The sequence below is a fragment of the Ammodytes marinus genome (assembly GCF_949987685.1).
Source record: "Ammodytes marinus genome assembly, chromosome: 15".
NCBI lineage: Eukaryota > Metazoa > Chordata > Actinopteri > Uranoscopiformes > Ammodytidae > Ammodytes > Ammodytes marinus.
The window spans coordinates 5,083,512-5,227,690 of record NC_137219.1 but is presented as its reverse complement, the minus strand read 5'-3'; the positions used below and the strand labels follow the sequence as shown (position 1 = coordinate 5,227,690).

Below are 144,179 nucleotides of genomic sequence, written 5' to 3'. Positions count from 1 at the left end.
GAAAAAAAAATAAAACTAACAACAACTTGATATCCGCAATATACACGGCAATCGGCCAATCTGCTCTCTATAAATGTTGGCATTGGCTATTGAAAAACCCATATTGGTTGACCACTACAACTTAATATCCCATCTACATCTTAGACCAAAAATGTGGATTTTTATGCAACAGCTTACAAGGCAAGAGAAAACCATACACTGCAGAGGCACACCTACCGGCAGCTTGTATTTCTGTAAACAGTTACAGAGTAATATGGTCTACAACTCTTCATATCAGCCCAATGCACTAACTGTTAAAAAATTACCTTGTGTACTTCAGGGGGACCTCTAAGACAATAAATTCCACAAGTTAGTGTGCGACTTTTGATAGAACAGGACTGACACGCCCACCTGCAACTTTTTACATCTCTACATACCGACCATCTGACAGTTATATAAATACGACCTGTTGCAGTCTCTCAATTGCAGAAAATGGATATCATCAAACATAGTTTCCCAAGATTTGTAATACTTCTGCTCGGGGTTAAAGGTAAGAATATCTACCCATTACATTATAGCCTTCGACTTTTGTTAGGTTCACAAGCAAAAGATGAAAATAATTTCAATGTTCTACTGCATTAGAGTTAAAACCTACACTTGTGGTAACGTTAAATGTTATACAAACAGGTCTAATTGCTGGCGATGATGTCAAACAAACTGACATGCTATGGAAAAACAAGGGTGATACAGCATCAATGAACTGCAGCCACTCAAAGGGTGTTGGCTATTACCAGATGTACTGGTACCGACAGCTGCCTGGCAAAGCTATGAAACAATTAGTTTACACCGCACCAAACACCGATCCTGACTTTGAGCCAGACTTCAAGGGAGAAAGATTTTCAGCCACCAAGCCTGATGCTCATAGAGGGACATTCACAATGAAGAATCTGGAGCTAGGAGATAAAGGCTTGTACTTCTGTGCTGTGAGTCAACACAGTGATACAGGCACACGTGAAAGCTGAACAAAAACCCTGGTGAACTGCTGCCAACTGTATTTATCTGCTCTACTGTACCAGAATACAACCACAACATAAAACAACACAGCAACACTCCCATCTTCAGCTCCTTGTTATCTGGTAAAACGTCACACATCCCATCACAGAGACTGACAGCAATTCCAGTATTAAAAGTTCCTACTGCTCAGAACTCAGAACACACAGCTGGACTGAATATTCTTCACATCATGAGGCTTAGGACTGATTGAAGAAGCTGCTACTTTAAATTTATACTAATATTTTATGTTGATCGTTGATCAGCAGACACAGGAGCTGTTGATTTTTGTTCTGAGTTAACACAGTGATACAAGTGACTTATAGAAATTAAGAAATCAGTTTCTTTAATTATCTATAGAGGGCGCTAAAGAACAGTAGAATACATTAAGATTGTGTAGTCGGTAATCAGTATAATTTGTGATAGACCATGAATACAACAATTGTCACTCCCTATATTTCATCCATGCTACTCCAACTCGGCGGCAATTATTGGTATAATAAATTCAAACTCATTCAATTCAGTAAAAAAAAATACATGTTTTTTGTGATAGAGAACTGCCTGAATCATGGAATAAAAAACATTTTATCTACAAACCACGATCGCCTCTGTGTTTACTGCCAAAGATAGTGAGTTGCACCTGGAAGAAAAAGGACCAAAACACTACCAGACATTTTTAATTTAACCGTTTTATGTTTTTGTCAACCAATACATTTGTATGTATTATCAGTGTGTGTTGTCGCACAGTAATGATGACACACCCTTTTACAGAGAGCACCATCATGTGACTATAAGTATTGGATGACATGATGCTGATATCAGCTGCTTTGTTGAAGGCTCCACTGTAACTGTTAACAGTCTGTTCAGTAGAAAAAAAAATGATCTCAGCTCTCATCTTCACCATTTCTCTATTCTGTGCTGCAGGTATTATACTTTTGCTAACATATTTGAATTGACATTTATGTCAGTAGAAAATCATTTCAGTTTCACAGTTCATTATGTCCTCTGCTGTTGACACTACTAAACCTATTGGATTATGATTTGGTTCCAGATAGCACAACGAGTGAAGGCGTACACCAGGCCTTAGGGTTACTGGTAGAGATGGGTCATTCTGCGCAGATGGACTGCAGTCATGATCATGGCGGGACCTACTTACACATGTTCTGGTATCGACAGTTGCCAGGGGAACGTATTAAACTGATGGTCTACATCAGGGGTATTCAACTAAAATTCAAATAGGTCCAGTTAGAGAAAATGTCCTCAAGCAAAGGTCCGGAACATCATAATGTCTAACTTGCGTTATGATTCAGTGTGATATATAGTGAAGTAGCCTAGTAGTTGTATCAACGTCTGCATGCAATTAACAACTGACTGTCAGATCAATATAGAAAGAACAATTCAAAAACATTTCAACAATATTTATTCTCACTTTTAAATAATTATAGATATATAATGCTGAAGATATATGTATTATTTAAGTGACTCAACTGAAACTAATCTCTTCATAGAGAAGGGCTGCATTTAAAAATAAAATGGTGAAAATAAATATAATAATAATAATCTTAAAATAAAGATAAAATATATAATTCATTTTTGAAAAATTAAATAATTTTGAGAAATATTTTCAATGTATAATTTCTAAACTTCACTATACCTACTATGTTTGTTTAACATAGTAATCTCCCACTTTGTCTAATACTGGATTTTTATTTTGCAATTTTGAAAAGCTCTGAAAAAGTGACATGTCAGAAACTAAACCCCTGTAGGGGGGTCTGGGGGTTTCCCCCCCAGTAATTTTTTTTTGTGTTTTTAGAATGTAATCGGAGCATTCTGGTGCATTCTGGGGAAAATAATAAAAGAAAAGGTCAACATTTAATATAGTTAAGATGAATAGAAAAATTAACAAAACAACATAACTTGCTAGCAGCCAGATAACTGGACTGAGGGACGGATGACCACTAGCTTTCGCTAATGTTAGTGGGGGCTACTGCCAAATATCTTGCTAAAAAATTAACCTGTATTTATAAATTCTGCCATTACTAAGAATATGTAAAACTTAAAATGTAGATAATTGAAACTACATACAAAATTTTTTTTTAAATAATGTTTTTCCTGTTGCTGTTGTGGGCAGTAGATGCAGTGCTGCTGGCGATTGGTGATTATGTCAATCTTATGTCTGTGTCATTCACACATAGGTCTACATCAGGGTAATAGAGAGTCCACATGATTGCACCTTGATCGGTTTTCACCAGTCTTACAAAAGGGGAAAAAACCATAGATAGTAAATAATAGGAAAAAACTCAGCTGTTGATCGCTCGTTAACTCGCTCGCGACACACAGAGCCGGTGAGCGAGCGGGCGAGCGAGAGAGAAAGCTGTCTCTCACTCTCCTCCCGCTGTCTTTCTCACTCTAATCTGACTTATTTCGCTGAAATTCTCGTAATTCTTGCACTTCTCTCTGTCATCTCTCACATGATAGCTCACTGTCTCTTTGTCTGTGAGCCAGCCTGAGCCGGGAATGCACAGATTCGATTGGCTGCCTGAGTAGCAGGAGGCGGGATGGCTTAACTCGAAAGCATTTCCTGATTCGCTAAACCAGTACCGTAAAGTCTAGAAAAGCTGCGCCGGTCAAAATAGAAGCGCCCCGTCAAAATTTTAAATACTTAAATAATTGATTGACTACAGGTCCGGGTCCGTATAGGACGGCGTCTGGGTCCGGACCCGGACCGCGGTCCGCCTGTTAGTGACCCCCGGTCTACATGGTGCCTTACAGCAGCCAACCAGACTTTGGAAATTTTAGCCAGGACAAATTCTCAGCCAAAAAGGATGATGCAGAGACAGGATCTCTCATAGTGAAAAACGTGGTGCCAGGTGACAACGGTGTGTATTTCTGTGCAGTCAGTGGAACACACACTGTGATGCAGAAAGCTGTCAAGTCTTACGAAAAACATCAACTGCCGTATTTGATCAAATGACAATGAGCTACTTGAGTTAATTTACTCACATGTATTAAAGACACTGATAAAGCGGAAAAAGATAACATGAATAAACGAAAATGATGGTTTAGTTTAGTTTATTAAGATCCCCATTAGCTTCTGTCTGTCTGACAGTAGCATCTCTTCCTGATGTCTTCATTACTTCATCACAAACATGAAGCATACAACAAAGGCCCGACAAAATCTTAAAAAACAAACAAACGGGAAAATTACATACCAAAATATAGATAAATACGTACTGTAATTGGAATCTACTGTGAAAAACAAGGTGAAAATACTCAAATAAGGAACAACACAAAACCTGATGCAGTTGTGTTTAAAGTTTCATAAAGCCTTCTTCCAACAATAACTCAATTTCACGCCTCTTGAAAAACTCTGATAATCACATAAATTCACACTGAAGAAGAACACACCTGCATCCTTTGGCAGGAAATCATCAGTGATAAACCATGAAACAGTCTTTTCATAAGACATGACCGCCCATATTGTCGACCCCGCCTCCTCTTTTACATCCAGGCAGCTCTATTCAGTTTGTAGTTATTTGTTTCCGCCTGTGTTCATGATTAGGATCATGATAAGAATTCTCATACATTTAGCAGCTCTGCCGTTCTGTTTAACAGGTAAAAAAAATGTGTTTACCGCGTAATATAAAATTTACCTGGATATTTTCAGTGAACTTTATTCGTGTCACTAATGCAATTTGTTCTAAATGTCTCTTGCAGAACTCTCAAAGAACCGTGTTGATCAGAATCCCACTGTCCTGATCAAACTTTCTGGCGAAGATGTACAGATCACCTGCAACCATTCAAACGCTAACTTTGATATGATCCAGTGGTATAAACAGTCTGCTGGGGAAAATTACATGGCTCTACTTGGCTATGTACGATTCACTTCTAAAGTTGTTGAAGAACAATTCAAAGGCACTTATAATGTGAGCGGTATTGGGGGAAGTCTAGCTTATCTTCATATTCCAAAGCTGAGCCGATCTGAAGACAGCGCAGTGTTTTTTTGTGCCGCCAGTGAAGCACAGTGCTGCAAAAAGCTTTTCGCCTTCAACAAAAACCTTTAACTGATTCAGCGAGTTACACAATCACAATAATTCCCCACTGATTACCACAACAACGACAAATAAACCACATCGTGAATAAGTGGTATCAGACATCTGAAGCATCATGGCATTCTTATTTTATTCATTAGAGTGCAGTGTTTCTCCACAGATCTTTTGACTTACTGTATTTGGAAAAGCAGCATAACAAATGAAATACACTTTTGTCCACATCTTGAGTCTGATTAAGTTAAATATCAAATTGATAGACACATATGTATGTATAAAAGGTACAGCAGACATGTGGGACACTTTCACAAAACACGGTTTGTGTTGGTAATTTTCAATTTTGTCCCTTGTTTGAATCTTGCAGCTCATCTTTTTTTCTGGATAGATTTCTGTCTGGCAACGACTAAAATTACTTTTTTATGAATGAATGAATTAAATCTTTTTTTCGATTCTATGTATTTGATCCCTCAAACCCACCCAATGGTGTGCAGCAACAGTTTGCAGTGCAGTACTTGCTCAGAGAAGGAGGTGGGAATCGTTGACACACTTTGCGTATAGTGATGAAAACAGTACCAGAAACAACACTGCCTTTGCATCAAGTCAGAAATCCAATATGAGGATCCTCGTCTGCTGCATAACCTTAATTATTATACTGTTCTCAGGTAATGTAGTGAAATGTCTATTTCAGCCTTTGTTCTTTTTTTGTTAGAAACAGGTTGCTGTGCTATAGAAGTTTCATACTATAGACAAAGTAAAGTGCTGATGGTCACATGCACTAAGAGAGATTCACGAAAAGCACTTGGATTAAAATTACCAAAGAAAGTAGTTTATTTTCAAGTGTCTTTCAAAACAGTTAAATATTTTGTCCTGTGTGTGTGTGTGTGTGTGTGTGTGTGTGTGTGTGTGTGTGTGTGTGTGTGTGTGTGTGTGTGTGTGTGTGTGTGTGTTGTTAAATACATTATTTGTCCTGTTTTTCCTGTACAAAGTTAAGTGTTAAATGTGTTTTAATGTGTAAAACCAAGCGAGATGCCATTTGATTGTGTACCGATCTATTTGTGTAGATGTATGTTTCAATTTCTAAATTACTGTGATTACATTGTGTTTGGCTTTCCTATAGGTTCCTCCCTCAGTGAAATTGTCAAGCAGATTCCAGCTGAGATATACAGCAATCCAGGAGAAACAGCCAAAATTACCTGTTCACACAGTAAACCTGAATATAACAAAATCCTCTGGTACACGCAAACAAAGAACAGAGAGATGCAGCTCCTGGGATACATGAACGTAGATTATGGATATCCTGAAGCCGGAGTAGATGTGAAGATGGAAGGGAGTGCACTTGAAGATGGGACCTGCACATTAACAACTGAAAAACTGAATAGTAGTGCAGTTTACTTCTGTGCTGCTAGTACACTGTGCTAAATATCCCTGCTCCTCAATACAAAAACCTCCTGATAATACATTTTCTTTCATCTCTGTTTTGCAGTTTAGGGCACCTCACACCTGTATTCCTAGTCTAACCAATATTGGTCTTGTCCCTCATCCAAATCAGATATCATAAAAGGAAGTTCAACATGTTCTTAACAGTTATTTGTGGTATTTATAAACATATAACATTAAATAATGTTCAATGTTAATACAGTATAACAGTAACATAAAACAAATTGACAACCATAAGCTATACAAGACTGAGTCAGGTTTTAAGAGTAAAACTTGAGTTTATTCAAATTAAGGAAAGTTGCGTTTTTTATTGCTTTTGAATTCAACCAAAAAAACATGACAATCAAAATATCCATTACTTCCTCAATAAAAAAAATATAAACTCTGTAAAACCCAAAGTGGACTCTAAATAAAACACCTTATGTTGCATTATTAGACAAGTAAAACTATTAATTAAAATGACATTTTTTACAAATGTATTGTTGTGAATTAAAGTTGGTAGGGATGGAAACAGGTCTCTATTGTTTTTCCTTCCATTTAAGCAGCTGACAGGTTTCTATGTTAAGAAGATGTAATATGGCTCCGCCCATCTTAAAAACAAGGAGGTGGAAGATCACCAGCATATATACAGAGAGCAAAACTGGGTTCCAATAAGTAAACTGAAAATACTTCACAATGATAATTTTCTTCTGTATAACCTTTGATATTTTATTGGTGTCAGGTAATAAAAAACACTTTATAGGATTTGGTTGGTTGTCATAGTTATTAAAATAGTGTGCTTTAGTTTAAAGAAATTAGAGAAAGTTAATATTTACAGATACATTTCAAGAAAAGTTTAGGGATTTTAGGTTTTTTACAGAATCAAATAAAAGAAGGTTGTTGTCCAGCTTAAAATCTCTCCAGTGCACTCTTAATTTTATTCTTTATATTTTTTAGAACTTGTATTCACTTGTTAATTGTTGTGTTGTGTTTGGTTGATATCTTCAACAGCATCCTCTCTAAGCAACAATGTTCACCAGACTCCTGCAGACATCTACAACAAACCAGGAGGAACAGCCAAAATCAACTGTTCACACAGTATTCAGAGCTACGATCGTATTCTCTGGTACAAGCAATTAAAGAATGGGCAACTTTAGTTCCTGGGATACATGTACAGAAATTTTGATAATTCTGAGGCTGGACTGGGTGTGAAGATGGACGGGAGTGCAGACAAAGACCAGACTTCCACTTTAACTATTGAAGGACTGAATAGCCTGAATGGCAGTGCAGTGTACTTCTGTGCTGCTAGTTTACACAGTGCTACATATCACTGCTCCTCAGTACAAAAACCTCCCTTCCAACTGTATTGCCAGAGATTGTAAAGGGAGGTTCCTTCTATTGAGCTATGTTGTATTTAAAGGCCTACGTCACCGGTTTGAATATGAAGGTGTATTGAATTCTGAGATCCTATGTAGTATAAATGTGCGAAAAAAATTGAAATCGGTTCATCCTAGCCTGAGAAAAGGCAGAAAGAGTGTTTTTTTTAACCCTATATTTCTCTTTCTCGTGACATCACAGAAAGAGAAATATAGGGTTAAAAAAAACTTACTTTGTAAATATTACTGTGATGTCTTTTACTGTGACATCACAGTAATATTTACAAAGTAAGTTTTTTTTAACCCTATATTTCTCTTTCTGTGATGTCACGAGAAAGAGAAATATAGGGTTAAAAAAACACTCTTTCTGCCTTTTCTCAGGCTAGGATGAACCGATTTTAATTTTTTTTTCACATTTATACTACATAGGATCTCAGAATTCAAAACACCTTCATATTCAAACCGGTGAAGTAGGCCTTTAACTCTCCCTCAGATAGTCAGATGTCTGCTGAGGGGCTGCATCTCACATTAACAGGATGTCTCAAGTTCTAATCATATCTGTAGTCTCTTCTCTGTGGCTTCAAGGTACAAGAACACAAATTTAAATATATTTTTTGAAAGACATGATTTTCATTTTAAATTGATTACATGTATTTCTAGTGTAGTAGTTTTAATTGTATCTAGTTCGTCGATTTAAACTTGAATACCCTTATTTCTTTTCTTTTTAACCATTTTTGCAAATGTCTGCATGTTTTGGCTTAATAGATATTGAAAACGGTAACATTTTACAAATACATTAAGTAGTTAAATTAGCATTGTTGATATAACTTTTTCTGAAAGATTGCAACAGACTTATATTTATTTTCTCCACACAGTTGACAGCCAGGATGTGACCCAATATCCTGAAATCAGCTGGAGTTCTTTTTCCGAATCTGCAGAGATGAACTGCAGTCACAAAAAATATATTTCTCATAGCCAGATATACTGGTACAGGCAGCGTCCAGGGGAGACCATGACCCTTATTGTCTTCAAAGCTTTGGGTAGAGAGCCAGACTATGGAGGGGTCCCTCAAACCAAATATTCAGCCGTCAAAGAGAACATAGAGAGCGGGGCTTTGACTGTAAAAGACTTGAAGCTTGAGGACAGCGGTGTGTTTTTTTTGTGCCGTCAGCAAACACAGTAATGTGAGAAGTACTAGCAGCTGGACAAAAACTAGTTGGAAATACATTTGTGATTTCCTTAGTAACCACATTTTGATTTCCATACCTTTCCAGTAGATGGCACCAGGGCCCAAGACATACTCATCAGCTTAACACACAAACTATAGCATGTATATGAAGATTTGATAGGAGGGCGTTGATAAAAAAAAAAGACTACAGTAAACAGAGCCACTCAGTGTTCTGTGTTCATTCAGACAGGAGCTCGTCATGTCAACATTATTGTTTGTATTTTGGATCATTGGTAATCACGTTTAATATTAAGGAATTAATTGTATTATTTTTTAGACTTAAGCGGTATAATATTAGATTCTTGTCTGTTTTTCTTCAATCCTTAAGTGACATTTGATTGAATAGTGAAGATTATTACATACTGTATTTTTATATATAAGTTTTTAATATTTATTTCCCTTTGATCATTTATTTGTATATATTTATTCATTTTTGGCCCTTAGAGACGTTCAAATATTCTTGTGAAAGATTACTGTTGGGGCTAGACTTCTACATAGTTTATTGGGGGATTTTATTTGCTTTCCGAAAAATGTTTTTGTACTAACTTGCACAAATTTTGATATAATGCAATGGGTGTGCTTTTGGGGATAATGTGGGAGACTGTTTTCTTATGTTGCAAGTCGTTGTGGTTGTTTTGTGTCAGTGTATTCTTTATAACTTATGTATTTTACATGTTCAGTGCATTTTAATGGGTTATTTTTTAATTAAATTAATAATTATCACTTCTTCTATAGTTTTATTGATTTTCTCTTTTCTAGGTTGCTGTCTTGGTCTTGAGGTCCGTCATTCTCCCACTGATCTCATCACTAAACCTGGGGAAAATGTGACGATTTTCTGCACCCATAATAAAACTGACTACACAGTGATGCGGTGGTACCAGCGGTCACCTGGAAACACAGCTATGAAACACATTGGATATTTGAATTACAAAGCTCCCACAACGGAGGAGCCATATCAAAAACATTTCAATATTGCTGGAGATTTGAGTGGAGATACAGCAAAGAATGGCTCACTTACAGTCCAAATTACCGGACCTGAGCAAAGTGCTGTGTACTACTGTGCTGCCAGCTATGCACAGTGAATTCAGTGAACCTCTCCTTTATACAAAAACTGCTAAACCTTATCACCATTTGTGGTTTTTCAATGACACATTGAGGAGACCCCTCCCACTCAGCTGCATTTTCTTTGAGATTTCTTACATATACCACATGTAGTGTGACATATCATTTTATCGTTTTGAGTAATCCTTAGTTTGAGGAAGACGAAATGATCTGGTTTCTCCTCGGCTGTGTTCTGACAGGTGAACATTTTGATTTAGGTCAAAATGTAGTGGATTTTATTTTCTTCTTCCTAACATATCAACATGTAACTTGTAATGTAACAAGTTAATTATCAATTTTTTCTTGTTATCTAGGTTGCTGTCTGGGTCTTGAGGTCCGTCAGTCTTCCTCTGATCTCATCACTAAACCTGGTGACAAAGTACAGATATTCTGCAGCCATGATACAACTAAATACAGGATGATGCTATGGTACCAGCGGTTACCTGGACAAACAGCTATGACACTTATTGGATATTTGTACTTTGAAGATGTCACAATGGAAGAGCCAGATAAAGGACACTTCAATATCTCTGGAGATTTAGGTGGGAACAAGGAAAAGAATGGCTCACTTACAATACAACTTGTTGAAGGGCACAGTGCAGTGTATTACTGTGCAGCCAGAGAAGCACAATGACAGAAATCCCCTCTGAATACTACAAAAACTCTCCATGATCTGTTATCGGGGTTTTGAACAATTGACAAGGAATAACTGCTCACTGACACCTGCTTTTGTGGTTGTACTTTGGTTTGATGCAGTCGTATCATCATTAGCTAATGCAACTGTGTTTCTATTTAAATTAAACCCGACACACCACCATTTCTAAATATTATTAATTCTATCAAAAGCCAAGTTTAAAGCTATAGAGTCAAACTTTTTTGTGTAAATTAATTTCAAACCCCCCTGACATTGGCGTAGGAGCTCAGAAAAATCCCAAGAAACGCCCAAGAAATGTTTAAGTTGTGGCCTCTACTGCTAAGAAATAACTGGACATACAGCAGGAGAAATACAATCGATGCACGATCAATTACCTCATGTAGATGCGCCTACAGTTTTGTTGTCATTACTCAGAATTCCTCAAGGGGGCGACAGAAGTTACGCAATATAGCTTTAAGGGAGAAGAATAGATAGATCATTTGGATGCATAACTACATGAAGCCACTCCTCCTTTCTACATCATGTTTGAATCCTACTTAAATTTTGCTCCTAGTCGCGCTACATGTTATAAAACTGACTGTTACACAAGGGCTCGGTCACGTGATTTCTACCTCACTTCCTCATGGTGGCGTTTTTAGTTTTCAGTCCAGTCGTATAGCTTGAGTAGTATTCGTCACATGACCTTCATCGTTATCATTTTTACAAAGAAATCAATCTACATGATGGGACAAATAAGCAAAGTTATTTGTTTTCTATTTTCTTGTCATGTTATAGGTAATATGATCTGTTCTATATCTATAACGTTGTGAAATTTGAAAATTATTCAGGTGGAGGCTCCAAATAAGCATACGCGTTTTTTTTGCCTCTTCCTGCACTGTCTTTGCTTATTATCTATGTTATTCTGTACATTTTAAATTGTGCAAATAAAAATAATAATTTAAAAAAACCTTCTCTTGATCAACAAGTTTGTCATTATATTCAAGCAGCTAAACACTAAGTTTTTGTATTTTTTCTGTAGGTTTTTCACTGGGGGTTCAGATTGACCAGTCTCCCTCTGCCGTCTTCAGGAACGCTAGTGAAAATACGAAAATCTTCTGCACACATGGACAAACCAACTACAGAGTGATGCTGTGGTACCAGCAGTCGCCTGGTGACAATGCTCTGAAACTTATTGGATATGGATACGGAGTGTTCAACAACGAGAGCGTGGAAGAGCCATTTAAAAAACATTTCAAATTAGCTGGAGATCTGAGTGGGGACACAAAAAAAGGTTCACTTTCCATAAGTGATCTAAAAGCACTTGAACACACAGCAACATACTTCTGTGCTGCCAGGGAGGCACAGTACATCAAACATACATCTGCTCTTGACAAAAACCTCCTTATCCTTCCACTCTGAATGTAGGTTAAAGATTATATCATGCCGCTAAGATCATGTGATGATTTGTGGTTTTACTTATTATCACACTTCTTTATCAAGTAAGTACTTTGTTACACTTCACTCCCCTTTCCTGCTTCTGACACAACAGGTTGTCAATCATTCTTCCTAGACAACAGCAGCAGTGTGCCTCCTAACAAACAAAGGCTCAACTACAATTATCATGCAACTGTTAACTTTATGGAACCGACAGCCTGAGACACACAAGTAAAAGAAAAGGGTCCAAGAGTCATCCTTATTTCAGAGATGATCACTCCAAGTTAAAAAAGCAAAACTACATATTGTATAAATCTCCATCTCTGCCTCTCATTGTCTGTCTGTCTCTTTAGCTTTCATCCGAACACTCAGTCACTCCGATAGTGTTCAGCAATAAAATAAGAAAAGCATGCCTATCGTGCCTTCATCGCCGATACGAATTCCATTGCAAGTCTGCACAACCCTAGTTGCAAAAGCTGATAAAGATCATGATAATTCATAAGAATGTAAAATGCAGTAAAGCAGGGTCCTAAAGTAGCGATCCAACCAATAGGTGGAGGCACAGCACATGGTATCAAGCTTTTATGATGAGGATGTGGTGATGAATTAACCCTCCCCACCCCCCCACCCCCCCCCCCCACACACACACACACACACATACACTCTAACTAACTACACTCTGAGTTTTTCAGAGCAACAGCTTTTCTCACATGGGTGAGAATGTCTTCATCAATGCAAATCTTTGGTTTTCTTTGCATCTGTTTCCATTGTAAGATGTGAAATTTCATTCTGAATGTACAAATAAAGTATTAATTTTTTAACATACTGAAAAATCATGTTTAAAATATTTTTTTTCTCATTTGTAATGCATTAATAACCTTTTTCTAAATCACCTTTCTCCACAGGTCAGGTGCGCGCCGTTTCATTTGAACAATCTGGTCCCCAGATAGTGAAAGAGAGCAGCGAAGTCCAGATTAATTGCAGTCATGATGATAAAGCCCTTCTACTAATGCTCTGGTATCAGCAAAGAACGGACAGTCTGTCTATGACCCTCATTGGGTTTGGATACGGAGAAAGTTCCCCAAACTATGAGGGCAAGTTTGAAGAACAATTCAAGCTGACGAGAGGAGACAAAGAGAAAACAGTGAAAGGTTCTCTGATTATCTACAGAGCAAACCTGTCAGACTCGGCTGTGTATTTCTGTGCTGCCAGTACACAGTGATGTGGTTTAATGCCACTCCCTCACTAAAAACCCTGATCGTTCTCCTGTAAATGAGGTGGTGTCTCTCTTAATAACGATTCTCACTGGAGGAAGCAAAGAAAGCCTCAAGGATGTCTCCAGCTCTGATCGGATTTCTTCTCATCTTGCTTCTACGTAATGAAATGAGTTGCTAAACCTGCTATTTTAATTTTTGCTAATTTTAGGAAACAATAATATGAATGTTAATTCACTGTCACTTTTTTATATTAACCAGTATGTGTTTTTCCCCATAGATCGAGCAAAGAGTGTGACGTTTGAGCCGTCTCAGCCCAAAATAGTAAAAGAAACGACCAGGATTGAAATTGAATGCATTCACGATGACAACAATCTTAATGTAATGCTCTGGTACCAACAAGCAAAAAACGGTCTGCTGAGCCTAATTGGATACAGCTATTTCCTCAATGACCCCGACTATGAGAAACGGTTCAAATATCGGTTTGAGATTACAAGAGCAGACACAACAAGAGGATCTCTGATTATTGGCAGTGTGAACCTATCAGACTCGGCTGTGTATTTCTGTGCTGCCAGTACACAGTGATGTGGTTTAATGCCACTCCCACACTAAAACCCTGATAGTTGTTCTGTAAATAAGACGTTTGCACAAGAGGCGGTGTCTCTCACTGAATGGAATAAGGGGCTTTCACACCTACCTTGTTTTGTCCGTGCTTAAGACTCTGCTGCCAGGAGACACGTAGTCAAATCCTGAGGTGTGTTATTTGTCCGGACGACCGCCTGATCTATATAGTCCTGCGGGAAATAAAATTAACACATTTTTCATCAAGTGGATCGAATCTATACAGTGGATAAAAGAATGTAACCTTGACTTTAGGTGTGAAAACGCCAGTAGTTTCTCCTGCAGCAGAGAAACACCTGGAGGATGTCTCTAGTCGTGAATGGATTTCTTTTCATCTTGCTTCTACGTAATGACAATATTTGCAAACACTCTAATTTGAATTTTCGTAATTGTGGCTTCTGTATCAACTCTTTTTAAAATATCTGTGTGTTTTCTTTTACCAACAGATCAAGCTAGAAGTGTGAAGTTTGATACTTCTCACCCCAGAATAGTCAACAACACGGTCAGAGTGGAAATTAAATGCAGTCACGATGATGGCAGCCGCCCTGCAATGCTATGGTACCAGCAAAAAGACAGCAGTTTGATGAGGTTAATTGGATATGGCTATTTCCCCAATGAACCCAGCTATGAGAAACCGTTTAAAGATCGGTTTGAGATTACAAGTAAAGACTCAACAAAAGGATCTCTGATTATTGGCAGTGTGAACCTGTCAGACTCGGCTGTGTATTTCTGTGCTGCCAGTGCACAGTGATGTGGTTTAATGCCTCCCCCTTACTAAAAACCCTGGTCTCCTTTTTATCTGTTATTTTGACGTTCAAGCTCCTGGGAGGATGGCTGGTGGAAAAAGCCTCAACATGACTATATTACTGCTCCGACATTATCAACATAGAATTCATTTTTTATTTTTTTTTAAATAATGTCATTATTCAGTTAGTTCACATTTTACCAACTACAGTAGATAAAACAAAAACACCAAATGTGAAAATCAGAACACATATCTGCAGCTGCAGTGAGCAATTGCTGCCTTTTCGAGAAGAACTGACACTGAACACAGCATGAGTGATATGTGTAAGAAGGAAATTGGCAGAAGACGCTTACAACTAGCCTATACTTATTTTAAGATTTCAAATGATCATGGTCAGAAAAAACGATTGATAAAATCCTGCTTCCAGGTCATAGCTTTTCAAGGCTTTTAAAAGATTGATTCAACACAGATATAGGCCTCATTTTTACATTATTAAAATAAATGCCTTAAGACTTCTTATGGACTTTTTATGTTTCCAATATCCTTGCTTCCATCTTCTGATTGGTAATGACAGAAGTGTTTTAAACAAACAATGAACATAAGGCCCTCATTTTCACGGTCACAGAATAGGATTTCAAATATGAAAACCTTTAACTTAGCCAAATTAGCTTAGCCAAAGACACAAAACAAAAAAAACAAAAAAACAGCTCCCAATATAACGTGCCAGGTCAAGCAAAATACTCTTACCTTGTTCTCTTGGTGAATTGGAGCTGTTTTTCCTTGACATTTCGAGAAGTGGAAAACCTTCTGAAAGAGTCCCGAGCTGCAAACAACTGCGCTCCGGTTCTAACCGGTTCTGACTTCAAGTCCGCAGTTGTCAACAACTTTTGGTGGTGTCTGGGGGTCAACCTTTACTCAAATGGACTCCATCGATGAAAATACTATAGGCCTAATTACTCCACACGGACGTCCTCCTGAGACAAAATTAGTACACAGTTTTAAGGTAACTTGCGTTCAGAAAATTAATTAGCTATTAATTAATTTATCCAGGTGAATGCAGATCATCTCCAACCAAACTGTGTAATGAGTGGGCGGGGCGTTGTAAGGCCACAAGGACCGCCCACTTCAGTGGTGACCAGTCATGTTCCACTGACGAGGATGTCAGCAGGTGTTCATCCGATCACATATGCTCATACTTATTGTCAACACTAAAACATCATAGTAACAGATTGTTTATGGCGGACACAAGACAAAGCTATGTCCATATCAAATATATTTAAATTATGGTTTACTCGATAGGCTACATGGACAAACTTAAAGTTTTGGTTTTTGAGGCCTTTGCATCAAATTTTAAAAACTACAGGTATGTATAGTAAAAATAAAAAAAACTCTATTGAGGTTGTATGCCTGAAGTTAAAGACATAGAAATGTAAAATGTCATACAATTAAATAAAACTATACCTTTCAAAAACATAACATTTTCAATTGCCAGCTTTAGAATCAACAATTTAAGATCACGTTAAAGACCTACTTCACCGGTTGGAATATGAAGGTGTATTGAACTCGGAGATCCTATGTAGTATAAATGTGCAAAAAAAAATGTAATCGGTTCATCCTAGCCTGAGAAAAGGCAGAAAGAGTGTTTTATGGTCTCACTGTCTAACCCTACATTTTCCTTCTTGTTACATCACAGTAAGGGTCAGAATTAACAGGACAGCTGGGCCAAGGGAAGACTTGGAGAAGACTGAGGAAAGAAAAACCTCATTCATTATATTATAATAGTGATTTTATAATGATAGAGCGCTGGTTCCGTATGGGTGAAGTATTCCTTTAAGACCTGAATCCACTACACCAGGAATAATCTATGTCAAAGTATCTCAAAAAGAAAAGGTCAGCAAAGAAACATAAAACTGAATGTCAGAAAAAGAAATCGATTTTTGACAACATCAGCTGCGACCAGAGGAAGAAGGCGGGGAAGAGGAGGAGCGGTCTGTGAAGAAGGGAAGAGAGTCATCACTCATTTGATCTGTCATAAGTTTTTCAGACCGGAGCAACATGTGAATGCTTCACCTCTGGTACCAGATTTCAAGATATTCTGCGATTGTAAAATTGATGTGGAAACACCTGTACATTTAGTTTTGTAAATGTGTTTGTTGCACAGGTCTTGATTTACTGTCATGCTAGATTCCAGGATGCCTCCAGCTTTGAATACATTTGGGTTTTTACTGCTCTTGTTTGCAAGTGAGTCTGACTCAATGTTTTTTGGCTTTTCTCTGAATGTTTAATAAGTAGGCTTATAATAAGTATTGTTGGCTATCGATGTACCATCTGTACCAATGTGTCTTTATGGATTTCTAAAAATGACATTGCTTGAATTACATTTTTACCTTAACATCGACATGAATTGACTTTCTTCACAGGAACAGTGGCGAGTGTTACTTTCGAACAGTCCTCTTCTCAAGTTGCAAAACAAGGGACCAAGGAGCTCACGATTAACTGCAGTCACGATGACAGTAACCTCCAAGTTTTGCTGTGGTACCAACACAAACGGAGCGGTCGCGCCATGAGCCTCATTGGGTTCACAGTCATGCAGGGTAACCCGACCTACGAGGCCCAGTTTGAACGCAGATTCCAGATCAGAATAATAAGAGACAAAACAGTGAACGGATCTCTGATCATTAACACAGTGAATTCTTCAGACTCAGCTGTGTATTTCTGCGCTGCCAGCACACAGTGATGTGGTTTAATACTCCTGCCTCACCAAAAACCTCCTCCAACATTGAAACTGTTAACAGCTGTTTTGTCATATTAGAGCTGAAGATACTATGCTGTTTATTGGGGTTTGAATTGTGGATTGTTTTTCTTATTGATGGGACCATTGATTTATAATCAAATGAAGAAAGTGAACACGTTGCTTCTATCAATGTAAATAAAATGCTAATATTTCTATAATATCATAAACATAATAGGGTACCAAAATGTGTGATATGATACACATATAAGATGAGTTTTAAAGGCACCTGTAAGCGTCAGTTTATAGTGACTGGGTGAGAATTACACAGTGCGTCCCCGCCAATCATGGGAGGATGTGACGTTGTGTTTTGCTTTGTGTTGCTTTGTGTTGTGTTTTTGTGTCATTCAGCTGGAGGACAGCTCAACGCTAACATGTTTATCACAGTCTGCTATCTGTCAATTATTTTGCACTCAGGTGGGTTTTGTGTGTATGTACTACCTAACCATTGCTTGAAGTCCAGTCAAGATATCATCAAATATGCACATTTCATTAATTCAATGTTTTATTTATCAATATAAAACGCAATGAAACATCCTATTTCATTTGCTGCAGGTCTCACTGTTGTAGTTCTTCAGTCTGGAGATAAATTGTCTCACCCAGGAGACACAGTGGATTTTGAGTGCAGTTTGGGTCCAGGTTTCAACATGGGAAGCCAGACCATGTACTGGTACCAACAAAACCACTACGGAGCTCCAGTGGAGTTCCTCACAAGCGAGTATGTCCAAACTGTGGGGCGCTTCCACTCAACTCTCGACGCACCCAAAAATAACTTCACTCTTCAAATTACTGAGCTGTTTGTCAATGACAGCAGCACCTACTACTGTGCTGCCAGTCACAGTGATGCACACAGATGAGACAGTCATACAAATAACAAGACTGTCTGTTACAGATGGCACACAGGCAGGAAGGGGACGTGGCTAGTTTGCGCTTGATACTAAATTGACATGTTGCCATAATGGAAGTGGAACAATGATGATTCAGATTAATGGGTGGATTCACAATTTAAACTAGTGATCAAATGTTTTAGAAAAGCTCCATTCAATTAGTTTTATTGGAATTCAAGCAGTTCCTAGTCGAGTGAATGACCTGAAATGGATATAAGGTTAACGTAACTAGACAAAATCAAATTTACAATTTGATGTTTGTCAGTGTTGCAGTGATCAGATTTTTTCATACAAAACTGTCAGATCATGTTGCAGCAGCAGGTATAATAAGTTACCCTACAGTCTTCTGCATCCTCAGTAAGAACCACTCACACCTTGTCTTTGAGCAAGAAACTCCACCTGCAGTTGCTGCTCTTGGCCACTAGGAGACTGTAGCAAAACTGAGAAACTCCCTGGCAAAAGTTTGAAAAACAGAGGACAGGGACTCAGATTTTATTTGACGTCTGCCAGCAGAAGTCTGATTGTGAATGTAAATGGAGTAGAGTAGAAAAATACTTTTGAGTGAGTGTTTCTCACAACTTTAAGATCAATTTCAAAATGAAGCTGCTCTTGTTTGCTGTTCTCATCTTCACTAGTAAGAACATTTTAAATCAGTTAAAATACCGTTTTACCGTACACACTTCTTTAGTGAGATTGTTTATTTACCTGTTGTCTTCCTTCTTACTTTCCAGATTCCTCAGATGGCGTGAAAGTTACACAGCTTCCGTCTGTATTCAGCAACGAAGGAGACCCGCCTGTGACTTTGCACTGTGAACAAGATGACAGTCAAAATTACAACATGTACTGGTACAAACAAAGTGGCAGCAACATGCAGCTAGTAACATATTCTGTTGGTAAAGATACAACGAACATTGAAGCTCCTTTCAACAAATCCAAGTACACCATGTCCCGGCCAGAATTGCTTAAATCCTCTCTGCAGATGCACCCTGTTGAAGCTGGAGACTCAGCTGTGTATTACTGTGCATCCAGTCGAGCACAATGGTGTGAAAAGCCTCAGCAGCATAACAACAACCTCAACAACAAACCAGCAAGAGAGGACAGGGTTAGGGTTAGGTGAGGACGGTTTTGATGTTTTGAGCAGGATTTCTTAGTACATGACTAACAGACTAATATCAATTTGAAAGGAAATTATGAAAGAAATAGTTTAAATGAATAAAATTGTTACAACCGATTAATTCATTCAACGTGTAAGAAATGATCCACAAGCTCATGATGTTTTCACAACGACACCACAAAGCTGATATGCTCAGATAAGCGAGCAGGTGTTAACATGGTGAAGAGGACTTGTCACATTCAGTTTTATTGTCCTACACTAATCTGTGTAACTCTGCTTGAGTCTCTGCTTAACTATTAACACTTGTATTCTGACAAGATTTTAAATAGCTCAAGTTTATAGGAGGTTATCACACACTGACCTCTGCAGGGTTCATGTGAGATTACACTTAAAATCACTCTGCTTTCAGAGGTTGGAATTGGGATAATGCCAAATTGGCATTAAAATGCAATTTTAATATAAAATATAAAGGACCATTGTAGAACAACTGTGAGATAACAGCATAGCTTAACATGTCTGATAAATAACTATATATAAAGAATATTAAAAAATAAATTATTTGGGCTATAAAAATGATGCATCTTTATAGACTGAGTCTATAAAGCGGTGTATGTATAAGATTAGCTCCACCTTTAACGGCTGCAACATTAAAGTGATCTCACATAATGATGATCTAATATCAATTATATAATATATTTTGGATGAATGTTCTATTATGTGTAATCAGTCTTATCCTCTGATAATTAAAGATGCTATCACAACTTCATCTACTAATATATTAAAATATGTAAATGTAATTAATGCAATCCCACAAAATATTAAGTTTCAGTGAACCCCAGCTCCTTATGATGTCAGGAGTGATGTAATGTGTTGATGAGTAAGATAGACTTGTTGCACAGTATCCAATGTTGCTCCAAATTAGAAGACCTGTACAATTTAAGGATTGCTGACAGCATCAATGACATGTTTCAGTGAATGTTACTCAGTAAATGTGTCTCCTCAGATGTCTGGGTGGATAAAGAGGTGTGACCAACAGAGATGACACTCCCTCAAACACAAACAAAGATCATTTTCCCATTTCCTTCCTACCGTTCTTGAGATCTTTTCTTAGCAGTCACAGAAATAGCAGCAGACATGGTTGTAGCCATAAACAGTCTATGGTTGTAGCCCGTTCAGCCGACAGTCAGCCCAACCTGTGCAGCTGCTCCCCCACAGAGAGAGAGATGGAGGCTGAGATATGGAGAAGCTGGGTGGGGGAAGGAGAGGGGAGAGAGAGAAAAAGTGCTCAGGTTTTTGTATGATGCTTTTTCACCGTGGGGACAGGGGGCCACGGTGATACATTCCTATAGAGCCGCCGTACAAAAACCTCCTCCCATTAAAACCCATTGTGTTGTCTGTTACAGGCTACCTGGGACATTTGGGAATGCAGAAAAATCAATACACTGAAGGCATGATGGATGGCAGGACACTTTGGCAATGAAAAAACTATTTATATACAGAATATCTTTGGAAAATAAGTTTATAAAATGACATTTAATTCCAATGTTCAACATTCGGATGTTTCTTTTACTCATCTTGACATAAACAACAGGTTTGAATATTATTAAGCTGATCCTGCATTCTCCAACTTTCGTCAGACTCTGGACTTGCCTGAAAGAAACTTGATTATGAAAAGTTTTGTGACTTTTTGGTAGAGGAGAAAGTCATTGTGACACTGGAACTGAAGCTTACTTTGGAAAAGGAACAAAACTCACTGTCTTGGGTAAGTTGGAACTCTCACAACTTAAGTTCACAGCTACAAAATGAAAATAGTCTAAATGTTGGTGTGAAAGTGAAGAAAAAGGGTTTGGTTTTTTGGTTTGAAAAAGTTAAATTATTGAGCTGAAGTGAAAACACTGTGACCTACACTGATCCTGCTTACTTTGGCCAAGGAACCAGACTGACTGTTTTAGGTAAATATACTTTTGCTGTACATTGGTACATTTTACCTTGCCTTAAAGCCTTAGTATGGATGGAAATATTAGTGAAAAAGTAACATTAGATAATTCTGGTAGAAAAAGTCACAAGAGTTTCATGATCAGTCATTCTGCACTGTGACAATGCAAACGAAGCATACTTTGGAAAAGGAACAAAACTGACTGTTTTGGGTAAGTCAAAGATGATTCAAATTAAATAATTGTGGAAGGTTTTGTAATTTGAGTAATGCCACAATAAAATGTGTGTACTTAGATCATTATAGTTAAGTTCAGATCAGAGCTTTTTGATGTTAAGTCTAATCGCTGTGCCAATGCTGAAGCCTATTTCGGCCAGGGAACCAAAATGACAGTTCTTGGTAAGTAATGCTTTGTTTTTGCATAAATCTAGACTGGAGTTCAGCAAATATTAGTTTGGGATTTAAAGAAGTGACGGTTAATACAATAAATATAGCAACTTACAGTAGAGAATCAATGTAAAAGTAGCATCTTGTTTTGAGCACTGATCAAGTGCACTGTGCTCTGGTGTTTCTGAAGCTTACTTCGGTGGAGGAACAAAGTTAACTGTTTTAGGTAAGAACCATATTGTGTATTTGTAATTAATGTTAAACTAGATAAAACTAATGAAAACACATTGTAAAGTGAGGTGACTAGTCCTTATCAAACATGCTATACCTAAGCTCCTTAAAACCCAGCCATGGTGGTGCAAATGTTGTTTATTGGATTGAAAGAAAAGCGGCATTTAATACAGTGCAGCACATTTTAGTTTGGGATTTAAAGAAGCAAGCGTTAATACAATAAATACAGCAACTAACAGAATCAATGTCAAAGTAGCATCTTGTTTTGAGCACTGATCAAGTGCACTGTGCTCTGGTAGTTATGAAGCCTACTTTGGTGGAGGAACAAAGTTAACTGTTTTAGGTAAGAACCATATTGTGTACTTTGATGTAAAACATTTTAAGAGGACTAGTTCTTATCAAATGTACTGTACTCGAGCTCCGGGGTTAAGGAAATTTTGTTTTTTGGACTTAAAGAAAAGTGGCATCTAATACATTCAAGTCAAAGTTGAAGTATTGTCTGGTTTTGAGCACTGATCAAGTGCACTGTGCTCGAGTGGTTTTGAAGCTTACTTCGGTGGAGGAACAAAGTTAACCGTTTTAGGTAAGAAATCAATTCAAATGAAAAGTTATTGTACTTGGAGTGTTTTAGCTTAAGTTCAGCTCAGAAGTTTTTGTTCTCAAGCTTAAACGCTGTGTCAGTACGAAGCCTATTTCGGCCAGGGAACCAAACTGACTGTTCTTGGTAAGTTAAAATACATTCTATCAGTGTTATAGGTAAGAGGTATGAATACAAAAACTATGCTAGCAACTATAAAGGAGTTCTACGTTTTGTAAGGAAAGTTGCATTTATTTCAAAACTAGATAGGCTACTAGAGAAGCCAAGTTAATGTAGTAGCTTGTTTTGAGCACTGATCAAGTGCACTGTGACTCTACTTCAGAAGCTTACTTTGGTGGAGGAACAAAGTTAACCGTTTTAGGTAAGAAATCATTTTTAAAGGTCTTAAAATATTGTTCCGGTTTAGTTCTTTAAGATGTTTTTGAAACCGTTAAAAAAACTCCAACACTCCTACGACTACTGAGCACCAATTTTGAAACCATTACTGGATTTGAAAAACTCATAAAATAACCACAAAAAAAAAATTAATGTTTGAATGTTTGGATGGTGAAATTAAGTCCATGAAGAATTTAACCAATTTGTAAACTATTAAGTTATAGTGTTTACATGTGAAGGAGTGACAAAGTTAGATACATTACAAAGTGGTCCAGATAAAGAGAGCAGAGTTTTTGTAACAGTCGAATGTCTCTGTGTAACTACAACGAGGCTTACTTTGGAGCTGGAACTAAACTCACTGTTTTAGGTAAGAAAATCTGCATTAAAAATCTAGCTGGGCTTGATTCACAGGCTATTCTCAGAATATGAGTAAGGAAAAATGGCCTGTATAAAAATATGCTGTTATAACTTTTATTGAATGCTATAGTAAACGACAACAAAAAAGTGCAAAAGTGGTTATGTTACAAATTTGTGTTAAAAAAAGCAACTATATTCCATGTTAAAAAAAGTTCTGCAGCATTAAAAAAAAATGTTGGCTCTATGCCCAGAGTATAACCCTCTCAGCGACTTCTTATCAGCTCTGTGAAGCACTGTGAGTTCCCAGTCAGAAGCTTACTTTGGAGCTGGAACTAAACTCACTGTTTTAGGTAAGAAGAATACAACTAAAGTTACTTTCCATCGGCTATTATGTCAAACTACTGGTAGTTGTTAATACACCAGGTTAGAGTTTGTTTGTTTTTTAATCTCATGCTCTTAAATGGACCTTAAATCAGAATTTTCATGTTGTTAGAAACTAATGAAATTGGGTATAAGCATGTTATGTTTGCACATTTGTGGATGCATAAGGGTTTTTACTTTATCTGATGAAAAAGGGCTCAAAGACAGGGTACCGCTTTCAGTGCAAAAGGGTTGGGTAGTTTTTTCTGCAGCCTTATATCAGTGTGAACAACTTACGATCCTGCTTACTTTGGTAGTGGCACCAAACTAACAGTATTAGGTAAGAAAATTATATAACCATTAATGTTTGTCTTGTGAGCTTCTCTTGACTTAAATCTAATACATTTTAAGTTAAAGTTGAGTAATGTTTATGGTTGTTAAATAAGTTGTTTTAAAGTTTAGTGATTTTCTTGAGAGCTGCACTGTGTTGCTTTTTGCTGTCAAAACTTAAAAAGGGAAAATGTCTCAATTGAGGATGAATCTCTCCGTTCTATATTGTAAAAAGGTTGTTTGGTCTCAGTGCTTGACTTACTGGACTGACTTATGGTTTAAGTAAATGCATTAGCCTATTTATTGTCAAACTGTAAAAAAAAAAACTGCCAGATGCCAGACAGATGGTACAACTTTTTTTCTTTCCTAATCAGTTTACATTACTGTAATGAGTATATAAGTGATATACACATAATGAGGTGGTTGTATCATATTGTTTTTTGAAAAACTCAAAAAGTCAGGTTAGAAGTTATTCAGCCGGTGTAGATCTTTGTCAGTTTTTTACATGCCAGTTAGCGGTGTGCTCAGACACTTATCCGGCTGAATTTGGAGAGGGTACCAGACTAACAGTTCTTGGTAAGACCACTTCGTAAAAATCTAATTTTTACATGTAGAAAGTCAATTTGAATTAACCTGACTGACTCTGCAAACTATAATGATCATAATTCATTAGGTGTTTATGTTTGGTGGGAAAATGTACAAGATGTCACGTGTAATTTACAATGATGTGATTTCACATTGGTTTGATGGCAGCTTTAAGTAATTGATTTTGGTCCTTTTTTCCTCACAGAACCAGGTAATGATATCAAAGAACCAACAGTGAAAGTGCTTGCACCTTCAACAAAAGAGTGTCGACACAAGATAGGCAATCAAAGGAAGAAGACCATTGTTTGTGTGGCCAGTGGATTCTACCCAGACCATGTCAGTGTCCGCTGGGAGAAAATGGGGGAGAAAGTCACAAATGGTGTGGCCACTGACAACGCTGCCCTGCGCGATGGCGAAGTCTACAAAATCACCAGCAGGTTGAGGGTCTTCAAAGAGGATTGGTTTGACCCGACAAGTAATTTCACCTGCATCGTCAGTTTCTTCAATGGAAAGGAAACCATCGATTCTTTGGACTGGATTATGGGTGAAGAAGGTATGTTCTTGTGGAACTCAGAATTATCTAGTCTAAATCTTTTTGGTAACAAATGCAATTGATGATAATCTGTCCTTCTCCAAATCAATTTCTTTCAGACACGTCAGCTGGAGGAGAAGTCATCACGAGAGGTAAATATATTATTCTGTGTCAAAAACACTTCCATAGTTAACATCCCATACAGTAGAACACTCCTACTGTACATATTAATGAAAATGCATTGATTACTATAGTTTTGAAAGTATATTATTGCATGGTTCTATCCCATCAAATACAGCAGGAAACCCTTCCTACATATTAAGAAATGCCTAGAAAAGGGAAATTGGAGAGGGATTGTAGTGTTGAATGTTTAAGCAAAGTCTTAGCTGCATTCATAAACTGTCTCAACAAAGTAAACTGGATATTCCATTTCACTCATCGGAATGTGTGAACTTTCTGCAGAGAAATATCTGAGGATCACACACGGTGCCAAACTGTCCTACAGCGTGTTTATCGTCAAGAGCAGCGTCTATGGAGCCTTCGTAGCCTTTCTGGTGTGGAAGCTTCAGGTTGGTCTTACTACGTAGCATGTTACTTGTGTCTGCCACTTAAATGTTTCAATCTGTGATCTTGTATTGTATTTATATTGTTTTTTTTTAGATGTTTAAAAAAATGTATCAAATCAAAAGAGATCAAAGGCCCATTGCATGAATACATTGCGTACTTTCTGTCTGTTTGCAGGCTGGAAAGCAGAACAACTGAGAGCTGAAGTCTGAACAGATGGATTCTAGGAGACTGATGGTGTTTGTTTCTGTAAATAAAAAGTTATATTTTCACCGCTTTGCATGTTGCACTGCATTTGCATTTGTTACTCAATCAAGAAGATCAAATTCTGCTAAAATAGTTCAACGCATAATCTATTTCACCACTTTGAAGCAATAACTGGCGTGCTAATACTTTGGCATCACATTTCTATAAATACTCGTCAATATAAACGTTTTGTATGTTCGCTGAATTTTTCTTCGCAATAAAAGTAATTTGAAGGATCTTGTCTAGTATGTGCTTTTATTTCTATAAGTTGTATTTATAAGTTTATATCTTAACCAGAAAAGGGCATGGGTTGATCTTCCTATCAGATGCTGTTCATGTTGTAATGGTTAATTCAAATAACAAAGAATCTGACAGATAATTTAGAGTTGTCTGTTGCTCCAAAATTGCTGTCACCACTCAGTGCTCTCACATCTCAACCTACACCGAACATCACTTTTTCCAGAGATAGTGTGAGGTATTTTTAGCTGTTGTTATCTGCTGTTTTTTTTCTGAGAAAGAAAGTATTTCCACCTACAGGAATAGAACAATGAAACCTGCCAGCTTAAAAAAACTAAACTGTCATTTGACTCTTAACGAGTTTTTTCCAATGAGCAAACAGATGTGAGTAGTTTATCCTGTGGCATTTGATAAATAAATGTTATTCCTTTGAGTAATCTGTATTTTAACATTCTTTAAAAGAAATCATTTGACCTCATTAAAGCGGGTATAAGTCATATCTATATTTTCCACTTTGCACACAGATAAGAAACTTATGATGACATATTCATAGAGAAAATGTAGAAGTAATTTTTTTTGTTTCGAACAATGGGAGTATGAAAGTAAATGCAAGCGTGCAAGTAAAATAACAGGAAATCAACATATCTTCTGTGCTTATAAGAAGGTCAAAGCTGTTGTTGTTGGAGACAAACCGGGGCTTGAAACCCAGTAGAGAATTGAGAGCGACAGCAGAGGAGAGGATGTGGTCACAGAGCCGCCTGCAGCTTGTTCTATGTGCTGAGAAATGACAGAGGTGCAAACTTCCACTTTACCACAACCTCCGGCTCAGAGAGTGCACCTGCATCTCTGCACCAACTAACCCACACACAAACACAAACACACACATGCACAACCACACACGCACAGACACACACCAGCACTGCACGTCTTTGAGCAAACAGCTGGGGATACTGCCATTTCTGTGTCAACTGAACATGCAGACTGAAATTATATATGTTTGACCTCTTTCAACATCTGTGTAAAAAACACTTAAAAAAACATGTTGGTGTTCACTGTAGTCGCATAAACAGGAAACGTTTGACATCTGTGAGCAGTGAGCTACATAATTCCATCTCCTACACCCTGGCCTTTAGATGAGTTGTTTCATCACATCTCTGTTTCTAAGGAAACAAAACAGAATTAATTACTATGCAATTTCATGATTAAAGTTCATGTAGTAATTTTAGACTCCCAGACAGTATTTGGGCCACGCAACACTGAATACAGGTTACATTTTTAAAGTTAGTTTCAAACTTCAAACCGTCTGATGAAATACAAAGCATGTCCTCCACATTCATAAACATGTAAATTCCATTACAGTCATTTTATGCTAACAGGACTATGGGCAAAACTAAATAATACGTATTCTCAGTAATGTCGTCTAAGAAATGCCATTCATTAAATTTAAGTTTAGTTACTGGATACAAAGAAACATATAACAATTATTTCCTTTTTCATGTTGAGTGACCCCTTGTGGTACAAACATGAACATCTCACATGTGGGATATAAACAACTCGGAGCTTATTTTTTTTTATCAAAATATTATTTTATTATCAAATAATTACATTAAAATAAAACAATGTGAACAGAAAAATACAACAATTTTATCAGTGAAACGACAAAAAATATCGATTATCAAAATAGCAGTGTTCAGAACAGTACAGTACAGTAGAGACGGAATTATTTCACAAGAAATACATGTTGAAACCTTTTTTTCAATGCCTGAAAGTAAAATAATAATCCTCTAGAAAACAGAGAAAATGTGCAGCAGGTCCAGTGAGTAAATAACTTATTTAAATGATAAAGAACGACAAAGAAACGTTGACCTTTGATTCATCACATTCAGCAGACTCTACACCTTGACATGGTACTTTTCATTGTAAGGCCCTTTTTTATTATGTTTCCATATTCAGTGTTTAATGCAGCAGATTCCCTGAACAATGTGTTCCCAATCTGTGAAATACAGACTTACTTACATTTAAAATATAAAAGGTCCCTTTTTTCATTGCATTATTGAATTGTGATTCTGCAGAACATTTTGTCACTTATTAGTGTTTTGAGTCCTTTTGGCAATTGCAGAAGTTCAGGGAAGGATTATATTTTGTTTTTTTAAATACAGTCCTCCAAAACAGCTTCAAACAACCCTTCCCACCCGTCCCGTAGTCTTTCTAAAACCCTCTTCGGCTTATTCTTTGCCGACGAAACCTGTTGTTTTTCTGCGAGTGCCTGGTGCAGCTGGCACAGCAGAAACTGGAGTAGTACGAGTTGGAGCAGAGTCGGGCGTAAACGATCAGCTCACAGTTAGCGAGCTCGTTCTGGTCCACGCATTCTGGAGGCACTTCAGGGCCTGCAACAACACACATTATAAACATTATAGCTATAGGCCTACATACAGTTGAGGACAGAATTATTAGCCCCCCTAGGAAAATTTAATTTAAAAAAAAGTATTTCCCAAGTCCTGTCGAACAGAGCAAGGCATTATTAACACAGCTTTTCCAAACATCCTACTTTTATTTTGGATGATTACATTATTTTACTTTGCACACAGAAACAAAATGATTTCACAAAAAAACAAAAACTACCATGTGAATTAAACATGGTGTATTTCAGCATTCAAATTTAAGTCAATGTTTGAGCTTTGTGGTAAATGAATATAAAACTCAGGTCTGAAAAATATTGTGTTAGAAAGCTTTGGAACTTAATTATTGTTAAGTGTATTTTCTTGTTTAATATGAATATTAATACAATCTTTTTTTCCCCTGTATAAACTAAACTGAAGTGAAGTTAAAATAAATGGCAGTCTGAAACAAGGCTAGGGCCTAGTTTATTTACAGTATGTTTATTTGTGCATGAGGGCACTTTCCAAACAGTTTTACCTTCGCTGATAAACCAAAAGCTATGGTTAATTCTTTATCTATTAATCTGGATATGGAAACTATAGACAGTGTTTTTTCTTTGTTTTGTTTAATTATATGATAGTATCTAGAAGGATCTGGTGAATCATGTGAAAACAATACATTTGTCTAAATGTTAGAAATGGTTAGACACAGTAAAAACATCAGATTATTATTCCCACCTTGTGTTGAGTCTTTAGTGACTCTCACTTCGGCCGTGGCGCTCACAGAGTAGATGCCAGTGTAAGCGTTACAGGTGTACGTGCCCTCATCTGAAGGCTTGACGTTATTCAGGATCAGGCTGCCGTCAGAAGACATCAGGATGTTACGTCCGTCTGGGCGCACTGGGACTCCATTTCTACAATAAAGTAATATAAAGAGAAAAGCCAGTTAAGACCCATGAGCTTTGTGAACCTACATTTATTCACGTTATTTAAAATATGAGTTTTAAATAACGTGCAAATATTATTTTCATCTCAAAATGTTTTTATAAAAGACTTTAATATGTGATTTATTGGATGAATGAATGTAGATTATGTAGGTTATTACCTGGACCAGCCTATGTTGACGTTGTCTCCTGACACCACACAGGGGAGCAGAGCGGTGCTGCCTTCAGACACCTGGATGTTATTGGGAGCTGTGGTGATCTTCAGGTCCGCTAGACAAAGAACAAACAGAAAAATATGGTGAATTGTTTAAACCTAAAAAATCCTTAAGCCTTCATAAATTCAAGAGTTAATTATTTTGGATATCCACCAGATGAATTGAACCTCAAACCTAAAATGTTGTCTTTCACTTAGAATTTCAGATTCACCGACCTCTGCTGGCGCTTGTGTGGAATTACAACATCCACAGAAGTGATGGTTAACTGTTATGATTCTAGTTAAAACATGAAATAAAACTCACCTTGTACTTTGAGCTGCAGCTGTTTCTGCTCCACCTGCTGCTGAGTGGAGGCTGTGCAGGTGTAGACAGCCGAGTCCTCAGACCTCAGCGGGCCCACGATCAGAGTCCCGTCTGGATGTTGTGTATACCTGGAACACAGCAGCACAAGTTCAACAATTTTCACTTTGGTAATTTAACTTTCTTTAGTGTAAAAAAAACATATTAGACACAAATTATTAAGGCAATGTATAGTATATGCCAAAGGGGATGTTTAGGGATTATTACTGCATCTAAAATTACATTTACAGTTTTTATAATAAGTGTGTTATTAATGTGTATTATAGTGAATGGTTGGTCATTTAATTAAAGTCCAACCTGAGTAATTTATGGTAAGCGGGCATATATTAGAAATTTGTAATTCAATGGTTAAAAGGTTAAAACCTTGCACATCACATAACATAAACTGCTCATATATTAGTAGAGCAGTGTGACCATTACCTGGAGTCCTGGAGGGTCTTTCCATCTTTGGTCCACAGGATAACAACAGAGTTTAGAGCGGAGGGAGGCAGGATCACGCAGGGCAGTCTGGCAGTTTGTCCTGTTCGCATTTCCAGAGAAGAGGAACTCGATCGCTCGATACTGAACCTGAGAGAAATTACTTCAGTGACTCTTTCATAATTTAAAGGTGGAGTCAGCGATTCTGGAGAATGCTTGTTGTCAGTGGATAAAGCCTCACGATCCTTTACTTGTCCATACTGTTTGGGCGCTGAAAATAGATCCAGTGTTAATACAAAGCCATATCTCTGTAAAAGGGGCATGTTGCTAGACACGATGGGCCCCCTTTGGTTACATAAACTTTGTTTACATACCAATTTACAGAGCCAAAGCTGTGTATTAACACCAGTTTTTATTTCAGCACACTCACAGTACGGACAGTTAGTGGATCGTGATCACTCATGTTGACACTGATTTCGACAACAAGCGTTCCCTAGAACTGCCAGCTGCACCTTTAAATTTCACTGGTTTTGATTAGGTCATTAGGTGTTTTGTGTCTTGAACGCATTTTTGTTCTCTTTATATGCTGGAAGAAACATTTTCTTACCGAGGGAAAGGTCCATCTCCGGGCCACGAGGTAGGACTAACAGTTCCTTTTATGAAACAAAGACAAACAGTCCTGTTATAATGCTGACATCATCTATGACATCAACAAGGCTTCACCTCAACCCCCTATAATGGAATTTCATGCGACAAACTAATTGGGGTTAAAGTGGGTCAAAGAATCTGGTCCCAATTAGCCCATTGTACAACAGGTTTTTTTCTCAAAAAGCTTTCTCAGTGTGCTCCGATCTTGAAAGATGCACTTTGTAGAAATTACAAAACAATCTACTCTCTCTTTACATCCATACATGTTTTAAAAGTTTTTTTTTAAAGGTAAAACAATATATTTATTTCAGTGATTTAAATAAATATGTTGAATGTTGAAAAAAATATTTACTCAATTAAAAAAAACAAGCCAACATTTAGAAAGAGCTGATAAAGCAGATAAAAAGTCTTATTTGGATTTAAGTATGTTTGTAGCCTATACTGTTAGAGTGATTAAATACATGATATCATTTCATATGGATGCACTTTTTTTTTACCTGTGACAGACAGGTAAATGTAGCGGTGGTCTCTCTCCCGTTCCCGAGTGGCAATGCACAGGAACCAACCAGAGTCCGCCTTGGTGAGAGGGCCGACCAATAGGGAGCCATTGGGCTGCTGGTGATGCCTACACATTTTTGTGGAAGCACAAAATAGCCAAAAAAAACTCAAAATTTACCAGTGCTTAAATTTGTTGTTGTCTACCATGTATCACCTTAGTAGGGTAGAGAATAATCCTGAACATTGGCAGAAACCAAATTAAAAGCCATTACGAGTGAGTGAGTGAGTGAGTGAGTGAGTGAGTGAGTGAGTGAGTGAGTGAGTGAGTGAGAGTGTGCTGACCTGCGAGTAGACAGAGGGATACCATCTCTTCTCCACTCCACAATGACAGTGGAGGACGGCGGCGGGCTGACTCTGCACGGCAACACCACGGTCTGGCCCCCCAACGCTTCCACTGTAGCCGGGTCGGTCTTATCAATGGCCACTCCTCCCACGGTCAAACTGAGGGAACAGGGGATGAAACAAGGACAGAAGGAAGGAAGGAAAGGAGGAAATGAAAGAAGGTAGAGTAGGAGAGAGTGGGAATACAAAGAAGGAGAATATTGAAGAGAGGAATAGAACGAAAGAGTCACTTTATGCTCCACTGTTGGTACTTGTATTAGCCGTCACCAAAGCAAGCATAAAGATGAAGCCCACAACCATGGCTTCGGAAGATTATTAAGAGAGAATAGGACAGAGAAAAAAAGACCCAGCTTTTTGGCTCACAAAAGGCCCATGCAACACAAAACAGTGACGATGAAACCTTCACCCACAAAACAACAAATGATGTGAGTTAAAAATAAAAGGTGATGTTGAGACAGACACACACACACACACACACACACACACACACACACAAAGGACACATTTCCTTACACCAGAAAAGACACCAGCAAGAAGTGAACTTGCAACATCTCCCAAAGAAAGCTAACACCATGTAGCTAACACACGCACACACAACTACACAAACAGTATGTGAGGTGGAGAAAGACAGGTTTTTAGTAACAACACCACAAACTACGACAGATGTAGCATCACAGCAGAACCTTTATTAGTTTTTTAATCTAATGACAAGGTGACGACACAAAGCCCCGAGAGATGGTGGCAACTGACACAGTGAGGTAGCAGGCACAAGTAAGCACAAGACGACACAAACAGTAACTCCAGACAGACAGTGAAAAGTCCCACAAGCATAAAAACAGAAGAAGTGTCCATTTATGGCGCTGCTGTGAGGTCAACGTCTCCAGACAATTTTTTTTTGTCAAGGTTAAAGGTAAACAAGGTGAAGCCACTAAGGCAAAGCGTGAGAGTGTGAGTCTGTGGAGCTAGAAGTGCAGTAGCAAAGCTGTGGTGAAACATGAAATATTCTGTTGTACAAATTCATAAAAAATTGGGAAAGGGCGTTTAAAATAAAGTCTTTAAAGAGTTAACACCAGGCTGATGTACTGCCCTCTCTACGGCAAGCTGTTGTACCGTTTAATGTCTAAAATTGTCATTCCAAAATAAAAATGACAGATTTTGATCTCTAACTGTCAATGTGACTAGAACTAATTGTATTACGGACACTATACCACATGTAGTCAAAATCACTTTTTCTCAAAATCAGTGAATATTTGAACATCTGCTACCTGTCACAACTATGTGTGCGGTAGCGGATCATGAGATGTTCACTGACATTGACAAAATTGATTTTGACAACAAGCATTATCCAGAATCGCTGACTCCACCTTTAACTGATGAATATTTAAACATAGGTGAACTGGTATCCTTCAGTTTTTTTTTTACTTTTTCTTGGAGATTCAAAACGTTTTTTTTTTTTTTTTAATTCTAGATCTGTTTTTTATACATTTGACATGTAGGACTTATTTGTATTGACGACACGATGGATACAAACTTCAACATCAACATTCATCATCATATTTTTGGGGGTGATTACACATGATTTGTCCATTTCGATCTCCTTCGACTCACTCTTTGGGCCGTACTCTCACTCAGAGCAGTGACTGAGTGGTTCGGGGGCTCCGTCAGCAATGGGTAGAACGGCTGTTTACAGACTTGTGAGGCCAGTGTAGGCTAGGCCCGGGGCAGGGGAGTGAGCAAGCCTTTTCGACCTGCTCCCTGGGTCTTCATGGTCTTACCTCGCTGCTGGGCCGGTGTGCTGTGCTGCAGTGCCGGGGGAAGGCCTGCGTGGACGGAGAAAGACTCTCGCTCTGTGGGCGTGTGAGGCCGCGCTCGTTGCCTGTCTGGCGGCGCCGCTGGGAGAGCCTCCCTGGACTGTGAAAACCCTTCCCATGGTGCGATCAGCCGCACCTGTGGACCCTCCGGAGGGGGATGCACCTGCTACAGAGCCTCCTGAATGTGGAACTTCCACTACAGATGTGGGGTTTCCTGCAGTCCTTGCAGGGGTAGATTCTCTCCTAGGGGCGGGCTGTACAGCGGGAGCCACTGGGCCGGGGACCTGCTGTTGCCATCCGGTCGAAGGCACCTCACACGCCTGTTGACACTCGGCCCGGGACATGAAGTTGTTGCTGTTGCCGTGGCAGCCTCCGTACCAGAAGTGCACACACTTGGAGGTGAGGACGTCGTAGTTGTAGCGGGACACCCAGCTGCTGCAGGAGCCAGCAGCGCGGGGCAGAGAGCACAGAGAACGCTCGACTACAAAGACACAGAATGGGAAAAGATCAACTGTAGATATTTTGGCATGGAAAAATATGATGTATAGAAGAAGGTAAGAAAACCTTCTATTTACATATAGGAGTTAAGAGCTCAAAACCAGAGATAATGTGGTAATGTATTTGCAACTTCTCAGTGTCTTACTGTTGTTGGGGGGGTTGGGGCAGGCCTCTCCGTTGGCTCCTCCTGCAGGTGTGGTGCGGTCATAGCAGCACCCGAAGGTGGTTCTACGGCACTGGACTGCATTCTCAGTGGGAAGAGATGAAGCAGCCTGAGGATCAACATTACTATATTACTATTACAGAGTAGAAAAAAGTGTTTTTTATTTATAAAATATATTTTTTTTAATTACAAAAAATGTAAAAGCAAGTCAGATAAAAAAAAATGTGTCCACTTACATTTACCAATAGAGAATGAATCAAATATATTGCTTTAATGTTTACTCTTTTGCATTTTGTTTCACTGTTGTATATTATGTTCTACTGTGTGTATATTTTATGGAGTGCTATTCCCTGTAACTGCTGTAACTGTAAGAAATGCATGTTAGTTTGCTTACAGTGGGAGCAGCAGGGGCCACATACTCCGCACATCCCTCCCTGTTAGGGCCCTGAGCAACCGTCACTCCGTCTTGGCAGCAGCCATAACTAAAGCACAGAACAGGAAGGAGGCAGGAATAAACACAATAAAACACTTTATACTGAAAGTTTGCACCAAAAATAACAGCCAGGCCTCGGTGTGGTCAGTTAGTGGCAGTTATTGTCGTCATGCGTAAAGCCAAACAATCTGTGGTCAGAGTGGTCACCGCTGTAAAAGTGGCCCCCAGACAAAAGCTCTGAAACAGACTTTACGTAACAACAGACTCCATATAGGAAAACTCAAAATTGCAAGGCAACTTTCTTTGCTAGGTTTTTTAGGCCAACTAAAACTCTCAAGTTTTAAGGAAAACCGCCAGCATTCGAGCCAACTTCTTATTTTTGTATCTGTATCTTAACACATTTAATTTTTGAGTTTTAGACTTACTGTACATAATAAGAATTTCAAACAATAACAGTTGTACCAACTAATTATCTGTCTTACAGATAACAGACAAAAGTCAGTCAGTGGGCACAACTCATTATTTTAAGTAAGTCTTAGCATGTATAACCCAAAACTTGATTAGTTTGGTCAAATGTACGCAGTTTTCCCTCAACAAGAGTTTTAGATGGCCTCAAAACTCAAACATGTAGTGAAGATAGTTTGCCTTGCAATATTGAGTTTTCCTAAATTAGAAATGTTTCCAGTGTATGTAACCTCAACCACAGAGTAATAACAGAGGGTAACTGGATACCTGGACCGCACGCATGAGGGCTGGACAGGAGTGCGTTCGCGGCCGCGTGGGCAGCCCATCCCCTGGGGGCCGCCGGCGGAGGTGCGTCCGTCGGGGCAGCAGCCGTAGTAGGACTGGCTGCAGTGGAGCGCTGGGGCCGAGCCGTGAGGGTCCTGCACTGTGTTGGTCTGGGTAGGGTCGGTCTCGGGCCTACGGGCTAAAATGAAACCAAGCGTGAGGGTGTGTGTGTGGGTGTTGGGGGGGGTGGGGGGGGGGGGTTAAAGGTGCACTATGTAACTTTGGGTGTGTGAGAGAAGTGAGCATTTTATAAGGTATATTCTCGCAACTGAAAAGACAAACTTTCCTCACAAAAAATGTTATCCCTGAAAAAAAATTTGATGTTAGAAAGCTACCTTGCAAGTTATTGTTTCATTATTGTTGTTGTTGTTGTTGTTGTTGTTGTTGTTTACAGCAGCAGGGCCCACAGTTTTGTTTACAAACCTATTCTAGTCTCACGTTTGGTTCCAGGTTCCTCAAAATAATTTGATTTATGATGATATAATTATTCCATACTGCAAAGTGCACCTTTAAGAATAATGTTGATACTTTTGGACTATACTATTACTTGTTATGATCAGCTGTAGTAGTTAGAATAGAAAAAATAAAGAGTATGAGATTTTGAACACACACACACACACACACACACACACACACACAGAGGGTGTGTGTGTTTCATTGGCTAAATATTATAGTCTTATGTTTGGCTCCTCAAAATAAATATATTTTTTGATTTATGGTGATATAATCATTCAATATTAAGAATTACATTTATAGTTATTATGTTTTGTAAACTAACAGCAAGCTCTGCGAATGTAAATAAATCCACCTACCCTGAAAATGCACAGTGCACCATTAATTCAGAGAGGCAGACTAGATCCCACAGTGCATGGTGTTTTAAATAGACATGACGACTATACAAAGCAATGGAGACGTTCACAGGATGTACAATAGGGTCTAAGCTATTGTGCTTGAGGCCACACAGAGAGTCTTCACAGGAAGTTGACACACAAAAGTATGCAGATAGGAAAAGGCTGCTCAGATATAATTGCCATTACCACATAAAAACATTACAAAACATTTTGTTTTTGGACTGATGAAGCAGAGAATGGTGGAGAAAGAAGTATTTCCAGTGATCCGAATAAACAATCTCACACACAAGAGGCCTGAAATTCCTGACCATTGGGATAACACTGCAGAATGCCACCAACATGCCAAAACAAAAAAGAAAAAACAGAGCCAGCATTTGTACACTTCACTGCTTGTGAAATATTTTAATCAGGCTGACAGTGCCCGTGGACCCCTGAAAACACGTCAATCAGGCCTGGATAATTAGTGCTGGGACAGGGAAGGTTGGGGGGAGGGGGGGGGGGGGGGGGTGACAGGCACAATGTTACAGAAGTTATATCAGTAGAGAGGGAACAGCAATTATTAGGTTGCCATCCATGGACTGTATATATAAGAAGTTTGGTCTAAGCCATAATGGTAAGGGTTCATGTATTAGAAAAAACTCACAAGTTACTGCTATACATGTTCTATTTTTCTTTGTGAGTGAGTTAAAGGGTTGGCATGAAAAGGAGCTTGCTAAAAGGCAGACTCAGCAAATTATAGACAAAATGCTAACACAAAATGAGCTAAAAAAGGCAGAACTTTCCTGTAACTTTTTATTTGCTTTTTTTAATGACCTTTTTAAATAAATTTATTTTCCTTTTTAACAATTTGTCTGCCTGTTTTCGCCTTTTGTTTTTATTATCTCTTAAATGCAATTTAAGTATTTTCTTGTGTCTTCTTTTCTTTTCTCATTTTATGCCCCTGTAAAGCACTTTGAATTGCCTCATGTCTGAATTGTGCTATATACTGTAAATACACGTGCCTTGCAAAAGGCTTTTTTCCCTCTGGTCTATTTAATTGTTTTTGACTTTCTGAGTAACTGATAATCATGACTGAAAGGGAAGATCCATCTTTATTTTGGAATATACAGTATACTTGGACGGTGAGATGCTGTTAATAGACAGGTTAACTTTGATAATAGATTCCAACCTGTGGCGTGGTCGGGCACGTAGGGCTGGTAACCGGTCTGAGTGTTGTTGTGTCCGCGTGGGTCCTGAACGCTGGGAACAGCTGCAAAGAGAACACAAAGCAAAGAGAGACAGTTTACAATGCAGGTGAACTGTCTAATGATCATGGGTTAGGGTTATTGACTTAGGCATTGACACAAATCATGATACTGTGATATAGTCCGACTGTGTGTGTATAAACACAGGGAAACTAGGACATTAACACTCTCTTTAACACTGCAGGAATGCAACATTTTACAGTGATAACTGAATATATTACATGCAAACCCTTGCAATACAGTATAAAAGAAAACAACAATAGAGCATGCCAGGCCTTATTGAGGAGCTCATTTAGCACATACTCACCCTGTGGGCTGTAGCAGGGCTGTGTGTTGCAGCGCTCCACTGTGGAGGGTTTGGGTTGGGCGTTACACTGGTCCACAGCGTATGCGTTCCTCTCTCGGTCCGAGCAGGTCACCTGGCGCTCCCGTTGGCCGGAGCCACAGCTTCTAGAGCACTGAAAGAATACATAGAGACACAGACACAGACAGTATGACATGATGAATCACATTAAAGTCACCGATTCTGGAGAATGCTTGTTGGCAACATTTTTTCCCAGCACACAAACAGTACGGACAGGTAGCGGATTGTGAGGAGATATTCATGGATTTTAACAAAAAAGTGATTTTATAAACAAGCGTTCTACAGAATCGATGACTCCATCTTTAAGTCACAATCACTGAACAGAAAATACAATAACAGTATCGTCCCACTCACCAGTCCCCACTCTCCAGCGTTCCAGCTGATCAGCGACCTCACACAGGCAGCTCTCTCACAGGCTCTGACGGCCAGCGGGCGAACCAAACTGCTGCAGGAGGTTTCCTCAAGTCTCATTCCACTTGAACCAACGCAGGTGACTTCTCTCGTCTGTTCGCCCGAACCACAGGTCACTGAGCACTGTAGACAAAACAGCACGGATGTTATAACACGGATAACGCTTGGATGTTGAAGCCTGAAAGTTATATTGTACGATATCATGTCAGTAGAGTGTGGAAAGTTTTATTTCATCTGAACTTTAGGTTATAATTTATGGTTTTGCAGCTTGTGTTTCTCAAAAGTATTGAATTCCATCCAATGCTCTCGCTTTTCAGATATGTCTTCAATTTGCTAGTGTCACAATCTAGTGTTGTGCTTTAAAGCTTATACGACTTTTCCACTCTTTTTGAAAGAATGACTACATTTAAATTACAGAGCCAAGCATCTCAAAGACAAACTTTAAAAAAAAACCTTAACGCCCAACACCTAACACTGTTTTGAATATTTTTTTAAATCCTTCTTCCTGAAGTGAACGCTATTAAGACTACTACAGTCCAGTACACTCACCGCGCTCCATCTGGCCACTTGATACTCAGCACACTTCTGCATGTTGCAGGTCTGCAGAGACAGGGGAGCCTCGGCATAGGCGGAACAAACAGCATCCACCACTACTCTGGGGCCAGATGCATCATGGGAGACGCACTCCACACTGCGCACCTGAGAGCCTCCACCACAGGTAACAGAGCAGGTGTTCCACTCACCGGTTTTCCAGCTGGAAATCCCAGGAGAGAAAGGAGATGTAGTCACGTAGTACAGACAAAAACAAGAGAGCGGCATTCCAAAAACTATCTTTGTTGAGTGAAAAGGATACTACAGGGAGTGAAGTGGTCTGGATTAAGTGGTTGATCTTTTCTGTCAGGATTTAGTGCTTACTGTCTTAATTTGCTACATCCCTTGAGAGGTTAATATGTCTGACCAGCATCAATATGAAATGGGATATGATATGAAATCTAGAGCCTCCCAATTTGGGGATTTTTTTTTTCTGTCTTCACATCTCTGTCCAGTGGCGTAGAAGCAGCATTGAAAAACAATTTAACCCTGCATATCTTGTTTTGGCTCAAGTCCACAATTCAACTTCTCAACTCGCTGCAGTTATGTAGAAGTGCAAAAGAACACACTTCTGACCTCAACCATCCAGCAGCGGTGGTTAATAATTAAACAAACAGGCCGTATCCTTGGCCTAAAGTTACTCTTTAACGTTAATTTTTGGTATAAAGTATGAGGCTGCAAATAATGATTATCTTCATCACTGATTAATATATGTAATGTCTTCATAATAGGGAAAAAGTTGCCAGATTGACAGACTGTTAAAAATGATATAAAATGATACGTGACCAAAATGTGTTAAATTGATTTGAACTCAAATCAATGAATCAACTAGCAGCAGGTTTAAGTAGTAATCTAATTCAACATTTCAGTAATAAATATTTGCTTAGGTAAAATATACATTTTAAAGATGCACAGTTACTAAAAAAACTACAACTATAAAACAAAAACAACACATCTACAACACAGCCATTGCCAGCTGAGAGACATAAAGTATTTCTCACCTCAGGGTTAGTTTGAACAGACACTGATTACTACAAGCAGTAATGACAAAGACTAGAAGGAAGCCTAAACAAACTAAAAAACAGACCTTGACCGTAAAATCTCACATTTTATCCCCTGAAATCCATCCACCCAACTTTGGCAGACCTATACATCTCAGAACTCATTCTGTTCCCATGCAGTTTATCTTTTAAATTGAGGGACAATGAGGGTGCAGTTAGCGTCACCCGAGCTTCATAAACATCTCAGGTTTCTGTGCAGCAGCGGCATCAAAGAAAAAAAGCAGGAAATACCAAAGAGTCAGTGACTGAAGCCCCCGGCTCTTTACTACCACCCTGCCACTTCTGTGTGCCATTCAGATGTCCCCAGCAAACGCTGCATGACGACCTCTAACCTACGAACAGCCTCACATAGCAACTACATTAAAGCTATGCTGCGTAACTTCTGTTGCCCTCATGAGGAATTCTGAGTAATTACAACAACACTGTCTGCATCTACATGAGGTAAGCCTTGGGTGACGGTGGACTTTATTCCTTCTGATGTATGTCCATGTTTTTTCTTAGCAGTAGAATAAATAACTGTAACATTTCTTCGCCGCTTCTTGGGATTTTTCTGAGCACCTTCACCAGTGTCGGGGGGCGACACCAGTTTGTAAGTGCTGCAATACTGAGAGAGAGTTTTGTGGAGGTGATAGGCTTAAATCAACTTTGTGTCGACAAATCGTTTGGCGATGGCTTGAATGTAACCAACATTCATTTATATGAAAAAAGTTACTTACTATAGCTTTAAATGACAAAGAGAGGTTTACAGTTTCACTAAAGCAATCAGGCAGCAGCCCAGCTCAGGGATCATGTACAGGGGCCACAGGCCGGGAGTGTATTGGACATGTAGAAGTTGGTCTTTGAAAGAAATCTGGCCTCAAATCACTACTAGACCCCTGGAGAGGGGGATTTTAAGCGTGTCCGAGATGAATGAGGATCATTAAAAGGTTGAAATGAGATCTCTGAGCTGGACAGTTGCCCCACGTCCTGCAAGGAGGAGGCTTCGGGCTAAACACAGACGCTACAGTCAAACACAGCTGAAGGGGGAGAGTGTGTGATGGATATTTATATCAAGATTTTTGGCACGTTCTATAGGCCAGTAGTGTCAATGTGAAGGACTAGATGGATGTTATCAAAGAACATCAATCAAAATGGTCCAACAATTCAATTATGAGAGTAAGAAAATATATGATTTAGTTCTCCCCCTGTGTTTGCATTCACCTAAAACTTCTCTACGACTACTAGACCCTTTGTTACCTGAATAAATAGGCTTGGGGTCTTTTTGAGGATCTCCACAACTGTGGTGGATAGAGGTACGCCATCCTTTCAGACATTCATAACACACCAACAACAGTCAAAAAGCTGCTCTGAAAGAAAGCCTTTTTTCATTTTTTTGCACCTTAACACAATCAAAAAGGCATCAATGATAACAATGCGATCATTATTCCCCAGTGAAATGTGTATGTAATTTACCTGCGGGTCTGTGGGCATGCATGAGGGTTGCATGTGCGGTTGGTCTGGGGCCTCGGCAGAGACGCACAGAGATAGTCGGGGTAGGACTCGTTATCGATGGTGCAGAAGACCACACGAGACTGGTATCCTAATGAGATATGAGACATTGGACTTGAATTTCACAGAAAGCAGGAGCAAAAATAGGCAAGTTTGAATTATCAACAGGCTCTGACCTGATCCACACTCTTTGCTGCAGGTGGACCATGATCCAAAGCTCCAGTAGTATCCCTCCCTCGAGCGTCCGTTGGGAAGGTAAAACTCATACTCCACTCCTTGGTTTGGCTCCTGGCTGATCAGCTGAGAGGAGAAGGTAGTGCATAAAGATTAAACTTTATTTAAAGGGTTCATAGAGCAGCGTTCTTTAAACCTTTTTAATCTCTGAAAACAGCAGTCTTCTATGGATAAAAGCTTGGCACTACAAAGAGCTAAGAGGAACTGCAGAGTCGGGTAATATTTTTTTGTGGGTCCCTCACTACATCAACTTCCAAAAACATTTAACACACATTTAATCCTTTGTTATTATACAAATAATTACCTTTAGCTGCTCTCAGTAGATATTTATATTTTTAGAGTTTAATCTTTAACAGTTAATAACATAAAGTATAAAAGAAAAAAGCGATCTCGGAGTATGTTCAACCTTACCTCAACAACAAGTGGTTCAGTGGTGGGCCCGCGGCCGATGATAGTCTCTGGGACGTTGTCTCCCTCGGCTCCTCTCTGGTAGTACAGCATCGTCCCGGCGATGGGTGTTGCCCTGGAGAACTCAATTACCCAGTGGCCATTGAGGTAATACTCACCACGCAGGTTCTTGATAGCTGTTCATGCAGGGAGAGGGTCACAATCATTGAATGTAGAGAAGACATTCAAAACATACTATAGAATTATGAAAAACTCTTAGATCCTCAGTTAATTTGTTTTCTAAAGTGTCAAACTGAAACTCACCTAGGTAGTTACGTGTGGGCACTGTCTCTCTGATGCTGATGGTGGTGGCTCCGACAGGAATGATGAACATCTGGTTGTAGCCTGAGATTAAAATAAAGACACAACTCCTTTACACAACACACACAGTACGGTACAAGATGCTACATGCCCGTTTACAGAGTATAGGCTTTGTAGTTACACCAGATTTCATTCCAGCAAACACACAGTAAGGACAGGAAGCGCAATTTTAGGAGATATTCACGGATTTTTCACTCACAAAAAGTGATTTTGACAACAAGTGTTTTTCCAGAGTCACTGACTCCACTCTTAAATGATTAGGGGACGTAGCAAATGAAATAAATCGTCATCTCCGACATTTCTTTTAAAGCTTGGATAGTAAAACATCTCGTAATGTTGCAGAGTTAATAACGTGCTGCGTACCGGTTGGCAGGTTGGTTGCGGAGAAGCTGTTCTTGACGCGGTGGCAGGACTGTCCGTTGCCCCCACACTGCAGGCAGGGGTCTTCCTGCTGAGGAGACTCCAACATGTTGTCACAGCCAAGACGCTGGAGGACGGAAACGGAGGGAAATTATTTCATAAGCAAACAGTTGATTGGTGCCAGTGTCACATTGATATTATACAGTGTACTGTATTCACATAGTCTGCTGTAGATATCACAGACGCTCCAAACTTCCTAAACAATATATCTTTTGTTCCTTTTCCAAATATCTAGAGTTTTAATGGAGAGTTTTGGTGTTCAGTGATGATCTAAAGGCTGTTTTTTTCATCATTACAATATAAACATTTTTGAGAAATACTGACTCAAAGTGCAAATATCACAGAGGCTGCTTTGCCTTGTTGTGCAAAGCAGCCAAAAATAGATGTGCACAAACAATGCAACTGCTGAGTCAACGTTGTTGCTACATAAACCCTTAAAGAAGCAAACGTGTAATCACGGAAAACCATTTAACAATGTGGGAGAGAGGGGAACATAATTTTCCTGAGAAAGCAGCGACAAAAAAAAAATCTTGATGTTAAATAAGTGAAGGTTTGAAAGTTGTTAAAGAAGAATATGGTTCAAAATAAGACCAGGGGAAAAGAGTTAAACGTGGACGTCTGCTCCCGACAGAGGAGGCGATAAAGACGTGATGACAGAGGTTTAACAGACGAGGTGTTTTCACGAAGGCTTCAGCTGCGATAATTCCATGAGAGCTGCAGAAGTGTTTGACATTACCACGGACTGAAACTAATCTTTAGATCCCCGCTGCTTGGCTGCTGTGACTGTGTCCACTCCCATTAAAACCAGAAGGATTTTGTGAACTAAATCTCTGAGACCTTTCTATTCTTGTGACTTTTATGTGCCTATTAAAATAAATGAGGGAGAAACTAATCATGGCGTAACATCAAATCTGCAACACGGATTAGGCGATTGTTTGGTTGTTTCTATTTCTATAAAAAACAAAGCTCTAGAGTCATGACATTTTTCAATATGCCTCTCATCAGTGTCTAAATGTTGAGGTTGTTACAGTATTATATAAGCAGACGCCTACAGTGCAGAGGGCAGGGTCAGACACAGAGCAAAACATTGCATAAAGAATCTGTTGCTTCGGCTTATAATAATGAACTGTTACTAATAATAATATTTCATAACAAAATCATTAATCATGACTGTGCACAGTAAACAACCTCCAATGGCAATGCATGCTGGGTAAAATGCTGTACTAACATGAATATAGATCACAGAAAGAAATTTAAAAATACATCTAACAAAAGCAGTGTTGAAACGACAGAGCCTGTTTTGGTGATTGCAGAAGGAATAAAGTTTTTTATGTTGATGTTTTTCCGGGCCAGTGGGACTTTGTTACGTTGAGCTGGTGGCAGTAACTGGAAGGATTGGTGAAAGGTGATGGGAGGGGTTCTGCAGAAGGGCTTTCCTGATCACTGACCTGGATACATTATCCAGATAATGACTTCTAGTCGTCCACTAAAAGACATGTACATTATCTACAAAGGCGCTCTCGGCTTCCTTATATACTTGAGCTCATTATTCGTACAGCCTTACCTTGCAGACTCCATCCACGCAGACATCCCTCCTCCCGGGGTGACATGGGGTGCCATCGACCACGGCGCGGCGGTGACGATAGAAGAAGTTTTCTCCTCTCGGCATGCAGTTCAGCTCACAGGGATTCTCAGCTGTCGGAGAGAGGTTCGTTCATTTAGGAATAAAGGCCAGCACTCCCAATGAATTTCCGATTGATCCATGATAAAGAATCAAGAATTTTTCTATATGTGTGTGTATCCTAGCAGGTATTTGTGGTCTCGTAAATCCAATCTGATACTATCTAGGCTCAACTTCTGACCTCCATAATAAGGGAGCCACTTGTAGAGTTTCCCCTGGAAGTCGGTCCCATCGAACTGGGAGCACTGCTCTTCACGGAAATCCTTGGAACCCTCGGGACAGTCCTGAGAGGAACAATAAGAAGGCAGCGAAGAGGTACGTGTTTAAAACAAAGTGAAACATCATAGGTTTGATTAAGACACAATATTAGCAGATGGTAATTTAATCTACTTAAATGTTACCTGTTGTTAGCTCATTCTTGTGAGGTGCAGTAAAAATATGCAGAGCTTATAGGTGAAAGTGAAAAGAGCAAAAGCTTTTGTGAATGTGTAGCTGCAGAGGTTATTTGTTCACCTGGATGTTGCAGGAGCGGTAAGACTTCTCTGGACCAACACAGTTGTGTCCTCCATCGGCCCTGTATGTAGAAAAATTTAACATTTGTTGATGAGATAGCTGAAGTCCCAGGCCCTAACTGAGATAACCCTGAAGACAATAGTTGGGTTATTTTGTTCAGACTATGGAAAGTTCCTCCAGAGCTACATAATACATTACATTACAGTTTTTCACTTGATGTCTCGAACTCCTCGAGACAACTTAATTTAACTTCAAATGTAAAATTGGGGGGATGCCCCTTTAAACCACAAGCATATGTTTTAATTTTCCTTATTGGTGCTGTTCCATACTGTCCATCATTGTGGAGCATAAAACAGGTAATGACTAGGTAAGGAAGCAACGCATGTACAATGTGCAAATTCAGTTAAGCCACGTCTGCAAATGCACAAATAACAACGTTCAGCTCTGAAATTAAACGGCATTCCTCTTTAATTTGTGCATGTAAAAATACAAGCTCTCAGTAACAACATAAGCGTCATCACTGTTGAGCCCCAAACTCACACAAACATCTTCCAACATGGCGGTGAACCGTGAGACAGCAGACATGCTGATAACTCATGATTAGGTCACCTACATAAAGCTCCTGCCCTGAAGGCAACAAAACAAAGACAGGCTCCTGTCAGAACGCCCAAAAACATGTCCAAACACTCAGCGACAATATCCACCTTCAACTTTTCACCTAAGTTCAGAAAAACTAACATTAGGAGCATCAGATTGAACTTTAAATTTGGAAGGATTCATGACAGAAAGGGGAGAAAGGTGATGGTTATTAAAGGTGGACTCAGCGATTGTATAGAATGCTTATAGTAACACTTGCTACAGTACAATTTCAACAAATGCTGCCTGTATTTTCGAAGCTAAACATTTTAGCCTGTATTGATGCATTGTTGCTATTGCAAAATTAAAGACCACACAAAATTAAAATAGATTATAGGGCACGAGTGAGAAAAGCGTGAGTCCTTTGGCTGGAGGTCAGGTAATGTTACATTGAACTGAATATGGGGCAAAGAAATGGGAGTTCCTGTAAAGCGCACAATGAGTCAGGAGTCGGGTAATGATAGTATTTAAAGGTGTGATTCTGGCAAACCTGGCAGACATGACATGACAGAGTTCATCCCGCTCGGTAGCAGTGGGCAGGACTTCTGCTAAAGAGGGGAAACAGACTCACCTAAAGACTCTCTGACTCACTGACTGACTGCACGGACATGTCGGAAACCAACAGCTAATGGGGCATCAGTTGACAGATCAATGGAAAAACATCCCCATCAATGATCTGTTAAAGCTGACTATTCTGTGCACGCTTATTCTCTGTATTGTCCATGTTTGATGTGGAAGAACTGCATTGTCCTACAGTTTGCCTTCACACTAATGCAACAAAATATCATCCAATATCAACTTGTCTGAGACGCCTCAATGACTCACTGGTAGAGCGCGTACGGTACCACTAAAAGTCCTTGTCACAGCAGACCCAGGTTCAACTCTGGCCCAGGCCGTTTACTGCATGTCTAGCCTCTTTCTCTTTCCCCATTGCAACTCTGTGCTTAAAACTATCCAAGTAAGGTGAAAACACCCAAAACATATCTTTAAAAAAATACATATCAACTTGTCCACAGGTTTAATCAGAAAACTGTTTGGACATGTTAAAAGAACAGCTCTTTGTGGACATGTTCTGCTTTAACTTAAATGCCCTCATTGCACAATAACAGAGACACACCTACATTCTCCGGAGCACCTCACAGCCAGAGAGACTGTAAACACAGTAACTAGGCTAATGATCATAATATGATGATGATTATGAATGACGGATGACTTTTGGGTAGGAAATAGAATAGTTCCTGACAGTTGCAGATCACTTATATCAAGTCTAGTCGCCTGGAGGTTTAGGAAATCACAAATACTATTCCATTGCATTGCAATATGCATGTTCTACTGCACTACATTTATCTGACATTTCTAGTTACTGCTTACTTACAGTTTAAGGAATGAACCAGTAATCGTTTTGACTTGTGCAGTGTCTGTCTGTCTGTCTTGGGGCCTTCTCAATATTGTAGTGAAAAAATGTTCACTTTTAAACTCCTTAGATGGCTCCATGTGAATACAATGTTATTGCCCAAAGAGGTAAAAGAGTGTAATATTTTTGGGTTTTTGGTTTTGAATGGCTTGAACAAACCCCTGTCCCACCTCATGAATATAGTTTATGTGTTACATGAAGCAACATGCCGACTGGATTCCAGCAATATGAGCTATGCACTGAATATTTACGATTTAAGCATTAAAGCAACTGCATATCACTCCCCATTCTGGCCTGTTTAGTCCAGTTTCATAAAACAACGCCCCCAATAAAAAACAGAAACTATACTTTAGAGAAACAAAACGCATGTGCAGCCAAGGAAGGTGATTTTTTTCTAAAGTTCACTCCCCATCTGATCCTCTTTAGCAACGGGCAACACCCAGCAAAGAGAGAAGTCCTTTAAATGTTAAAGGGCCGCTCCCTGCAGTATTCTGTTTTGGATGAGAGACAAGCCCTCGTCTTTGTGACTTCAAGGCATTCCTTTAAAATCAAGATACCGTCTGTGCCTATGTACCTCTCAATTAGCTTTATTCAGACATGGGGAAGAAAAAAAATCCCCCTTTGTGTGTGTGTGTGGGTGTGTGTGTGTGTGTGTGTGTGTGTGTGTGTGTGTGTGTGTGTGTGTGTGTGTGTGTGTGTGTGTGTGTGTGTGTGTGTGTGTGTGTGTGTGTGTACCTGTGGGTGATACAGCGTCTTGTTCTCATGGTTACGCCGCTGCCACAGCTGCGGCTGCATTCTCCATAAGGTCCCCACGACTCCCAGTTATCTGAACCAGGTGCCTGGACACCAGACAGCAAAATGTAAACATTAACTCATGTTATAAAGGTGGTGGCAAGGTCAAGGAGGATCTAGGAATCTAGAATCGATTGCACTTATAATGACTTGTTTACACACACAAAATGTTGGGTTTAGTTTTATAACTTAGGCATTACAGCAATGAGGCTGCACCTAACATTTATAATTGATTATTCTTCCAATTGGTTTCTTAATCAACAGATGAATCAATAGGTCCATAGAACATCATAATATGGTACAAATAGGCAGGATTTCTTATTTCATTCACCCAAGAGTCCAAAACCTAAAGTTTTTCCATTATCATAACGGTAAGAAAAGTTTACAGTAGTAAATCCTCACAATTCAAAGCCTTCAACCATTTTAAACCATTATCTGATATCAATATCTGTGTAATCTATGTGAAATAGCTCATAAGATGCACTGATTTAAGCTTCTGAAAACAGATGGATGTCTCAGGGTTTCGTTGGTGCCTTTGTCATGAAGCTTTTATTGTTTTTAATCAGACAGGGTGTATTCATTTTCACTGGGGATTTACCGTGAGCGCTGGAGACAGGAGAAGCTGAAGGATCACCAGAGGCAGGAGCATCTCCATCGTTCCCTAAGGGGGAAGTAAAGAAAGAGACAACCAGAGTTAGTCACTGTGACTAATACAGGCTGGTAACATGTTGAGCAACTCTGTCAGGAGACGGGCCAAGCGTAACACGGGTGGAAACTGTAATTGGTGTGAGACGCGCGCCAACACACACAAGAGTACAAAGCAAAACAACAACAAAACAATTTTTTATCAGACTGCATTTTGGCTCTGACAGTCTGTACACATCATATCTATATTGCCCTGCAGCGTCTCTTAAATATCGTCAAGTAAATCAATGTATGTAGGCGTGATTACGTTGTGGGCTACATCTTTAAGCAGATCGTCAAACTGAACACATCCGCAGTGACTGATATGATGCAGCAGCTCGTTCTGTGGTTTGGTGTAAAGCCTCCCACCGCAATAGATCATACACAGCTGGATCTACATCTGTATTGTCTAGTTGGTGACATTTGTGTCTGATGGAAAAGCTTGTAGACTACTGTATGTTCAATGTACACAATTTCAGTTGGCATAGACGTTTTGGACAAGGGGAATATATAGGCCTACATTGTGCCAATCTAATAAAGTGATTATCTTTGAATTCTAGAACTTTTGGAGGCACAAATAAGACATTTCCAGATGTCAACAGTAGTCAAGTATAGCGATGGAGATTTTTCACTATTTTGTGAACATCTTTAGGACTAAATGATTAATAGAGAAAATATTTGCCAGATTAGTCGATAATGAAAATAATTAGTTTAGTTGGAGCCCCTAAGCGATCTAAATCACTGAAATAACAAACACAATTGTGTATAATGAGACGTAATGACATGCTATTATAAAGCCACACCTCTGTAAGGAGAACGCTTTTAGGGAGATCTCCAGGACTTAATTGCTTAACCCAGCTAAAAGAAAAAACATGTATCCCTTTGTTGCATGTGGAGAGGCTGTTTGTTTTGGTTTCTCGGCCCCCTGAGTAAAAGAGAAAGAGAATGGTGTCGCCTAGAGCTGCCAGGCAACCTCTGACCCCGTCCGCCATTACAACTAAAATGCCATGACGACTAAAATGCCCCGGCAGTGACCAAAGTTACGCTCTAGCTACGAACCCTCCGCAGAGAAAAACAGGGGAGAAGTCGTAGGGGGGATTATGTCAGAAAGGGAGGGAAAGTAGATACGGTCACACAGCAAGTCTGATCAAACCATAGCTAGTATAATAAAGGATCAAAACACAAACACTCACTGGACCGAAAAGCCCCAAATTAAGCAACTTAATGGTGACATCTCAAGAACTGTTTGATCAAATAAATACTCCAATTGTTTTCATAACTCAATGCATATTCAATTTACAATGATATATAAAACATACTTGAAGAGTAGCACATTCTTAAATAGAGGGATATGTAGATAGATCGATAGATAGATAGATAGATAGATAGATAGATAGATAGATAGATAGATAGATAGATAGATAGATAGATAGATAGATAGATAGATAGATAGATAGATAGATAGATAGATAGATAGATAGATAGATAGATAGATAGATAGATAGATAGATAGATAGAGGTGAATGTCTAACTTTTTTTGCTTCATAAATTTGCTATTGTGATCAAATAAAAATCCTGCCACGACCCTCTTATATCCGCAAGGCTGCTGCATCCAGCACATGTTTGGCTGTGTTTTGACTAGATATACTGTTTGACTATATGAATGAATAATCCCATAGCTCAGGAAGCATTCACCTCCCTCAGGCTATACAAGCTTTTATCCAACCGTGATTAACTATTATTCCTCTCAGTCATCTGAGGGCAAGCACTGTCTTGTGGTGTGTGTTACTGTGTTAGTGAGGCGCTTGTCTGTACTGGGAACATGGTCAACAAATATACAATTTCCACTGACTTTTGACTAACCTTTATTCTATCTGCAAGTCTTGCATCTCTAAGTAACTGCACAAAACCATGGCAACAAGCAGATATTACTCCTAAATGTATTATGAGCAGTTTAACACAGTAATAATAGCATAAGCATAAAAAAGGAAAAAAAATTAAAAATTATATGATGATTATTATTGCAAAAATATATAAAAAGGTTGAACAAGGGAATTCACAATGTCCCCCATGTTCACACAAGTATGCAAAGTATCTCTGTGAGTTACTGGTTGTGGTTTATTGTGACTTTATTATTATCACAAGTCTTTAATTAAACCCCTATATCCAAAATATAATATGAATCTATATACCATCCCAGTTAGCAGAAATGACTAGTGTTTAGCAGCAGAAAGTATCTTGTCTAACCTTAACCATAGACTATATGAAAAACACTGTTATTCTTTCCATGGTCAAGGTGTTTCCAAAACGAGCTTTCATCTCCTCTAATAAATATTTCCGTTTTCGCATTTGGCAGCCAAATCTTCTCCTAAGTCAAAGTGCACCAGAGACAAACATGGGGAATACAACATTGTCATTCGTGTTAAATCATCAGGTACTCACCCTGTGTTGAGTGGTTTTTTAAAAAAGCGGTTTCTCTGAGAGTCCTAAACCGCGTAGGACCGTGCACGGTGCTGGACTTTGATCAGCTGCTGGTTTGTCCCTCAGGAGCGTTTGACTTGAAGGTGCGTCTGAAAAGATCTGCGGTGTCCTGGGGTTTATGAGGACTCGGGATATCTGGGGTTGGGAAAACCTCTCTCTCTCTCTCTCTCTCTCTCTCTCTCGTCCAAGAGGAAACCAACGAAGAAGAAGAGGAGAAAGTTTTGTTGGTGAAACCTCCTCCGTGACGTCACCAGCGCGCTTTTCAACCTAACCCGCAGCTCATCCAGACCAATTATACAGCGCCCTCCCTCCTAACAGACACACACAGTCTGTAATTTCACACTGTAAAAATAACACCTCATCAACGTGCTCGTGTGTTGTGAGGTCCCCAAAAGCAAATTCTCCAAGGGGAAGTTCTTGTTTTGTCTCCCCCTCACTTTTGCTGCAACCAACTCGTTATTATAATGCGCTCCGACTGTGCATATAGAACATGTAATACCAGGGTGTTCATCCACAGTCAGCTCCCTACAAAGTTTTGGGTCTAATGTAAAAGACAGGGTTATAATCTGGCGCTGTAAAAATGGCTCCAAAATGTTACCTTGCTTTGTCAAAAAGAAGAAAAGTTCACCAGATTGTATGTTTGGTTTGCAGCAGAACCAAAAATATCCCATGCTTTCTTCTCCATTCTCAAAAAACCTGGTGCCTACATTACCCACAATGCAAATGGGCCAGATTCAGGTGTGTTATGCTACAGTAGCCGCTATAATGTAGCTTCCTGCATCAATCAGAGATGAGGAGGATTAGATTACATCTAATAATCACATTAATACATTACCTTCTCGTGATGCATCCTATTGTCTCTCTTAATCCGCTTGCACAGCGCCCTTTAATCCACACACAGGGGCTGCAAGAATTAACAAAAACTGAAAGTTCCTCGTAGTCACTTTAAAATATATTTCATGTTTTATTACGTGAGCTATGCATGAACAAATACATGCATATATTCTAATTGTCAAGAGTAATTTAAAGAGGGAATATGCTATCCTGCATAGTGATGTTACGTAGGTTTGGGGTCTAACTCTGTTAAATATATTTGACCTGAATATATATCAGAAAACCAAACTCACTTATTTTGTATGCATAAAAACATCACATTCAAACATCACTACAACTTAGCATTTTTTTTTAAAGTCAGAGTAAAAAGCAATAAAACAATGTTGACATTTTAATGAGGTGCTGAAGAGAACTCGCAGCCTCCAGAATCCCAAACAGAACATTACAGGGTTTGAAAATAGACACAACAAATTGAAACTGTCGCTAAAGTTTATCTTTAATTTTGTGCTGTCAACCATTCAAAAACCTTATGTCAAACAAACAATAACACAAACTTGGAAGAATTCTGACAATTGAATTGCTATGTCAGCCCGAACATGTCTAAAATTGCATGAAAACAACATGTGAAAGTGATTATTTTGGGTTCTAAAGAGGAAACTGCCACAGTCACCACCATAGCTATGTTTAAACATCTACAGTATGTATGTTATTATCCCTACCTATTTCCTCTTCTCTCCTTATATGGGCCAGAGTTTTTTTTAAAACCTCAACAGTCAAACACAAAATACTACAGAATTATGTAAAAAATTTGATGTATATTTGCCTAGAGTTAAATTTCTACAGTTGACATTGTATGTTTTATTATTGTTTGGCCCATAATTCATCCAGAAAGGGTGAGTAAAGCAGCTAAAGAGATATTTTTTCCCCTCACATGTGACTAAATCATAGAATTTGTTTTCTTTTAAACGCCACCGAAACCCCCTTAAAGCCACGTTTGTTTATATGGTCACACTGAGGGATCCGTTTCCATGTTTAGACCAGACTGAGTGACTCACAGGCTATAGCGTAAATGTTTAAAATCAAAGCACTTGACAGGTAACCAAAACCTTCCTCTAAACGGGAGGGAGATGCTCAGACCAGAAACATGCAACCTAAGCGTCTACTGAAGTCGAAACAGCATTTAAGTTCAATGGACCATCACACAGAAACTGAATCATCTCCTACAGTTCAATGTAATTCTGATATAGACATTGTTTATTCTAAGCTCCCAAAGTAAACATGTCCATCCAGTTTCTCCTGGTTTGAAGCACATGTGCGATATTTATCATAATATATTTTCTGTAAGGTACACTTAGAAAAATAAAGCACATGATTGTACCTTTAACTATTTTGAACCTGAAAATGAGCATAATAGGTGACCTTCAAATAAATAATAAATCTTCAAATCTAAGAGTAAAGCTAATATTTTACTTATTTTTTTATCTTGCCTATACAAACAACGTCTTCCGATTTCTCACGATTGTAGCCTACATAAGCATTTAGAAAAAAAACGTGCACATATTGAGCCTTTTGGACCCCAAAAGGGACCATTAATTAATCCTATTCTACATTAGCATAAATCCACATGAGTAACTGACCGTTTCAGAAAAGGAAATAGCCCAACAGGACATGGTAAGAATATTTTATTTGTGTACATGCATATTACGCATTCAGCCACATTTGCTTCTTTCCGTTGCTTTTTTCTACATCCGGTGAACTAGCGTGGATGGATGGATACAGCTTGAAGTGTCTCATCTGCACAGGGTTGAGGGCAGGAAGGTATTCTCAGCACTCTACGGAGATCCAAACATAGGTGACCACCCACTTCTTCTGCTACCTGGACTCAACTAAAAATAACATCCTGTGGGATCTTTGCAGGAGCAGGCTATGCAGTCAAGCTTCTGTGCGTGTTGGTGTTTTAATTATAGCAACCTAATGAGCACAATGCCTTGTTCACAATCTCATGAAAAAAAAGGAAAAAAAATAAGAAAAAAAAAGTTTTCAACCAAAGTCCAAATTTTCCACATCCACATTTCTTCTTGGAGACCTCCAGTTTTGGAATCGTGGTCATTACGTCTAGCAATGGCTTTAAAAGGGAGCCCTAAGCCACAGGATGTAGGGGTTAACATTTAAATTACTACCAAGCTTTACTGTACATCCACCCCCTCGCGACCCTAAAATGCACACATAGGCAGACAGAAAAAACAACACATGTTCTATACGTTAAAGAAAAAACTGCAGCGCCAAGTTTAGCCTTCTTCATGCCCACCCAGTATTTTAAAAATATTCTGAAACAAGCTGTTCTTTTCCGTCCGTCTTCCCACCATCAGTCCAGTCCAACTCATGTCATCCGGTTGAGCTTCTGCGCCTGCCTCTCCTTGGCATTGAAGGCGTGTTTGGTGTCCTGAAGTTGGTCTATAATCTCCTTGGCCTCCTTCATTTCCACAGCCAGCTCGTTGTATTTCTCCACCAGTTCTTGGTTCTCTCTGCGGAGCTCCACGACCAGCTGGCTCAGCTCCTCGCTCTGTTTCCCACAGTGGATCTTCAGCTTCTCCATCTCCGAGAGCGTCTCCTCCATGTGCTTCACAAGGCTCTCGAGCTTATCCTTAGACATATCTGTCATTTTCTGGTTCACCTTCACAGGATCTGAGCTGTGTCTTCTTCCTGCCTGTGTTGCCTGTGAGCGACTGTGCTTGTCCCCTCGCCTACAGCGCTTATTTGAAGTCTAATCCTCCATTGCTTACATGTCCCACACGGAGCAGCAGATATCCCTCCCCTGCTCTTTTAATCCCCTTAGCAGGAGCTATCCTGGGCAACCTGTACTGTGAATTGGTGGGACACACAGCCATTAGCCTACTTAAGCCTCCTCCATAGAGGATAGAAGTGATTGCTGAGGTTATCTGAGTTCACTTTACGGCCTCATACACTTGTCATGGAACAAGCTTAAAGACATACAAGGAAATGTGATGTCTAATTTATCTCATGCAGAGTGAAAAACAAAAGAGAAACAGAAGATTCAAGTTGTTTTGGGTGGGAATTTTACATAATTAACTCAATCTTCTCTGGGAAAATGGGACGAAAGTTTATTACGGTCAGAGTTTGGGGGGTGAGAGGAGGAAGTTTTCATTATTTCATTATGCACTTTGAGAAAAAAGTCAAAATGTTAAAAAAATATATGAAATGTTGAGAATAAAGTTGAATTTCAATTTTTTGATGTCGTAAATAATGGATCAATGTTATCCAAACCGTCCAGGATGATTGGCACGTTTCTGGTGATTTCTGGGATAGAAATCCAATTCTGCTCCCTGAACCTTGTACAGGTCAGACTGCAAACTAATTATCTTGTTACCACTGTCCTCCTCTCCTTGATTCACCTGCTCTGATTGAAATGTCAAGTTTTATTCTCTACATTTCGACTTTTTTCTTGAAATGTATAATGACATAATAGCTACTCTAATTTTTTTCTCTCCCCTGGCCCTAACCTTCAAGTGTGTGGTTTAATACTGCCCAGACCTAAACTAGCAAACCATTTGGCGTGCTTGAAAAAGCAAACAAAAAAAACCTTAGGCCTATATTTGTTGAATTTTCAATTTTCCGGCTGTCTGTTTACCTCGATGGCCCTTGGCGGTTAGAGTAAAAACCTGCCCAAATTGAGTTTTTTTTTTCAGTGGTAAAAAGTTCCCCTTTTTTCTTTTGATGGCGGCCCCCTGGCGGTCGGGGGGCCCTAAGCAACTACTAAATTCGCTTATGCCTTGGGCCAGCCCTGGACGTCAGAATGGATGAGGCCTAGCCAAGGGCTTGTTAGGTAAGACAAAGTATTTGGCTAAACGTTTTGGGTAAAGTGCCAGACTGTGCCAGAGAGGCCAAACAGTCTCCATGGTGACAGCTAATACGTCCAGCATTCAAGGCATCGTGCCAAATGCCAACTGGCTGATGGGGGCAGTGAGCGTGGAATGTTGGTGTGCCAGCGCAGCACGCCAAATAATTTCCACAATATTCCCACCGTCTGCAGAAAAGATGCTTTTGCGTCAATCCCCGGGGGGTTCGCTCATAAGAAATCAATAAACATGATGCAGGAGAGAAGCAAACATATTTTGTGACGTGTTACATCGAAGGGCAGATTCAGCAGGAGACGTTTACACTGACCTATGACCTTTGTTTGGATTTTACAAGTAAAATCTCCCATCATGCAACTGTATCTGTTGTTTTGTGATATCAACTCTGCAGAGGTGGAACGTAACCAAATGCATTCACTCAAGTACAATTTATGGTACTTTGAGTATGGGAGTTAATGTGGTGGACTTTTCACTACACTGCATTTAATTGACAGCTACCAGTTACTTTGTAGATGGATTGATACAAAACATCTGAAGAGCTTTTAAAGTTTTTTCCTAAACTGTTTTTTCAGGCTCAGAAGTGCTCATGAGGTAAATGGATGTTGATGTGTATAATGGATTCAATGTCCCTTTACATTTTCAATTACCTGATGTAATAATGTTTTGTAGCTTTTTGTCATGCTGGTTTGTATACTAATAAATACAATGGAAATTGAACGTTTTGCAGTGAGATTAATTTCTTAATAGTAATGCAATTTGCATACAATGAGAAGAAAATAAGTCGCTGTACAGGACACAAGATAAAGTCTAATATTGATGTATTTTTGAGTTTGTATTTTTTACTTCTTGAATTGTTCATTGTTTTGAGATGTTGCTCACCCAAAGCAGTAAACTGTCGGAGTCAACAGAGTGTTTACTGTGCTCTCCCAATACCAGACACGTCTATATTTTGATTGACAGTTTTGCCCTGAAAATAGCACAGATGCCAAGATGCGGCCAAACAATGAAACCAAACTATGATATACCAGATTTTGCGCTTTATCTTAAATGTTGTGGTCCACTCTGGCCACACACACACACACACACACACACACACACACACACCGAGGGAAACTACTAAATAAGACCTGAGAATCTGCGAATCAGACTCAATAAACAAAACAAGAGTATCTTTAGGTTTCATTATTTATTAAAAAAACAAAATCTGAATTCAATAACCTTGCATAACGCACATATGCATGTGAAAAGCCAGGGGGAAAAAAAGAAAGTCACCCAACATTTCCCCTAAAAAACAAAAAGGGAATGAATGTATCAAAAGAAATATTACTAGATTGTTCCCTCTTGGTCTCTCCTCTGTAAGCATGAAACGCGAGTGCAACAACAAAAAGAGCAATCAGTGCAGCTCGTCTATCAATCTGCTTTATCTCAGATATGAGATACATGGCATGGTTAAGGTTCATACACATTTCAATATTTCATACAAGATCATCATAATTGTTTTTAAACCGTCATTTTTAAACAGTTTTTTTTGTTTGTTTTTAACTTGATTAAAATAGCAGGTTAGATAAGCAAATAACGTTTCGATGTGCTTTCCAAAAATGTCCACAAATTCAAGTATCAAATTGGACTAAATCTACAAATCCCTCATTTATCAGGACCAAGTGGTTTCTCCTTGAAACGCGCAACAGAATTTCTTTCAGAAGATTTGTGTAGGAACCTCGTCAACATTTAGCATTTTCTCAAAAAAAGTACAAAGTTTCTCTAATGCATATCTTGAAAAAAAACACAACATCATCTGTGTGTAGTGGAAATTATTTGTGTTCGATGTAGCATAGTTCCAAACAGCACCAGGCGACTGCATGGGGGCTTTAGGTTTGGGTTACAACCCCTGGAACACAGTTTGAAAAAACTAAATTAAATCTCACTCATGAAAAAGCACATTTCTGATCCACATTGACAACAAACAACTAATACTATACTGAAATGCCCTTGAGCAAGGCACTGAACCTCCAACTGCTCCAGCAGAACTGCTCAGTGGCTATCAGCACGTGACTGAAGTGGCAGCAGGCAACTCTCCGAGGTGAGTGTGTCAGTGTGTGTGTGTGTGTGTGTGTGTGTGTGTGTAATTTCCTCACTTTCCAGGAATGGAATTCAAATGGGATTTTAAAGACAAAAGGGCAGAACGTATGGTGAATTCTCTGATGGTCAGTGTCCCACTTATACTAAACTTTACTTCAAGAGACAATTAACTCTTCCACGGTCCCCATGTGATATGCACAAGCTTTAGATTTTCATGTATCTAAAAGTGAAGGGGGGAATTTTTTTTTAAAAGCACGTCTTAACCGTTCTTAACAGTGGTGACGAAAGCACGACTGGTGACTGACAACTCAAACACAATCAAACTACACATTTACCAATCTATTATCAATATCATCACATGGTGTGAGTGTCTGTTAGTTTCATGAAGGCTTCTTAATCTTGCGTTTAGTTTGGGGTGGGGCTGGTGGTAGCTCAAAAATGAAGAAGTTTGACCAAACTCTTTGAATGGAAATATGATTATTGAAACAGTCTCCCTCCGCTCAGCAGCTAACGCCCAGGTATCCATGAGCAAGGCACCTGTTGTAGAAGACTGTGTGTGTGTGGAAATACAGGGCAGTTCCCAGGTAAGAATGTGTGTGTGGATGTGAAGCAGGGCCTAAGGTTCCCTGCATAAATTAAAGGTCAAATCTTCCTTTGATTGACTGAGCCTAAGACCGTTGAGCGACCAGTTGAAGATGAGGTCCCAAGTTGAGCAAGAAATGTCACTTCCTGCTTTTAAAAAGAGGAAAAAAAGCATTTAAGAACAGCTGTTGTCGGGGGGAACACCCTTCCAATGGCGACAAGGGAAAAAAAATAGCAGAACAAAAACAACTTGTGTCCCCGTCATCATGAGTTCTTTAGGAGGGGATGTGGGGGCGGGAGTTGGCCCCCGCATCACCCTTTGTTCCCCGGGACCGCTCTGGTGTTGTTGGCCAGAGGGCTATGTGGGTTAAGAGGGTTATCAGGGCAGACGTCCTGCTAAATGTAGAACTGGTGTAGCGCCAGCTTGTCCATGAAGGGCTGGACCAAGTTGTCTGTGGCGAAGTAGAAGACCAGGCCGAAGAAGATGGAGATGGGCAGAGCGGGGAGGGCTTTCTTAAAGATGGCGAGGAGCAGCAGGGTCAGACACAGGCCCTGTGGTGGGGGGGGAGAGAGAAGTTCATTCATTCAACCTTTATTCAGTTATCATTGTGGGTTGCGACACTCATTTCCAATGACGTTCAGTCAAACAAGTAAAAACAACAACAAAGAGTACTATAAATATTCAGATCACTAAAAAGCTATTAAGATAGCAAAAAGGAGACGGCAATGTTATTAATATGATGGGTCAAAGTACATAGTTGCAGGTAGTGTTTGGCAGATTTAGGATAACATGTGTAAAGGGTATTAATGTATTGATCTTTAATTTGGTGCATTTATTTGTTCCAGGAGTCAGGGGCACTGAAGCTAAAAGCTTTCTTTCCAAGTTCAGACAGGGCTTGTGGAACTTATAGCATGAGCATTTCAGTGGAGCAGGTCTGATGAAGCCCATCTGAAACTTTGCAGCATTGCTGACAGACACACGGAATAATAACAAACAGAGGAAATAGCGCATTGAGACATTGTGTACCAAACAAAAATCAGCTCTGAATGGGGAAGAAAAACAAATAGCCTCTTATACAATCAAGTGGTTGAAATAAAGTGGGTTTATGCTGAGACACGGAGATGAGGGTTGCGGTAACTTGAGCTTGACACCAAAATAAGCAGCTGTGGTCACTCACAATGAGGATGGCTACGAAGCAGGCCAGCGTGGTGTTCCAGTCGCCGCTGGCTGTGGCAGAGGCCTTTCCCACCAGCATGCTGTAGAAGATAAAATCTCCGAGGCCCAGCTTGACGCCCCCTGAAAAACACAGCAGGACAGGACACCGCATTAAGGGTGGAGTCAATTTAAACACACCAGATTCACTTTTGCCCCACGCCCTCCAACCCACGTCAAAAAAAATCCTTCATAGCTGCAATTACCGCGCCGACAAGAGCTCCGACCCCATATTTACTCAAGCTTTATGTTAGAATGAACGCAGGGTCCCCCATATAGTACACACATGAAACCTAGCAATTGCCATGAATAATCGCTTCCTAATCCGCTGCCGACTAAAATAAGTCTGCAGCCCAAACATGTTGTCGCTAGTCACATACACGCAATCATTTGACAGAAAAGGCAACACATAAAAACGCCCCCGAAACAGTTTATGTGTTTGGTGAAGAAGGAACGGAGAGATGCTGATTACACACTGAGAGAAAGGCAGTGAACACAATCTGGGAATTCACAAGTTTGAATTACAGAGCGCAGCGTCATGAGGCAGGGAGGTGAATCTAGAATCATCAACGTAATTTTTATAATAAAGTGTCCCCCCTATTTAGTTCCAGCGTATAAAGTGATAAACACTATGAACAACTGCATGGGAAAGAAACGCATTAGCTCACATTCCGAATTGAAACACCCTGCTCATTTTAGAAGTCAAACCTTGTTTCTTATGCGATCTGAATTCTGAGAAGTTTCCATTTGTTTAAAAATTCCAACATGACTTTTCCTCTAAATTTTAAGAGAAGGACAAATGCAACCATTATTCCTTGCAAACCTTTTGAAAGTAGTTTTTGGCCAGCTTGGAAGGTTGGAAGGGCCGGGGTGTAGTAGCTAGGAGAAACATTCAGTTTCTGTTGATTCTAGCGGCAGCTTTGGACAAAAGTGGTTGGGTCGGGCGCTCCAGTGGTGTAGTAGATAGAGCGCGTACCATATTGGCTCCAGCCTTCGTTGCAGTGGTCGTGGGTTCAAATCCAAACCCGTGGACCTTTACTGCAGGTCATCCCCCCTCTCTCTCTGTCTCCCCATTTCAACTCTGTACTATCGAATAAAGCTTGAAAATGCCAAAAATTTATAATATTTTTTTTTTTTAAATGGTAGAGTATTTACGACACCGTGTGTCACTGTGTATTTTACTATGTGATGCAGGTTGCTTGTGTGCATTTGTTTTGGAAGCGAGTGAAAAAGTCCACAGGATGCACCGCAATCGGGTACTGTATTTATATGCGACCATGTCAGATTGAAAATATTTTAAATTGTTTTTGTAAGTACAAGGGAAAAAATCGTGCTTGTGCAAAGGCATTGATAAACTACTAAAAATAGCATTGTTTTTTGCCGATGGTCTCATTTGCTGTTACAGGTCAGAGGTTAAAATAAACTGTTTTATAAACATTAAAACGTTCCTAAAAGGAGGTTTAAATATTCCTCTGTCAGCGCTCCATTCAATTCACAAAGCTTTATTGACTGTAGTGGTAAAACAGTATTGCACTCACTCTCTTCATCATCGTCGTCGTCCACAGGCGGCCGTGCGGAGGGCATCTGCTGGATCTCCTGTCTGGTCTGCTCGGTGGTCTGCAGCTCTCCCAGCTGGTTCTCCTGCTGGTTGACCCACGTCAGGGAGAAGCCTCCGTCATCCTGGGACAGAGTGGAGGGGGCCGGGGACGCCACGGCTGGAGACGAGACACATCAGTCAGACTCAACTAGTGCACTGCCATTTATCTTTTGTTTTTAAGGGTTATTTTTTTCTGCTTTAGTTTTCTACAGTGACCTAGATTGGGGGTGGAAGTGGGGAGGGGGGGGGTAATACAGACTCTGTTCTATTTTTTTGTCTTTGTGATCTTTGTACTTGCCTCAAAAAAAAGAAGCAATAAAACGTATTTGAAAAAACAACATTGCATTGTTTGAAAGGGTAACCACCAGATGAAAGCCCTTCACTCCATTACTTTAACCAAACACTGTGACCTCTCTCTCACCTTCTGGAGCTTCTGGTTGAGGCGGAGCCGCTTCTGTCGAGTTCCTCTTTGGGGGCCATTCGGTGTCGGCCATGTTGACCAGCCACACCATTGTAGCTGGGGAAGAAGTCAGACGCAAAATATTGAAGTCAACATTTCTGTTTCATGCAGAAATATCTTAAATGTCTTTAAATGTCCTTTTCATTCTAAAATGAGTTGAATTGTAAGCTTTTGTTGAGAGTTTTTATGCCCCAGCTTCATTTCATTACAATTTAATGTTAGTAAATGTGTGTGTTTACTCAGTGTGTGTCTTACAGGAGTAAATTAGAGCTGGAAAGATTGGTTCGTTCCTCTCCTGAGCCGTCTCCACCAGGATCCTCAGAGGCCCTTTGGGACAAAGCACCGCCAGCAGATCTGAGAGAGGAAAGAAGAAAGACAAAAGGACATTAGCTACTAAAAGGAGAGTTCTTTGAGAGGCTAAAACGCAGCTCCCTGACATGACATCTGTGATAACAATAGGCAAGGGACGCAACACAGTTTCTGGCTCCGATAGAGTAGACAGCCGATCACTCCAGGAATTATACTACTGAGCCTGTTAACAGAACACACTCTGTCTGTGCTCTAAAGGGTTTACTTAAAGGTACAATTAAAAGAAGTGTGCTGGATTCCCAATGTCACTCTACACTTCTCTATTTTCCCTAAACACCAGCTGCCAGTTCAAATTTACTTCCTGAAAAAGGAACTTTACCACTGAAAGAAAAAAAAAATCCAGAAAAAAAGAGAGTTGCATGGCAGCATTCCGGCTTTCAACTTTGTCTTTTAACCTGTCTTCCCATAAAGCATTTCTGTAAAGTTCATGTCAAAATACAGACACAGAGTAATGACTTGTTCTTAAAGCTACACAGAGTTAAAGAGAGAGTAGGATTTACCGTAGACAGATATGACGGCTAATATGAGCCAGGCGGTCCACTCGGGCAGGTACTTGATGAAAACCAGGGCCATGAGCGCGCTGATCATGATGAGGTAGGCCTGCTGGAGCCGCAGAGGTCCTTTCCAGTGAATACACATCATGCCCACCACGCCAAAGTTCCACACTACTAGTGCCAGGGTTATGAAGTCCATGGCCACATTGTAGGTCTTTAAAACCTCCCTGTTGAAAAGAGCAGAGATGTGACGGTTATACCTGGAAAGACTCCATCCATACAGCTTGAATTTTTTTTTATGTACTAGTCCATTTAAAAAAATAACTTAAATGAAAAGTTCAAACAAAAGAAAGGCCTGACATATTTCACTGAACAGGCTTTTCCATGATATTCTATTTTTTTAGATACACCTGTATAAGTAGATAACATGTGACTTACTTGAGGTAGATGTAGGAGAAGAAGAATAGCAGGAGAAGAGAGGAGATGAAGAGCCAGCCTTGGATCACCTGCAGAGGCAAACAGATTCAAAGGGTCAAAACAGTGCTTAAAAATACTAACTACTAGTGTTTGTTTTAACCTACATGAACAGCCCTGTTTGGTGGGGATACAACATAAGGCGATACAAGGAGCAATAGAGAGTTTGGACTAAGTTAAGATTGTTCTGATGTACTAAGCCCAATTGAACTGTTTTTGACGGTTGGGGTTTAAAGCATTAAGCCAAACTGACATCATACAGTCTTCTCACCTATTTCGCCTCATTAACCTACACTCTAATTATTACAGAGGTTTCTCAGGACAGAGCCAGCAGGACACACACAGGAGGAACTCAAAATAGTAGTGATTTTTTTTTTGTTTCAATTAAGTGTCCCAGTGAGCAGAAAGAACAGGGGATTGGAACTGGCACACCTAAATGGAACAAAGTCATTTTTAATAGCAGATACACCTGTGAATGGCAAGTTGAAACATCTTCTATAAAAACAGTGTATTATTACACAGACTCCTTTATAAAACATATTTAACAGGGTCTAATGACTGAGAGGAAAGGACTCAGACTCTATTTACCAGAGAGCAATATATCGCATGAAGGCTACTAATTGTATATAAGGGAGCCATGCTTCTTTTCATAAGAAAACCTGTATATTTCCTACTAATGACAAATAATATGTCTGCTACCAAAAGGTAATTTAAACCTAGTTTTATACATCATTATTATATTTTGCATTTTGTCAAGTTGCGAAAAAAAATAAATAAACTTAGTTCAAACACCAAACACTATTATATTATTAATCTCAGGCCTTAGTTAATGTGACAACAGCAGCACATACGATGTGACATGTTTTTAGCGTGTACCTTGTAGCAGCGGTACTTGTACAGCAGCACCAGCACCAGTGTCATGACGATGATGACAGTGATCATGATGGTGGCGTTGAGGATGGAGTTGAGAGCTCTCTCTCCCACCGTTTCCGTGTCTTCAGGGAACGGGGTGTAGATCCTGGGAGGTGAGAAAAGAATATAGGTGATAAATGAATAAGAAATAGATATAGATAAAAGAAAAATAGTTAAAAATGTTTAAGGGTTTTAATGTATTGTTTTGTGACTGGTTCGGTTGGTGAGCTAAAGAAAAAAATTCAACCCAGGTGGACAATAAAGATATATTATAATGTATTCGGTATGTGTGCAGTGGCAGTGTGTGTGTGTGTGTGTGTGTGTGTGTGTGTGTGTGTGTGTGTGTGTGTGTGTGTGTGAGTGTGTGTGTGTGTGTGTGTGTGAGTGTGGTGTGTGTGTGTTTGCATTCAGTGTTATTAAGCTTACTGTTTTCTACGGAGCTTTAAATTGTTCTGAATGAGAGCTAAGAATATGAAACGTTATGTATATGTGCCCCTGAGCCAGATCCAGAGGCTGCCTTAACACACTTGCCATTACAGTTTTGTCTTGGTATTCAAACTATGTAGGAATGATACGTAGTGCATCGACTCCACCTAGTGGCATTGCAGTGATATTGCAATTTCATCCAAACAACTAGATCTGGCAAAAAGTCCCATCTCTAGTCTTTTCTACAACAATCTATCCGATAACAGGTTACAACATGATTTGATATGATTTCTTATGCCATTTTTAAGATTTTGTAAATGTATGTTTGCTTGGTTGAATGTATATGTGTGTTATGTTATGTTTATTTGTATAAAAAACAACAACAACAAAAGTTAACAACACTCACAATCGCTGTCCATCATTCTGGGTGTAGAAACTGACAGACTTGATGGTTGCCACGACGACCACCATGCAGAGTGTCACAGGAACAAACAGCATGATGACGTGCTTGGCCCCGTACTTCAAGGTCAGCTCTTCATCCTCGTCCTCGTCTGTCTCCACGACGACCCGCTGTGGGGGTCTAGGGGTGGGGGGCTGTCCGTTCTGCTCCGGTGCACTGCCATTGTTACGTCTGACTCCTCCAGGGCCGCCCCCACCATCTCCACCTCCTCCCCCGTCTACAGCAGCTCCTCCCGGGGCTCGGGACCGCGCTGTGGTCCCTGCATTCTCCTGGGGCGGCTGGGCCGGTTCAGGAGGGTTCACATTGGTGTCCTGTTATTTTTTGGGGTATGGGAGAAAAATCACGTTATTATCTTAGTGCACTCAATGTACAGGAATGTGTACAATGTGTTGTAGCAGCCAATAATGTGATAGGAAGATAACGTCTAACTTTCTGCCAAGGATGTAATAAATGATTGTCAAAAAGTTATCACGTAAGGGGTCAGTTTGGTTGGTTCAGAAATTCTAATACATTTTTGGCTGCTGCATGTGTGCTTAAGGAACATGTTTAAATAAGCATTATTGGGGCAGTTAATGCCTTTCCTTCAACATGACAGAAAATGATTGGGAGTGAGAGCAGAGGGAATGATATGGCGCAAAAAAAATGTCCCAAGCCAGGAGCCAACCTCACTTAATTTGCACAGTGATTTGCAACACAAGATCCTTTCTTGTTGCTTTTGTTTAGACGAGTCTGGAAACTATAAACAAAAGCTATACCTGACTCGTGCTTGAGTATGCAATGAGCAGGACTTACATATTTAAACAAGCAACTGTCTTTTGTGAAACATGATGTCACAATTTTTCGACCAGATCTCCCTTTGGTGAAACTTACCCTAGACTCAAAACAGGGAAGTCGTGGTTCACAGTGTTTCAATATCGAGTATAAATTCTATGTTTAGAGGTCATGTGAGTAATGCATGCCATTTTTTTTTAATTATTTAATCGTACCAAAGAATGTGCAGCATAAATAGTACAAACCCATCTGTCATCTGCCCTCTCTGTGTACAAGTTCTAGAGGGCCAACACATATGTCAACAAGACAATCACACTGTCAGAGGAGAAGCTAGGTCAAGCATTGTTGTGCTTTTATTGGCAAACCTCTACAAACTGGACACACACTATTATCAGGCACTCATCATCAGTGTTTGCATTTTGAAGCTTAATTGGCAGATTTACACTCTCACTACACCATTCGCTCCAAGGATAATAACGCTCGACTCTCTTTCCCACTCACTTCCCGTCAGGAAGGAGACTGTGTTGACTAAAACTTTGTGTGCCAGGCGAGTCAAGACCTGCAGCAGCCCAGACATTAAGCAATCTCACCAATTATTGAGAAATGAAGAGGAATCTCTAGAGACTTTTCTGGAAAATGAAAGCTGACACATCTTTCAAGCAGGCTGACGCCTGACGTACAAAATGACCTCACTGTGTGCTACACCGCATTGTTTCTCAGCTCTGAAATCAGGTCAATGTTGGCCCATGTAGGCCATTTATATTACCGGCATATTAACCAGTTACTGTACCTTGGGTTGTTATTCTGTAGTAGCAGTACATACACATGGTGTGTTAAAAACTTCTTCTAGACATTCTGGCCTGACTGAACCTGACCCTGATTAAAGGAGGAGTGAGCGATTCTTCAGAATGCTTGTTCACAAAAACAGTGAAAAACTCCTCATATTATACTACCTGGCCGTACTGTGTGTGCGCTGAAAAAAGTAATCTGGTGGCCCTAGGGAATGTAAACAAAAGGGCCCGCCGTAGCTAGCAACATGGCTGTACAGTGCCTAACCCTAGGCTGTGTATAAACACTAGATTTTTTTTCAGTGCACACACAGTACGGACAGCTAGTGGATCTTGAGGACAAGCATTCACCTCCAGAATAGCTGACTCCACCTTTAATGATGTGTCTAACATCATACTAACCAGAATGGCCATAACAAATAAGAAGTGACATGTTTTGTGGTTCTACCTGGGCAAGGACATTCTTATGTCCATGGACCACTGTTGTGGGCTAAACAAAACATTTGCCAAGACTCAAAGCTGTGAAGTGGACTGTGACAGTAAAGCAGGACTTTGACTTCATGACTAAGCTTAGAGAAGGGCGGGCCACACCTTTATTTACAGTGAGAGCCTAATGCAGACAGCAGCAGAGTAGCTTGCTGGCAGTCTAATTTAGTTATTCAAAGTCTAAAATATTTCCACAACACAACAGTCCATAATCATCATAAATTGTATGAAAGGCCACAAGTAACCAAAGTCATCAAACTCCTTCATAGTGTGTGTGTGTGTGTGTGTGTGTGTGTGTGTGTGTGTGTGTGCGTGCGCGTGCGTGTGTGCGCGTGTGTGTGTGATTCATCTGCAGTCTCAATTGCAGCATTTGTAATTCGCTGCCATAAAATTGTATTGTCCCTCTTTGACAGTGGATCAAGAGAAGAAGGGATTTGTCAAATGCATTGTGGTTTATGTTGTGGTGTATGTGTGGGTGGGAGTGTGGTATCATATTCGGCCTAACAAACAGATAACTCTTTCATCAGTGACTTGACACGGAAATACTGAGTTTCCCACAACCCAAACTATTAGGTAATCATTGCCCAATACATCAACACCAACAGAGAAACTGTGAAGCATTCTTTTATACTGACCATACTGCTCTCGATATCCTCTGCATTTTGCGCCATGGTTGGCTCGACCGACACTTATCCTCACATGCAAACCAAATTCGATTGCCCTGATGAAAGAGAAAAAGGAGACAAAATTAGTACAATTAAAATAGACCAATGACAAGGTTGAATTTGAATTTAAATCTAGGTTGTAAATAAAATGACTTAAAAATCTGAAATTGATCGGACAGAGATATTTAAAAAAAAACAGATAACACACTGAGTGCATCTGATTTAGAAGCTTCTCCATAGACTAAGCTGTGTTGTTGTTTCAAGCATTGGTATCAGTCAGATAGATATATTTATTTAGAGTTTATAAATTGCAGCACCTGAAAACAAAGCTTGATCAAATTCTACTCCCCCCATGCCTTAGCATTTGTAAGATTGATTAGACGTTAGAATATAAATTAATAAATCCATAGATAAAGGAATTCAGTGCTATCTGCAGGAATCCTGAAGGGATCCCTTCACTGTCAATATAGACAGACAGGAGGAATGATAACAGTAACGTAACTATTATATTTCAATGTATAAATGGACACGTGAGTGTGATATTAAGATACACAGGGAAATATCTGAACCTGTGATGCTTTTAGATATACCATTAGGAATCATCATATGGACAATAAAACAAGGAACACTGATCAAAAGTAGGATTTTTGACTATTGCCTCCCCTCCAGTGGCAATGTAGCGTTCACGTTACCGATAAAACGCCGGTAAAATGAATTAATGATGTATCAAGCTGCTGAAGGATACACGTGACATCTTGTTACGGTTAAATGGTGATTAAATAAAATGCAAATGTATCTCAAATGAATGATCCGTCTGTGTTTTCTGGTCAAATATGTATTTTACTAGTAGCTAGGAATGGCTGGTTAGCCAATGATGTTATAACGGCATGCAGCGGCCGCGAGGGGCGGTTCACGCTACACAACCTGTACAGCTCAAACTAAACATAGCTTCCGAGCAGCGGGATTCAAAGACTAAAATCGTACCTACTTTATTTCCTCGTTTAGTGTTCTGGTGTGCTCCCAAATAGGTTTAAACCGGGGCACTTTCTCCTCTTTGTTGTTCCTGTATTCTCACTGAACATCCGGGGCCGTTGGTTTGGTGGAAACTGCTTCCTGCTCTCGCGCTCTCGGGGAGCGTTCAGGATTCGAAACGTTGCTCGGGATGTTAGTTTGTAGTCTTGTTGTAAATGTTTATAGATTTTATTATTTTAATATCGCTGAAAAAATTGCTGGTTTAAAATGAACCAATACTATTATGTGTTTAATTGTGTCGACTCCCAGTGGTAGCTTTTAAACCAATAACCGATTAATATGAGCAAAAACTCATCGGAAGCGTTAAAACTACAAAAGGTGAACCGGGGCTTTGTGGAAAACTTCTTCCGGTGTTAAAAGTCAACGCGTCCGAGAAGAAGCAAGGATCCGAGAAAATCAACCGATACCTGCTCAAAAAAACGATTAAAATCATGGTTAGTACGACGTTGCAATGTTTTTAGATTATATGTTTTTGTGCATGTATAAATACCATCGGAAGACAAAGCATTGTTTAGATGTATATGTCTTATTTTAGCATTAAAAAGGGTGTTTAGTAAATGGATGCTAACGTTAGCACTAATGTGGGGGACGTTTTGCAATGGAGCAGCTGCCATGAAGGAAGAGACAGACTCCAAAAAATAAATAACAGATGTACTGCTTACCAGCCCCTCGGCTATGTGTATATTTGTTAGATAGTTGCTTTCCCTAACGCCTGAAGTAATTGGCTAAAGCAGTTAATTTACACAAAGATTCATCTCAGAGCTCAGGTCTGAGTGTACTGCGTCATGATGAATCTCGATGCTGAGAAAAAGCAGATATTTTTATTCACTTAATGGCTATAGACGACTATCTTGTACATGCAAAAATAGCTACATGTTGACAGAAAGACACATAACAACCAGATACGAGTAGCCTTCCATATTGTTAACCATGTTTCCTGCCGATACATTAACATTTATAAACTCAAAACAAATAATAGCGTCCATTTTGTCAATAAATTACAAATGCCTCTCACATTAACATCACGCAGATCAGCATTATGCGGTATGGTCATGTTGCGACAATTAAGTGACACATTGAATGACCAGAAATAAAATTACATACCAAATAAAATAAATTCTATATGAGATGTAGTTCCTTTTTAATTTCACTGCACAAAATAAGTAAATTGTTCCATACCCAAAATAGTTGAAGATCTTCTTTACAATTGTATCTATTGTAAAATTGGTGTACATTCCGAGTGACATGAAAAAAGTATTTAAAAGTCAGTCTGATATTTGTTGACTGAATTATGGCTGTATATCAGCACCTGCTACCGATTATCAGATCGGTTTCAATCTCTAATTTTTTCAGCAGGACTTTGAAATGAATACTCAACCACAGTCTAACAACATGTGTCTGGTTCTTAAGTCCCACACAATCCTGCTGGTGCAGCCCACCAAGAGGCCCGAGGGAAGGACATACGCCGATTATGAGTCTGTCAATGAGTGTATGGAAGGTAAGATCATTGATCCTGCAGTATTTTAGCTGCTCATCCCTGTAATGCAACCTTAACAAAGGCATGTACTTTGTAATCCAAATGTTATGGCAGTTTTTCAATAATATATTTCAACATTTCCTTAAAAATTTCAATCCAGCTTCATTTCTTCCAACACAATTAAAGGTGCAGTGTGTAATATGACATCATCAAGAAAGTTCTACAAAGTTCTAGAATGCAACGCTCCCTGGGTAACCCCACCCCTTTCGAATAATAACAGAAGCTACAGTGGCCTTCAAGGACAAGAACAATTCTAAATTTTAAACAATGCACCTGATGACATTCCAACTATGACACTTTCAAGATGGCGGCACTAGGCCTTGGTCCAAAATATGCCGAAATATGGACATGTATGAGACCATTTCTAAGGGAAAAAATAATAATTAAAAAAAAAATTCTCAGCTATTATGCACTAAATTAAATGTACTTATGGATATTATAATTACTTTCTACAAAATCTGCTAGGAAATAAAACCCAAAATTCTACACACTGCAGGTTTAAACGAGTACAGTTTTACAAGGGAATCTAGAAATAACTTGAAAGTGCCATCCGTCCATTTTGCATTTTACGTCTGTACTTTTTGATTGATGATTGGGTTAACATGTTTTACATGGAGGAGTGTAATACACTGTACCCTCTGTCTCCTTTGCAGGTGTGTGTAAGATGTACGAGGAGCATCTAAAGAGAATGAACCCCAACAGTCCGTCGATAACGTACGACATCAGCCAGCTGTTTGACTTCATCGATGACCTGGCCGACCTCAGCTGTTTGGTGTAAGTTTGACAATATATATATATATATATATATATTGGACTGTCAAGAAGCAAATTTGAAAATACACTAATAAAACAATTTTTTTTCCCTGTTCATCAAAAGATGAACTCGTTTTAAAAAGTCACAAGCCACCCAAATATGTATTTACTAAGAAAATAACCCTCCAAGGACTTTTTTTTTGGCAGTTTTGTGAAAGACAATTAAAATGTGAACCCAAACATTTTCAGAAATGAAAAGAGTAGATGAAACTACTTATGCCTAAAGTCCCAGTGTATAAGAGCAACCACTCAGATTAAGTGCCCAAGAGAACTCTGCCTTGGTGCTTTTCTCTCTCCCAGTAACTCGACATGAAGAGGAGAGGAATAGAAAATGGTGTTTAATCCCTTACGATGATTGTCCAACTAAATGATGAATCTTGAGAGATTAAGCAAAAATGTGAAACCGTATCTGATTGTTTTTTTTCTTGCATCCTCAGGTATCGCACAGACACACAGACGTACCAGCCGTATAACAAGGATTGGATCAAAGAGAAGATCTACGTGCTGCTCCGCCGTCAGGCCCAGCAGGCAGCAAAGTGAAGCCTCTGACTGGGGGGCTAGGGGTGGGGGGTCACCTCAGGGTGAAGGGTGGGGGGGGGGGGTCAATATTATTTTTCCGATCTGTAACTTTTGCTCAAATGTTTTGATTGAGATGTTTCGACAAGTTTTTGACAGTTTTTAAAGTTCTCTTTTTTTTCTCACAGAGGGAAGGTGTATTTTGTATTTTAATGTTGGACTTATTAATAAAAACACACTTTCAATAAAAAGTTTCGGAATTGTATTTTTTCCTTTTATTGTTTAGATTTTTTAATTTTCAATCTAGTTTTTTTCTGTTTTTTTTTTCTTCATATTTTTATTTTCCTAGTCCTTTTCCTTTAGTCACCCTGTCTGCTGTCCATTTATTTTCATACTTATTTAAGTCCTCATTTTCTACCTTCTTTCCTCCCTCAGTTTTTTTTCATCCCCTCAGTTTGATGTTGACTTTATGTCTATAGTGACGTCATTGTTGTTTTCAGGAGTGCATAATGGTAAAATAAAATAATTAATCAAATTAAATGTGTCCTGTCCACAGTGGGTCTGTTATTTTGTTTCATCTTAATCTTATTTTCTTTTTTCAATATTTTACCTTTTTTTTAGAACCGTATAAACGTTGGCATTCAGGATGATAATTTGTTTGCAGTGGTCATTGAATTCCTCCTGTAAAAGGAGCAAATTGACGCTCCTCAAAATATTGATTTTGTAACAACTCTGCCCTGGCTAAGCATTTACAGTTTTCAGGACTCGAGGGCATAAAAAAGAATCGATACAATTTTCAACGGGGTGTCTGAGAGCCCCACGGTGAAGTAGCCTACATGGGGTACACTTGGCTGAAGCGTCTTGCCGCCTGGCAGAGCGCATGAGGCGGCAACTCTGAAGCCGGATCCTCGTCTCGGTTGTATTTTTCTCCACCTTTTGTGTTGTGATCGGCGCACTCTCCCCAGTCTGTTTCTCACACCCACCCCGGTGTGTGTGTACCCCCCTAACCCACCCCAACGCACACACACACCCCACCTCCATCCCACCCTACCCTACCCCATCCACCTCCTCCTTTTAGCATCTGAAAAGACCACTGAGTGAGAATCGATGGCGCAGAGGCCCGCTTGCTTGACAGGACAATAAACCACAAAGAAGCGGTGAGTTTTTTTCTCTCCTCCCGTTTTTTCAAATTGTGGAATTACTCTAATGGCACAACGATATGGGGATCGCTCGGGGCTGGCTGTGTATGGAAATGATATTGAAACACAAGGCATCTTTTGTTACCGCGATATGATTTACACCAGGCGTCACATTCAGCTGCCGTACGTGATTGTCCCACTCAAGAAAAATACAATTAAAAAGAAAATATCGCAATAAGCAGCGGGCTGCGCATCCTTGCCTCGTTTGGGACATTCAATTCATTTCACACGGAACACACATTCACCTTACGTAACCTATAAAAGCATCACCACTGGAGCCTTGGTGCTGTTATTGCAAAGGGAATATCGCATGCACTTAATATTGCCGCTGCAGGTTTAGATGAAGGCTCATTCGCGTGGATTTCATTGGGCGATGATGCGGTACCTTGGAGGGTGTTAATGCGGTTGTCGTGTTGTAAACACAAATATGTCAGCGGCGACTCTGGAGAGGGAGGTTTGTCTTGTTTTTTTATTTAAAGGACCTCCCCGGGAAATGATAGCGCGAGGAGGCAGTGCGTAATGTTATAATTAGCTCGAGCTTTGAGGAGACTGAGGACAAGTCCCATCCACAAGGCGCAGGGGGAGCCGTCTATTTACAGCTGAGGCGTTCACTGTCTCACGTCTGTGATAGCCACAACAATAGCTTCCATTTTACTCATCAGCCCCAGGCGTGATCAATAGCCTACTGTCAAAAAATAATAATATAGGCTATAGTCGAGTCTGGGCTGGCTATTGTGATGCTATTATTGGTAAAAGATGGATGCAGTCTCCAGATGTCTGCAAAATCACACCAGCTCTACCCACAGCCTATAAGGATAAACTGATTAATCATATAGGCTATTGATCTTATGTCTCCCCACTGTGATGAGAATGTGTTTTGGCTGGTGGTAACCTCATGTGACCTGTAACGTGGTATTGGTGGCAATGTGTGTGTGTGTGTGTGTGTGTGTGTGTGTGTGTGTGTGTGTGTGTGTGTGTGTGTGTGTGTGTGTGTGTGTGTGTGTGTGTGTGTGTGTGTGTGTGTGTGTGTGTGTGTGTGTGTGTGTGTGTGTGTGTGTGTGTGTGTGTGTCGTGCAGCTTCCAGCACTGTGAGCAGCGCAGCGATGCCCTGCCAGACGGAGGACCAGACCCCGTCTCGGTCTCCGTCCCACCGCCTGGGCCTTATGGCATCATCCCTAAAGCAGACACTGAAGCCTGGGAACGACTTCCCATGAGGCCACCACCACAACAACGTTTAACCACTCTGTATGGGGCCTCTAACATATGAAGTAGGTTCACATTGTGACCTAATATATTTATTTTATTTTATTTGACTATTTTACATATATTTGGGATCCCCATTAGTTATTGACATAATTACAACTATTTTCATGGGGTCCACACACATTTAAAAAAAGCAATTCATTCAACATTACATAAATACTTCCACATTGTCAATAAAACAAAGAGATAGCCTACATTATAAGTTTTACTGTTTCATTTACATTTTGTCCTAAAACTTCCAATGTAAAAATCATTCTGAGATGAATCTTTACTCATAATAACCAGTAGCTGTACCCACAATAATAGCAACAATGTGTATTTGCATTGGTTCCAAATCTGTTAAAATATTGTTCACACAGGCTAATTGCTTATGTCCTCTTCTTTTTCTTAGTTGACATGGAGGATGAAGATGGGACTTGTCTACTTGATGTTTTGTGGTGAGTGTGTCTGATTCCTAATTGGAATAAACAATAATTAAAACAAGTATGATCATAAGTAAACTGCACAGGGCCTCATTTAAGATTCAATTCAATCTAACGTTCTCCTAAACTTGTACTTTGTTGTGATAATCTAATTTATTTGCTGGCGCCTTTCTGAACACTCAAGGTCACCATACAGTAAAAACATCCAAAGCAACATTGATGTTTGTAAACCCTTGGTTTGCCCCAAATAATCACAAATATTCACTAAGATTTTAGAGATTTTCGTTGACATTTTCTGTTCGTCTTTGCAGTGACCCCCAAGCCCTGAACGACTTCCTTCATGGGACCAATGAGGTAACAAAAGAGTCTTAAATAGACAGAGAAAATCAATAGTGCAAATGATGAATTCGAGATGGGAATAATTCTTGGCACACGGGCGGGTGTGAGACGTGTGGAGGAGGGCTGGCAGTGTGAAAGAGAGGTGTAATGTAATATTGTGCCTGCGTTTCTCACCAGTCACCACCAACCTGAAATCCACTCATTTTGTCCCACCAGCTGCAGACTGAAGACCTGCTCATTAACTCCTCCTCTGGGGAGGCCTCTCTCTTCACAGACGCTCCGGTGAGTGTCTGGGTCCACAGCCAGCAGCAGCGCCACAACAACCAGCCTTTTCCCCAGGAGAATGACGTCATTGTCTCCTGCTGTGCCTTCCGTTAACTCCTGCTAATCAAACACTTTTCGCCTTTAAACATTTTTTTTTAGCTCTCCTTAATCCAATTGCCTGAGCACTCCCTTTATTTTTTTGTGAAGTTTCGATTGGTTTTAATTTTTCATACAATTTAGGGGTAACAATATATTAGAAAATCTGATCATCAACAAGACATAATCCAAAATTCCATAAAAGCTATAGTGCATAACTTTTCCATATAAATTAATGTCTGTTACATTCAAGCAATTGCCAAACAAATGACACAAAGTTGATTTTCCCCCCCTGAAACTTCCACAAAGTGACCAATAGATGTCTCAGTTGTTGATTCTCCTGCTAAGAAAAAAACCTGGACATATAACAGAAGGAATAAAATCCATGTGCGATCGCTGAAAGCTTACCTCATGTAGAAACCCAGACAGTGTTGTTGTAATTACTCAGAATTCCTCATTGGGGCGACAGAAGTTACGCACTATAGCTTTGGGGTATATACTGTATGAACAACTAAACATCCTCTGCATCTCCCCCATTGTTTTCTCCTCCAGAGCCCCGTCTCTCTGCTGGGAGATGGCAGGGATTCGCCAGACACGCCCCCTCCGGGCTGCGTGGACCTGTCCTTCCTGGAGGAGGCCCTGCTGTCATCACCAGAAGCTGGAGAAGAAAACTCCCAGGAGCTACGGGGTCCCGGGACACCTGCACAGGCCATTGTGTTTGAGGCAACCAAGAAGGGAGAAGTGGATGAAGAAGAGGGAGAAGAGGAGGGGTCCGGGATGGCTTGTGATATTCTCCAGCAGAGCTTACAGGAGGCTGAGATCACGGAGCAGACCATGGCTCTTGAAGCCGGTCTGGCCCAATCAGGAGACAGCTTGTCCCTGTACTCACCTACACCTCTCCTCTCTCCACCCACCCTGCCATTCAAGCATGTTACCTTGAGAGACACCCAGGCAGCAGTGGAGCCCCCTCAGCCCTCTCTACTAGCTGTGGGACCGGGCTGCCCTTCCTTAAAACCGGCCGCTCCACCTCAGCTGATGGGGCTCCTGCCTGGAAATGTGTTCCCTGCAGCTTCTCCGGAGACCTCCTTCTCCATAAGTCCCGCCCAGGCATCCAGTATGATCATCCACAAGGCTGTCCCAAGTGTAACCGGTCGTCCATTCTTCACCCAAACCTTGAGAACAAGTATGGCAGCCACTCCGGGCCTCGTCTTTCAACGTGCCCCTCTCCCCATCCAACCCAAGATGCCTATCAGCATCCAGCCCAGATTGGTTCAAATTAGCCCAAAGCTTTCGGGGCAGAAACACACTCAAGGACTTACCTTCGTTCCTGGTGGGACTGCATCGCCAAATATCTTACTCTCCCAACCTCCAAAGCCTTCAGCTCCACCGCAGCTGCAACATCAGACCACCCAACATCTCCACAAACAAGTCAGTCTGCAGCTAGTCAACCAGGGAGGCTCCTTTGTGCTCCAGCCTCAGGGACTCTTCCAAGGCCAAAACCAGTTCCTTCTTCCGGGCCAGTCCCCCCTCACCATCTCCCAGCAAGCCAGACCAATGTTGACCCCCACTCACCATCAAGGCTTGAGCCCATCCACTGGGCAGCTCCTAGACGGCTCTCAGATCTTAACCGTACCCCAAAGACAGCTGAACTTCGGCCCAGTCTTCACCACCCCTACAGGGCAGCTAGCGCTCCGCCAGGCCACTGTGCTTTCGGGACCTTTGCAGCTACAGTCGGCGCCCCCCACTGTCTTCCAGATGCCGGCTCAGCTGGCCGGAACCTACGCTCCAGGAGGGCAGGGGCAGCGGGCCACTTTGGTTCACCACAGTCCAGCTCTTGGAAACCACATTACCTTGATCAACAGTTCAGTGGGGCTTCCATCAGATCTCACTTCTATCTCGATTGTGAACGGGACCTCCATGGTTCAGGGGCTGCCGTTTGCTGCCCAGGCCGCTGCTCCTCAGACGGGGGAAGGACAGCTGAGTCTCCAGCAAGCCTCCGTGGTGCTGCTGCCTGAAAGAGCCATTCAAGAGGAGCGGACCAGCTCAGAGGAGACCTTCCACCCACTACGACAGGTGAGCTGACACCTACGTTATGTATCAAATCTTCTATCATGATGTATCTTAGTTTTAGTTTGGACTAGTTGCGATACTATTTGGCCTCCCATCAACATGAACATGGTGGATAGCTTTTAGTAAACAACCTCCAGGGTGGAGATATTTACAGGTGAAACGGAGGTTTGGGCCTCACCAAGCCGATGCACCCAACCCTGTAGAAACCCCAAAAAGTTATTAAATTCAGTTACAATTAGCTTTGATGTGTATATTCTCTCTTGCTTTAGTCCTATGGACACGTTCTCCAGCATATTTCGGTGCAGGCTGCCTCTGCAGGGCTGCAGTCCTCCTCTCCGCCTGTAGTCACCGTCCTGCAGCCTCCTGAACCTCTGCTAGCCCCCGATCCAGCTGTGGAGATCCCCAAACTACTGATGCCCCCAGCAGACATGACCCAAGTAGTGGAAGAGGTGACCCACTCCTTGAGTCCGAACGAGGCCTTTATGCAACATCTGCAACAGGTCAGAGCTCCAAAAAATTCCTGTAGAATTCTACTATTTCAGTATTGAAATATTTGTGCTGGTTTTAAGTTGGTGCGATGTGCTCTTCCTCACTGAGGATGTGTTACTAATGCTATTAGTAATATTGTTGTATATTGACTTTAAGTGGAATCATTTGATTCTTCTCTAAAAATATGTTTTAAGATCTCTCACAATCGTTCGTCTTCTGTCGTTGTCATTCACACCACAGCAAGCACTTAGTTCTCCAATCCCACCTGAATTGTTGGTGGGATCGCTGCCGGTGGTACCGATGGATTCGCTGGCCTCCCCGGTACCCAACGAGCTAGAGACCCACCCACAGTCCAATGCAGTATCTGGACCGGACCCCCACACTGGGACGTCCCACCAGTGTGTTGAGGCTTCTCCGCATCCCTCGGAACCAGAGGAACAGCCGCTGATTTGCTCTCCAACTCCCATTCAGGACTCGGAGAGACAAGATACGAGGAGTTTTTCCCCTCCAACAGGACCTCAGATTCCCCTCCCTGGACCTGAAAGTTCAACCCCTCAAATCACAGATGTCCAGCCTCACATCGAGCCCCAAACCCAGTACCAAGTCCCGCATCAGCTCCAGGCCTCACAGGATTTATTTGCCCAGAACGAGGTACAGAACCTGCATCCTGCTTTTATTCTGGTTTTATTCAAGAGGTTATTTATTTATGACTGTCTTTTTTATTAGTATGTATTTCTCTCTCTTATTTTCTGATTGGTGTAACCACTACTATTGTTATTTTGTAGTTTTGTGATTGGAGGCCACAATGTTATCATCGTGCTGCTAAATGAATCTGTCATCGAGTGAAAATAAAGTTAACTTATAGATCCAGTCATCTTTGCCCCAGGTCCAGGTGGAGTCATATGTCTCCGCGGGCGACCTATCAGTCCACAGCAGCCCCCCTCCCCCTCCTCTGCTCTGTGTCCCGGTGCCTCAGCAGTCGCCTGAACCCACGGCTGTGTCCGCTAGTCTCTCCACAGGAGGAGGCGACTCTGCTGTCCAACAGCACACACAAAACAGTGAGTTTCAATTAGTGAAATGACACGGAGCAAATCATTCTGCTCAACATGACCTAATTGCTCCACCCACCATCACTGTAATTATTGCTGTCATTGTCATCGTAACAATTATTTACTATACAATCACCATCGTGTCCCTTCTCAGAGCCAACAGCTGCCTTGGTCGTGGAGAGTGAAGCGTTCTCTCTCGATGTCCATCCACCCTCTCCTGCACCCCAGGGTGTCCAGGTTCACGGGCCCTCAGCTCCCACAGAGATGAGCCAGCAGACCGGCACCAAGGTGAATTTCCAACATTTTAAATATTGTATTATAAATCACAGACAACTAATAAAACCAGCACACCATATATTCACATTATTGTGACTGAAACCTGTACATCATTATTTTTAAGTATGACAATTCTCAAAAATTGCTCATGAATTTCTGTCAACACTTCATGATGAACTGACTATCAATTCCAGTTGTGATTGTATTTTATAACTCTAGTTTTGTAACAGAGACGTCAGGCTTTGAAATTATTATTTGTTAAATGAAACAACGTATTAATAATGACTTAAAAATCCCCCCGTGTCTACGTACTTTGATCCAAAATGTTCCGTGTCACCCAGCTGGCGTGTCCCGTGGAGCAGCAAAGAGAGAGACTCACACCAGCAATGCGCAGGCACAGGTAACAACGCTGCAACTCTCAATGATTTACTGTAATGTTGGATATAAACCGTGAAATTGGAAACATCACTGGAGCTTAGTGTTGCATCAACTCCTTTTACAGTCAGATTTTTGAAGTTCTGAACCAATGTCACGGACATGAAATAGTAGAACATCGGTTGAAATAGAAACATGAACATGAACCAAACGTTGCAGGAGTTTGCAAATAGTTTGCACTCATTCTAATCTTGACTTCAAAAATGTCCATTGTGTTCTTCAGGTTCCAGCAGCAGATTTGTTTGGACCACGCAGCGGTCCAGACGTCCGTCACCGGCCCAGCCTTCTCCTCTCTGAAGGGCGCTGTCACACGCCTGCTGCCATACCACACCTGCGCCGGGCCCCTGCCCACTCAGGATGACTTCAATTTAGGTCAGTGAACTCTGGCTGGTGACTTCTTCATAAACACTATTCATAAAAATCCATCCACTAAATGCACAATGAACCATACGCTGTTGTTATAAAGGTTTAGATGGTCTTGACTAAAATGCTAATCTACAGTTAAGGTGACTATGATATACTGTTTTTCTTCTCACAGTCGACCAGGAGTTTGACACTGTGTCCGGTTTCCTGCTGAAACGTACCAAGGACATGGTGAACAAATACAGGCAGCTACTGGTTAGAGAAGCCCAGGTGAGACACAACACAATGCATACTTACATTCTTTGTTATAAGTGAGTTAATTATAATTTATCATAAATTATGGGAGCACATTTCCAGCCCATGTATCAGTAAATAAGTAAAGCCTCATTCACTAATCTAACTGAACTGGCTGTCTTCTCAGTAGTGTTTTCAGCAAACTGATGAAGCCGCTTCTTTGTGTGTGTGTGTGCATGTGTGTTATGAACTGTTTTCCACAGCAGGAGAGTCCGTCAGCAGAGATGGTGATGCTGGAGCGTCTCTTCCTCCAGGCCGAGCGTTGCGCTTTAACCGAGGACAGACGCAAAGTCCGCAGAGACCCAGGTCAGTGTCACAACAGCGCCTATACAAATTATGTGTGTATGTGTAAGTTTAGATGCATGTTTATTTTCAATTATTTTTATTTTAACCAAGAGGCTGTTTTGAATCCCAGGACTGAGGCAGTTATGGATGGGAAAAATGTATTAAGTGACGCTGAATTTTTTTTCTTCTTCTGACAAACTAATTTAGCATCGCCTCAGAGCGCGGCACTTAACCTCCATATTTGCTCGGGAGCAGCTCCCAGGTGTGAATGTGTAATTAAGCTGTGTAAAGTCCTGCTGAGAAACGACTCCGCATGATGACAAGAAAATTACACGTTAGGGGCTAAGAGCAAATTAAAGGGGGCTGTTCTGTTCATTAAATAGTTGGAAAGACTTGAGCCTTTTGAAATGTGTTAAATGTCAGGCTTTAACTGCTGTTGGACTATGAGAGAATACGAATTAAAAAATTTGAGCTGACTATTTCATTAAACCTTTATTTATTTTATTTGCAGAAACAGTGCACATTGACACACGTTAGTGCAAATGTGATTTCAGGCCACAGACCTTGGAAAGATGTAGATACAGTAGTCCCGCTAATATAGTTAAAATATACAAAGATAAAAAAATAGGACCCAACTCAATTAGAAAAGTATAGTTAAACCTTAAAAATAACATTTAGATTTGGGCCTTTATCTGCCCAAAATTCCATTTTAGTATACATTTCAGTAGCCTCTGCATCGAATAAAACATTGTTCCACACTGTTTGACAACATTATGTAAAAACTCACTCACAAATGTTTTGTGTGACACTCTCCTCAGCCGGGCATATCTGTTTTTTTTCATATAAAAAAAAAAAAACACATTTATTGTAAGAAATATTCAATTGAGAGAAAGTTGTCCTCACACAAACTGTGGAATATTCATGGTGAGGCCAGAAGTTTTAGAGACAATATTTTTAAGTCCAGGGTAACTTAAACCAAGCTAAATAAAAACGTTCCCATTAAAACTGTCTGGTTGGTGATGATGACTGTTATCTCTTTACTCCAGAGTCATTCATGATGGCCTTGGCTACATCCTCGTCTTCCCCACGGGGCGCCCCCTCCTCCTCTCCACCGGCCTGGACCCGCCTGTCGGACCGCCCCCCGGGACTGAGGACGTACCGCTCCAGCTCCCGCGGGGCCCTCAGGCTCACCATCAAGCAGGAGTCAGGCTCCCGAAAGGTGGTTCACAACTCTGCCTGCGACCCAGCACTCAAGAGGGACCACACGGGGCAGCAGCTGACCAATGGCGGTGGTTCTGTCATTGAAGAAAGCCAGTCTCAGACATTAAACGGAGCAACCCAGCATCTACAGCACGACGAGGACTTCTCCAACGGGACAGAGGAAGTCTCGCATACGACACCGGATTTCAAAATAAAAGCCCTGAATCCTCCCCCTATGCTGGATCCACAGGAGACTGGTAGCTTGGAGTTGTTGCCTCCCAGGGATGTCAGCGCCCCAAAACTGAAATGCTACAGGTTGGATACGTCGCCTAGGTTCGAGCAGCGTTTCAGCCCACCGCCTGCCCCGATTCAAGAGGACAACATGCTCAGTGAACATCTACAGAGTGCCATAGACAGCATCCTGGAGCTCCAGCGCCTGCAGGGCCCATCCACAGCCCCAAACAGAGCCACGTCAGGCCCCACACTGGACCAGACCGTCACCAGCATCCTGGAGGGACACCTGTGAGGTATTATTTGCCTGCTGAGAGACAGCCTGATCTCTCGCTTGAGCTTTGCATACATTTCTCTCCGGCAGATCAGTCTAGACTTCCTCCTATCTCATTGGGATAAAGGACCGGGACAATCACAGCCCACGTTATGACCTTAGTGGAAGTCAGCCCCGATTGGTTCATGTAGTCGTCAATCTAGCTCACGAGCTTCGCATTTGTCGATTCATGTTGATGTCAATGGCTAAATGAACCAATCAGTGGCTGCCTTCCACTAACAGACAGGGCCGGTCTCCTCCCCACGGAGATGGGAGAAAATCCAGACCGACCTGCATGAGAGAAACGTATGTGAAGCTTGCTAGGTCAGACTGGTCTCACCAGGCTAAGGTAATCTGTCCTAGACGCCTAGACATGCATTCAAAGAACATCTTTTTGAGGGGGGCACGGTAAAGGAAGGGGTCCCTGACTTCTTCTCTGTTCCCAGAACTAAAAGAGATTTAGTATTTGGGTATCGGAGATCACTTTTTAAAGGAACTGATTGTTTGAAAGAGTGAAAATGGCACTATAAAGAGATGCATACCAGACAACAGCACTATCTATAGTCCCATAGATGTTAGATACTTCATTTTAATGTACGTTTGTGGAACAAAAAAAAATCTATTGAATAGGAGCCTATATTGTTTCAGTGGTAGTTAAGTCATTCAGAGGTTTACGACACTGGTGTAACCTTCATCAGCATATAGTATATAAGTAATAGTGTGGATAACGACAAACGTGGAGTAGACTGAGATTATTCAATAGTTTTTTATAAGATTTCTTTCTTTATTTCTTTTAAAAAAAAGAAGAAAAGTGAAGTTTCTTTTGCATAGTGCCAAGCTTCCAGGGTATTTATTTTGATAATCTGTGCCAATTGTGTTTTCAGATGAGTTGCATTTGTGAAAGGCAGTGACTGTCTGACGAGCTTGTGTGTGTGTGCGTGTTATTTATTTGGATTTGTTTGTGTGGATTTTAAGAGTGCGCACGCGTGTGTGATGAAACATACATAGAAACTCTTGCGGGCTCCATTATCTCGGCTTAACGAATGAAACTCCAAAGAATGTGTGACTTGCTACACCCTGAATACACCAGCAAATCTTCCCGCAAAAACTGTAGTCCATCCCTGTTGAAGCAGAAACAAAATTAGCAGTTGTGTTTTTTGTTGTTTTTTTTCAAAAATTTGGAGCCGACCCTTAATGTCATTCACACTGGAGTCTGACTGTGGGATATTTCAAGTTCTACTGACACAAGAATGGTTTCCCAAAACTGTATGTATTATCATGCAAGCAATAATGAGTTAGGGTTGCAGTGAGGAGGAGGGAGATATTGGCCCGTCATTGGATAAAAAAAGAAAATAAGATTGTGTTCCAAGAAAGAGATATGCTTATTTTGTCACCGAAGCCTGCGTAGTTTAGAAATAATGTTTAAAAACTATTTTTTTTTTAGGGGTCCCTAACGGCATAAATGATCATGCAAATGTCCATTTGGAGAAGAAGAAAAAAAACGCCAAAACCTGCAGTTAGTTTCAACACTGTACAGAACTTGAGCCTCTCTGCATCATCAAGACAGCCTTTGACCAAAAAAACTATTGGAATCATCCGCTTCACATTCTCACATTTTAGAATTATTTTTATTTATTTATTGTTTTTTTAAGCCCGTCGTATTAAACCGAATATTGATTTTCATGCAGCCATCGTGGAGCAATATCATTTTTACAACGTCTTATGTTAATGTGACAATCTTATCGGTCTGTGTGATGATGTGAGTTTCGTGAGAGTTAAAAGGTAATCTTATCTGTAGGCTTTCGGTTGTACGACTCTCGCTCATAAAACTTGTGCAAAATGTTCTTTTTGTAGGCCAATTTTACCTTGAAGGTCAAAATGTGAAAGCTGCAAAATGTCTTTTCATTTTTGTAACATAAACATTTTAAAATGTGTTTTTTGGAGAAGCTCTTAGGGGTCAAGGTTTGACCTGCGAATTGGAAACATTTAGAATATGCCTTATTGTTAATTCAGTGTACCTTTAAGGAAATGGAAATCTGCAAAGAAAAGAAAGTTAATGTGATGTTTAAGAAAAATACTGTACATCCGGTGCACTGAAATATGATAGTCCCTTCAAAAAAGAAAGAAAGAAAAAACTTCCTGAGATTTGGGGCTAAATCAAACAGGCCTTTTTATTTCTTTAATTGCATTTTGTTTTGTTTTATATGTAAAACTTTCTTTTGTTTGAATGAACAAAAGGAGTTAATATGCAGTAATGTAGTGTTGAAATCATCTGAAGTAGTATGGGTGGACACACTTGAGGATTCAAAAAGGACTAGTTAGATATTTTTGGAAATATATAGCTTAATTTGATACCAGAGACAGGACTCAAATGAATGGTGATGTTGCTCTATAAGAGCGTAATGCATAAATAAGTTGGCCATATCAACCCAATATGTTGATCATAGTACTTGTTTATGCTCTGTGGCTAAATACTAAAACAAACTAAGCTAACCAGCTACTGGCAGTACTCTAATGGACAGACATAAGAGTGGTATCAATCTTTGTCATAACCATCGACAAGAAATCTTAATATTTCCCAATTTGTCTCTTCCTTTAACAGAATTGGTCCCAAAATAAAGAAGCATTTCTGAGTTTGAAATCTTTAGGTGTGTTTCCACCCTCAGATGATTCACCTTAATGCAGTAAAGATGTCAGAGTGTTTTTCGCAACACAAGATTGCACTCCCCGTCACCGCTTACCTTCTCAAAAGAGGAATTCCACCAAAATTTTATTTTTAAGAAAGTATTTACTAATGTTTGCCCACCTCGTTTTTTTAATACTTTGAAGATGATGAAATGAAGGGAAATTAAATTTCATGTAAACTTTGGTGGAAACCCCTTTAACGAAGCCTCATGTGCCATTGTTATTGTGTCTGCAGTGTCAAACACTGACCATTAGAAATGTGCTTAGTTGTGTCAGCATTGGGCAACGGGATCACGTCTGCATGTTGAGCCATTTTGGTATTTATTTATTTGTAAATTTATATTTATTTATTTATTTCTGACTGAACTGTGAAACCAGGGGAGCTCATAACTCTACACTAATTCAACTTCAGATACAAAACATTTGACTGACAGATTGTTCTGATGCCAAAATCAAGAGGCCTTAATTCAGCAAAACTAGATTGTAAAAAAAAAAAAAAGAAAGAAAGTCATTCTTGACAAAATCCAACTGAAGACTCCTTCGACCTGAAAGTCACGAGTGATTCATATATGATGAAATGTTAAGAACTGCTTTTTGTACTCATTTTTACAGACTATTTATTAAACTGTGATTTTGTAAGAAATAAAAAAAAATTAAAACAGTGAATGTTGTCATGCGCGTGTGTGTGTGTGTGTGTGAAGATTTGTGTTCACCAACAGAATAAGTCAAAAGATTAATACAAACATTACTTTTATTTTTTGTATCATTCACAATTTAGGAAAAACAAAACAGCTCCAAGGCTTACATCTAGCAATAAAGACAAAGCAGCTGTGTTGTAAATAAATTCATCACACTTAAAAAGATACATCTGCCTTGCAAAGGTGGAGGAGTCAGGGGGCGGAGTTACTATTAAGCTTATTTTTGTTTCATAATCACATTAGAGTTGGCACCTTTTTTCTTCTTGACTGTAGTTTGGATTCTGGAAATCGACGTCGTAGTGTAACGAGTTAGCGGTAACGAGCTTGTGTCATGATTGTGGGCCAAGTCTCCGGTCAGGTTTGGGGATTAAGAGGCACATTAAAACATGAGCCATTGAAGTGTCCCAACCGTCGGGAGAATATAGCAGCAGGACACAAACAAAATGTATATATATATATTTATATGAGCAACTGAAAGAGCCAACTTTACTGTGGATAGCAGTCGTCTCCCCCCGCAAAAATACAATTTCTGAGATCTGACACATACAGGCCCAAAGGCATCTTCAAAACAAGCACCTCTTTTCATAAAAGGGTTGAAATTTGATAAAGATGTCACCTTTGGAAATTCATCTTTCATCTATTGACTTAAAACAGACAATAGACTGGAAACAAATAGGAGGTGGAGCGCCAAATAATTTAAGGTCATATTAAAATGTTCCTCTCTCTACAAAGCAAGTCCTTTTATTCTCAAGACTATTATTAGTTGAGTGAAACGTCGTCCGAGGGTCCATCGCCGATCGAGTGTATTCGCTCACACACTTCCTCATCGCGGGCCTCGTAACGCCCGGAGTGGTAACTTAACAGCTGCCACATGGCCGGTAACATTTCAGTCTTAGTTGATAAGATACATTTATTTATTTATTCGCTTAGTAAAATAGCTATTTGGCTTGGAAAATTAACAAGAGTGGCATTGGAAGTTTCAAATCCAAACCGTTTAGTGTCGTTTAGTGGTCGGTTGCTACGTCCGGTCCTTTTGCTTAGCGTAGGCCGACAGTCAGTTGAGTTGGATGGGCAGGTCCGCTCCGTACTTGCGGAGGAACTTGCTGTGGTTGTGGTTGACGGACCAGAGCGGAGGGAGGTGTCTGGGCTGCATGGCGGTGAGGAAGTGCTGCCTCCAGCGGCACTCCAGCTCCATCAGACCCTTCAGGCCCAGCTCTGCATGGGCCGTCACCACCTTCTGACCATGGGGCACGTACGACTCGTTAAAAATCCTAAAATGAATAAATAGGAAGATAGAGGAGTGGTGAGAAGACGAGCAAAGTCTATCAGTCTATGTATGCATGTAAACATCTTAGCTAGCAACGTGCCCATGTAGAGAGCCTAGGGTGTGTATTAACAGTGGATTTCTTTTTTTAAGCACACACACACACACACACACACACACACACGAACGAACGTGAGGAGATATTCACAGATTCTTACTAAAAGTGATACAAGAAGCGTGCTCCAGAACCCCTGACTCCACCTTTAAGCTCTGGGCTATTAATAATATATATATATATTTTTTTAAATTTAAGCCAATAATTAAATATCCATCATTATATACTTTAATTTGCTGTGAGTTCATTGTGGCTTATTCCTTCTGACTTCTAATATTCAGTCGCACCAACACCTCCTGCTCTGGTACATGCAGTGCAAAAAGCTCCTCCTTATTCCCCCATGAATATTTTCCGCATCTCCATCTCTTATCAAATCAAAATGACCTTAATTTATACATTTTAAAACAGCAGTTAACAGCTCACCTGGTCTCCAAGCTGGCGGCCTGCTGCAGAGCATCTCCCGTCAGCTCCTGTGTCTCGTCAGTATTGAGGAAACTCTTGATCAGGTCTTGCAGTTCTTTTCGCCGCGGTTCGGGCAGTGCGTCTCCGGCGGTGAGCAGAGCCCGGGCAGCTGAGCGGACCTTCCGTCTGTCCGAGTCCTCCAGCAGGCGGACGCCCTCCTCACAGCCCTGGGGAGCAGTGAACTCCTCGGCCAGGGTCTGCTTCAAGAAGCCGTCGTGAACGTTGGAGGCGGCGTGGCAGCTGGTGCACAGCAGCAGGATGTCGTGGGAGTTGTGGTCCTTCATCTCCGTGGGGAAATGGCGCCGGTACTCGTGTGGCACAATGTTTTTCCTGAGGGAGCAAAAGGGAGAATATGAGTTAAGTCAGATCTGGCAGGTAATTAAGTGTCACTACATGACACATTAAAGGGGTTTTATAGTTCTGTCTGAAAGTGAAATATGCTGTTGTACCGCCTATCAAGCCTTTCAACTTTTAATTGAGACTGTGATATAATTTAATGATCTTTTTTTTTTAAACACTTGGGTTCAAACTTCTGACGATCTGCCATCTAATCCATACCAGCACTTAATACACGTGTGCAATAGGGCAACATGCAGTCCAATTAGCACTTTGAAATGGGGGATTTTCTGCAATAACATTAGCACTTTAATACCTTAGCAGTTATGCACTTTACAGTAAATTCTTATGGTCCACGAAATTCTCTTGTCAGACCCTCAGTTTCAGAAGCATTAAAATGTCAAACCTGATGTAGGAATCGGCTTTGCCACAGACCACACACAGATTCTCCTTAGCAGTGAGGTAATAGTCCTGTTGGGAGTCGGGACGTCCCGACGGCTCAAACAGCAGCCTCACTACGAAGGGCTCTTCACTCTGCAGCACTGGGTCCAATACAGAGACAAAGTAAATGATATGTTCAGATATGAAAATGCATAGAAAAAGAGAAAAATATCACTAGTTATTAACCAAAGTGGAGAGTAACAACCTGTATTCATAATGTGTGTCCAAACAGCTTTCCTTTTTTAGTTCATATGATGCATTTTTTAAATAATATCAAATACACAGCTTGGCTTGAAGCATGCATAGTTTAACATGCAGCAGATAAGACCATGTGAACATCTGAGAAAGACGGTTTAAAGATGCTGGTAAAAGGTGTGAATTTTAAAAGTTATTGAATGAGGAATACATATATAAAAAGAAAAGTTACATGCTGTAGCTCTAAGGTGTATCTCTGACATGGTGTTTTAGTGTTTACACATTGGAGTTATGGAGTGTACCTCCTATTCCTTTATCTAGGTACCATTTGGCTTTCTTCTTATCGCAGGTACACAGAGGCTGGCCGTCGGGAGCGTGGAGGAAGCAGTTATCATAGAGGGGAGACTTTCTGTAACACACAGAGAGGAACTTAAAAGATGGTTTTGGATTTGCATCTAGGCCCCAAATCATGTGTTGAAGGGTTCAGACTTTTTATATAAGCTTTTAACTGTTTTAAAGATAACTTTGCGTTCAATAGATTTTATTTTCTTATTTTAAACATGCTGACAGTGAATATAAAAAAAATGGCATGAGTCCACATCATCATAAAAAAAAAAAAAAAAAAAAAAAAAAAAAAACTTAACCGAAGGTGTCCATCAAATGTTTAAATAAAACTTTTAAAATGTATAAAAACAATAAAAAGTGCACAATGGGGCCTTGAACATCCTTCCTGTAAACATGGGACAGTGAATTGAAAAATAGCCTTTGTGTTCACATCATCACATTCACCTTGAGCCATTCCAAACAACCCAGGCACCAAACATTCGGACGGTCGGTACAGATCATGGATCAACTTTGATCTGTTGCACCACTTTTTGACAGCTAAGAGCTTATCCTTTACCTGGCAGAATAGCCCACACCCAGTGGCTTCCTCTTGTTCTTTCGAGGGTCTGGGACTTGTTGATCTCCAGGCTCGGGGCTTTCATAGCTGGGCGTTTTCCTGCTCCTGCGCCTCCTCTCTCCGTCAGCGGCCTTGTCCTCTCCGTCTCCTCGGCCCCTGAAGGGAACGTCCACCAGGCCCTGGCAACGGGTCGCTAGGTCAGAGTAAGAGAAGCCTCCGCTGGAAGGGACGGGACCGGCTTCAGAACCGGACCCGAGGAGATGGAGGAACAGAGCGATGGAGACCTGGGCGTCTCTGGCAGCGTAAGTCATCTGGTGTAAAGACATTACAAACGGTAAGAGGAAAACAGGGAGATGTGCCGGTGGTGGAGCAGATGCCTCCAGAATATCACTCCAGGATAGGGTGAATAAAAATATTTAAAAACTTTTAAAATGCTACACAACTTGTACAATTGTACATGCTTTGTTAAAAAATAAATGGACTCATTGTAAAAAACTACAACTTGTGTGAATTGTAAATCTCTTGTCTAACAAACAATAAAAAAAAATACATGTCAATGTTGCCGCAGCCCAAACCAGAACTCCCATTTTAAATTCCAAATGATCCAGAATCTGAAAGGGGATTTGTTTAAGATGCAATACAATGAATAACCACCTGCTCCAGTGTGAGTTGATCTGCCTCCCAGTCACTGCAGCGAAGCTCCAGAGATTTATCTAGAGAAACATTCAACAGATCGGCCGCCAGAGACTTCAGACTCAGGCCATTGTTCACTTTGGTTTGCCTGGGAAAATGGAGACAGAATTTAAGGGGATCAAAATGTTAGAGGTTGTTGGTGTTTAGTGTGTTAATAATAGTAGCCAGCTTTATTATAATGTGTAATACAATGTGTCTATTATAAACGGACAAGAGTATAAAAACAATTTTGCGTTCAAACTGTACCTTTGTCTTAAGGCCAGGTAGCGCAGGTCAACCGTACACGTAATGGACAGACCGTAGTCACGTGTCAACTTCTTGCCGTCTTCGTAGCAACCAACGCCGACTTTCAGAACGTGTGGGTCTCTGAGGACTTCCATTAAGCTGAGAGGGAACGGCTGCTGTCCGCTACGAAACGTCAGCAGCCGCACCAGCACACACAGACCGGAGTATGTGGCCATCTGCAACAGGGACACCGCGGAGGATCGGCCTTTAGCGGAAACCTGCAATGGGATATGGGAGCAGGGTTAGACAAAACCCCAAACAATGTGGAGGATGTTTAAAAGGAAAATTCCACCCTTCTGATCATCTTACACTATTATGGATCATAGAAATAGATAAGGAGTAAGGAGAAAAGGATCAAAATAAAGAATGTGGAGTATTTTTGCTGAAATGATTAATGGATTGTCAAAAATAGTTGGTAACCATTATAAATCATTATTGACTGATCATTAACTTCAACTTTCTAGTTGTTGAAGCATTAAAAACCTCATGATCAATGATTAGGGTGATTTTATTGTGTCTGTAGAAAGCCCGTTTCCTACTTGATTAACCAAATTATACTAAACTAAAATAAATCCCTGCTGCATCATTCAGGGTGGATTTTTCCCCTTCATAGGTAAAACCATGCAAAAGGTATTTCTTACGCCTTCGGTCTTTACCCATTCACAGTCGAGCCCCAGCACGGGGCAGACTGACAGCTCCTTTTGCATGAGAGGCCACAGCTGCAGCCATTCCTCTTCAGAGCTCACCATCACTGGTTTCACCCCCAGAAGCTTTTCAAACGACGGTATCTGTACGGGAGTCGGCAGCGGGGGCGTCTGACATTCCACGGCCTTAAATTCTTTCTCTAGAAGAGCTGGTGGTGTTTTTGGTTCGGTATACTGAAGTTCCACCACTGAAATCGCCTTTTCCACAGCACATATGGGTTCCACAGAATCCGCCACCTTCTGGTTGGAAGGCAGCCTCTTCCGTTTTGTTCGGTAAACTCGCCATATGAGGAGCCCTCCTAAGGTCGCTCCTAATACCGTGGTTATGACAGCGGTTAAAGGTCCTCGATGAGACATGTTGACGTGTTGTGTTGATCTTTGACAAGCTGAAAAGTGCAAACCTAGAGCCAAACACACACACACAAAAAAGGTAAGTTTGCCATCTTACATTGGAACAATATTTAGCAACCTTTCTTAACTTTTGATGAGGGAATGGAAGCACACAACATGACAATGTAAACAATTGTTTCATTTCAAAAATAGGTAGGTGATGTTTTACCTTTCCTGTGTCAGTGGTATTCCATGTAAACCTGGTTTGGTTTCTGTGATCTGGACCGGCACTGCATCTCTCTGGAACAAAAATTGGTTAATATTGCGCTAATTCAATCCAGAGTGCTTGTATAGAAATTATACACTTGTTATCATATAATCATCATCTTAAAGTTGTCATGCAAGATACTCATATCGTTTTTATCTATTGCAAGCAGTGCGTTGAGCTCTCAGGGCCACCATACTTCACAGAATGGGTCACAAACTTTAAAGGGGGGTAGAATTTACCACAGCACCGACCATAGGTCATGTTAGCTATCCGGTTGGCATAGCCAGCTAATAGTCGTCACCACAAGTTGCATGATGTTAAACCAAAGCAAAACGATTGACAGCAGAACTTGTTTACCTACTAACACTTAGGGTTAATACGAGGAAGTTTAAAGGGCCATAAGAGTGAATACACTGAGCACAAGCTGCCACTGCATCGTTGGATTTAACGTCAAGCTATCAAATAGCAGTTAGCGTAAGCAGCAGAACTTCTACTAACATTGACTGGTTCCTGCGTCATAAACATAACCGCGTTACATTTTAGTTTACCCTCATTAGGTAGAAAGGTCTCAAAAGGCAAACATTGGTTTCTGTCACTATTCTGGTTAACTCAATAACACAAAGTTAAAGCAGCCATAAGCCTGGTTAGCCACTACAGCTAGCTCTCTGCGTCCTCGCGCTGGCAGTTGGACACATTACGTCATTGCAGCAGCGCAGTGCTTTCTGTAACTTAATACGTTATGTTTTGACTCTTACCTTTTAGGCTTTTCGCCAACACACGGGCACTTTCTCACACATGTACGACCGATTTTCTTTGCCAAACTGGTACACGTCTTCCGGGCTATATTTATAAGGACGCTGCTGCTGGTGCACCGGGGCGCCGCTCTGCAGACAGCGCCCCCTGTGGGAAAGAGGAACAACCTACAACACAAATCACTTTACTATGGAGGACGCAACTGACATCTTTTAAAACTAATAAATGACTCAATACATTATTATTATGCTATTAAATGCAACAATATACCACCACCAAAAATACTACAAATGTCCTTAAAAAGTTCATAGTTTTCATGCAGTATGCATACATTTGGGACATAGGCCCTACTATTTGGTCATAAGATTGTGCCTTGGACTTTGACTCTCTTGCTTACAGGTCACATTGCTGGTTGATCTTTGGGGGTTAGTGGGTCAGAACAGCCATAAAGCATGCTGGTTTGCATACTGCTGTAGTAGGGTTTCCAGGTATTTTAAGCATACTGCATTTTAAATTATGTTTTTAAATATGTCATTTATGGTCCATATTCTGCATACAAACAAGAGACTGTCTAGGATTTTTAAGTGTTTAGAATTTAATTTGCTTGGAAATGGTTGAGTACGCTATGTATATACATCCTATATGCTTTGGTGATGTTTATTGATTAAGGGCGAAGTGTCAGTGATGAAAAGGAAATTAAATTAGAAAATGATCCATTGTTGTACAACCATCATGGACCCTGCTGTTCATACTTTATTTTAAGGTTCATGATTTTTTTTTTAGGGTAACTTGACTGAATGTATTCTCTATTAACATTTAGTCTTTGAAATGCAATAAATCCTGAAATAATACCATTAAGCGTCCAAGGAGAGATCTTCATGTTGCTTTTTGTCAGACAAAATCCAAAGATATTCCATTATACAATAGTTTGAAGCAACAACAAAAACACAGTATTCTCACTAAATAGGCCAAGTAAAATCTAGTTTTTTTAAGAATAAAACAAAAAAAGTAAATTCATTGACTAATCGTTTCAGTTCCAGCTTGAACCCCGAAGAAAATGATCTGTCCTTTTCATTATCAACATTTATAGATTTCACTATAAGACATTCAAAATATGACAATACTCACTCAAGAACACAGACCACTTTTTCCTCTACCACCATCAATTTATTCAATCTTTTAGCTTCAATAATTCTCAGAAGAAGTGGAATAAAGTAATGAAATAATTACAAAATGGAAAAATAGATCAGATAATAGATCATATTCACAGGCTTGATTAAAAAAAAACAATAAAAAGATGACAGAGAGAAATCAGACAGTAAGAGAATAAACCGTTTTGTCTCCCTGTAATTTTGTAGTTTTATAACGGAGGTCAGCGCGGATTAGCATGTAGCTTCTCAGCTACTGCAGAACCACAACTGACTAAACTATGTTGATCACGGTCACCTGTGAGGTCAAATCTTCTACTTTAGTGCTTGTGCAAAATTAATTAAGAGGTGGAGAAACAGGAGAAGACACGTCCTACTGCGTTAAATAAAAAAACAAGATGGTTACCACACAAAAAAGAATGACAATGAAGACAGAAGCAGTAAGATGTTAAGTACTGATGAGTACTAAACTATTAGAAACTGAGCACAGGTAAGAGAGGCAACCAGTCCGGCACCGCCACCATTGCTAGGTCCACATTGATTGTTGCTGCAATGAAACCCTATTTACAGTGAGATGCTTAACATCCAATCACGGGATGCAACAGACGGAAATTAAGAGATTTCTCTTCCAAAATAAAGCAAACCAAAAAAATAATAATAATACACAAAAGTAAAGCAGCTGTCCCTTCACAAAATCTCTTTACATCACATTAAAAATTAGCACTGCTGTGAGCTGTGTGTGTACAGTATAGATTCTTTATAGATATATATAATTTTATGTATAATATATACGGTCATTTGTTGTATACACAAACGTGAACTTGTCTCATTGTAGCTAGCCTGTGCCTTTGGCACGATTACTTACAACTCTTCTGTTAGATTTCCAAAGCTATTTAAAATATACTTAATGCATAAAAATAAAGATTTTGGCATTGTCTCACTCTATTCTTCTGATTGGGAAGTTATTAATGAGAACGTTCTCTCAGTGCTGCAGTTCCTCAGGCCTCGTCCTGTCAACAGGGGGGCCGACAGGGGGACGGGGGAGCACCCCTGGGTGTTTGGTGGGGAGCTGACGGGGGCTGGGTGGGTGTGGCTGGGCACAGATAGTCCACAGGGTGTTTATGACGACCTCGCGCTGCACAGCACAAACAAAACGATACAGACAATGCTAATGAAATGCCTGGGGAGCTGCGTCCTTGTTAACAGCAGCATGTTTTTTTTTCTTCCCCTCGCTGCTGTGCGTGAGTTCTGCTCCCCACTGATTCACCCGATGCTCTCCTCGATCTCACAGATCCTTCCAGCCCTGCTGAGCTAGTGAAGAGAGAGACATTCTACTCTCTTCTTTAGTCAATCACCCATCTGTTCACCTCAACTAAAAACAGCCTCCTCATAGTCCAGTCAAACACAGTCTTCAGAGCTGGATCTCGAAGGTCTTGTGCAGCTCAGTGGAGAAGGGGTTTGTGGGGGAGGGTGTGGTGTGTGAGCGTCCACGGCCCTCCAACGCTGCCCACTGGGCCTCGAAGGCATCTTCTCCCGGTTGGGGCAGCTGGGTGGCGGGGGAGGGTGGGGCAAGTTGGGCCGCAGCAGCCCAGTTCTCTGACCCGTTAAAGGTTGCGTTACCATTCGACGGCTGGAGGGGCGCTTGGTGCACTGTAGTGGACTGTGGGGGCTTGATGAACATCGGGCTGATGTGGCTGACGGCCGCCTGGGCTTCGTACTGCTGTGTAGGAAGCTGGAAAGACTGTGGTTGCGTTGCGGAGCCGAATACATTAGCCACCATCTGTGAGGGAGTGATGCCCACCACAGGCACGCTGTGCTGGGGGAACGGCAGTCCGTTGGGCATGGGGTAGGAGGATGGAGCCTGGGTGTGGAAGGCCGGCTGGCGAGGGGGCAGCATGGGCACCGCGGAGGGGGGCAGAGGGGACATGAAGGCCACCGGGGCAACGGAGGGGACAGCTGCTATGGGCATGGGGACAGGGGCGATGTACGGCTGGGTGGGGGGCATGGGAGAGGCCATGATTGGGTTAGGTGGTGGTGGGCCTCTGACAGACTTGGTGACTTCCTCTAACCAGCGGTCTGCTTCTGACGGGGTGCGTCTGTGAGAGGAGATGACGGGGGAGGAGGAGGGGGGGACCACGATCACCGGGGTAGGGGACGACCAGTTACTTCCTGTTGGTAGAAAGTGCACAGAGAGGCAAAAATGTAATGAGTGAATAAATATAAAGTATGCATTTAATTGGGAGATTAGAGGAAAAAGTAAATCAGTGACAGTTCACAGCTATGGTTTAAAATAATATTGTCTGACATTTTGGGAAATAAGCATATTGGTTTCCTGGCAGAGGTAAATGAGGAGACTGATATCTTTCTCACATCTGCTCTTTAAATACAGTTTGAGGCATTAACAGCCGGTAAGCTTGGACTAAAATAAAGACTGTTCTATTCATAGGGTAACCAAATCTGTATACAAGCACATTTAAAGTTCACTCATCAAAACATTATCTAATATATATATATATCTAATTTGATACATAAACCGAGGAGTAAAAACAACAATTCCCCCATTTAACAGAGGGTTGGAAATATGTGGATTGTGTTGGCTTTGGACCAAACTGTATCATCATATCCAACTCTCCGCCAGAAAACCTATAAATATTTTATTATGAAACGTCAAGCTATAACTGAAAGAAAGTCTGACTGCAGCTCAATAATAAGAACTTACTGACATCCAGGTATTGTGAGAGAGAGGACCTTCAAAAACTCAAAGGTACATTGTAACGTTCCAACGATTTCAACAGTATATTCTGAGAGCATCCCATGATATCCAAGCTTAATTTCTCCTCCTTTTACCCTCTCTTCAGAGCTCCTTACCTGGCTGTGCGGAGGCGGGGGCCCCTGCTGGGGTCTTAGCCCAGGGGTTAGTGTCTCGTGCGGGCAGAGCGGGGGGCAGAACTGGGGGGTTAACAGGAGCAGGAGCAGCAATGGCAGCAACAACAGCAATTGGGAAAGCAGGAGCTGTGCCGTTCACTACAGCAGATAAGAGACAGGAGCTAGTACAAGCAAGACTGTAACGTGGACCGGCCTTTTGTTAAGACATGCTCAATGTTACCGTGCGGTTAATTAGCAGTCTAAACAAGTGTTAATCACACAATTTGTTACAAATGTAGTTATGAGGAAATATGAGCATGCATGCGTTGTCTAAATTCAAATGAAAGTGACAAGCAACACAATGTCCCCTAGAGGTCTAATCATTTCCAACTGAGCTGCCAAAATATTACGACTGGTGTGTTGTCGGTTCATGATGCCTTTGACTCTGAATATATTGCTGCTCTATTATCGTTGTATTATAGCAAATTTTAGTCGTTGCCTGGCAAGTCCCCAAAAAAGAAATAAAACTACATTTATTTTCATGACGGTTATTCTAAAGGTTGCATCAATGTTTCAGGTCAGTACTCATTGTATTATTCTGTTCAGTTATGAACACATTTAATGTGCACAGCTGCCAAAAATACAGTCACCATCAACTACATTCATTAAAGTGTACATGCCCAGTTGCACATGTTAGGTATGAAGGGTTAGAGGAGAGGTTTGTGTTGGTGTTACCTGGTGCTACAGGAGACTGTGGCGATGACGTTGGTTTGGGCATCGGTGCCGAGGAGAAGGGGTCCTCTGGAGGGCCGCTGAAGGCAGAGGTGATCTGAGTGCACAGAGAACTGATGCTGTCGTTTTCTCCTTCCACCTCTGGGACTAGAGGGGGGACGCAAGAGAAAATGGGACAGAAGTTCATATAAAAAGGAGTTTACTGTGTTAGAAGAGAGGACAGAATTCATATCTGGGAATGTACTCAGAGGTGTGCCGATGGATTGGGGCAAAAGCCTTATTTTCCCTTGATCGGACTTCTCTACCAAATAATAAGCTTGTGTCACCACATGAAAATACACTATCTGTATCATGCAGTGTTAAGATAGGCTACTGCTAATGCAAACAGAACACTTTCTACAGCTCCCACTTCAGTTGAAGAAACATTTAACTGAACAAACGTAAGTTGACTTTATTGGTATCGGCAGGTTGTCGGGAAAATTACAATTGGTGCACCCTTATATGTGTGTTTTTCTGATCCAAGTCTCACCCGAGTTCTTGATGGGGAAGTCTGACTTGCGCTGCATGGTAGAGGGCAGCTCGTTCATGCGCAGTGACAGCGCCCGTTTGAAGGGAGAAGTCTTCTGGCTGAGGACGGGGAAGCCTCTGAAGGAGCCCTGTCTGGCCATGATGTCAACGGGGGCGTGTCTGCGGGGGATGACCTGGGGTCCCAGTGAGCCAACGGAGAGAGGAGGGGAGGACGAGGGGGAGGGGGAGCCGCCCGTCTGCTGGGCCGCGGAGTTTGTCAAACCCGTGGCGGGGTTCCCAGTTATGATCACCTCTGTCTCTGCTGTTGGAGAAGATAAACAAGGAAGAAATTTAGCACTACATATTTAAAAAAAAAATTATACATATACTTTATTTTCCCAAGATTAACTCATAATTTATATTTCCAAGCACATTGAGCAACCTTTCTTGTAAAAAAGGGGCTGTACAAATAAATAATAAATAAAGGTTATTATTATTATTACTAAAAATGATCTGGAAATGCTACTATAAATCAAGAAACCATTTTAAACTAGTGTAGAGTTTAGGCTGGGGGAATAACACAACTGACCATTTTTAGCTTCCTGTAGCTGCCTCATGACTTCCTCCCGCTCTGCCGCCTCTGTTGCCGTAGTAACCCGAAACGAGCCCTCCCGGGTGAAGGTGGTTCTGTTGGCGTCGAAGGTTGCCGTGACGCCACACTCCTTCTCCCGTTTCTGTTTCCTCTCCAGACAGGCGGCGAACGCACAGCCCACTGCGTGACTGAGACGCTCGCCCTGCAAGAGACAATCACAGCTATGTAAGACTACTTAACCAAAGTATCAGAGTTAATATAATGGTCTTATGTACACAAAGCTTATAGCATAGCAATGATGTACAGGAATTAATATTTTCCCATTATTATGAATAGGGTCTAAAAATTATCAGCATGTAATAAAAAAAAAAAACATTACAACCATGGTCTAAAAACATTATAGCCATTGTATTAAAAAAACCTAATGTAATCTACATTATTTCAATTTAAGCGTCTTTGAGTGACCTCCAAAAAAGCGCTATATAAATCTTATCAATTATTAATTACACAGTACATATATTCACATGCTTTTAAAGGCAAATCAAAATAATTTAATTAAAATGTTTGAGCCTTTGAACATGCACTCCACAGTTCCATTTAATAATGTTCGATATAAATTAAGATAAATATCAATCAACAACATAGTATAGTTGTACCAGAATGAGTTCTTACTGAGTCTTTGATGGCCATAAAACAATGGCAGATCCATCGTCGCGTGGTGCCGTCTCTGCAGATATAAGAGAACGCCCTCTCAAAGTTACGGTCGGGAGCGCAGAACGACACCTTCTCTATTGTCTGGTCCAGAATCAGGTCCTGAAAAAAAAACATATTTATCAAATGTGAGCACATATGTGAGAAAACTATGAAAAAGGTGTGTAGGAGCTCTGACAAAATAAATGAAGGTTATGTGATTTGATGTAGTACCAGTGATTTCCAGCAGGGGTCAATGTAAGCTTAACTGTTTACTTAGTTCATCTCTCACTACTACTATACTATGCTCTCGCCCTGCAGGTGCACCGAGTACACACTTCCCAAGAGCCTTTTTTAGGTCACTAGACCTGAGATATAGTTTTCCTATCATTACTAAATGCTGGAGCTCAGCAGCTTCCCCCATGTGTACTATGTGGGAGCCCTTTCCTTTTGATGAGTGTTTCCGAGCCTGTAATATAGAACTGAAGGGACTTATTACCTTTGTTTTGTCGTCTACAACGCGAAGACCATCTGCCGACACCCACAACACAGCTCGCACGGCTTTCTTCCCGGCCTGCAAACAAAAAAGACAACAGGGAAAGGTACGAGTAAGAAAAAAGGTAACATTTCTTTCTTCGGTCGTTCCAAGCCCCATTAAATGACTGCCCTTTGTACCATTCCTTTGGTACCTAGCCATAGAAAAACAAAACTCAGTCAACACACTTACAAAGCACACCTGTAAACAAAGAGAAAGCACCAGGTAAGAGACAAAAGAGAAGACACAGGTTGGGAGTTGAACCCAATTTTAATATAAGAAGGTTTGGAGACGTTTTTTTGTGCACTGATGCAGTTGACAGTGGTGGTGGTGGCCTCCGTTAGTTAGAGTAACAATAAGATAAGTGTGTGTGTGCACGAGAGGGAAACGTTCATTCACACAAAACTGTTCATTGTTCCATTCTGGGTTGATGGAAGTAAAATCTGAAGGGAGAGAAGGCACTCCTGTTAATACAAAAAAAGAAAAAAAAACACACACAAAAACACAAAAAAAGTGCCCCGCCCTAGTCTAAACCACCCCACCTGCCCAAAGACACATGCATCATTGTGTTGCCTCCTTTCAGACACAAATCCTACCCCCCCACCCCACCCCCTTGTGTATGAGTGTGTGTGTGTGTGTGTGTGTGTGTGTGTGTTTCTTCCAGCCTGCAGCAGTGATCAAAGGGTGAAGTGTTATGTGAGAGGAGAAGAAAGAAAAAATAATATTTCTCATAATCAAGAAGAGATACAGTCAGACACACACAAATCAAATAACTTACTTTTGCAAAGAATCCTTTGAAGAATTTCCTGTCCTGGAAGTGGATGTGGTAAAAAGGGAGGGTGGGTGAGAGGGGGGGGTGGAGGACACGGGGGGAGGCACAAGGTATGACAATGTTACCTAGGGAAGGCTAAAAACTGTTCCGGCGCCCGCAGAAAAAGAGATTTGATTTGTCTTTTCGTTTTGTTTTTTTGTGGAGTTGAAGCTGGGTTATGAGTGAGTGAGTGAGGCAATGAATCAGGTAGCTCCGTTTAAAAAGGTGGAGTCAGTGATTCTGGAGAATGCTTGTTGTGAAATGTTTTTGTCCAAGTGAGTGAATATCTCCTCCTCCGTCTGCAACATGTCCGTACTGTGTGTGTGCTGAAATAAAATCCAGTGTCAACACACAGCCTAGGCTCTGTAAATAGACATTTTACTAGCTACAGTGGCCCCCCCTTTGTTTACCTACAGTTTCCAGAGCCAAAGCTGTCTGTTTTTAACACTGGATTTCTTTTCAGCGTGCACACTGAGTACTAACAGGTAGATGATCGTGAGGAGATATTCACTGATTTTAGAACACAACAAGCCATCTCCAGAATCACTGACTGCACCTTTAAATTCACACTGATGGAAGTTTGGATGTGATGGTGATGCTGTGCTTGTTATTGCCTTCATGGCGTTAGTACTACCACACAGTAAAAGCCAGTGAACCATAGTGCTGTTCCCTTGATTTAACCACCAACTCTACATGACCACAACAGCTGAGGCAGCAAAACCCCAAAGCTGCCTGGACAGAGGAGATAAAGATGGCAGACTCTCAGGTGTGTGCGGATAATCCCAAATCCTGTTATATTCCCTCTCTCCTCTGATGCCTAAACCCAGACCGGGGCATTGCATGGTTGTTAAGGAGACAGTAACACATTCCCACAGACGGCTGTTTGATCTCTGAGTCATGCCTGGGACTAGTCACCGGTCAGCAAGAGTCAGGGGTCAAGTTTAGGCCGCCACAATCACATAAGAGAAACCCACAACCAGACCCAGCGTATAGACTAAAATGTGTTAGTGAGAGAACACCACAGACATGCAGATGATAGAAAGAGCCTGAATAGCTAAGTATTAGTATTAGTAAGTTATGGTTAGAGGGGGGAGAAAATCTCTATAGAGTTGATGTGACTAGAATGAAAAGGCAGTGTAAGGGGGGTAAGGGGGATTTGGAGGCATTTCTCTGCAACACCACAATAAAAACCTGCTCAAAAAGACAAAAAAAAAGTATAACACAAACAAAAAGGGTAACACAATATGCAAGCATTGAATGTGTGAACTGGGAGGAATTCTTACAGTAGTGAGAGAGAGAGGAGGGGTTGTGTGTGTGTGTGTGTGTGTGGGCAGAAGAGATAGCATAGTTTTGAAAGATCAAGGCCAACAAGACAAACATGAAACAATGCAGGAAACTTACTTTGCAGCCAAGAAACCTCAATTCTTTTTTTGATAAATGAAAAACTCTAAAACTTTTTAACAGACAAACGCAAATCCAAAGCCAACACCTTTTAGAGCATCAACTAGCAGTTGTTTTTTGGTCATTTCTGCCCCAGAGAAACAACATTAACCACCAGCAGAATGTGCAACAACAACTGCTAACACCTCTTGTGCAACTTTTGTCACAGGCCGACTTTATGCAACAACGCACACCTTACATTTGCGACAACTTTATCTACTGCAATAGAGCGTGCTTTATAGTTGAGAGTAGAACACAGGCTTAACACAAACGGTTGTACAGGGGAAAAAAAACAAGTGTTTATTTATGTCACTTCTTGGGTTAAGTTCAGGACATAAAGTTCAGGTTGAGTAAGGATTTTTTAATATGTAGTTTTCCAACATTTGGAATTTACTCAGTAAGTATTTCTTGTGAGGTCTGAAAGGCAGCTTTTCATAGCATGTGACACCAGAATTATTAATAGAAAGCAGCGGCTAATACACACATAGTCGGTCAATGACGTACCCTCGGGCTACTGGGTGTCAATGAAACGATTACAATTGAAATTCTTTGGGCATGTCAGCATCTCCTGGTAAAGGGTGCGGCCCCCACCCCAGTCTGAATCTACACAGAGGAAACCCTCCAGGTCACTGTGAGCTCCTTAGTTCAACAGAGTGAAAACATTCCCAGTGCCTGAACAAAGAATAGAATACACCTCAAACCCCGGGCCCTCCACCAACAGAAGCAGGAAGTGATGTCATGATGACAGCACAAAAAGGGCAGTTTGGAGGTTGATGCTGCCCTGTGCCGCAGTGCAGCCTCCTACTCTATACTCCCGCCTTAGTCACGGGTCACAGAGCTGTTAGAAAACTCTCATTACCGACGCAACACACACACACACCCTAACACACACACACGTCAATTACAGCTAGACCACCAACACGCACCCTCCGGCATAGGGCAAATCCAGGGGAAGGTAGACACACACATAAACATACATTTCCTTCTCATTCATCAAGAAATATCAGCTAACGTGTACAAATACACATATTCTTCTAACGGACATCACTGCTGCCAGAAAAAGATGCTAGCTTTACGTTAGTAACCCTAAAAAACAGTAACAAATGTTTGTTTTGTATTGTCTTGTCATTGTCCTGCTGTCTTTTGTGGTTGCTGTATATCTAATTTTCAGGAAACATCTCTAACAAGATTTTTGAGTGCATTGAGTGTTTCTGACTAATTCAGTTATTAGTTGTCCTGGAAATATAGTTTAGTGCTGAGTGATATGAACTCTCACTCCCTCCTTCACTGGTAGGAAGTGTATTTGTTGCCTGGTAACAGTTATAGCATTATAAAGAGTCAGTGATTTTGAAATGTCTCATTTTATATCTGAAAAAAGGTTATCTAGTCTGGACCGTCTAGCTTTGACAGGGCCTGGTGAACTGTTTACAGAGACCTCAAATGGCAGTGGGGGTGATGAACGTCTGATTCAAATCATCACTCCAGATGTCCCCGAGGCTAATCTCATTTTGTCAGTTTAACTTTAATCTTAAGGTAGCATCATTGTAGACAGAGCGACACAGGATAACAGTTTGACATTCTTAGATATGCAGTGTCTGAGGCTCTGAGCTCCTTTCATCAGAATGAATGGTCGCCATCTTGAAACACAGTATGCACCTTGTTTTCTGGCATCTCCTGTAAGGTGATCCTCCCGTACACACAGGTGAACTGTGAGAATCACCTGGCTACTTAGAAGGAATGTAGCCGAGGCATTTACACCACAAGGATCAACTTACTGCCACTGTCATCTTTTTTTTTTAAGTAGAAGAGGAGCTTTCACATGATGCCAGCCTGACTCGCAAAAGTGAATATCACACTAAATTGATCATCTTTACAGCCATTCCTTTGCTAGATGTTAAATGAGGCCTCTCTCTCTGTGGGGAGTAGACTGAGGAGGAAATAATGTCATTAGGTTGAGTAGGGTCAGATGCTCGCGGGCTACATGAGGCAGAAGCACCCGCCTTCTCCTGTTGAGTTGGGCTCCATTTTGTCCGCCCTGTTTAAATGACTGTAACTCAATAAGACCTCACAGCCCCGGGCTTTGTGTGTGTACACCATGTGACCCCATCAAGCACCAGTGTGCATGTGTGTGTGTGTGTTTATGTGGCTCATAGTGTGTGTGTGTGTGTGTGTGTGTGTGTGTGTGTGTGTGTGCGTGTGCAGTATGTCTTTCAGCTGCGCCTCTGGGTGAACTTCTTCCTTTGCATAAATCATTAGCTGTGAGGCTGATCCGAGCTGTGTTTTGGTTGTGTGTATGTTGTGTGCTCGTGTAACTGTGTGTAAGAAGCTACGATGGGTGTCTTCAAGCGTGTTCTTTTATGTGTGTTTTCTGGCACTTTTTCACACAAGTGACGTACGTACTAATGCTTCTGTATCTATATACTAGAATGTGTCAACACACTGTACGTGATGAAGTGTGAAAAAAACATGCTACAGTATAACACGGTGTGTGTGTGTGCGCGAAAGAGATATGGAGAGCGTCTGTGGGTGTTTTATTATACCGTCCTAACTATTTTACTGCCTGACTTAAATTGTAGTCATAAAACATGAAATTATTCTGAAGCACGTTCTACACTATAATCAAGCTATCAAACCACCAAATGGCTCTCCATAGCTCAAGTTATATCCAACAGCTTGTTGAGTTGAACATGCAAAACCATTACAAGGGCCCTTCACACTGTTTTATGAGGCGAGAATAATGGGTTATTGATAACAAGGAAAAAAAACAAGGTGTGAATTTGCAATGAGTCATTTAAACTGAAACTAAAAGCCAATCGCAGACTTCTCTAAGGTCTGTTGGCACAGAATTCAAATCGTGCTCCTTTCCTGAGAGCCAGACATGACGTGCTAATCCTCGTGGATAGATCATGCACAAACTGTCTCAGGTTTTTGGCCCCCGAATTCTGAGAATCGGCCTCATTTACCCACAGGAGTTTATGACCTGGGTGGGGCCTTTGGCAAACAACTGACAGCATGGAAAAGCAATTGCTCCATGGTCCCCTCCCCTCCCACCCCTCCCCTTGCTCCCCAAACTGGAATTTGTTCTCTTTGCGTGACTCCGGCGGAATCCACTGAAGCAGGAAGTGAAGTGCCGGCTTCCCTTCTCTGGCTGAGACAGTGGACAAGGAGAGAGAGGAGAGACAGAGAGAGACAGAGATACAGAGACAGAGACAGAGACAGAGAGAGAGAGAGAGAGAGAGAGAGAGAGAGAGAGAGAGAGAGAGAGAGAGAGAGAGAGACATTCATAACGGACCCTGACACCCATAGAGGTTGTTTGAGGGTCAGGATGGGTGGAGGCCCCCTCACTGACAAACAATCCACACTCAGGCCTGGATGTATAGAGTAAACCAGGCAGGAATACACAACAGTGAAACTATAAGAAGATATAAAACTGCTTGGTGACAGTTTGAGGAGTACGTGAGAGTAATAAAATTAGGAGGATGTTTTTTTTTTCTTTCATTAAGCTCTTCAAGAATAAAGTCGAAAATGGCGAAAATAAAATAGATATACAATTTTGGGAATAAACTCGACTGGTAAAGTTAAAAAGATGTTGACATATTGAGACTTCCAGATATCAATAACTCATATGTAAAACGTTATAAAACACAAACGATGCATCTTTGCTATTGTCGTAATGTAGACAATGGGCTACAACCTCAATTTTTTGAAGAATCGAGATATCTTCTTAGCTAGACTCATAACACATTGTTCTCTATGTTGAGCAGGCTGAGAGACGAACGCGCTGTCTAACAAGCACAACACAGACGCAGTGCAGTTATTTGTCCAGCTCAGAGGATGTCTTGTTTCAGTATATATATGAGGTTGTAGCAAAGATGCATCTTTTGTGTTTTGCTTATGAGTTATTGATTACGTAAATTTGCATTTGTCAACATCTGTCCAACTCCCGCAGACTTTAACTATTGAGTTTATTCCAACATCGTATTTTGACTATGTTAATGAAATTGTATTTTTTACTTTTATTTCGACATTCCAACTTTATTCTTGACATTTCTCAAAGTGCCTGATTTATAAAAAAAACGTCCTCCTCTCATTTTATTCTCTGTCCCGTGGCCGATATACCCTTCCGTAGAGCTGAGCTGCCACTTCATAAAAGGAAATGTTAGAGCGGGTCAGTAGGATGTCAGTAGTACAGTGAAGGAAACTAATGGAGGAAAAAGATAAGAGACAGATAAAAAGGGAAGAGGGATGTCAGGGGGTTTAGCCGGTTTAGAGGCCTTGTCCCTGGAAGAACAGAGAGAGGGGGATGAGGGGGGGGGGGGAGGTTTACTAGAGAAACCTACCGTCTTCAGCCTCTTCACTGCGTCCTCACAGATGTGCATTCCTCGGGACTCCTCCACCTCCACATGTCCCAGGTACTGTAGGGGAGAGAGAGGGAGAGAGAGAGAGAGAGAGACAGAGAGAGAGGTAGAAAGAGAGAGAGAGACAGAGAGAGAGATGGAGAAAGATGGAGAGAAAGAGACAGAGATTAAGCAAAGTGACAAATCTTTCCTGTGGCTATCAATATTGAAATCTAACTAAGGTTATAATAATAAAACTCTGGAATGAGATTGCGTATTTAAATTCCGTCCAGACGGTCTAATATCCCCCGGTTGACTTGCGCTGGTGATTTATACGACCAATTAATTATAATTTTGGAGGTCAGTCGCAGTTCAACTACTCCCGAGTTGATCCCACATTTTGTCCCCAGAGAAAATGCACACTTTCCAGGGAAATATAAAATATACAAGTGGGTAAATCTAACTGCAAGTGTGTGTGTGTTTCTTTAAGCCTGGTGATGAGACTAGCTTGATCTTTTTTCTCTCCCACAGATCAGTCTGGACTTTCTCAAATATCCGTAGGGAGGAGACCGGTCAAAAAAAGACCAATCAGAGCCTGCGTTAATACCTAATGTTCGTCCCTCAGTGGAATGCAGCCCCTGATTGGTTTATCTAGTCATCAATCTAGCCTCCAGTCAGAACAGGCCCTGGCTCATCACAACTAATTTAGGATCAGGCCGGCCGCCAGGTAATGCTGCCAGTGGTACATAAGTGAGTTCCAAAAGTTTCCAGCGATTGTGTCATCTTTTTGGCATGAATCGTAAATGATTGTGCAACATGGTAAGTCCCAACAACATGGTACTACCAGGCCTCCCATAGTAAATTATGACAGGGGCATGAAAAATAGACTCTGCCTCTACTCACACCTGTATAGGCCTTAAGATCACCGTTATGATCCTCACAAATAGTTTTCCTTTAAACTACAAATGTTTTGATATCATAAGATTTCTTCCCATCGCCAAGCACCTTAGGTAGAGTAAGTAAAGTAGTGTATGAATCAGCTGAACTGCCCCCACTAAAGTCCAAAGAAAAATCTTAAGTATATGATATTAAACTTCAAGGATAAATAAGATTGAGATGCTCTTTCAACATAATTATCCAATGAATACAACTCTTGTGTTTGTCATCTAGTAACTAATTAATCAAGACAAGAGACAAGCATCAGGATCCTTCTCAGCTCAGGAACCTCTAGTCAATCATTCATCACGTCGTCCGCTCCGATTACCAACTCATTTCCTTGAGGGAAGCCTGAGCTCCGACAATGTAACAACCTGTATCAGGATTCAGGAATGACTTGGGAATCCTACGTGAGCGGTTTCAACTGCAACTGAATGAACGGAAAAGCTCCTTAAGCCCATGACCCCCCCCACCCCCTCTCCCTCACTAAGTCCTGAAGCAGCATCACACCCTGCTGTGTGGCGCTCCACAGTCACAACCCTCGACCGCCCGCGAGGCCATTGTGTGTGCCGGGCCGGAGAGGAAGTCCTTACCCTTTCCTTAAAGACACAGAGTGACGCTGACCCACCATTAGACACAGACACACACACACACTCTGGTCCGGCTATTTCCAGAGTGTGACGCAATAGCCGTGAGTCACACTGTCGGCGTATTAAGATACACATGTGCACACACAATAAATCATATTTGAGATGCAATAGGTCGTGTAAATGGGCATATATGATATCGTCTAAACTCGATCGCAGGCCCGTATCATAATAAAAACAGATTTACACCCGTCACACGTATAAAAACACACAGAGATGGTCACTCAAACGCTTGTATGCTTAGGCCAATACTTATGCAAGCAGGCAGCTGTGTGTGTGTGTGTGTAGTGAGGACAATGACAAAGGCAGCGTCTTAAATAAGAGGATCAACCCGGAGTCAAGGCCTAGGTGGGATGAGTAAACGTAGAGGAGGCTTCGAGTGTCACAACAGATCCCTCATAGTAGCATTTTACTCTATCCGTTTATTATTAAGAAGCTGGCAGTGGCAACGTGTGGGCTGAGATATTTACATTTGAACATATGAGCTTAACCCAAGCACCCTTTAAAAAACACGAACTTAATATTTCCTGAACAGCATTCTGTTGTACATGTGTAGGCTGATTTGGTTCTGAATTATAGGTCTGTTTTATGGGCCCACTCCAGGATTAGTTCCACTTGGCACTTAATCCTACAGTGGGCTAGGATTAGATGCAGTGTGTATATCATGGTATTTATCTTATCGTGCCGTTACTGCCACTGCACTGTTTGCGTTCTGTGAGGAAAGACATTATAGGAGATGATGTATTTATGATGACCTGTCTCCTGGGGTTGATGTTATGAGCTATAAAGGGCCAAGTAGAGGTCTTAAGTATATAGTTAGCTATCTGGGATGGCTCCAATGCTCATGACAAGGACGACAAGTGTCAAAGATAAAAGCCAGACAATATAAAAATGAATAAGTCCTGTATTGCTAGAAATATTCATGTTTTAACTTGAAGGAATGCTTAACAATTCAGGAAATGTGCTTAATTGTTTTGTTGTAGACACACGACAGTAAGATTACATAGAGAATCTGGTCAGAAGTCTGTCCATTGATTATGTAGCTGGCACCAAGGTAAACAAATGTGGCTACATACCGCACACAATTCAATTTTGAGCTATGAAGGCTCAAAATTCAATTATAACCTGCAAGTCCCTCATGACTCAAGTGTACGGTATGTAGCCGCATACATGGTATTTTTTTTTCTTGATGTCTTAGAAGCCAACAAGCACCTTTTCACTGCATTGAGAACAGAGTTTTTTCTTTCTATTCTGTACATGTAGCTGCAACCATCAGCCAGCTAACTTGGAACCAAAGGTAACAAAACGCCAACCAGCACCTCGGCTCAGAAGTTCTGCCAAGGTGTCATTTCAAATTCACACACTGTAGTGTAGTATCACGTATCAAACCTGATTGGGATCAGAAAAAGAGTTGGCATTGTTTGTGTAAATGCTCTGGATGTAATCCAAATGGCTTCCAGGAATTAACTCAGGGTATTGGCCACAAATCAGTTTCAGTGGAAAAATTGTGCCAGATTCAATAAAAAAAGTCCATGCTTTGTGCGCTGCCTTACAAGCACAGTCTTTCCAACGTGTGTGTGTGTGTGTGTGTGTGTGTGTGTGTGTGTGTGTGTGTACACATATATAACAACAGAAAGCAAGCCCACATAAAAATACACACATTCATTTCCATACAAATAAGTCGACATGGTTTAAGGCGTACCGAGGAGACGTGAACAGGTTTCCCTCATATTCTAGTTAGTAAGCAACACACATGAGCAATTTAATCAAATCTCAGCCTTCAGCAGTCTCATAAGGCTGACATTTCCACACAGAAGAGCTAGCCGATACATTTGTCTGCCTTTGACAATCACCTTGAATCATGAATAACTGTCTGTCACTGCAATTTCAGCTTGAAAACAACACGCACAAGCATAAATGAACACGCACAGGAACACTAATGCTGCTTAATACGACACAGTATTAGACTGGTTCTACTGACATCGTTTTGATCGATAGCTTCATGTCATATCAGGCGTCTACAAACAGTTACATTCTACTCGATCACAAAAACATGGAAGACTATTCAACATTAATTTGAATGTATGTGTAGAAGTCATGGTTAATGTCTGAAAAAAACACAAGTTTGGTCACAGATTGTTAGCGTTGCTATGGAGGAAGTATGGACTAGTAAGGACTATGTTTTGTACTGTAAGCAATAAAAGCATTTCTAAATCAGTAGAACCAAATTTAAACCAAGACTTTGCGTCAATTAATGAATCAATTTAGTTAGTAGCTTTGTATCTTTCCTTCAGACCACTTTGTAACACACACACACACACACACACACACACACACACACACACACCCCACTAGGCTCCTCTGAGAGGTACCTCAGGCGGGAGACAGGGAGCAGAGGGGGGAGGAGGGATACAGAGCAGAGCAGTAGCATGGTAGGTTGCACCGACACCATGAAAGCCAGTGCAAAGGGTGCAGGCAGGAGTGTGTGCGGTTGCAGAAGTACGAAGAGGACAGAAAGCATGATAATGAGTGAGACACTAATTGACATTTTGCCCACAGAGGCTTGTCTGTAGTTCATTTGACCGTTTTTTTCTATGTCAAAGATTTTTATAGCAGAAGTCACCTGAGTTCGAATTTTGGCAAGGTATGCTCATAGCTACAAAGCCTGTTTGCCTGTTTTTGCCTTGTTGTTTTGCTATTTTGTGTAGGCAGACTATTTTAAGAACATTTAAAAATACATGTAGTGCTTTAATGACAACTCTTCAACTTGAAAAGACAATTTGTAAAGTATTTTTTAAACACAAAGACAAACAAAATTTAAAAAAGAAATGTGAGAAGACACCTTTAACAGAAGTGTGAACAAATGGTGGCGTAGTGCTGATCAACAAACTTAGCTTTGAGTCAAGAGAACGGAGACAATTTATGGCGAGCAGGTTGGGGAGGGAAGGTGTGTGTGAGAGAAGAGGAGATTTCAAAGCTAGGGCATTTCACACACACACCCACACACACCCCCCCCCCCCCCCCACACACTGTCTGACATGTGCGCACAAAATGATTTGAAGCCATGTCACGACACACAAGCACACCTGTTCCACGTCAAGCCCCTATCTGTCCAACTAATGAACTGACTTCTAAAGGCCGCCTCAAAAGCCCTGATAACCTAACATCCCTTACTTTACTTTCCCACCACTGTCAAGTCCACCTCCCTCCACTTACTGTGTTTCTCAATTCCTGTTTCTCGCTGGAGAAAAACAAAAACACACAGGTGACGTCAAACCATAACCTGCACACTACAGGCTGGTAGCAAGTTGCAGGTTAGCCCAAGTCAGTCTTAGGCTAGCTATGTCCAACCTTGTGACAAATATTTACAGTGGTCATAATCATTTAAAACAACTGAAACATTTCATCTTTCATTCATTAATATGAAAAAGTTACACACTATAGCTTTAACGTTGCACTTTACATCCAGCCTAGTCTTACGCCTTGTGGTACAGCCATGCTGGTGCAACCGGCCCGAGGTAACATTCAATGCAAATCAATTGACCAACCGCAAAATTCATATATTGTGAGAAAAACTTTCTCTTTTCCTGACTGAGGTTTTCAGTTCCCCTTTATTCCTAGTGAAGCGAGTACTTGGGCCAATGCGATGAGAGGAAGTGTTCCGGAGCACTTCTGTTTAGCTAAAGTGGAAGGTTTTGTTGCCATAATACAGCGTGTGGCCATTCGTGAAAGGCTGCAGATATACGCAGTATGGAGAGAGATATTGCACTGACTACTAACTCATATCTCTCTCACTGCCCCCATTGTTGTCTGAGAAAACATAATTCTGTATTTTGTTTATCTGTCTTGAGGATTCCATCGGTTACTTTTGGAGGCCAGAAAATCAATTTCTCACGAGCATCCCACGGCTTTGGGAAAAGGCTCTAGCAAGATAATCTCGCAACCTAGATAAAAGATGTGCTCAGTCTCTGAATACTTCTGATTAATCACAAGCAGTGTCCTTGGGGAGTCGCAGCAAGAGTGAGAGTTTCTCAGAGGAACGAGTGCTGCGCCACAAGAAAGTCACCACTGCAGTGTGTGCGTGTGTGTGTGTGTGTGAGTGCTGTGTGTTTGTGTTTAATTTTTTTGCATGCAGGTGTGTGTGTGTGTGTGTGTGTGTGTGTGTGTGTGTGCGCGCGTGTGAGAGAGTGTGAGTGAGTGTGTTGTGTGTTTGTACCTGTTTTTTCTTTTGCACGAAGGTGTGTGTGTGTGGGTGCTTGCGTGACTGTGTGCATGTCTGCGTGTGTGTGTGTGTCATTTCACCTTGACGGCGAAGCTACATTTTCCGCTGCGGACCGCCTCCTCGTCTGTCTGCCACTGGTGCGGCCGGCTGGACTCCGGCACGTAGACGTCTTTCTTCCGGCGAAAACTCTGCCGTAGCTTATTCATCGCTGAGCGCCCTGTGAGAGATGACAGACACTTCATTAATCCCTGGGTGAGGACTGGGGCTGTCAGCAAGTAGCAGCAAAGCAAAAAAAATTACATATGAAAAAAATTCCAGCACTGGCTTGAAAGTTGGATGATTGAACACAACAAGTCAACCGTTGAGAAGGTTACAGCAGAACATGTTAAGAAATGGGTAAAGTTTGTAAGTCTGGGAAAGGTAGTAATAATTCAGGCGCAGTCAATAAATGATGTCATTAGAGATATTCGTCAACTCCTTCATGTGTTTGATAAAGATGAGAGGCTGGAGATTCTGCAGCACTACAAAGCTGCAGTATACGAACACTTTAACATTTTTCCTTTTGATCAAATTCTAATTGATTAATAAAAAACAACGAAGACATGAGAAGGACCAACAATCCCCCACCACCTCTCCAACCGACAGAACGTGCAGACACATAATACATTATAGAAAATGTTATTACACTTTCTGAACCATCAACTAAAACATTCAAGTTCTTTGGTTTTTGCCCTGTGTGATCTTGCAACTGACTGTTCCATGTTGAGAAAGTTCTAAAATAGAAAGTAGCTTAACTGTCGTCTCCGGAGAGAGACCGCGGACACTTTCATGTGTGTCTGTAAACGCATCAAACACTGAGACCGGAGCACAACACAGGAACCTGTTGTCTGTGTGTGTGTGACTCAGGGAGAAACAAAAGAGTCGGAGCCTCCGTCATGATATGAGTCAAAGTGGCCCCAATGAAAAGAGAAGAGAGAGGACAAGGAGCTCAGTCAGCTGCTCCTAATGAAAGAATCTCTACAGGCCAATTATACAATTTTGTGACGTCTTTAATAATTTATTCTTTGCGTTTAGGCTTCTGCACTGAAATAAACTAATGTACAACTCCATACAGTTCATTCAGAGGGCATGGTATATACACTCTGTAATCTACATGAAAATTCTGCCACACACAAAACATAATGGTGGAGTCAGCGATTCTGGAGCTTAGTAGCTTAATGTAAACATCCCTTTGACGGCTACCATAAAATCCAGTGTAAAATACACAGCCCAGGCTCTGTAAACGGCTATGTCGCTAGCTACGGCGGGCCCCCTTTGTTTACATACTAGTCTACAGAACCTAGTCGGTGTATTAACACCAGATTTCTTTTCAGCACACACAGATATTCAGTGATTTTGACAGTCTCCAGAATCCCTGACTGCACCTTTAATTATTAGAACTTTGACTTTATCTCCATTGCTCTGCTCATAAGTGATGAATAACACTATAAACAAACACCACAGTGACTGCAGTGATGTATGAACATGACAACACAGCTAAAAAGGTCAACATTGATTCAACAAACAAGCGATTTATGGTCATACAGGTTGGAAAACAAATGAGTAAAGGCAGTTAACTTAACACCACCCACCACAGTTTCCAACCCCACTTCCTGTTGCACCTTTGAACTACGATACTTGTTGGCTTTCCTGACTACTAGCAACATCATGGGTGCACTTACTTTAGGTTTATCCTCCAAAGAAGCAGTAGCTATTCTAATCAGGCAAAACGTTTCTTATTTAGCACTTGTATTGATTGTCTACTAACACCATTTTTTGCCCTATAAAGACTTTAGTGATCTTGCTGTGTTCTGAGATGTAACCAGTTATTTTGAAAAGTACAATGTAACTATATTTCAATAGAATTCATGGCTGGGCTGGAGCTATACAATTGTAACGCAAGTTATTATTATGAAGTTTGATTTTCTTTGAAGGTGTGTTCTTATTGTTTGGTTTCAAGTCTAGGTCTCACATTAGGGGCAAAAACACTGGGAAATCTCAAAAAAATCTTTGATTTTAGCACAATTAATTAGGCTAAAATCAAGACTTTAAACGGTGCTGGTTCTTGGCTTTGAGAGGAGATTAGGTGGTGCAAAAAAAAAAAAAAAAAAAAGCAGAGACCCAATTAAAAATTGCTGATCCAAATTAGAAATGAAGGATGCATCCATCATCCAAAGCCCGGTTCACGTCTCCCCCTTTGCAACTCATAATTTATAAGGACCAGAAGTCATCCAGCCGTGCACTCCTAACATTGAACACGTGAGCAGGGCACAGCGTACCTCTTCACTAACAAGTTGCTCCCATTAACTTCTGAGCTGATGAGGATCTGATGGGATTAAAGCTTTTTAAATCCAGCAGGACTGACTGTCCCCCACACAGACAGACAGACAGACAGACACCAATGAAGAAGCAGCAACGTTCGCTCACACACAAGCGTACAGATAACACACACACAAGCACACATCAACACAGCAGCATTCACTCACACACAAGGGTACAGCTACACACACAACACACAGTCACACAACTGGGATGTGTGTTTGCATAGTGAAACCTGTCCTATGAGCCGGTCCTGACTGGTGGTTGAAATGTGTTTGAGGTGAGGCGCTCTTATCTGTCGCTGCCAGGCTCCTGCTCTGTGGGCACCACACTATGAATCTTTCAGGCCTGACCAGCAGGCCACCGAAAAACACACACACACACACACACACACACACACACACACACACACACACACACACACACACACACACACACACACACACACACACACACACACACACACACACACACACACACACACACACACACACACACACACACACACACACACACACACACACACACACACACACACACACACACACACACACACACACACACTTACTTAACTTCTTACTGTCACTATAGGGGGCGGCAACTGCAGTGGGACAAACTCAGAAAAAACATCTCAAGAGCCTGAAACTGTCCCGTTCACTGCGGTAGAATACTCCTGCACTTTAAATTGCATGAGAGCACCTAGAAAAAAACACAAGACGAAGCTCAACCTACTGCCTAGGCTATATTTAAAGACAACTGCACTTTAAGAAATGAGTAAAATCATCTAAATTGTGGCTAGTGAGTTGGCTTAAGGGGAAGTCTGGTCAACCTTGCAAGCCACTTATCAATATTCAAGTAGAGTTTGTCTATAGTTGGTGGATTTTTGTCTCCCTTTTCCACATAGATAGATATAGTCCCTCCCTTTGTTTACAGCATAACTCATCAAAAGGCAAATCATGTCCCCTGAGCCATGACTGAGTAAATAATACACATTTATGAAAGTGACAGCTCTGAAAAAGGAGCAGAAATTACAGCAAACAAGGCGTAAAGCAGGTGTTTAGATCTGTGGAAACACCTGCTCCGTAGTCACAGCCAAATACCTCAGCAGGTGGCATGATATAAAAGCAGCCAGTCTGTAAGTGAAAATGTATGTTTGAGTGTGAGTGTGTGTGTGTGTGTGTGTGTGTGTGTGTGTGTGTGTGTGTGTGTGTGTGTGTGTGTGTGTGTGTGTGTGTGTGTGTGTGTGTGTGTGTGTGTGTGTGTGTGTGTGTGTGTGTGTAGAGGGAATGTTTGCAAACAAGACTACCAAGTGAGTGGGTAGAAAGATTGCTTCATCCCTCACACACACACACACACACACACGCTGGTTTATTTAGGTCACATCATGTTTGGGCTTCTACTGCAGTGACAGGCTTGAAGAGGAGCAGAAGGAAAACACATTTGTCTTGATCACCTTATCCACAGTTCAGCAATGTAAAGCATTTGTTTCCAATAAGCTATCATCTGCACAGTTTGTGTTAACGTTCTCACCGTTGAAATCAATCCCCATATTGTCAAAATATAAAAAACCCCGCTCAGTAACATTCATTATATTCTTAGTGGGTAAACGAACACATGCAGCTTTTTTTTACGTGTATTTTTTTTTCAACACATCTTTAAGATATTAATTTGTTTGTAATACTGTAAAAATATGTTGTATTTTTTAAGCAAGGCAGTACCTTATAAAACGGGGCATCCCCATTTCTTACAGAATTTGAAACAGCTGTGTTTTGGCGCTGGGAAACCAATTTGCCAACCACACATTTCTTGCAAATAACTACCAGATGGAGGATAGACTTAGAGCTGCAAAGATGGATTATTTATCCGTTAATATGTGGCACATTTCTTTAATTAGTCAGTGTATTAAGACGATAAAATGTTTTACACCCAAACAATAGTCGAAAATCCAAAGACAGTCAATATATAAAATTGCAGCAAATCCTTAAAAATTGAGAAGCAACTCAAACTGAACTGCAACAAAAAAAAGACATTTCCTTCCAAGAAATCTCAATTTAGAAACAGACAGACGGACAAGAGGTAGAACACTTTTAGTCTGGAAAATAGTTTTTTTCTTTTTCATGTAACGGGCCAATGCTGAACCATATGCCCCATAGTTTGAATGCCTCTTGTCACAGCACCTTCCTAAACTCACCTTCTAAATCACTTAACATTCGTGATGCTGCTGCCAGCTCACAACCCACACAAAGCCTTCTCTACGGAGCGACAATAAGGAGAAGAGCAGAATGGAAGTGGAAGCACATACACTGGGAAAGAAAGTGAACGCTTTGTCATATAATATATTATTTAGAATATACATTTGTGTGTGTATATAAATATTGTGAGCGTTTGTGCTCTGGCTGTGTGAGTGCAGTGTACACTACCAGAAAATCTGAAAACAAGATAGTACTATTTTCTTCATAAAAAAAAAGGCTAATTTCTCTGTACTTTTTGTATGCCTTTTATAATGGCAGTGGCCTTTGAACCAGCACAGATCAAATTTAACCAAAGCCACATTTTAAGTCTTTACATTTACACTATATTTAAGAACAATGTGGAAAAGACAACAAGGGATTATTCTGTAAAAGCAAACCGTTAAGGTCAAACAGGGGTTGAGCACATCGTGATTATCCAATGTCAAACATGGTGTTTGTGTATGAAATGAGTACCACCAGCAAAAGTAACTCTAGAGTGTGTGTGTGTGTGTGTGTGTGTGTGTGTGTGTGTGTGTGTGTGTGTGTGTGTGTGTGTGTGTGTGTGTGTGTGTGTGTGTGTGTGTGTGTGTGTGTGTGTGCGTGTGCATGTGTGCTATAAGGGCTGGGTGGGCTGGTTGGGTGTAGGGGTCATGTGAGGCAGGCTGTGGGGTTTAGTCATTCTTGGTTTGGCCACGAGCCAGACATAAGAAGTCTGAGGCAAGGTGAGAGAGGACGATGGAGCAGCAGAGCCAGACAGGAGGAGGTGAACACAGGGTTAAGGAGCGAAGCCAAATAATTAGGGTGGGAAACCTGAAGTTAAAGGTGCACTATGTCACTTTGGGTGTGTCAGAGAAGTGAACTTTTCCTATGGTATATTCTCATAACTGAATAAACAAACTTTCCTCAAAAGGAAAATTAGATCTCTGGAACACTCTTTGAAGTTTAAAATAGCTACCTGAAAAGTTACTGTTTCACTGTTGTTGTTGTTTACTGCAGGCTCTGCAAATGTATATAAAATAAATACCCCTCCCTTGAAATTGCATAGTGTACCTTTAAGGTAGAGGGAATGGTGTCACTGGTGTGTGAGTAAGAATGTAAAAATGAATAAGCACTAGCAGATCCCTTATCTTTATTGACTCAGATTCCAGACTTAAAAACAGAGATAATGTTCCTCACAGCAACACTATGTCTTCAAAAGTCACTTAACTGGATTTAACAAAAGCAAATCAAAAGGAGGAGGTTAAGCGAACCTGCAGTGGAGTTATTTAAGCTTCTGACTCTGGCAAGAATACTTCAGTTTATAATCCCTAGTCTGTAGCCACTAATTGCAATTAGAACAAATAATTATAGCCTACTGGGCGATTTCCCATCAAGCAATGCAGCAAAATTAAAGCTTGATAAAAACTGAGTGACTTCTGAATGTGTCTGTTTGTACATCTATAAAATCAACAGCAAAAGCCATAGCTAAAAACTGTTTTCCCCAATGTGAAAAGTGAGTAGCACTCCTTATGCAACAGGCACAGTTTCGTGCCTGCACCAAATTTGGGTTTATTAAATCTAATGTCTTTGGATTTACTTCTCTGCCCCTTGAACAATTGAATTCTTGGCATTTTCTTGCAGTTGTTTTTCCACTGATACAACTTTTCTGTTAACAAAATAAGACAGGAATGAGAGGGGCTCTTTTTGAATTTGTTTGCATGACAGGTTTAAGCATCACTGATCACAAACAGAACTCAAATGCAGAATGCTTGTTGTCAAAATAACTTTGTCAAAATAAGTCAATATCTCCTCATGTACTGTGTATGCGCTGGAGAAAAAAAAAATCAAGTGTTAATACACAGCCTAGGCTCTGTAAAAATGCATGTTTTCGAGTGCACACAATACATACATACATTGACAAAAAGTTCCTCTGACAACAAGCGTCCTCCAGAATAGCTGACTCCACTCACTTCACAGCATGGAAACATGTTCGTCTAAATCAAGTCAAAAGGCAAACAACATGTCTCAGGCCAGCTTTATGAGCTCCAGAATAACATAAACCTTTTTTGATAACAACAAAGGGAGTGAATGGCGGATATAGTGATGCATTGTGGGGGATTGGGAGAGAGAGAGAGAGAGAGGCGGGTGGGGAGGTAAAGCCTTTGGTGTTAGAAAGCAGGATCTGAGCCCTGCTGGAGCTGTCACTGCCTCTACAGTCTGGTGCCGTGAGGATGGCTGGCTGTTCTCTCTCCTATACCAGCACTAATGAGGACGATTACACAAGGGCCATTTATACGCTTCTCTACTCTGTGTTCATATACACAGGCACAAGCTACAGCCAATGAATGGAAAGGAAATTATGAAACTCTCTAAGATTCTCGCGTGCAATATCCTAGGCGGACAATTACGGACGTTAGCACACACACACACACCGTCAACAATGCTGGAAAAGTGTTAAAGCCCCTGTAAACCCAAATCCACACAATCCTTCTAGCTATGTAATTTGGTTGCTTGATAGTAAAAGCATCTGAAAAGAGTTAGGCATATTTTATCAATCCAAATTAAAGATGTTGTCATTTAAGTTTGATAAACTTTGCAGAAATTTGGTTGAGATGAGGCGGGCTATGCTGTGGTTGTTATTACACAATGGGCCGGTTTCACAGACATGGATTAAGCCTAGTCTTGGACTAAATGGAATTTTGAATGGAGATTGTCCATTGAAAGTACAATTTAGTCCAGAACTAGGCTTAATCCATGTCTGTGAAAACGGCCCAATAAGTTATTTTTTTTATTACAATAATAATTTATTTTATACCAATCACGGCAGCTCTCAAAAACAATTATGTTCTAAAAAGATCAATCACAGACAGTTTGATACAGCCACGCCCACACAGTCCTGTCAAATGGTCTCTAGACAGTAAAAAAATATTTATTTTAAACTAAGTTTTTATAATTTATGAACATTACTTTCAATCAGGTTTTTGTAATAAAAGCTTGAGAAATCCAACTTTGATATCATATATTGATTTCTTTTTAATAACTATTTTAGAGCAGGTTTCCAGAGGCTGTAGGGCAAAGGAGAGACCCTAGAATAAACTAGAGTAGGTGGCTGTGCAGCTGCGGCCCGGGGGAGGCGGGAGGGAGCGCTGCTTCTGGCTGTAGATGTAACAGTATTTGAATAATCTCTCCAGGAATGGAAAACTGATTAATCCTTGAAGAAGGATCCCAGGGATGAGCACGGCCGTTTGGGTTTCAAAGAAGAGATTTGGGAAGGAGGGAGGGAGGGAGAGAGATAGATAGAGAGGGAGGAGGAGGAGGAGGGAGAGAGAGAGACAGAGAGAATGAGAGAGAGAGATAATGAGAGAGAGAGAGAGAGTGAGAGTGAATGAGTAGCAATTCAAGACAACCAAAAGAAAAGTCTCTTTTCACGATTTGCCCACTACGATGTGAACCCTAACTCTTCATCCTATTTTACTAGCGCTCTGTTTAGGGATATTCCTTGTTATCCGTGTTCCCACTGAGTCTAAAGTTTATAGTTTGCGATAGAGAGATGGGACGTCGTCAATCAACAAGGCCATGTGGTGAATTATCTGCTGCTGACCCCCTGTTATCAGGGAGCCGGCCAAGGTTGAGGTGCCTCTGTTCTTCTCTCAAACGGACATTATGAAGAGAGAATTCCAAATATGCTGTCACCGTGGTAATCCAATTTTCCGGGCGCCGGTTTGTAGCTTTAGATGCTTATGTTGAGGGGGTAAGTAGAAAAAGAAAAAAACCCACAAGGAGGAAATCTGGATGAGCAGTGTTCAGTGCATCAAATTCTTTAATAGGAATAACTCCATCTTGTTTTCAATGGGGGTGCTTAACAACACAACGTACAATAACAACAACATATATTTATATATAGTCTGTATATCAAAAGGGAAAGCTAAGCTAGGCACAACAATGTAAAGGCTTACAGAAGCTACAATGTCCGGGACAAACTGTGGGACCAGGATACCAGTCAAAAGGTTAGGACAATCTGTTTTTAAAGCTTCTCTGTTTGGTGACTTTATGGTCAGGAACAGAGCTAACCTCTCAGTATCTTTACTACCAATAAACGGTCAACAAATACAAATAAAACTGCCAACAACTGGCGCTGAGAAAAGTCACAACACACACGTAACGTTATAGCTCGGGGGACACGATTGATTTATTGATATTCTGATGTTCAAGTACAAGAGAACAATGAGAGAGAATGGGTGTCCGGCTCAAACGCTTCAGTAATCGATGATGCTAACCCCTAAATGTGATATTCACGGTCAAATGCATCAGCACTGAGTCACAGACTTAACTACAGTATCACTGTTTCATCTAAATAGATTTTATATTATTATTTATTAGGCACGCTGTCTATACTATAATACTGCTGAAAATATACTTCAATATCCCTGTCTTTGAAGTGTTTCTATGACGTATTTATGTACTAAAGTACAGGTGCATTTATTCCGTATACGGCAATTTATTAAAACCCATTTTAAACAAATGAATAAATAAATAAATAAATAAATAAAGTTCATTCAACGTTAGAAATTTGAACTTTTTCCTCTATTTTTCCAGCACTACTCTAGTGCTGAGTTTGTAAGAGGACATCTCTCCCTAGAGAGCACAACCTTTGGCAAACCCAAAAATAGAAATAAGTTTGGCTTTCTCAAGAGGGTCACATTTGGTCCAGATGTCTCATACTGTATGTACCTTGCACGCCTGACACAGTTAATATTGCTGATATGAGAGATTAAGGTTCAGGTTACTTTATTTGTACCCGTAGGTAAACTTGTGTTGCAGTTTAAAAGTGAGCTTCCGTCACAGATTGCTCTAGTGATTAAGCTGATTAACTATCACAAACCATCCAAAACTGATGAATAAGCTTGTTAGCAAAGCTCCCGTTGTTTCAATAATATAATAATAATAATAATAATAATAATATAATCTGTTTCTGAGCTAAATTGTTATATGAATTGCCAACAAGTAAAGCAACACTATCAGTTGGGTTTGCGTAGCGATTTACATATGTATTATAAGACTATTCTTTACGATATCTTTCTGTATATGTAAAGGTTCCTAATCAGTTGCATTTGGTTATGTACCGTCATAGGCTGTAATACACTTTTGAGTTACAATGTTTTTCACGAACTGGGCAAGACATATTTTTTAATACAGACTCCAAGTGTAGGATCCTTCCTGCCACCATCATTTGCCAGTTCCTATAATTAGAAAGGTAGTAACACGGTGTCCAAGAGAGACTGTTGGTAAACAAGTGTAACTCATCACCAGCTGCTCCGGCTCAGCACCTCTCTCTCTCTCTCTCTCTCTCTATCTCTATCTCTCTCGCCCTCTCTGCCTGGGTGATATGTGTGTACCTCGGACTATGGTGTGTACTTTGCACCATCAGTGTGTCGGCACAATTACATGAGTCACTGTATTTGCCAGGTACAACATGTGTCCTCACAATGATCCACAGCTGACAGCAGAACATGCAGAGATGAAAGCAGCCTGTGATCAGCAAAGCGTAATGTCTCTCTCGACCTGCCAATTTAACCTGTTGTTTGCCGCTGTGTGCAACTGCAAATGTCAGACAAATTTAGAAAACATTAAAAAGGAGTCAGGGATTTTGGATAACTCTTGTCAAAGTCACTTTCTCAAAATCAGTGAATATCTCCTCTCATCATGATCCGCTACCTGTCCGTACCTAGCCTAGGCTCTGTAAATGGGTACAGTATATGTAAACAAAGGGTAAGTTATCAGAAGGGGTCAATGTATCTAGCAACAGAGCCTAGTCTATGTTTTAACAATGGATTTTTCTTTTCAGAGCATACAAAAAGGACGGACAAGTAGCGGATAATTCACTGATTTTGATAAAAAGGGATTTTGACAACACCTTAAATGCGATGAGAGAAGAACAAATGTAGTCAGCAGGAAAATTAGTTACTATTTTTTTTATTCCTGAAAAGCAACTATTTCAGGATGTTAAAGAGAAAGAACAAGAGCCAAGAGAGAGAAACTGATTAGGTAGAAATGGGTGGTACTCCCTCCACAGAGGAAGGAAACGGTGGGACTATAGGAGGGCTGGCTACTGTTTTGCACGGCTCACTCACTCACTCCCTGTCTGTCTGTCTGTCTGTCTGTCTGTCGGCCACTGAATCATTTTACAGGCCTTCAATCTGTTCCCTGCCCCGAGCAAGACACGATGACCCACGCTTCCTGAGCACACATGACTGACCAGGGTGAGGGGTGAGACAGGGAGAAAGAAAATAGGGCCCCTGTACCGCTGCCCAGGGGATATTAAGTTACTATTCTTTACAGCCAGTCAGTCCAACTTTGCCTGTGTGTACATCATCAGTGTCTGTATTATCTGCTATTTAGTGTGTGGTGGTCATAACTCTATGGAAGAGTATTAGGGTCCCTGCAGAGAATAAAGTAGACAGTTCAAGACTGCAGTCAAGTTGTAAAGAGCTTGACGGATTTGAAACTTCCCTTATCAATAAGTAAGTAAGTAAAACGTTATTAAAACACAAACGATCCTTCTTTGCTCTCTTCATGAGGCAGACAATGGGTTATACAACCTCATTTTGGCCGAGACGTCCTTTATGCTAGAATAATCATTTATTGCTGTATATGTAGAGCGAGCTGAGAGACGAGACGGTCGTCTAATAGGCGCAACACCGAAGCAAAAAATATTCAATAATTTAGTTTTATACAGTGCAGTGCACCTATTAGTCAAACGTAGGACCTCTCCTTACGGGAATAATTAGGTTGTAGCATCGTTTGTGTTTTAACAACGTTTTGCGTACGAGTTATTTATACAGGAAGCTTGAATTTGTCAACACCTTTCCAATTTTATAGCAGTCTTTAACTGTCGAATTAATTCTCGACATTGTATACATTGTGTGTGTGTGTGTGTGCGTGTGCGCGTGTGTGTGTGTGTGTGTGTGTATGTGTGTGTATGTATCTAGGAGCGGTCAGGCATGTTATTAAAAGGGGGCCCGGCCCAACAGTAGGTCAGGCTAGGCCAGCCGGAGTGCCACACATCACTTTGGGCAACAGCTGAGGCCACATTTAAACGAGCTGGGCTTTGCCCCGGCACCAGGGAGTGGCAAATCTCTGTCACTGTATCGGCCCCTCTCAGGCATGTGATTCACTGACTCAAACAATCTGGCCTGTTTCCACTAGAGGCCATACGGGCCAACTGACGATCCTTAAAGTTCATGTGCCTTGTATTTGTCCCTAAACAACATTTCTGTAATTGTTTTTCAAATAATTCTTACCAGAGGGGATGCAATGCCAAATAGAGTGAAGTGTAGATTAAAAGGTGGAGTCAGGCCATTCTGGAGAATAAAAAATACTTTGTCAAAATCTTTACATATCTCCTCGGCTACCTGTGTGGGCGCTGAAAAAAATATCTTGTGTTAATACACAGCCTAGGCTCTGTAAACACAGGTATGCAAACATAGGGTATATGTAAACAAAGGGGGCCCACCCCTAGCTAGCATCATGCCAGTTTACACAGAGGATTGTGAAGAGATTTTCACGGATTTTGCCAAAAAGCATTATCCAGAATCGCCTAGTTGTAAACATTATAGTAATTCTCTGGGGCTGCCGACTAAAAGCACTGGTCTGCTGTGGGGGGGTTTGATATAGTGGCCCTGTCTGAGTGTCCCAACTCCATCAATCCTGGTCCCTCTTTACGGCAGGCTGCCTCTGAGCACACAATAGGTCCCCAACAATGTACTAGATGTCTTTATAGAGTGAAGCTTCTACACCAGGCTGACAAAGTGGGCTGTTAGTCTGTCCCCTTGCTGACCCACTACAGCCATGTGCTCCTTTCTCTAAAGTCAAGACGAATGGTACGTTATCTTGATTCTTTGTCGGGAGGACATCAGTGTTGTGCAAACTGTGAGACACAAGTTTGACCTCCTCCAAGGCAATCACTCAGAGCGACCCGCTACACATGGTCCCTGACCTCTGTCGGGAAACTTTCAGCAAACCTCCGAGCCAAAAAGCTACTCATAGAAACCATGTTTACTTTTTTTTGTTTGTGCGGCTATACTTGTGAGGACATTCATTGACATTATGCATTACCTAGCCCCTAACTCCTACCGTAAAAACTAAATGCCTAACCCCAACCCATACACTAACCCTAACCTAAACGCTACTCATACCTGAACCTTAAAACCAATTCTTAACCCTCAAATAAATAGGGCTTTGAAGAAGTGAAGACCAGGCAAAATGTCCTCACTCCGATGGTTAACAGCTAAAACTGGTACGCACAAACATTCTTATACAAGTTCACAGTCACACACACGAGCAGAAGTGAATACATACTTGCATGGAACCTACACACACAATGCTCATGAAAACACACTCTCGTCTCAAGGCCCTAGAGCTGAAATGGACCCATTGTTATCAGTGGTTTTCTTGAAAGTTAAGTGCCATTAGCAGAATTGCAGCCAGGTAGAATAGAATACCACACACACACACACACACACACACACACACACACACACACACACACACACACACACACACACACACACACACACACACACACACACACACACACACACACACACACACACACACACACACACACACACACACACACACACACACACACACACACACACACACACACACACACACACACACACACACGCACACACACGCACACACACGCACACACGCACGCTTTTTCTTTCTACCCGAGCAGTGCACTGACCTGAGAAAACACAGACAATGTTACATATTCACCAGGCCTCTGTAAAGTGCTGTTAATACATGATCTATTAATCCTACTTATGGCTGACTCGCAGCAAAAATGTGAGCCATAGCACATTCACAGAGTCTCAAGGGAAGTATGGCGCTGATCTTAGATTGCATTCTATATCCCCGGGCTGAGGCTATAGACATGAATATAACAGCAAAGTGATCCAGCAGAAAAAGCCAGCTGAGCTAAAACTGATAGCAGATCATAATGCAGATAGAAGGACTGCTCAATTATGGCAAAAAATCATGATCGCTAAAATAGTTATCGTGATTAAAATTGAAATGAATTGCACAGCCCTAGAGGATAGTTGGATCGTATTGATGTGAACTTGTTGCATTCTGAGCCCTGAGGCTCTAGTTAGATTACTGAGGAGGTGAGGAGAGGCTGTCACAATCTGAGAACTTTAGTTAAAATCCCAAGAGTAGACAGACATTCACTTTACAGGAAAGAAAGTGTCAAGCTAGAAGACTGTTATGGCGCCTCTGTCAAATCATATTCAACACAGACAGACACACACACTGTTTTCTATCAAGTTAAACAGGTCTTGTTGTCCCGCAGTGTGAGCCGTCGCTTAGCGTGCAGGGCACAGACATTTCAAACTGACAGGCACAGTGCACTTCCTGCAGAGCTGCTGAGTCAGAAGAGAGAAATAATAAAATATTAAAGATGATGTTATCTACAGTTGGGAGGATATGTTTAAAGGCAGACTGTGGCAAATGTAATGCACGGTTGTAGCTAGAGATATCTCAGTTAACACGTAGCTCTTCCTCTGTACTGGTAGTGCTGTCATTTCTCATGTAAACAAGTGTAGGAATGTGACTATAGCCGTCTTTTTGAAAACACTCATAACTGCTTAGCCTGCTACCACCTCACTGATCCTAACTATAAAAACGCTTTCAAAACAAACAGCAATGCGACGGATTTATAAGCAAGAGGCAGTTTCAAAGTGCGATGTTATGACCATATAAATAAGTAAAAGTATGTCCCAATTGTACGCCTACGGCATGCAAACTACAACATACTTTATACTTTTTATGGTCAGCTGTTGGATGTACGATAGTAAGAAGAAAGAGAATGTGATTTGGAACACAGGGGGTGGTGTGTGTGTGTGTGTGTGTGTGTGTGTGTGTGTGTGTGTGTGTAAGAGGCAAGGAAAGCCCTGCAGTGAGGAATGGTGTCAGTATGTGTGTTCACAGAGCGATGAAGGCCAGTCACTCTTCATTGCTCGACCAATCGTCATCCAGAGAAGGCCTCGGGGCGAATGTATTGCTGGGTCTTCAAACACTGCAACGGCCGGATTATGACACACACACACACACACACACATTTGACACATTGGTGATGCATCAACGTATACACTAGAGAACGTGTCTGTCACTTAGATACAGCCAAACACAACACAGGCTACACACGAGTAGAAGTGGATACACACCGAAACCTGCCACAAACACAAAGCTCATGACAAACAAACTCTCGTCTCAAGGCCGACACACAAGGCCACACACAAACACACACACAGGTGACACACGCATACAAGTGACACAAGTGAGTCGTGACAGAGACAGTTAAAAGGCAGAGAACAGAGACATGTAAAGAGCTGACGGTGTGAAAAAACTATTTGAAAGAGTGTGAATGAAAATAGTGAAAGACGGGGCACCCTTAGCTCAGTAGGTAGGGCGTCCCCCCCAGGCCGGGCCCAGCAGCAGACCCGGGTTCGATTCCCACCCACGGTCGTTCTCTGCATGTCACTGCCCTCTCTGCCCCATTTCACCTTTGTCTCTCTGCACTATCAATAAAGCATAAAAATGCCAAAAAATATCTTTAAAAAAAAATAGTGAAAGACAAAGAGAAATAGAGTGAAAACGAAACGATTAGAGAGAGAGATAACATGGAAAAACACTAGTAGGAGAGAATCGATATCACACTGCACTCCATGGGTCCAGCTACTGAGTCAATGTGTTGTCAATACCACAAGCTTTTCCTCTCAACAACACTACTGGGAAATGGCAACACAGCAGCACCATCGGTCAGCGGCCCTTTACTGAGGGAGTGTGTGTGTGTGTGTGTGTGTGTGTGTGTGTGTGTGTGTGTGTGTGTGTGTGTGTGTGTGTGTGTGTGTGTGTGTGTGTGTGTGTGTGTGTGTGTGTGTGTGTCGGTAGCAGTATTTGTCTAGCAGCAGACGTGGTGAGAGGATGGAGTGGAGCAGGAACTTCCTGCTGCGCGAACAGACATGTAATCGCTACGCTGCCCGTCTGACCAGGCCAAAACAAATAGAAACACACACACACACACACACACACACACACACACACACACACTTCTGGTTACCTCACTCACCCTCCAGGTAAGGTAAATACGAATAAACACAAACACCTGTCATTTGAGTACATACAACCAGGACTCAAATACTAATAGCAGGCCACATGATGCAACTTTTTGCAGGTTGCATTGACGTCAGGAATCACCCTGCAGAACTGGTTTTGTGAGCATGTATGTAAATTCAGAGATGTAGTATTGAGTGCGGCCGCATTTCAGGAATTCTTTCAACATGCCTGACCTCCTCCGCTCTTTGTACTGTAATTTGTCGAGCCGAGGATGACTGTAGAAGTCTCCAAGTTATGCAACAGACTAAGCCTAACTGCTTGTGCTACCTGGCTATTTACCCAACATAGTTTATGGTGCAGCTCAAGGTAGGGGGGGAGGACATGGACTTTACTTTTAGAAAATGACATTGATGAGGTCATTGGCTATTTCAAATCTACAGTATGGGTATATGTGTGTATTTCACCTTCATAGACTATGTTACGTTGCCAAGAAATTTTTTGAGGAACTCTTAATGGCTATGATTGAGTTAGCCCAATTTAGCCGTGTGGTTAAATTAGATTAGTGAACACAGCACTGGCCCCTTGAAGTACAGGGAAACATTTCAGTCTTTGCAGATTTTAAGAAAAATGTCTAGGGAAATACCGGTATATCCTCTCTATTAGAAGTAAGTCTGTGGTTTGGATATCTATCCTGAAAAGCACCTGTGTAGGTGTGAGGTAAGAGGTAATATCACAGTAAAGTAGTTTGACTCCAAAAACACTGTGATTCTAACCTCAGAGACTAATGTTTATACAAGCGATGGTCTGTAAATAGCAAAGCTAAATATTCCGTTGGTGTGCACTGTGCACAGTTCTATTTCAGTTGCCAGGAATGATTCAGCAGTCACGGTGGACGCCTTCCTTTTTCCAGAAATGTTGGACAGATCTTTTGAAAAGGAGCCCAAAAGTAAAAAAAAAAAAAGAGAGGCTGCAATATGAACATCAGAAGTCCATTCAAACCGCCAAAGAGCCGGGTAATGATGACGTTCTCTCTACACTGCCAAAGATGGAAATCATTTTTGTTTTGTTTTAAGACTCGTAAGGCAGGCAGTATCATTGAATCAAACATGACAGGTTAGAATGAGGGCTAACATCAGATGACCCAAAAGTTCAAGTCCAAGTTTTTTCTAAGCAGTAGAGTCAACAACTGAAACATTTCATGGCCGATTCTAGAGCTCCTTCGCTAGTGTCCGGGGGGCGACACCAGTTTGTAAACGCTGCCATACTAAGAGATACAGAGAGCGTTTTGTGGAGCTTATACGCTTCATACACGTTGTGTCAACAACAGCTTGAATGCAACTATGAATCATGTAAAAAGGAAAAAGTAACCTTTAGTTTTAATCTGACAAGAGAAGATTATCTTTTTTTGGAAAGGGCAAGGAAAGGACAGCCTTGGCCCTGTCATCTCAAATGAAGGAAGCAGGTAAAATAAATCTGACAAGATGTCAAGCCTTTGCTAAAGAAGGGGGCAGACAGGCAGACCAGGAATACAGACAACGGACTGCAGAGCACCAGGGAATGGAAAATTACCAGGGCTCCACAATCAGCTGGGCACCTTTGATCAGCCGCAGCCCAGGCAGGCACCAATTACTGTGGGATAATCGGGCAGCCTGACGAGCTGCAGGCACCGTGGGCACAACGGGTCAGTGGCCAGCAGGCAAAGGCCCGGTCAACACGGCCAAAAGCCGACGGGTGAAATGCTGCACGAAGGAGGAGGCCAACCGGACAAGGCTGCACAGTGAAGACATTGTTCCCCTGCTGTCGACTCAGCACAGTGGCACTCTCTCCCTCTCTCTCTCCTTCTCTTTCTCTCTCTTCCAGGCCAGACATCCCTCTCTCCGTCCGCAGACCGCTCTTTGGTGGAGGAGGAATGGGTGCAATGGTGGGGAATGCGTGAAGCTTTTTTTATTATCTTATATTCTAAACATCTTCATGTCTCTGGTAGTGATACCTATCGTTGTGTTGTTGTCTGAACTAGAGCTGCAACGATTAATCGACAAATCGATTATTAAAATAATCGCCAACTATTTTGATAATCGATTAATCGTTTTGAGTAATTTTTTAATAAAATATGTCCAAATTCCCTGATTTCAGCTTCTCAAATGTGAATATTTTCTGGTTTCTTTAATCCTATTTTGACAGTAAACTGAAATATCTGTGTGTTTTGGACATAACAATACATTTGAGGACATCAACATGGGCTTTGGAAAATGTATCAACATTTTTCACCATTTTCTGACGTTTTACGGAACAAAACACTAATAGATTAATCGAGAAAATAATCGACAGATTAATCGATTTTCAAAATAATCGTTAGTCACAGCCCTAGTCTGACTCTGAACATCAATATAATGGCAATAAACTACGTGAACTTGCACCTTCTACTATTTTGCCCTTCTGTCTGCAACAAACCCAGAGTTTTTTCACTGTATGGAGAAATGTTGGTGCAAGCATAAGACTTTTACAGTTAAAAGAAGATAGCACACACTTCTTGTTTTTACTGTTGCACACATAGTTGTGAAGCCAAAAAGGTTATGACAAAAATGTGTCTGCGTAGAAACCCCCAAAAGACCCACCCTGAGCCAGGCAAAGCCCTGATAACATATGCAACATACGTAGAACAAATGTGCACACACACATGCTGCTCACACACCTGTCGTGTGATTCTGTGATAAACAAAATGCTGCAGCAGTGCTCAAGGCGGCACACACACACACACGCACGCGCACACACACGGTGATGCAACACACAGGAAACATATTCCTCGCCCGCCCCTGTAATAACTCCTTCCTTCCCAGGAAAAAGGCTGGACTACCTGTTCCTGTCTTACTTTACTTTATCTGAAGGAATGTGGACTGACAAAGCAAAGTAAATCTATCTGTGACCTATTCAACCAGCGCAAGCGTTACCTTTTTTTCTCTTTCACTCAGTTTTCAGTCTGAGACAAAAAATATCTGGTCTTAAGCTAGGCCTAGGCTCTGTAAGCGGGTGTGTAAACAAAGGTGCCCACCGTAGCTAGCAACGTGACAGCTTACAGAGCCTAGGCTGTGTATTTCCACACACACACAGGTTGCGGATTGTGAGAAGTTATTCATTCATTTTGACAAAAAAAAATACATTGAACAAACTTCTCCAGAATCTGTGAATCCACCTTTAAATAAACAGAAGCTAAGCTTGTCTCTACTCGAGGCAGAAGAACATGATATTCAGCTCATTAATAATTGACTGTCTTCTTGTGCTGGGGGAACGTCCATCATCGATTAGACTACACAGTCGGCTTCTGTGTGTCTCTTTCCTCCACTGTCAACAATACAGGGATCTGAAACAGTTCACACAGGCTACAACAATGTCTCCATAGTTACTGCTGCTAAATGATAAAATAACTCAATTACATCATCACATTTCAGGTTTCTCATCACTGAATCTTTTGCCCTGCTCATACTGTAGTACACAGTTATTCAACAGAAACACAGTAGCCAAGGGACAAGGAGACACATTGCAGTTACACAACAGCTAGAGCCGGTCCAAGTCGAGCCATATGGGCCAGAAGGAGCTTCCCTGTATAAACCTACAGTCAGCAAGAGGAAAAAGAGTCTGATCTCAGAGCAGTGGAATATATCAAGAGATGGTGCACTGTTATGAAAGAGTTGGTTTTGTATGAGGCCAAAACCTGTGTTTGGATCCTGGTACCAAGGCTGAATTTGTCTTTGATGCCTTGGTTTAATAAGTGAATAGAATTCTCTGCAAAAAGAAATCTGTTTTTAACATCAGACAATGTCAGTCATCTCCTAATGCACTAGTGTAAAGAGCGGCATTAACTAGAATATAACAGAGCAAATACACTGACAAGTATGATTCCAATCATCATGTAACATACCAAAAAATAACTGTGTACACTCTGCTGACAGTGACAATACAGAGGAGTTTTACAGGAGGAAGATTAAGTCCGGTCCTCTGTTTGTAGCATCCATCAGCCCACTGTTCTACTTGTCAATATTGCCAACATTTTATTAACAAATTGCATGAATTATCAAATAATAATAAATCAGATTATACTGTATATGGTTCTCCCCCCCCCGCCATCAGCTACTAACAACACATACAATCTGCTTCTACTGGAAAAACTGTGTTGTCATATTGTTCTTATTGATGCTTCACACAGCATTTGCTTTGGTGGTGGTGGTGGTAACCCAGGAACCGGTGCCACGGCAACATGAACACACGTCCCGAGTGACGACAGTTAGGTGGGGCGAGGAAAGGCCACGACTGAACTGCACTTCAGACAGAACAGACTGTGTGTGCTCAGATGAGTACATGGAAATTGTGCACAATGTATGAGGGAATGGCTTCACTGTCACCATGTCACGCCACACACACACACACACACACACACACACACACACACACACACACACACACACACACACACACACACACACACACACACACACACACACACACACACACACACACACACACACACACACACACACACACACACACACACACACACACACACACACACACACACACACACACACACACACACACACACACACACACGCCAACTGGTTCAGACAGGGAGTTTTTCCACCAACCATACTGAGATGCTCACATTAGTGCAAACTGAGCAACTGATGTGCACCAACAGCCAATAACAATATTTGACTGTTAGTGTTTCCCACATCAGATAACGGTTAAAGCAATAGTGGGTAATTTTTTTTTTGAATAGGTCACATTTCACATAGATACACCGACAGTGTTGAAATAGTAACTGAGAATTCCTCATGGGGTTACGCACTATAGCTTTTTAATTGGGGGACCTGATAAGCCAGACAACAAGGAGTGGTGGGAAAATGTTTAAATCACAAAAGCCAAGTTTCAGATCCGATAACTGTCTGAAACCATTGCCAATGTAAATTACATAATTAAATGACTTGCAGGGAGAGAGGGTAGGATGACCTATTTCAGCTAAGTGAATGGATTTCTTACCTGGTGACCTCTTGGGGAAATCCTATTGTTTCTTTCTTCATAAATAGAACTAAGCACACACACACTTTTGCTAGCACTGATAGCCAGTCTTAAAGCTCCTAGCCTGTGAGATCCACCAGCGATCTCTCTGTCCTGGGTCAGTCGTAATTAAAGCAGAGATCAGAGGGCTGAATAAAGCATGAGGAGGCTCAGGTATCGCTCTATATAGGGGCCCAGGACTGAGACAAAAGGAGTCCCATAGCCCCATACATTACCATGGGAGGAGTGATCAGACACACAAACCTGAAAGGCAACTCTTCGCAATTCGCATACAGTGACGTGACGCACCCCCCAACCACAACTTAACCACCCCTAATTCCATGTTTAAACAAACAGGGCAAAATGAGGCGCTCATTGCCCCTTGGACTCAATTAAGAGCTTCAGATATTATTGTACCAAATGCAGACACTCCAAGAACTGTGCTCAAAGCAGTAAGACACCACGCAACACCCAACCCTTTACACTGTTGTTTTTCACTTTCTAAATGAGTGCTGACGCAGACAATACTCAGACTAAAAGTCAGCCTACAGATACAAATACAGCACACTTTGCATGAAAAAGTGGGGTTAAATGCAATGTAGAAAACAATCCAGTGTTAATACAAAGCCTATAGGCTCTGTAAACGGGCATGTTGCTAGCTAACACTTGTGTCACCTCATACAATCCAAGTTTAGTTACAGTAAGTACTGTAGATAATTATAGATAATATGGAAGGGCAAGAAACATTGTGTGTGTGTGTGTGTGTGTGTGTGTGTGTGTGTGTGTGTGTGTGTGTGTGTGTGTGTGTGTGTGTGCGTGCGTGCATCTAAACATAATCAAAAGATGCTCCTCAGTCATCATTTTACCTATATACAATCTTCCAAAACTCTTTCAAAAAGTGGTGGCTGCTGCTTTATACGAAAAAGTGATGACAAACAACTACAATAAAAAAAAACATTTCCCCTCTGCTTTGTAGGATAACTGCAATGTTGCTTACCAACCAATACATCAAAGACTCAATCCCAGTCTGCAGCAGTTCCTCAGACAGAACCTATTTCAGGCTCCTTAAGTTGAAATGGGGTCAGCTGCACATTTGAGATCCTGACTCTTAAACCTTCCCTCTGGTACAATCTCCTCACAGGCTCTCCCTGTTGGATCCGTTCCCAATCAGCTCAGAATAAGGAGGCTCTGGTATGTGCATCTTACAAGTGCAGACAGACAGACAGACAGACGGTATGTCTTGGTTCTAATGATTCAGCAGATAGCAATTCCCACAATGCAACTGGATTTTAATTGTTAAGATTTTGTTACAGGACGTCTTAATTCTACCCGTTTGTGTACTCTGTAAACAAAGGTGTCCCACTGTAGCTAGCAACATGCCAGTTCACAGAGCCTAGGCTGTGAATTCACACTGGATTTTTTTTTGGGGGGGGGGGGGGGGGTTTAGCGTGCACACAGTACAGGTAGCAGATCGTGAGGAAATATTCACTGGTTTGAACAAAAAGCATTCTATCACTGACTCCCCTATTAACCATAGTATAGCAGAAAAATTCAACTTGGAAATTCATTTTGAGTTAATCTGTCACTAGGGCTTGTAGGTAAAAGTCTCCAGTCTAGAAGCAGCTCCTTTACTGAGATGTGTTTTGGAACTCATCCTGAAAGGTTCAAGCGTCTGGCAGAGAAGAGCGTCAAGACAGATTCCACACCACTTCTGTAACTTTAATAATGGACTGGTCTGCCTTCTCTGTCACACTCTCTTAGCATTCATGCCATCATAAACACATGTATAAGGATTTAATACTGTCGCTCTTAGTGAAACAAAAACAATGTGTCAGGCATTTAAAGGTGCAGTGTGTTAAGGGAATTGGCGTTTTGCAGAACAGACTTGGAAGAGATGGGATATAATATTCATGAGTATGTTTTAACTAGTGTACTGCGGCCGCAATGTTTCTACAGTAGCACGGAATGGACAAACTTAACGGCCTTACGCCTTTTTATATACAGTGGGTGACCGCTGGAAATGCACCTGTTGACAAACGAAGAAGAACTATAGAATAATTCAAATAACTAAATCCATCTTCACCCACTATAGTGGAAAGACCTGAGGCAGTGGTGGATGATGCCATCTTAAGAAACTATCTTCTTGTCCTTGAAGGCCACCATAACTTCTGTAAATTCTCCGAAACGGGAGGGGTAATATCAAGGGAGCGTTGCAATCTTGAACTTTAACCGCTAAATTACATCAAAATACTCCTATATTACACACTGTACCTTTAAAACGCACCTGAGTTTACTTAGCTCTATTCTCATCTTTCCACACGACCAAGCTTAAGCAGCAAACATTTGAGTATGACTCGAAAGCACGTGGTGTGCCTAAACTTTTAGTGAACTCTGATGTTAACAAAAGACACAAGGTTATGGATGACAAAAAACTAAATCAGCCAGCGCATTGAAAGGCCCGCATTAAAACAGCATGAAGGATTAACATGACAAGTAAACAGGGCAGGTGAGCAGTCAGGAGACTTTCACAGACACATTGCCGTATTAAGGCCAGGACACACCAGTCCGACTACCCGAAAATGGAGTCTACCGTTTCAGGGAGCTCCAGTCTTCCCGTCGCGCCCGAAAAAGTGCAAAGAACACACCAAACCGACTGCTGACTTTCCGTACGCTCTGCGCTTGCGCGAGACGTAATGTCTCCATAACAGCAGGCGGCGCTAATCTGTATTGTGGCCCGAAAAAATACGGAAGCCGGAAATGATGGGACGGCTCTCTAGACCATAAACATAGATATAAATACGTATTTATATTTATGGACCATAAAGAGCACAATTTTTAGCAAAGAGTGTCGAGCATGGTGTCGAGCAGTCAACAAGGGTTGATGCATGTGAGTACTCGCTGAACGAAACAAACAAACACATTAAAACGATGGCTAACTGTTGTTAGCTGTTTGTGCTACCCTCCTCACTTCCGGGCTTCACTGATTCGCTAGCCCTCCACAAATCAAATTGCTCCAACTGAAAGGCTGCCCGCCGCCGATTGAACATGTTCAATCGGCTCAAAAGAAGCCCAACGACATCTACGACGACCGATTTCACTGCACACACCAAACAGATTCGAGAACCCGCCCCCTCAGGACTCTACGACGCCGATTATCGGGCCGGTGTGTCCTGGCCTTTACAGACCAGTTGATGTTGTAAAGTAAGTTGAGAAACACAGAAGCATATCCAACCGGGGCTGCGCAATTAATCAGAAAGAACAATGGTGATCTTGATTCATATATTGTCTATGCGATATCATTCCTAAATGATGAGGACTCTCTCACTCATATTATTCCCCAAGTCATGATGAATGTTCACTTCTTAGCTTGGGAACAAGATCCAGCTCTTATATAAATGAGAATTGGCTACACAATGTAAACCAAGACAAGCTATTAATGTATCATCATTGACATAAATAACTCAAATGTATTCTGAAGCTAAATAATGTTTTTAGAGTGTGTGTGTGTGTGTGTGTGTGTGTGTGTGTGTGTGTGTGTGTGTGTGTGTGTGTGTGTGTGTGTGTGTGTGTGTGTGTGTGTGTGTAAAGTGTCAGTAAATGTTTGGTTGAAAAAACAAGAATTGTGAAGTAAATTCTTAGGAGAAAAATCATTATTCAAATCTAAAGCAAGAATCATGCAGCCCTAACAGGGTTCAACATAACCTTTTTTTCCTACTGGCCCGCCGGGCCAGTGGATCCGAGTTTTACTGGCCCCTTGTATATTTTCACTGGCCCTGCACACACTTTTTTTTTCTTCATAATTTAGTGTCAATAATTATAATACCTGTATTAGAAAAATAAAGAAAGATAACCAGATCTAAAGGGAATATCTATACTGTAACAGTATAGATATTCCCTTTAGATTTGGTTATTTTTCTTTTAGTTAATGATATGAAATGTTGATATTGCTCATACACATAATATAAAACCAGGCAAACATATTGATAGAAGCCTACAACTGAAAGTATGTTGAAAGAGTCGGCCAGTATTTTAAAGTCCAGTAGTTTGATGGTTGTTTTTATTCTTGAATTTGGGCAGTTTAATGAATAGTTCACCTGCAGAAGTCATGTTCAAACATAAAAAATAAATAAGAGATGAAGGTCTGATCATTCTTTGTGGTGTGGTAGGCTGTTTTTATTACTTTCTCTATATGCATTAGGGATGTGAATGTGTCGACCGAATGACCGGTTTTCCACTTTCGCTCAAGTTGACTTTAAAAATAGAATAGAAATCCGAAAATCAGTGGGTTATGCCGTTTTTTTAATGGGAGATTTCACCGTGTATGTGAGTTCACGTCTGGTCGTGAGCGCGCTGCAGGAGTGTCACTTCTCCATGAAGTGTCAGCTTCACATATAAGAGTCCGGTGTGGGACCATTTTTTCAAACTATTGATAAAAAACAATGCAGTGCAAAATATGCAGCATAAGTTAAACGCTCGTCTAAGACTATGACGTTAAATCACCTTAGAAACACACAATGCCTTCGTCCGATCACAGCAGCGTTTCACCGTGTGATCTCGCCAGCGAGTGAGCCGCCACGCAGATGAACTGTGGTTTGTGGCTAAAATAATAACCGGGGATATTCTCCCCGTTAGCGATTTCAATGGGAAAGACTTCCGCGATCTGATTGAATGTCTCGAGCCTGAAAACACAGTGCCAAACTGCGCGACTATAGGAACTGTACAGTGAGCGGAGTCCCTCCGTTCGTTTCTGTCTACAACCGACACAATCACCGGAGACGCATTCACAGCGTTTAAATAACGCCTCTCATTTGTATTACCATTGGGGCTTGGATGCAAATATTGTAACATTACGGCGGCAGATAAAGGAAAAGCGCAGTTATCATTTTCTGCGCCTCAACCTCTGCTGTGGGAAGAAAGAAAGGGGGCAAAGTAAGTCGACTGATTTGTCGACTCGCAGGCGGACGGTAGGCAGCTCTGCCAACGGTGCCTGTCAAAACGCCCACGCATCGGTTGTCCACTGGCCTTTCATTAAAAAATATATTTTATATTAGGTTTATTATATTGAGTCTTAAATAAACACTGCTTTCATTACGACTCTCAACGCGCATTTCAATGAACCATGATGTAGTCTACAAAAAGATACTGAACTGTGATTGGCCAGTCACTGGCCCGGGCGGGACAGTGACTGGCCAATCAACTTGCCCTGCATATGATTTTACTGGCCCCGGGCCATCGGGCTATACGTTATGTCGAACCCTGCCTAACACAGAGACCTAGCCCACGTTCTTGTCATGTCTTTATCAATTCAGTTAGCATCGGTCTGAAAGCTATAGCCGTCATTCTCGCTCCCTCAGTGCTTCCACCAGTGATACCACAAGCTGGACTATCTCCTTGCTATCAGGGAACATAAGTGAAGCCCTTTGATTGCTTCGTCATCGCGAGCAGCAAATTTAATCTCTCGAAGTTGCACCATTCACTCACTCACTCACTCACACAATCAGTTTTTCAAGATAAAAAAAAAAAGTGGCCCTAACCTTGGAGAACAGAGCGAACTGCTGACAGTAAATGCTGGCTGGTTTCTCCCACGGCCAAGTGAATCACAAAAAGCCCCCAGACAGACACTTGCTCTTCTTGCATTCTCCTCCTCTCCCAAACAGCTGACATACTCACACAGTGGGTTTCGGAGGCAACTAGCCAATAACTGCCTCCCTTGTATTCTGTGGGATGAGCTGAGCCATGAGTTTCTATCTCTCTGTGTGGTAGACTTCAAATTCCTTTCCGTGAGACATTCATCGTTTCCAAATGGTACCATCTCCATAAATATACTGGGCCAGATAAGAGCTGAGGTTATCAGTCATTTTATCTGCAAGTCATCATAACTGATTTACTGTTTTTTTTTTTTTAATCAAAAATGCCCAAAGTTTACAGAGTTAGTTTTACGAATGTGTGGATTTAATGACTTTCTTCATCACACATGGTATTTAATTGAATATATTTTTGTTTTGGGCTGTTGGAAGGCTGAAGCAAGTGAATATGAAATTGTCATTTTGCTCTGTTTGACAATATAATGTGCCTTTTTTCAAAAATTTCTGACAAAACTAGAAACGGTTTATTGAAGAAAATAACCGGCAAATTAAATAAGTTGCATCTTTGCGTAACATATGATACAAGTTAGGATAAATTTTATTCAGATTAAACTATCGGCTTCTACCTTGGATAGTCGACAGCAACATATCAATGTTTTACATACTTTTTATCTATATGTATAGACTTAGATAACTCAGCTTGTGATAGTATACTCAATTTAAACAAGGTCCCATTTATTAACAAAACAGTAATGACTCAACAATTCAAATGCAGCCACTGTCTATCCAACAGACAGGATATTTCAGTCTGAATGGCTGCGCTGCTGTGGCTATCGCACCATCTATCTATCATTGGAGCTATTGTAACATGTGTGCTAGTGGAAGGTAATCCAGCCACTGATGTTTATCTGATCGGGGATAGCAAAACCGCAGTGGAAATCTCTTGTTCTGTGGTGGTTCCAATTGGATTACACTTTGGTACAAGAACAAGGAGTAGAAGAAGAAGAAGAAAAAGAAAAGGTCCAGCCATGATATCATTACCGTATAAGTTAATCTAGGACACATTATCACATGCCACAAATATTCCACAGTGTTAAGACTATGAGTCACAGTTTATATCTTCAGGGCGAATCAACCTGTATAAGGCTGGGTGCTGCCCGACGGAGCAGCTGGCGATGTTAACCACGTTTCGATTGAGACATATTTTGCCAAGTGTCTAAAATTCACTGCTAACCTATTGCAATTCCAATTAGGGTCTTGTTTTTTAATTAATTGATTAAATTTCTTATTAAAGACCTTTTAAGGATCTGTAATACAATGAGACTAGTCTCATTTAATGTAATGTTTAGTGTTTTATGACTTTTGAAAGATTCATTTCATACATGTTTAATACCAATTACGGCCTAATTTTAAGATTAACTTATTCACAAGACTTTTTTCGGATCCGCAGGGACCCTTTTTAATGCCACTTTACATTAATAACATTGACATTAACACACAGTGATCCTAGTGACAGTCGCTAGCTCATAGCTTTTTCCCTCATTCATTAGGTTCTGCTTGTCGTAAAGTTAACCAGGTAACTTCAGTGTCGTTCGTTGCTGAACTAACGCTAGGTAGCTAACTAACATTTTAGCTCCTTCGTCAAGGTACAAAATTTACACCGTTTACATTTAGCTCTTTCTGCCCTATGGTCAGGTTAGCAATGCGGGCTAACCTAAATGCCATGTAATTGGGTTTAAGAGCAGAGCTAACATAGCTGCGTGTGTGTGTGTGTGTGCGTGCTTCATCCGAAAACAACCAGCACTGAGGCTAGTGCCGCTTAGCTGGGCAAGCTAACGAGCATTTTACCGTGGGGAAAACCTGGGGGGAAAAACACACCTTTAGACATATTCAGACGTACCTGTGATGCCCCGTTAATGCCGTCACCTCCGTATCACGAGCCGTGCAAGTGCCAAAATAATTCAAATTCCACAGAAAGTGTTGAGGGGGGTGGGGGGAGACGCTGGCAGTCCAAGCGCTTCAGTTCCAATCGCTGTGTGTATGTGAATGGCTGTGCTGCGCCGAACCTCAACCAAACTTCCTCCTTAGCAACGGACCGCCCCCTCGCGACCTCATTGGCCGCCGCGTGCAGATTGAAGGTGATCGACGGACCGAGGTGCATGCAACCATGGGATCTAAAGTGGACTTTTCCCCATGCGTTTACCTCTGCCCCTGCATATTACACCTCTGTTATATACTGTGGCGTAGTTATCAGGCTGGATAAGTATTCAAAACTAAATTACTCGAATTGACCTGTTGACAATCAAAAACAATAGGCTATCTTATGCTGCACTGCACTTCGTCCTTTTCTGGATTCCTTCGATTGAAAATGAAAAGACAAGATCAATTCAATATAAAGGCCTATATATATTTTTTTTAAATGGTACATATGTTACTTTAAATTGATTAATAGCCTATCCAATATTGGCTAAGGCCACTTCATTTTTAGTTAAACTCTAACACCATTAAATAGTAGCCTAGGTCCCAGGCTATGTTGGGGGGTCTGGATGAAAACCCAGTTAATAAATACAGTATAGTTTTCATTATGATAGGCTATATAATTAAATGTAAAGCTCAATTGAGATCACATGTTATACTATATTTCCCTACTGGAGTCCAGCACCTGACCGGCTCTTGATCATTCTCTATCTTGCTGATAATGCAAACACAGTCCTGTCAGTGAAGGCAGTCCTTTAACCACAGTAGGCCTAGTCCAAAGGCTATACCACTTAAATGCCTTTCCTCTTTTCACATGAGTGATCTTGAACACTGTCTTCTACTCTGCTGCTTTTAAAAACTGATATGGCTTATTATATGTAGGTCTATAGCCTTTACTGGAAAAAATAATAATTCTAAATTAAAATATTAAAATATGATGTTTTTTTCTCCGCAAACATATTACTTCTTACCAGTAAGTTCTTGTGTTAGAATATTTCACTTGCTTTAAGCGTGTTTCGCCTTCATTATCTTAATAAGGTATTATAACTTGTTAAAGAGACATTTTTACTGAGTATATTAATGCCTAAAACTAAATGGCTCTTAAAAACAATAAAAACTTAAAACAACTTAAGCCACTTTTATACAAATACAGATGAATTCTCTTTTCTCCAGGTCCAGCCATGTTTGTTTCCACTCTCTCCTTCCCTTCGACCCCTAGATGATGAAACCAATCCTCCTTCCCCCCTCTTTAAAAGGCCAGAAGTTTATCAGCATTAAGTTGCATTCCTCACATAGCAGTGGAGCATACTAAGCTGCAGTGTGACTGGATCTGTAGCCCGGAAGGTTGCAAAACCAACCAAGAAGAAAAAATAAAAAAACTTTGGGTGACATTGTTGTCAAGCCTGTTTTGATGATTATTGTCATGTCAATGCATTTCTTTGCACCGGATGTGTAAATCTATTTCACTTTCTCTCTCTCTCAAAAACTCATTAATAATTTGTCTTCTTTTCTTTCCTCATTTTTTCTTTTCACTGTCACGCCACTTTTCTTCTTAATGAACTTGAACACAATCTTCTTTGTGAGTTATAATTTAAAACAGGCGTTCATCCATCAACCTGTCAAAATCATAGTCACAAAATACTACTGTCTCTTGTATCTCTGAGGATGATCTGCCCCCTTGTGGTCACTATGTGTAACTTCAGTAACGTGATCCACAGGTGTTATTTTTTTGTTACTGACTGTTTGAAGTTCTTTAAATGTACTTCTTCTATACCAATATTATAACATGAAAAATCCCTCATATGTGCAAGCGAACCCGTCAATTACAAATTTAAAATTCTGATTCCAAGTAAAAGTCACAACACAACAGTCTATAACTACTGTTAGAAAGGGAAAAAAATAATCAAGGACAAAATCGAATTAAAATATTTGAAAGTAAACATATTCATCCCATTTAAGAATATAAATGATCTTGTTGGACTATAATTATTGATGCGTTTATGTGGAAGCATCGCTTTGAAGTTGCATCAGAATCAATTTGTTAATTTATATTTTGTATTCACAACCAGTATCTGTCCACTTTCAAGTACTTTGTTATAGTAAATGTAGCCTACTTAGTGACTTTCCACCAGTGGAGACTCTTTTTATTATCTTGCTATTTATATTTTTTGGTGAAATAGAAATAACTCAGGAATAAATCACGAACATTTCAACAAGTTACCGCTGTAAACTTGTATTGGGGAATACAGCTTAACATTTTATTATACCTGTTTACAGCATTATAACCTCCACATATATCAAGTCTAAGATGACATCACACAATAGCCCACAGCCCTGAGCAGACAGTGTGCAAATCAAACAAATGAAGCTGTCGTTTGCTCCAGCCTTCATCAAGCTGCCGGAGTCTAATGCCAAAATCTTAGTGCAATAAATACACCAGCACTTTAGCAGCTGTCTTGTTGTCAATGTCAGATGTCTCTTTTATGATTTTGAAGATGTTTTTTATGTGAAGCAAGTGTCCAGCATCGTGTCAAAGGATTCTCATGCTTCTGTGATGTTTATTATGTGAAACAAACGGACCGTAGCACTGGGCCAAAGGCACAATAAAGTTTATTCTCACTAGAATCAGCCAGACTAATTAAAAACACCTGTGTGTGTGTGTGTGTGTGTGTGTGTGTGTGTGTGTGTGTGTGTGTGTGTGTGTGTGTGTGTGTGTGTGTGTGTGTGTGTGTGTGTGTGTGTGTACACGCAGAGTTGTAATTAAGTTATGAAAAATAAAGTCCAGCAAAGTCTACCTGCCTGCCGTACACATTAAATAGCTTTTTCAACTACTAAGGTCTGACATCCTCTCGCATCAAAAGACAATTTATCATATTTTTTTTGAGATTTTGCCATTCTCATTAGAAAGGGGTGCAAATATTTATTTATTAAAATCGTTTGCTGAACAGAGCTGTATGTACAACTGTTGCAGCTCATAAGTATCCCTACACTGTGGATATGTAACGCTTATTACAAACTACATATAGTATGCGGACATGTCTATTCTTAGCTTCTTATTCATTATAATAACATAGTTTAAAAAAAAATCTAACAGCTCATTTTGACCAAGTTTGAACCCCAAAAAGTCAGCACTCAAGAGACACCAGAGACAGGTGAAGTTAAAAGTTCAGTTTTACTAGTGGTGAGAACCAGGCAAAGCAGCCAAACATATCCAGTTAGGGGTCAGGCAAAGGGGAGGTGGTCCACATAGCAGGCCGGCAGAGGTGAAGGCTGAAAGCTCATGAGACCATTTGGCACAGAATGAAAGAGAATGGTCTGGTTCATACGCTGTACAGGCTAATGGGGACGTTGGAACAGGTGTGCCGGTAGTTAGGGGACAGTGAGGTGATGGGGAATGGTGGGAAGAGTTGAGTCACTGCAGGTTTTTTTAAATATACTGATAGCTGTAGTTTGGTCTGGCTATGTGAGACTAGTTTAAGAGTAATAATCCTGTAATGAAGACATGTTTAAGTGGCTGTTTGTTTTTCACTTCATGTGGTAATTTATCCTTATTTCACTTTGCATATGATTTTTTCACAAATTAGTTGACACAAAGTTGATTAAGCCTATCAGCTCCAAAACACAAAATCAGTTGGGCAGCGTTTACAAACCGGTGTCGCCCCACCAACACTGGTGCAGGAGCTCAGAAAAAAGCAAGAAGCGCCCACAAAATGTTTCAGTTGTTGATTCTACCGCTAAGACAAAACCTGG

General features: G+C 40.9%; 6 protein-coding genes across 13 annotated transcripts; 2 read left to right on the top strand and 4 right to left on the bottom strand.

The window, feature by feature from the left end:
• Positions 1–27,948: 27,948 nt before the first annotated feature.
• paplna (papilin a, proteoglycan-like sulfated glycoprotein) lies at positions 27,949–51,719 on the bottom strand. The gene is made up of 27 exons (XM_080042465.1): positions 51,525–51,719; positions 48,997–49,059; positions 48,342–48,445; positions 45,557–45,617; positions 45,225–45,327; positions 44,927–45,057; positions 43,306–43,429; positions 42,886–42,966; positions 42,586–42,758; positions 42,117–42,240; positions 41,905–42,031; positions 39,350–39,554; positions 38,744–38,923; positions 38,333–38,483; positions 37,950–38,030; positions 35,874–36,069; positions 35,103–35,190; positions 34,691–34,817; positions 34,012–34,528; positions 32,177–32,335; positions 31,834–31,961; positions 31,296–31,341; positions 30,692–30,838; positions 30,215–30,342; positions 29,858–29,966; positions 29,491–29,666; positions 27,949–28,761 (listed from the first exon to the last, which is right to left on the bottom strand). The coding sequence occupies exons 2-27, from the start codon at positions 49,051–49,053 to the stop codon at positions 28,583–28,585; spliced, it is 3,702 nt and encodes a 1,233-aa protein (XP_079898591.1). The 5' UTR covers positions 49,054–49,059; positions 51,525–51,719; the 3' UTR covers positions 27,949–28,582.
• Positions 51,720–57,449: 5,730 nt separating this feature from the next.
• On the bottom strand, positions 57,450–69,153 carry psen1 (presenilin 1). Of its 2 annotated transcripts, none has more exons than XM_080041958.1 (11): positions 69,037–69,153; positions 68,019–68,104; positions 65,285–65,649; positions 64,417–64,558; positions 63,505–63,572; positions 63,073–63,293; positions 62,459–62,557; positions 62,165–62,260; positions 61,685–61,861; positions 60,112–60,230; positions 57,450–59,485 (listed from the first exon to the last, which is right to left on the bottom strand). In XM_080041958.1, the coding sequence occupies exons 2-11, from the start codon at positions 68,052–68,054 to the stop codon at positions 59,330–59,332; spliced, it is 1,479 nt and encodes a 492-aa protein (XP_079898084.1). In that variant the 5' UTR covers positions 68,055–68,104; positions 69,037–69,153; the 3' UTR covers positions 57,450–59,329. The 2 variants fall into 2 exon arrangements, with proteins under 2 accessions (XP_079898084.1, XP_079898085.1); XM_080041959.1 differs by having other exon boundaries at positions 69,033–69,100.
• Positions 69,154–69,435: 282 nt separating this feature from the next.
• LOC307261799 (enhancer of rudimentary homolog) lies at positions 69,436–72,019 on the top strand. Of its 3 annotated transcripts, none has more exons than XM_080042424.1 (4): positions 69,436–69,514; positions 70,491–70,578; positions 71,271–71,391; positions 71,868–72,019. In XM_080042424.1, exons 1-4 carry the CDS (start codon positions 69,512–69,514, stop codon positions 71,968–71,970), a joined length of 315 nt encoding a protein of 104 aa, XP_079898550.1. In that variant the 5' UTR covers positions 69,436–69,511; the 3' UTR covers positions 71,971–72,019. The 3 variants fall into 3 exon arrangements, with proteins under 3 accessions (XP_079898550.1, XP_079898548.1, XP_079898549.1); XM_080042422.1 differs by having other exon boundaries at positions 69,439–69,514; positions 70,434–70,578; XM_080042423.1 differs by having other exon boundaries at positions 69,443–69,514; positions 70,437–70,578.
• A 2,785-nt stretch (positions 72,020–74,804) lies between these two features.
• LOC307261627 (BRD4-interacting chromatin-remodeling complex-associated protein) lies at positions 74,805–82,516 on the top strand (the record flags this gene model as incomplete). Its single annotated transcript, XM_080042210.1, has 13 exons — positions 74,805–74,845; positions 75,142–75,184; positions 75,386–75,451; positions 76,082–77,602; positions 77,869–78,099; positions 78,329–78,739; positions 78,975–79,146; positions 79,292–79,425; positions 79,755–79,813; positions 80,072–80,220; positions 80,387–80,481; positions 80,709–80,811; positions 81,837–82,516. The coding sequence occupies 13 exons, from the start codon at positions 74,805–74,807 to the stop codon at positions 82,514–82,516; spliced, it is 3,705 nt and encodes a 1,234-aa protein (XP_079898336.1).
• Positions 82,517–86,017: 3,501 nt separating this feature from the next.
• exd2 (exonuclease 3'-5' domain containing 2) lies at positions 86,018–92,781 on the bottom strand. Of its 3 annotated transcripts, none has more exons than XM_080042550.1 (10): positions 92,667–92,781; positions 91,873–91,943; positions 91,251–91,714; positions 90,571–90,827; positions 90,286–90,412; positions 89,632–89,942; positions 89,033–89,139; positions 88,501–88,636; positions 87,720–88,088; positions 86,018–87,188 (listed from the first exon to the last, which is right to left on the bottom strand). In XM_080042550.1, exons 3-10 carry the CDS (start codon positions 91,668–91,670, stop codon positions 86,972–86,974), a joined length of 1,944 nt encoding a protein of 647 aa, XP_079898676.1. In that variant the 5' UTR covers positions 91,671–91,714; positions 91,873–91,943; positions 92,667–92,781; the 3' UTR covers positions 86,018–86,971. The 3 variants fall into 3 exon arrangements, with proteins under 3 accessions (XP_079898676.1, XP_079898678.1, XP_079898677.1); XM_080042552.1 differs by having other exon boundaries at positions 91,266–91,714; XM_080042551.1 differs by lacking the exon at positions 92,667–92,781 and adding an exon at positions 92,460–92,555.
• A 1,045-nt stretch (positions 92,782–93,826) lies between these two features.
• On the bottom strand, positions 93,827–140,486 carry numb (NUMB endocytic adaptor protein). 3 transcript variants are annotated; one of them, XM_080042968.1, is made up of 11 exons: positions 140,353–140,486; positions 112,207–112,343; positions 106,325–106,399; positions 100,512–100,544; positions 99,698–99,772; positions 99,181–99,321; positions 98,506–98,710; positions 97,939–98,238; positions 97,413–97,556; positions 96,681–96,836; positions 93,827–95,981 (listed from the first exon to the last, which is right to left on the bottom strand). In XM_080042968.1, the coding sequence occupies exons 2-11, from the start codon at positions 112,330–112,332 to the stop codon at positions 95,224–95,226; spliced, it is 2,013 nt and encodes a 670-aa protein (XP_079899094.1). In that variant the 5' UTR covers positions 112,333–112,343; positions 140,353–140,486; the 3' UTR covers positions 93,827–95,223. The 3 variants fall into 3 exon arrangements, with proteins under 3 accessions (XP_079899094.1, XP_079899096.1, XP_079899095.1); XM_080042970.1 differs by lacking the exon at positions 96,681–96,836; XM_080042969.1 differs by lacking the exon at positions 100,512–100,544.
• Positions 140,487–144,179: the final 3,693 nt, after the last annotated feature.

What these genes read in the sequence shown, in the direction of transcription:
- psen1 (XM_080041958.1), bottom strand. Translation starts at nt 68,054, where the DNA reads ATGGCGCAAAATGCAGAGGATATCGAGAGCAGTATG. An exon ending in TCCAGCTCTAATTTACTCCT is followed by an intron (nt 62,261 to 62,458) that starts GTAAGACACACA and finishes CTTCTTCCCCAG; the next exon opens with CTACAATGGTGTGGCTGGTC. An exon ending in CGACGACGATGATGAAGAGA is followed by an intron (nt 60,231 to 61,684) that starts GTGAGTGCAATA and finishes TGTGTTTTTCAG; the next exon opens with GGGGCGTCAAGCTGGGCCTC.
- paplna (XM_080042465.1), bottom strand. Translation starts at nt 49,053, where the DNA reads ATGGAGATGCTCCTGCCTCTGGTGATCCTTCAGCTTCTCCTGTCTCCA. An exon ending in CTGAACCACTTGTTGTTGAG is followed by an intron (nt 42,241 to 42,585) that starts GTAAGGTTGAAC and finishes TTCTCCTCTCAG; the next exon opens with CTGATCAGCCAGGAGCCAAA. An exon ending in CATTTACCTGTCTGTCACAG is followed by an intron (nt 31,342 to 31,833) that starts GTAAAAAAAAAG and finishes GTTTCATAAAAG; the next exon opens with GAACTGTTAGTCCTACCTCG.
- exd2 (XM_080042550.1), bottom strand. Translation starts at nt 91,670, where the DNA reads ATGTCTCATCGAGGACCTTTAACCGCTGTCATAACCACGGTATTAGGA. An exon ending in AATGGGTAAAGACCGAAGGC is followed by an intron (nt 90,828 to 91,250) that starts GTAAGAAATACC and finishes ATCCCATTGCAG; the next exon opens with GTTTCCGCTAAAGGCCGATC. An exon ending in GCCGCCAGCTTGGAGACCAG is followed by an intron (nt 87,189 to 87,719) that starts GTGAGCTGTTAA and finishes TATTCATTTTAG; the next exon opens with GATTTTTAACGAGTCGTACG.
- numb (XM_080042968.1), bottom strand. Translation starts at nt 112,332, where the DNA reads ATGAATAAGCTACGGCAGAGTTTTCGCCGGAAGAAAGACGTCTACGTG. An exon ending in AATGTAGCTTCGCCGTCAAG is followed by an intron (nt 106,400 to 112,206) that starts GTGAAATGACAC and finishes TCTCCCCTACAG; the next exon opens with TACCTGGGACATGTGGAGGT. An exon ending in TCAAAGGATTCTTTGCAAAA is followed by an intron (nt 99,773 to 100,511) that starts GTAAGTTATTTG and finishes TTTTGTTTGCAG; the next exon opens with GCCGGGAAGAAAGCCGTGCG.
- LOC307261799 (XM_080042422.1), top strand. An exon ending in TGTCAATGAGTGTATGGAAG is followed by an intron (nt 70,579 to 71,270) that starts GTAAGATCATTG and finishes TCTCCTTTGCAG; the next exon opens with GTGTGTGTAAGATGTACGAG. An exon ending in GCCGACCTCAGCTGTTTGGT is followed by an intron (nt 71,392 to 71,867) that starts GTAAGTTTGACA and finishes TTGCATCCTCAG; the next exon opens with GTATCGCACAGACACACAGA.